We start from the raw sequence: 143,667 nt of genomic DNA on the forward strand, positions 1-143,667 counted from the left end.
AGATAGATAGATTACTGAAATAAGTTATCGTTTTACTTTAGTTCAGTAAATATTGATTGTATATTGTTTTACGTCCCATTCGAGAATTTTTCACTCATATAGAGACGTCACCATATACCGGTGAAGGGTTTCAAATTTTGACCTTTACTCGGCACTCAGGGCCATTGAGCAGTGAGGGATCTTTATCGTGCCAACGCCTGCCGTGACACGGTTTTTAAGGTCTCATTCGAAGGACCCGCAACTTTCACTTCAATGTGCCGAGCGCATGGCGAAGGAACAGTTGCTACCTATTTTTTATCGACTTAGGTCTGTCGCGGCCGAGATTCGAACTCACGACCTCCCGATCACGGAGCGAGCGCTCTACCGACTGAGCTACCGTGAACGGTTAGTTTAGTAAATAAATATAATATCTAAGTTTAAATTGTTATTTTAAGTAGATAAAATTTTACTTTCATTTCTCTGTAAATTTCGTCAGGTTTACGCATATTATATTTCCCTATAAAAACTCAAAATGCTTTAATATGGAATTTCAAATCCGACATTTTTATTCAGGCATGGAAGTGGTTCAGGGGGACGTGTCCCCTTTTTTCTGATCATCACCCTTTGCTGTTAATTTAGTATGAAAATGTTCACTGAGAAATTCCGGTTACCCCTCCCAACTATTTGCTTCAGTTCGGTCAAATCCGCTCATCATAAATGTATTCAAACTTTTTTTTAAATTTGAAACCTAACACACACTCCTCTCTTTTTTGTTTGTCAAAAGTTTTCCATGTAACTTTTTAATTATTGTTCTTGTTGCCTCCTTCAAAAATGATGCTACGTGCCTATGCTTCATACCTAATGTGAATTGGAAAAATATTTCATTAATTTTCATAAACTATTATTTTCAAAGTTTTCAATATTCATGTAAAAAAAAAGAAATATATCATCGCTCTAAAATCTTCTAAGGGGTTCAAAGAAAAATAGTCTCAAATAAAAGTATTCATTAATGAAGTATGTATTATATTAAACAATATTTCATTATAATAAACTAAAGTAAGTTCTAATTTACTTCTTTACTGTTTGTTGACTTTGTCATTCATATATCAAATATTAAACTTTCAATTTCTGGACGATGCAAATCAGCCATTAGTACATAAATCAAATGCAGAACTGCATAATAATGACTTCTAGTATCCATGTGTTCACATATGAAACAATCGGAAAAAACTCGAATATAACCAAAACAGCATCTTATTGATTCCGAAGATTTATGGCAACTTGTTTTCACATTAAGTATATTTGACTCAGTGAAACTCTATTATGCAACGCCGCATTACATTGAACTAAAATACCGAAAATATTTTGAATTATAGTATTTTGTTTCTTATTTATAGGAAATCCTGGGACACTGCAGAGATTCGCAATGCCCGTCTTTCTACAAGTGTGTACATACACACGACAGCACGGCATGCCTTTCAGTAGGTAAGTCATAATCAACTTTTTTCAATAAAATATATATTCTATGAAATAATTTGATTTAAAAATGCATACTTTGACTACTAACATGTAGGAGAATCATTAAAGTATCATATATATGTTATCTTTCGCATCAGATAGAAAAATACATTAAGATGATATCAGATTTTTGAGTTTCTATCATTGTTTTCTCATTTATATTTTCCTTATTATTGGTGATAAAGCATCCGAATGTTTACAAATGACATTGAGATACAACCATAAAAGGTCGATACAGAGAAAATTTTTCATACCATTCTTTCATTTTCTGACATATCAAAATTATTTTATGCAAAAGAAAACATCTAATTATTTTAACTTTTGTTCACTGATTAATTAAGATGGATAACAAGATAGAATAATTATTCACCAGCAGATAATGCATATTGATACCAAATATGCACAAATTGTACTTATACAAATATACATACTGTACGAAGCAAACAAACGGTGCTGCATTCTGACCACTAAATCTATAAGTAGATCCCTTCAATTACAATGTTTATGCATTATAAAATAACAAGAATGTGATATACTATTCCCTGGATATTCTTTTTCAATTTATGAAAGCAAAACAAAACTTTAAGTATTTCCCCCATGAATTATTTAAAGTAAAAACCATCGTGTACATACGTGGAAAACTTCTTAGTAGATTGTATTTCAGCTTAGATTAGAGAGCACTTTTCACTTTTAGTCATTCATAAAATGAACTTTATTTTAAACTGACACATGAAAATTATATTTTAGCAACATTTTACACATTTTCAAATCTAAATATTTTCTACATTAAATCTTTACTACAAGAGAGAAATTCTGACTTAGGAACCCTCTCTACACTGTACAGTAAAGAGTTCTGATTCTATGGTATTTTTCTGCAGTTAGAGTGATCTGCCCTTAGATCTAATTTCCAATATTTACAGTATATTATTCAATCTGTAATCAGTTCAAGCATTCGTAACATTTTAAATAGCCAAGATAAATTAATTGAACACTTTATTCACATGTATTTTCTCCACGGAAGTAAACAACAGCGATTTGTGTTCATTGATACTCGATTGTCTTTGAACATTTTTCCTGGAGGTAAATGCCACGTACCATATATTGAAAATTAAATTGATAAGCTCAATATTTACAACTTTATTCAATATAATTTTCTCAATGTCCAGAAAAACATTATGCACTGGTGTATAGAGGGTCCTTAAGTCAGAAACTGCTTCATGATCCTTGGGCGCATTTGACAATGATAATAAACGAAATTAGACAGGTTGATCACGCTATCTTGCAAACAACCCAATTAAAATAACATCGGTAATGAAAATCATTTCAAAAGAATCACTAGCGTTAGATTTTATGTTAAAAATATAATATTAAAATATTTTTCTCTGATTGGACAGGTTGTGCTGCTGGAACTTACGGGAAGGACGGTCAGTGTATTCTGTGTCCTGCTGGTCAGTATAATGGCGGAAGTAATATGCAGTGGTGTTCGATATGCCAACCAGGGACCTATCAGGACCAAACCGGTTCTAGCAGTTGCAAAAATTGTCCTAGTGGCACTTACCAAGCTAAAAAGGGCAAAACAAGTGTATGTTTGTTTTCAAAAAACGCAATGGTGTAATTGGAATTGTTTATTTAATTGCATTTATTTTTTTTAAATGCTAGTGTGATCCATGTCCTATCGGTCAACATAGTCCTAATGTTGGTAGCGTGCAATGTACAGATTGTCCACCTGGAACATACCAGGACCAGACCGGGTCTAGTTATTGCAAGCACTGTCCCAGTGGCACATATCAACCTCATAACGGCAAGACAACTGCAGGTCAGTTTAGTTTTCAAAATGCAAAAATTTCAAACGTTATACGATTTTTAATTCCTGCCTCATTGAAAGTCTCTTCACTCTAGAACTGCAGAATTTCTAAAATATTACATCTGCTATTTCCATGCCTATTTTTATAATTATTTTTATACTTATATGCAATATCGGTTTTTTTAGTCAAAATACCGATAGTCCATTCCACTCATTAAAATAGTAATAATGGAATGAAATACGCCTAGAATCACCCAATCAGAAATTGTATACCTAAATGTACACGATCAGTGTCGACATCTCATGCAGCCAATGAAATTAGAATTATTCACTCATCAGGCGTGCAGATGCCACAGTGTATTAATATAGACACCCATCAATGTTTTGTGTACTTTTGCAATGCCCATCGTTGGAGTTAAGTTACATATAATTGGGCTCTGTCGGGGAAACAACAATTTTTTTAGTGTCTTGTTGACAGGCTATGCTGTTTAAGTGACTTTATTTTGTGTCTCTCTGACAAAAAAGAAGTCTAGGATAGTTTTACGAGATGATAATAGGTAGGGAAACAACAGACTTGTTAGTTAGACTACTCCGTCAGCTACTTCAGAAGTACATGTATCTATATAGTTAGGAAAGCATTTTCTATGGCACGCCGATTGCTTCAAAATTATTTTCTGCACGACCTAAAACAAAAATTACACGAGTAAGTAAAAACTTACACAAAGTGAGGAAAATATACACGAAGCTATCGAAATTTACACAAACTATAGAAAAACTGCACAATCAACAAAAATATTTACACGATATAGTGAGGAAATTACACAAACGTAAAAACGAAAACTGCACGAGTGAGAATACAACATCGACATAATATGCTACGCATCCTCACTGCGCACATTTCATTAATATTCATTAGAGAACAGTTCAATGTGGTTTGGATGCTTGAAACATACTATAAAATTTTTACAAAAGGAGGAGTAACGTGTGGGTAATCTTTTTAAAAAAGCTTCTTTTAAAATTCCGCTAGACTCTCAAGAATATATGTACAACATATATTATACATGTAGATAAATTGACAGGCACACAATCTTAACTTTGTAGTATGTGAACAACCCCGAATAAAAACATTCTTCACAGAATACTTGTATAGATAACGTAAAAAAGGGGGATGCATATTACCAGTTGTGTGTTTAATTGTTGGATTTTTTTAAAGTATGTCATTCCTCTATATAGCAATTTCTTTTGAAAGTTTAAAACAATGACATATAGGCCTAAATAAAAATAAATAAAAACATGTGATATAATACAGGAGAGCTAACAACAAATCAAACTCTTCTCCTCCACCACCTACTGTGTGTATTTTTGGTAATAATCAAGGATGTGCATGCGTGACCTTTTCATACAGAGATCCTTCCCTGCTGGTTCTGGAACGAAAGACACATGTACGCTAATCGATTTATAGCTATTTGACACACCACTAATACCTTTTGATTAAAGATTATATTACTAGCAATTCATAAAATTTTTTTGAAGCAATGTTGCGATCATCTGGGTTGTGGAATTTGACCGAAAACTTTTTGGAAGTCAACAGTAAAGAAAATCGAGCAAATATTAATTGTGCAACTTAAATTTTAATTTTGAAACGCATATCTCACTTTTTTGGTATATGTATGTAACAAAGTACATGTAGTACATGTAGTCTTAACTTTTGAGCAACGTGTGGTGATTTCATAAAAACTCCATGAAAATGTCGAATAAATATACAGTCGTTTTACTTATGTAAATTAAAGTTTAATTTATGTTGTTTTTAATGTATCGGTGGTAGTCTATTTTGAATAGTTAAAATGCATATAAAGGAGTTAAGAAAATTTAAAATTATAAAATACAGGCAAGTAGTATCGTTTTTGAAAGCGGGGGAGGGGGGGGAGTCAGATTTTATTTTATTTTATTTATTTATTTTTTTTTTTATTTTTTTTTTTGACAACCTACCTGAAAAAACAAAACAAGTATTTTCGAAACACATTATAATACCAAATTACTTTGATTTAAACTATCCTACAACAAAGGGAGGGGGAAACCAGCTTTTCAGTGGAAATTTACAATAGAAGTAGGCTATGTTTGGAAAAAAAAGTGGGGGGGGGGGCAGACCCCTCCTGATGCTACGTGCCTGAAATATTTTCTAAGAATTTAAGGGTACATAAAATAGTCTATCGAAATAAGGATTGCAATTCAACTGAACTGTAACGATATTGTAAGACCAAATTCAAGAAGACATACAAGATGAACTTAATTAGCTGGGATTTGGCTAGACATGCACATTTATTTTCAATGCAGATTTTGATTTTGATTTCTATTTATTATAATATCCATTCCCATTTTCTTATTTGTAACATTGTACGTAGATGTATTTAGTAATTCACTATGTTTTAAAATTTCTGATGTGTCATTATGGTCCAACGATTTGAAACTTTAATAAATACATAGATTCAGATGTTGCTACTCTATCAATCCACGAACCAGATCCGCCACTGATGATATGTTTTTTGGACAAATTTTAAGTAACAAAACACAAAACCGCATGTACTAAAGCACATAGAGTATATATATTTTCCCTTTATCTGGTCCTATTTATTAAAAGTGAAAACATTTATCAAGTAATCGCCATTACGAATGAGGGTAACGCTTACCCTTAGGAATGTCTTGTTTTTTTATTGAGTAGTTTATGACTGAAAATATGCGATATCATGGAAGGAATTCATAACAGTGTAGGCTACAGATGTCCAACCAAAATTGATATTCTCATATTTTATAAGTAAAGATACATGTATAATTAGAAATAAAATATTTTTTTTATGTTTGACTTTAAAAACATACTGTGTATATCTAAGGTCAGGTAATTCCCACTTTTTAATCTTTTTGAAAATAAAAAATATATCCAGCCAACTGAATAATTTCCTATTCCTAAATGAAAAAAATCTGCCCAAATGAATTCATAATTAGTACAAATGAGAAGTACCAAAATAAATTCTACAATTTAATGATTATAATCAGCAATAATTCTGCCATCATTTTCATGAAGAATCCACGTTATTAATTGTTTTATTACGCATGTGTTAATTTTATTTTATACAAGTACTTTCCGTTAAAGTTGTATCTTTAAGTTAGAGAATTTTAAAAGACCATAGAGCGTATTACTTTTAGTTCGGAGTCGAGTGCATCATATGCAATGGTACTTTTTTTCCTCGCATTATAACACAAACATGCAATTCCTTTCTTGTCACAATTTATGTCCGGCATCATATAATACCTCCATATTTTGGCTAGGATCTCGGTCAATATAAGAAAAATATAATATCTCCGAACAACTTTTAAATTTTTTCACACAGTTCACAAGAAAACATTTCATTCGTTCGATTGGCATTAGCTAGAAATCGGATCGAGTTTTAGCAAAGAAATAAAGAAGCAAACAAACATGCATATCATCGTCAACGCCATTTTCTCTCGATTACACCCAGCATTCATGAAGAGATAAAGAGTACAGAAAACCAAGAACACAATGAATATTCTATGTGCATAATAATGATATGCGCAGCTGTATGCGCAGTAAAATTGTTTGTGTAATTTTTAGTTTCCTCTGCTCGTGCAGTTTTTGATTTTACGTTTGTGCATTTTATACCCCTTAATCGTGTAAAAAATTTCGGATTCGTGTATTTTTCGTTATGTTTGTGTTAAAATCTTTCAAACTATGTGCAATTTTTACCGATACGTGCATTTTTATTTTACTCGTGTATATTTTTCATCAAGCTCGTGTATAAAATCGTGATCGTTGTGCAGAAAATAATTTTGAAGCAATCGGCGTGCCATAATTTTCTTTGAGTGCTTTTTTATCGTTGATTCATGGTAATACTTTGGTACCTAGCTCTGTTTTCAGAGGTCCACGTTGACTCTTTTCACAATTGTATTGTTTAAATGGACTTTTGAATATAATCCCTTTTTGTTATCTTCCCATATAATCTACTTAAACGTTGCACTGTGTATGTTCACCAGGAAATGTTTAAGATAACGACAGTAATCATGTTTAAAAATCCAAAGAAACTAAAGGTAATGTGAGCACTGAGCTCACAAAATGATACCCTGCGTCTACCATATGATTCCAATGGCAAAGTCAAGGTTTTGCTATGGGAGACCCGAAATAAGTGTCCGATCAAATAGTAAAAAGAGGTGCACAATGGCATTATGTAATAAAGATTCTGTGAAAGTATCATCAAATTTTATTCAGTGGTATAGGAAGAGTTGCGGATAAGAGATGGGTACCCCCTCAATATTATAGAAAGAATGACAGTGTCTTTGGTCTGCTATTGGAAACCCAAAATATGTGAACGATAAAAAAGTAAAATAGGAGGTGCACTATGTAACAAAAAGATTCTGTGAAAGCCTCATTAAGTTTTTTTCAGTGGTATAAGAGTGGTTGCGGATAAGAGGTGGGTATCCCAAAGCGTAGACGTACAGACGGACGGACACCCCCATCACTATACACCCCCGCATTTCAGACGGAGGGTATAATAATAATAGTGAGCAGAAGAAATATCAGCTCAAGGAGGGATTAGATGCCATGGATGAGTAAGATTTCCCTGTTGACCGGTTACACCTACCTTGCCCTTTGTCATGATCTTGAAAACAGAGCAATCAATAGTCAATTCAGTTTGAAATAATTAATGGCCTAATTATTTGTATGAAAGGCGCTAGTGAACATTCGACATAACGACCTCCTTTTCGAGAATTTCCGTAGAAAGAATCTACCTTTACATATAGAATCATCCAAGAGTTATGAACACATATATGCTGCATAAATAATTAAGAGAAGTTGACAATAGAAAAGTTAAAGTCATCAGGTTTATTTTAAAGTTTAGGAAGTTTGCCATCACGTCTTTCTCTCATAGAATATCTAGATACGAAGCAGTTGTATCTGACTCCATGGTGTTCTTTATTGCGAATCTAATGGGATATATCAGATCAATCTGTGAATGATAATCCTAGTTGGTATATAAAACAATTAGTTTTTATTTATGAAATGATTTATCGTTGCATATTTTTTTCCCTTAGATTCTTGTAAACAATGTGGATCTGGGACCTATCAGGGATATTCAGGTAAGTTAAGTCTCCAGACATTAATACAAAATTTCTCTGTTTATTTCACACAATCACTTCCTAGATACTTCTTCGCTTAGGACAAAGTAGCTGTTATCCATGCAGTGCTGGTTTTTTCCAACCTGATGTTGGACAGGATTCATGTTTGTTTTGTCCTGAAGACTACTTCCAAGATAAAACTGGACAAACTGCATGTGTCGAGTGTTCACGTTCAAACAAGTGTACCAACTTAAACAGGACAATGTGCTACGGTATACCTTTAATATGTTTTTTTTTTTGTGAATAGTATGTACTATTTATTTGGTCTGTTTATGAAAAAATTACACAAATTATAACTTTTCATATTTTCAATTCTACATTCAATGTATATCGTTGGACATACTGATATAGGAAAATCACTCAGCATAACCTGGCCAACGGAAGGATATTAATGTTAGATTTTTGGAAATGCTTTACACTGCTTCGCTGGTTAACTAACAAATTTTCGGTGCTGGTATTTAAAAAGTGGAGAAAGTTTTCAATAATTCAATTTTCGTTTATGCAGTTCTACTACTCGAAACAATTTTCCGTAGCGATTTGTAAAACAATATCGAAGGTGGATTTAAGTCTTAAAATTTATTGTTATCCCAAAGTTTTCCTTCTGGTTGGCGTCTCCATATGAGTGAAAAATTCTCGAGAGGGACGTTAAACAGCAGACGAACAAATCCTTCTGACTCGTTTCTGAAAATATCCTAAACTCAATATAATGAAAAATTAACTATTTCAGATATACCAAGAAACGATAGAGCGTTTGGTTACCATTCTACAGACCATGGATCAAGAAGTCGCACCAGCTGTAAGCGCTTATGTTGGAGTGATACCAGCTGTGAGGGATTCAGTGTCAGGCGTGGTTCCGAACCTGTAAACTGTTATACCCACTACAGCAGTCGTTCTAATTACAATGACAACTATCACTTTTATCGTTTCCCATGGCAGTGTCATTCATAGACTCTCGATAGATTTCTTTTTCAAACCTATGATTAGTTTTGAAGAATAAAATCAAGTCTCATGAGAATGTTTGATGTATGCCATTAAGAAATGGGTCTTTAAAAAAATCATCCAATAAAGAGAGATGGCTCTGATTCTGTCTAACATACTCTTAGTTCATCTCGACGAAATGGAGATGAGGCTATGATATTTTCTTTATGATATACGTGCGCGGATTTAGAGGGGGTCGAGGGGTCCGGACCCCCTGGAATTTGCAGAGTTATTAAAAGTATATACTGAAGCAAATAGAAAATGACTTTGGACCCACACACCCCCAAAGAAAACGTGGATCCCACCATCACCACCACGAAATAGGTGTTTTTCACGTTTGGGAAATGAAATGCATTTTACGTTTTTTAGCTCTACTGGTCAGAGACCAGAAGAGCTTATACGATAGTAAAGTGTCCGTCGTCCGTCTAGCTGTCCCCCCGTCTGTAAACAATTTTTCAAAACGCTACTCCTCTTACAATTTTGGTCTGATTTCCATATAACTTGACACACAAGTAGACTACACTAAGATACATAATTCTGTATATCAGTTTTTGATTTCAATGAACGGTGTTGCCATGGCAACTAAAAATAAAAATTTCTGTGAAATACATTCAAAACGCTACTCCTACAGTTTTGGTCTGATTTCAATATAGCTTGGCACACAAGTAGACTACACTAAGATACATAATTCTGTACTTGTATATCCGTTTTTGATTGCGATGAACGGTGATGCCATGGTTACTAAGAAATAGAAATTTTCTTGAAATACTTTCAAAATCCTACTCCTCCTACAGTTTTGAACTCTTTTCAATATAACTTGGCACACAAGTAGACTACACTAAGATACATAATTCTGATTTTCGAAATTTAGCGAAAATTAGAAAAATAATTGCGATAAGTTACCGACCATGTTTGAGTGTAAGGAAGCTATTAGTCATATGAAAAATAACAAATCTCCTGGATCAGATGGACTTCCAGCAGAATTTTATAAAATGTTTTGGAATGATATTAAAAATATATACTTCCCATGCTTAATTAAAAGTATTGAAACTGGAATTCTACCATTTTCACAACGAGACGCAATAATGTCCCTAATTTATAAAAAAGGTGAAAAAGATAAATTAAAAAACTATAAACCGATAAGTCTTACAAATGTGGATTATAAAATTTTTGCACAAATTTTAGACTTACGACTACAGCTAGTTGCTAAAAATATTATAGGAAAAGAACAAAGTGCATATATCAAAGGAAGATACATCGGAGAAAATGCGAGATTGATACTTGATATATAAGAGCACTGTATGAATCATGATCTTGATGGCATATTGTTATTTTTAGATTTTAAAAAGCATTTGACTCTGTTGAGTATAAGTTCATGTTCAAAACATTACGCAAATTTAACTTTGGAGAACACTTTATTGACATGATCAAAACTCTCTATAATAATCCTACTTTCAAAATTAAAAATAACGGATGGATTTCAAAATCTTGCTCTATGGAAAGGGGAATACGTCAAGGATGTCCGGTGTCTGCGCTTCTCTTCATTTTCGTATTAGAAATACTTGCTATCAAAATTAGAAATAACAAAAATATACATGGCCTATCATTTAATGAAAATGCTTCAAAAAACATCAAGATAGTTCAACATGCTGACGACTTAACAATTGCATTAAAAGATACCAACTCATTGGCAACTACTTTAGATATTATTCACCAATTTAGTAAAGTTGCTGGTCCGAAACTAAACATCTAAAACTGAATGCATCTTAACTGGTTCCTTAATTGATAAGTATAGCAACAATGACGACTTATTTGGTGTAAAAATCGCAACTGAAAGTGTTAAATCTCTTGGAATATACTTAGGTAATAATAAAGACGTGTGTTATAAAAAAACAACTGGCTAAGCAAACTTGAAAAAATCTTAAGTGTTTGGCGAAAACGCAAATTAACAATATTTGGAAAATGCACAATAATCAATACTTTAGCAGTATCAAAGCTTGTGTATAATGCATTTATTTTACCTAATCCTGATAAAGACTTCTTTAAAAGGGTTTCAAAAATCATTTTTCAACTTTCTATGGAACAAAAGAGAGAGAATTAAACGAAATACATTGATTGGGAAAATTGAACAAGGAGGAATAGGAATCATTGATGTTGAAAGTAAATTTTCTGCTGCAAAAGCTTCTTGGGTAAGAAGAATTTTAGATAAAGATACACTTTACTTTAAATAGTCTATTAGAAAATAGTTATTTATCAATACATGATATTATTAAAACAACGAGTTATAATTTAGATGATAAAAAAATTTGGGAACTGACTAATTTCCCGCTATTTTATGTGGGAGTTTTTTCAATGTTTAATCAGTGTAAAAAATTCAAGCAGAACAACAATATTTTGAAGGAAGAATTTTTATCCCAATTTATCTGGCACAATAATTTGTTCCGATATGATTCTAAAACTTTATGTTTTGAACAATGGATCAAGAGTGGTATATTGTATGTGAAAGATCTTATTGATGAAAATGGTGAAATACATGCACTAGATTACTTCTGGGATAAATTAAAAAGTAAAAACAATATTTACTGTGAATATATCATGCTCAAAAAGACGCTTAGACCTTTCACATCATAACTTGATTGTTCCTATGCAAAGTATATTAACATCCATAATAATGACTCGTTTTTGTTGAGAAACAACTGTTTTAAGTCGACCAAAACCTTAAAAAGTGATTTTTACTATTCGGTCTTAGTTCAGTCAACATTTCATAATTCAATTTATGAGAATAAGTGGAATAAATATTTTAACATAGATGATAAAACATCATGGAAGAATATGTACATTTCAAAAATTCTCAATATGTATGGCAAAAAGATTGCAGAATTTAACTACAAGCTGTTTAATTGTCTGTTAAATAAGTAAATGGAATAAAGATGTATCACCAATGTGTGAGTTATGCAATGTATTAGAAGATAGTGAACATCTTCTATTTCCTGTGCAATTACAATTTTTTTTATGGCGAAAAACTAGTATATGTTTCATGGAAACGTATTTTGTTGGGATTTTACAGTGAATTATCAGAAAAAACATGTATTTTGAATAATCTAATTTCATTTATTTGTTTTACAATATAAAAATATAAAATGAAGAGTCGATTCAATAATGAAAGAATATCAGAAGATAAATTGAAATCTTATGTTAAAAACTGTCTCATTTTACAAAACTCTATTGTGAGAAAATGTGGCAAAATAGGAAATAACTTATATAGTGATGTAGCGAATTGTTTGTAAAAAAAAAAAAAAAAAAATCTTATGTTAATTATGGAGTAGCCAATTGTATATCCAACACATGAGGAAAACAGAGCTCTTGTGTGGTAACTAGGGGTCCTCATTATGGACAGTGCTGGTGTTGAATAAGACCCCTTTAGCTACCCGGATTCAATATTTTTTTCTCTATATATTATACATTGTACATCTTCTGCATCAATTTATACGTGTTTTAGAAAAAAGTTTGCTAGAAAAAAAAAACACACACACACTGTTTTGATTATAGAAAATGCTGTAAAAGATAGTAGAATGTTTATTAGACAGGTATGATGCATATTTTTTTTCTCTGCAGAAGTAATATAATTCTGATATGTCATAAAAATACTAATTGTAATGTATAATATAATCTGTGCCCAATATGTTGTATGTTGCATATGTTTGTAATAAAAGAAAAAAAAAATACATAATTCTGTATGTCCGCTTTTGATTGCGATGAACGGTGTTGTTATGGTTACTAAGAAATAGAAATGTCCTTGAAATACTTTCAAAATGCTACTCCTCCTACAGTTTTGGTATGATTTTAGTATAACTTGACACACAAGTAGATTACACTAAGATACATAATTCTCTGTGCCAGTTTTGGATTTTGTAAACGGTGCTGTCATGGTTACTAAAAATATAAATTTTTTGAAATACTTTCAAAACCCTACTTGTCATCATTGTTTTTTGATTTTGTTGAATGATGTTGCCATGGTTACTTAAATCGAAATTTCTGTAAAATTATTTTAAAAGGCTACTCCTCCTACAGTTTTATTCTGATTGCAATAAATCTTGCCCCAAAAACAGACTAAACCAAGGATCATTACTCTATTTATTGCTGTTGCAAAGTTTCAAGTCCAAGTGCTACTTTTATTTATTTATTTATTTTTATTTTTTATTTATTTATTTATTTATTTTTTATTTTTGTTTGTCAAGAAATTTTTGGGTGGAATTTTTTGGGATAGGGTGAACCCCCCCCCCCCCCGAAAAAAAATTCCTGGATCCGCGCCATATACGGTATATCCCTGTTAAAGTTTATGGAGCAAATCCATTCTAACATAAAATTGCATGAGTCCAACCTGCATGGACCAACCTTACATGAATGGTGATCTAAGACTTGCTTCGGTTACAGGATCTTACCAGAGTATTTTTTAAACAATTTGCGTTGACCATTTTATAGAATGGTATGGTATTTTGCCGGAACCTGTTGACAATTTCAGATAAAATGTTTTATTGCATTTATACCGAAGTATTGTATTGTAATAACGTATAATTACAGACAACTGAGATGCATCAGAATTGTGAGAAAATTGGGAATAAATAGATACATGTATACAATTCACCTACAACAGTGCGACATTTAACTCCGGACACGACATTTGTCCGGACTTTCGCCAACCACTTTTCCAAAGATACATGGAAACCATTTATGTCATCTGGTGGGATTTTTTTAATCGCACAACATGGACTAACCTTTACACCTGAATATCTTCTAGACTAAAAGATATTACACCTGCAATCAAGAAATCCCATGGGATTATGGTGGGATTTTCTCTCCTAACTAATATCCCACCATTATTCTGTGGGAGAAAAATGAGTTCTGTGGGATTTTTTCTCCTATAGAAGCAAAACTCCCATTTTTAACCTTACATGGGATTTTTTATCCCATAATTTGTGAAATAGGACAAGAAGTTCTATAATTTTCACTAATAGGATTAAAAGTTCTCTAACAAAATGATTTATAGAATATTTTATCCTACAGGAGAATGGAAATTGTTTTTATCTCTTTAATGTACAGGGAAAAACAGTCCGTCTTCTTTTAATCTAATACAGTCAAGGGTCAAAATTATTTTTGAAAGCTTTTTGCCATATAATTCATTGCAAACTTAACATTTTAAAATCATTACTTTAATATTTCTACTCTAGCTTTATATCACTATAAAAAAAACTTTACTGTCATATTATATACATGCTGTGGTCTAGATATAAAATTGTTATTCTTTACTTTTATCAGTGTTTATCATAAACCTGAAATAGACTTCTGCATGGATCTATCTTGAAATGATTTCATAATGAATGGTAACTAAAATATTTTTGTAAATATCATTGAAATAGGTTTGTAATGGGTTATAATTATAAGTGCTGAAATACTTCCGACCTTTAAATGTATTTTATGAAACCACCTTCTCGGGTGCTCCTTATACATAGGAGGGAATTCCATAACTGAACTGAACTAAAGCACCTTTCTTTTTGACTTATTCATTGCGCTGAGGTGATTGTGGACTAATTCAAGCATTACGTATTAAACCAATATCTCAATAAAATGAATATAAATGAGACTAAATTGATTTAAAAGTACGTGAATTAATCCTTTCAGCAGACTGCATCTTTCCCGCTTATCTTTCCCTGTTCTTGCATCACAGTTGCAACAATACATTTACAGAATGTGTAATTTTACTACGAATACAAAGCGCAGTGGAGATCTTGATTGGTATTGGGTGGATTCGTCTCGACTATGTGGATTCACTCCGGGCGTTTCGTTTCATTCTAAATAATTAAAGTATTCAATTGTTCTATAACGACTATATTTTTCTACTTTAAATGAATGTTGAATTATTTTTAATCATGGTAGCGTTTTCACTCAGAGAGCGTTATCAAATAAAAGTACTCAGCCAAGTGAATTTGCATGAAATAAAAGGAGAAAACTTGTAGTCCACTCAGGTTTCACAGATGAATTTAGGGGTCAAATAAATTCATATGTTATATGCATGCAGGTATCTGACTTTAAAAACTTAATTTCTATTTTTGAATAGTAATTATGACTATATTTATAAGGCAGATAAAGCTCTCCCTTTTCAAATAATTTATTTAAATTTTAAAACCTGGTTTTGAGTAGAAAAAAAGTCTCCCATTGGTCATTTTCTTAATGTTTCAAAAAATATACACAAATTCATTTATTAGGTTTGATTTACTAAGTGAATGCTATGACAAAAAAAACCTATTCCAAACTGGCTAAATTTCATTGAAAAGTACAAAAAGTTATGGTAATTTAATTAAGTGAACACACCAATTCCTATCGATGGAGTATATCATGATGATGGATTCTCCCTATGAAAATTTCAGTCCTCTTACAATTTATCAATTGACATTTAGAAAGTACATGCTATTGCAAGCAAAATACATGTAATATCAAACTGGCAAAATTTCATTGAGAAATAAAAAAGTTATGGCCATTCAAGAGAACACACCAGTACGATTGACAGAGTATAATATGATGATGGATTCTCCCTATGAAAATTTCAGTCCTTCCTACAATTTATCAATTGACATTTAGAAAGTACATGCTATTGCAAGCAAAATAATATCAAATTGGCAAAATTTCATTGAGAAATAAAAAAGTTAATGGCCATTTAAGAGAACACACCAGTACGATTGACAGAGTATAATATGATGATGGATTCTCCCTATGAAAATTTCAGTCCTCTTACAATTTATCAATTGACATTTAGAAAGTACATGCTATTGCAAGCAAAATAATATCAAATTGGCAAAATTTCATTGAGAAATAAAAAAGTTATGGCCATTCAAGAGAACACACCAGTACGATTGACAGAGTATAATATGATGATGGATTCTCCCTATGAAAATTTCAGTCCTCTCACAATTTATCAATTGACATTTAGAAAGTACATGCTATTGCAAGCAAAATAATATCAAATTGGCAAAATTTCATTCAAAAATAAAAAAGTTATGGCCATTCAAGAGAACACACCAGTATGATTGACAGAGTATAATATGATGATGGATTCTCCCTATGAAAATTTCAGTCCTCTCACAATTTATCATTTTACATTTAGAAAGTACATGCTATTGCAAGCAAAATAATATCAAACTGGCAAAATTTCATTGAGAAATAAAAAAGTTATGGCCATTCAAGAGAACACACCAGTACGATTGACAGAGTATAATATGATGATGGATTCTCCCTATGAAAATTTCAGTCCTTTTACAATTTATCATTTTATATTTAGAAAGTACATGCTATTGCAAGCAAAATAATATCAAATTGGCAAAATTTCATTCAAAAATAAAAAAGTTATGGCCATTCAAGAGAACACACCAGTATGATTGACAGAGTATAATATGATGATGGATTCTCCCTATGAAAATTTCAGTCCTCTCACAATTTATCATTTTACATTTAGAAAGTACATGCTATTGCAAGCAAAATAATATCAAACTGGCAAAATTTCATTGAGAAATAAAAAAGTTATGGCCATTCAAGAGAACACACCAGTACGATTGACAGAGTATAATATGATGATGGATTCTCCCTATGAAAATTTCAGTCCTTTTACAATTTATCATTTTATATTTAGAAAGTACATGCTATTGCAAGCAAAATAATATCAAATTTGCAAAATTTCATTCAGAAATAAAAAAGTTATGGCCATTCAAGAGAACACACCAGTACGATTGACGGAGTATAATATGATGATGGATTCTCCCTATGAAAATTTCAGTCCTTTTACAATTTATCAATTTATATTTAGAAAGTACATGCTATTGCAAGCAAAATAATATCAAATTGGCAAAATTTCATTCAGAAATAAAAAAGTTATGGCCATTCAAGAGAACACACCAGTACGATTGACGGAGTATAATATGATGATGGATTCTCCCTATGAAAATTTCAGTCCTTTTACAATTTATCATTTTACATTTAGAAAGTCCATGCTATTGCAAGCAAAATAATATCAAATTGGCAAAATTTCATTCAGAAATAAAAAAAGTTATATATAGCCATTTAAGAGAACACACCAGTATGATTAGGTGAGTTCAATTAACATGGCAAATGTTCCCGATGAAAATTGAAGTCTTAATTTTTACAATATCAGAGTTTCTACTCTTTTCTATATCAGTATAACTTTAAATTTTGGGTCATTTTTAAATTTAAAGGATTGTAATTATATTGATAATTTTTTCAAGGAATGAATCAAAGAGCTGAGATATATACCTATATAGTTTTTCTCCATACAAAATCTTACGATGAAATATGGCACAGTTAGATATTCTTCATTTAATTTATACACTTATTATCATCATTAAATTTCCCGAACAATTAGTTATGAAATGAAAAATACAATTTCTGGTAAATTGAGTCTAAATTCCGTGATTGTAATCTGCACCATAAAAGACAGTACTGAATGCATTGTAATAGGAAAGGTCATATTATATGTATGCATATATATAAATTGGTAAAATTAAATTGAAATGTTAGAGAAGTATATTTTATGAATATATTTTTAATCTGTTAAATAAGAAAAAAATAAAATGTTGAATAAATGATGGTTTTTTAATTATGAAAATGAGTTGCAACAGATCTTTGAATGAGCAAACCATGAAGCCTCATGTGTACATTCAAATACATGTATTTTGAATTTTTTTTTTTTTTGAAACAGATATCAATAACTGTTTTCATGTGATAATAGCACTAACAATATAATTAGTCCAACATGTTGTTACCTAAACTTAATTAACAAGGTTAACTATATTTACTAATTATTAGCCATTGTCATCTTCATTGTTTTGCAGTAAAAAAAAACTATAACTATACATATTTTTGTATGTCCATTAATCAACACTTTAAAATGTTGTTTTTTCTTGGAAAATGTTTTAAAATTATTTTTAGAGTAGGTACTCCAAAACAAAGTATATACACAAATTGATAATAAACAGGAAATGGCTCGAGTCATCATCAGTCGGTGTGGAGATGAATTGTTGAATATATGTGTATATCACTGTTTGAAGTTCTGGGAAAAAAAGGTGTGAGAATATTCCCTTCAGGCTAAATTTTACAATATATTTTCAAAAGTGTGAAATTGGAATCCATTCAATGATTTCAATCTGATCACTCTTTTACAACATTATATAAGATTTTCCAGAATCAATAAATTACTCTAGATCTCTTGAAAATTCTTCAGCAAATCAAAGATACTGAAATACAATCAAGCCTTTGGAAGCAATTTCAGTACTCTTTTGAGATGGGGTGGGGTACATGTAAGGAGGTGGGCTCAACTGATGAAGAATTTATAGAAGCATACAACTTTTATAATTTTGTTGCATAATATTCGTAGCGTAAAAGAGACGTCTGCATATGGGGGCAACATTTCTTCTGCTTGATTTTTTAAAATTGTTTTAATTTTATTTTTTGTTTTACTGAATAACGATAAAATGTATGAATCTTTAGCTTTCCACTCTTACTCTGTATTTGGTGTTGATGTGCAGTGCTAAGTTTGTACAATCTCGTAAGATTTCAATACATGTATATAAAAAAAACCCTCTGAAATAGACTTGAAATTAAATAACAGTGGCCTTATCGGCAGACATATGGCTGCAATTAGCCCTTTGTTTTATTTCACAAGTCCTGCATCTAGTATCTGAAATGTACTGTTTGTACACTTTGAATACAAGATTATTGATAGGAAAGTTAAGTATATGTGTATACTTTTCACACGGAATTTACCTTTGGTACATCATTAACTTTCAAATATCAAATTATATATTTTTATTCATTTTTTCTATTTACAATTTAATCAGTTTACTCTTCCACGAAAGATATTTTTAAACGCGAATGTGATCTACAGGATAACATTAAAACAAGGTCACTGAAGTTATATAGTGGAATAACATATTATCTTCTTTATATACCAACAGTCCTAAGGGGACCGCTTTGATTATTTACTATAATTTAAATCAAGGATCTATAAATTGTCATTTTTTTCTACTAAACTTTAAAATAATTCCTTTTCGTCCAAAGTTTCTTAAAATAAAAGTTACATTGGCTATTATTGTTTAGATGAAAAAAATAAATCACGTAAACGTAAAGACCATAAGTATTTAAAATCTATAACGTACATTCTAGAAAGGGACATAACTCTGTAAAGAGTATCGTATTATGCTATAGTGTCCTAGATCGGACATAGATATTCTTTAAGCTAGAGTTAAAGCTATAATTTTATAAATGATTTATTTTTATTTTATCGATAAAAAACAATAATAGGACATATTCATAAATGCGTCACAAGACCCACTTCGAGATATGGACTCTGCTGACTTCTAAACGCTTTAGCTTTGGACGGGACTATATTTTTGGACGGGGGTGTCGATCCCAAGTTAAGCTCAATCTGATTTTTTTTTTTTTTTTTTTTTTTTTTTTTTTGATATTTGTCATCTGAGTTTGATTTCACAGAAAAATAATCAACTTCTGTTGTATTACCTGTTTTTCTTAATCTTGCAGTAAATGTTTGAATACTAATAAAGCAACTTAAGTCTGCTGTTAAACCTACCCCCCCCCTCCCCTTGCTAACTTCCAAGAAACCAATATCTTCACCCCAGATCTCCGTAGGGTATGATACATGTATGTATATACCTAGAGGCATTTAAGAGTCTTTTGTTTTCCCCAGGTAGCAAAACTGTCACAATTTGCTTGGAACTAACAAAACATACACAAGGGATATTAACACACAGCAAGTCGATTTAACAAATGAATCTACAATAGAAATTCATGAAAAACAAACTCCATGCTTTTACTAAACCTTCGGATTAAGTCATAATTTTTTTTTTCATTTTCAATTTAAAAATTAAATCCAAACAATTTTACATCGTTCATAATTGATAGCAAACAATTAATATAAAATTGCATACCCCCCCCCCCCTTAAGGACAGATGATACAAACAAACGTTTGTCAAAAAATTCGAAAATATAAACTTGAATCATGTTTATGAAAGTAAAATGAATGCTCGTATAGCTTTTGATTTTTCATTCTACGTTTCACAAAAATGGGATTTGAAGTGACAAGAATTTATAGGTTACTATTGATTATCACATGAAGGATGGTTGGTGAATGATACAATTTTGAACATCATAGAAGGTTAACAATATATCAAAATGTCGTGAATTAAAAGAAGAAGAAGGGGCTTTATTGAGGCTATGTACTGACTGGACTTTTAAACTTGTACTGAATATCCCACTGACCATGCAAATAAAATTTTCTTGACTTTTCAAGGGAAACAATTTTTATTTTAGAGATACAGAGAGACTACCCACCCGTCCACTACCCCTCCTCCTTCTTATCATGTTCTCAATGATCATGATGATGTCCCATTTATATAAAATGTTAATATTTTTGGTATTGGGCATTTTAATTACCATTATTACCCATGGCAGTATTTACAACAACAACAAAAAAAATCTGAAAAAAATAGGCCTGATAATTTATTTCATTTCTTTGTTTTCTCGTGAACTATGCATTGTTTAAATTAAAAAAAGATAAACCAATAAATAAAAAGAAGCAGTAATATTCTATCTATGGATTCACTTCTTAAAAATTCTGTGCAGACGGATGCATTATATTCCTAGAATTACCCAATACCAACCAAAGAAAAAAAAAACGGCGACAAGATTATGAGGATACTGGAATTTCCACATGATGTTTGTAAACAAAATTATGACGAAGACCTGCTCTATTTTTGTAAGTAGATCTAGAATTATTGAATTTGTTATTTATTTCATTTAAAGCATGTTAATACATGGCTCATAGATTCCTTTTTTTTTTTGAAGTCTAAAGATCTAGATCATCCTGATCATTGCTGATTCCTCGTTAACTGATGAAACAATCTTATGAATTTCTGTCACTGTAAAGTGTTTGCAGAGCTAGCAGTCGATGGGGTTATTCAGTAGAACATTATACAAGTTAACAAAGTAAATAATCGTCAGAAAATTATACACATCGGAATATTATTCTTTCGTTCGAATTTCCTCAATGACAACGTTGTAGGCTAGTATTCGTTCGTTCGAATATTCTCAATGTGTACACTAGCTGATGATTGTACTTAAAAAATTATACTGTCTTGTCTAAATTTGTCTGTAATTTGCAAGTTACAATTTATAAGTATCTTGATCACAGTCATCAGCATTACTGATTAGAAAATTAATTATCTTCTCTCAGACATGGTTAAAAGTATCCTACTACTGTAGTGTACTACGGATTAACAAACATTGCATGTGTTGCAAGTACTATTTTTTTTTTTTTTTGGTGTCAAGATAAATTTTGAGATACGGGGGGTCAGTGCTTATAGTACATGTCATGATGGACATAATTAATAACCCCCAAAACTCCTACTTATATTGTTTGGAAGTATCCAAATATCAAATTACTAATTCTCTGTTAGAAAATTGGTTGATCCTCTGAAGTTTACATAGGACATGTACCCACATGATTATTGATATAATCAATGTTTGTTTTTTTTTTAATCTCTGAAAAACAGTCTTAAAACTTTGAGTGAAAAATCAATCTTTATACTGCTAAACTCATTTTTTATACCATGAATACATACAAAATGTACTTAGGAATATCATTATTAAGTTATGTTCATGTTCTTTTGAGGGGAAAAAATATACATCATGTAGATGCTTATGTGTAAGTAAATTATAAAAGACAAAAATGCTAGGACTTTTTTATTTTACATATTTATTTGTAAAAATATTTTTTCTATTAATTGGAAATGAAATAAAAAAAAGTTCTAGCTTTATTACTAATAATATGATTTTTTATTAGAATTGATAGGATATTGGATGTTTAAGAAATAAAGACCACATTCTCGTGAATGTTGCAGGATAACCTGCAATGTTAATGTAGACATAGATTTAAATTACACAAGGACTCCCATGCCAATTTCAATAGTCCTCGCCCACTGAAGTCAAACACAAAGGTAGTCGCACGAGATTTACATGCATATTTAGCCTCCTTAGCGTCAGACACAGAGACAGGTGCGCACGAGATTTTCATGCATATTAGGCCTTCTTAGCTCCTGACCTATCGACCTGCCTAATTAACATTCCGATAGAATTATCAAGAAATCAATTCCGCTAACTTTCAAAGAGTTACCACAGAGAAAAAAAAAAAAACAGACATGGAAATATTATGGCATGACATCATGAAAAATTCTCAAGGGCATAAAACTACTATAATACAGATACTGGTAAATGTATGCAGAACATGCACAAAGTTTCATTTATGGTATATTGATAAATAAAAATAATTTATACTTTTATACTTCGACCTCAGTAGGGGTAAATTTTAGTGTCAGTCATTTTGGCTGGATCGAGAAATTTGAGTGATCCATATTCAATTCATTTTCTAATTTTAGTGAAAAATTTAATCCATGCTTTGTTATTATACATGTAATTGGTATTGTATGATTTATTCTATTTTTTTTCTTTAACAGAAAATGAAGGTATAGTAGCTGATATATAGTGTACATGTACCACTTGAAGATTTGTCCCCCTTGTAAATACAAGAAATGCAAAGGTAATTCTTTGTGAAAATAGAGAGAATGAATAATAAAGTTTTTCAAACCATACAACAAAAACTACTTTGAATAATTAGTACGCAACCAACCATTTACAATTTCATTTTGCAGTTTTATTTCTTTAACATTGAAAAAAAATCAAATTTGATATTTTTTTTAGCTCTACTGGTCAGAGACCAGAAGAGCTTATGGGATAGGAAGGTGTCCCTCGTCCATCTGTCTAGCTGTCCGTCTGTCTGTCTGTCCATGGCGTCTAGTTGTCTGTCTGTCTAGCTGTCCATATGTCTGTAATTTTTCAAAACACTACTCCTCCTACAGTTTTATTCTGATTTCAATATAACTTAGACTGCACTAAGGTACATTTCAATGAACGGTGCTGCCATGGTTACTAAAAATAGAAATTTCTGTAAAATTCCTTTAAAACGCTACTCCACCTACAATTTTGGTATGATTTCAATATAATGTGGCACGCAAGTAGACTACACTTAGATACATAATTCTATTTATTGCTGTCTGTTGCAAAGTTTCAAATCCAAGTGTTACTTTTTCTTTGTTATACATATAGACCAGTAGAGCTACAGTCTCATCAGAGACTTCTGGTTTATCCTTTTCATCACACAGCGACTTTCTTTTTTTTCAGTGTACACAGATACATACACATACAAGGAGACATCACCTCATGATCTGTGGATCCATTGAAAACTTTAAGGACAAAACTTTTGATAATTCATTCATGTATAGAGTGTTGACTCGAATATTGAATATCTAATGAATGGAACCAAGAGAATTAATTTAAGAAGTATTATATTGTATATTACTCTTTTTATTCATCTGTCAAATTTCTTAATTAAAAATTAAACTTAAAGGCTTAGATAAGGATTTTTTTTTTCATTATTTTAATTAGAACAAGTTCTTTAATTTATTTTTCTCTTATATAAACGGGCATTTAAGGTCATACGCAACGTAGTTTGCACTTTATTGGGTTCTTCCCTGGAGTTGAAGAGTTCCACTAAATGAAGGACCTGTGTGCAATATTTTTATTGTCTATATATGGATTTGTAAATCTCTTCTAAAACAATTTTGATAAAAAAAAATCTGGAATTTATGTTTTGTAATTTTTGTACATTTTTCTTTGAATAATGCAAAATTGTTCAAACTTTAATATCTTTTCAAAATCCCTGGAAATGCATGCTGATTTTTTGTTTAAAAATATGTTATATGGTACATGTATTATAAGTTTAAATTTAGAATATCTTGAAAAATTATCAGTAGGCAAGGTATCTTGCGTATGTCCTTAAATGTAAAATGAAGGTATGTGTACCTTTATTCAATGAACTAGGGAACTCATGAAGTGTGCATATTTATATAATAGTGTTGTATTTTGCATGCACTATTCTTAAAAAGTAGTCAGGGTTTGACACATGGTGCACAAGCCGGAGGCTTTAGGTATAATGTACAGATAGTTTTAGAGAATAGTAGTTGAGTGATGGAGGCAATTGCAAGAAACTATTTTAGAAGAATTATTTTGTTTATTTTTCATCTTAAGTGTTAGCTGCAGAACTGTAGCTCTCTGAAAAAATATATATTGACAGACGGGAGAGCTACAGTGCCACCCATAGAAAAAACTGTATATTTATTGTGCACTTTTTGTGCGCTGTTTCTCGATTTATTTCTCAGTGTTTTTAAAACTGTCATCTCAAAATATTACTAAACGTGTGTTTCTAACATATTCTTTCACTGTTTCCACAATAAAACATTCCTTATAATTGTTTTTAACAGCCCTCCTGGCCCTGAAATTGAAATCATTGAAAATTTTGCCTATTTATACTGCCATTTTGGTCTTCACGAGAATTCTGTCCAACGCACTTAGTACAAGTGTATACACTGTACTACGAAAGTTATAGAGGAGTAAGGACTTTTTTGAAATGTAGCTTTTTTTTCAATTGAGGTAAGAATTTCGAAGAATTAATTCAGAACTGAGCGCACTTTTTTGTGCGCAATAAATATACAGTTTTTTCAATGGGTGGCACTGTAGACTCTTATTGAACATCATAAGATGTTTCGGATCATAATTTATTATCAGAAAGAGCAAAGCCATGCAATTAGTTATCCGAAGAAACCGAAAACTTAGAGTTATGAAAATTAATAATTATTTCATTTTTTTATCCACAGGCATTTGTGATCGAGAATGGAGAAATATAATTTTCAATTTTAGATGTTTATTCTTTTGAAAAATTGAGTTATCGCATTGAAGAGTTATTCACTTCAAAATTATACTCAATAATTAAAACTCTTTCGCTCTCGTTCAAACCCCTCCCCTTTTTCCTATGAATCAAGTGTGATGATGCCCACAGGGCCCTGCAATGTACAGGAAGAAGAAGAAAATTTACCATCAAAAGTATGATCTTTATAGTCATAATTATGCATTTTGATTCCAATATACTGCTCGATAATATTATTAATCTGAATCTTGTGAGATTTTTGTACTTCGTACACCTTGTCCAAACCGCTTGCTCGAATTTGGGATTTTCTCCCATTAAACAAATACAGTGCTGGTATCAATAGTGTCTTATGTAAATTAATGCTGGCCGTTCCACAGAATGCAGTACACGATTTATATCTCGCAGAGTCCACCATATCTCTCCTTAACAAGACAAGAAAGATAACTCTAAAAATCTATAACGTAGCCTACTATATATATATATGCTATGCTTAGTCGGCAAATCACGTCAACTAAAACTTTAAATATTTGCGTCGAATGTAGAAATCGGATTATTCGGTACCTTAAAGGGAGGAGCATTTCACAAAAATGCACTTCAGGTATGTAACAAATCATTTTTTAACGATACGCATTTCTATTCGCTTTGTAAACTTACAATGACTTATGGAAACCAATTCGAACAAAAATTATTCGACTGTGAACCGTTTGTTTTTAGAAAATACGTCAAAAAGGACTGGGCCACTAAGCGGGTACAGAATACTGGATATGTCAAGGTAGGTTTCTTCTCCTTTTTTATCAATTGTACCCTTTATAATTAAAATACTCTAGGAATAAGGAGAAAGACTTTTAAAAATGTTTGTAATTTGTAGGGTGCTTGCCGGACCTTATTGCACAATGATCCTCGGTGATTTGGGAGCAGAAGTCATTAAAATAGAGCGGCCAGGTACAACTCTGACATAAATAAAAAATCAAAATACAACGTATTCTTCATGTTCATATATACATTATTTTTATCCTAATTATATTGCTCTCCAGGATCAGGGGACGATACTCGGTCGTGGGGCCCGCCATTTAAAGGTTCGGAGTCTGTGTATTTCCTCACAGTCAACAGAAACAAAAAGGTAGCCTGAGTGTGGAATTTAATTATAGAAATGTCTGTATGTAGAATTTTTCAAGCAAATTACATGACCCGGGAAAAAAATCGAGTAATTATGAAAATACTTGTATTCTTTATTTTTTTTTTAATTAAAAGACGTGAAAATAATATTATATTCATAGGAATATGCTATAATTACTTTCATATTAGAATTTAGCAAATGTCACAGCAGTATGATGTATCAGAATGAATACTGTATTTTATTTTTTACTGCTAGAAATGAAGCAAAAAAATATGCTTTAAGTTTTAACAATTTTATCAAAATCGTATCATCTGATCCGCTCTTGGGTCGCTATTCAAGAGGAGCGATTTATCTGAGCGAAACAAAGGATATGGTTTTAATGAGACTGGTGTATTTTACAGAGTGTTGGCGTTGATATAAAATCTAAGAAAGGTCAGGACATTATCAGAAAGGTCAGTTTTTTAACATTGTTTTTTTCTATCGGACATATAAAAAAATTAATTCAAAAAGATTTGATTATTTTTATATCACACCTTGCAATTTCCATGTATGACATGACATGCAATAAAAGGTCATTTAATGCTTTACAGTCACATTATAACTGTGTTTGAAAGTTATTTTCAAATAGACTATAAGTTTGTTTTTGAATGTCACGTTTGCACTATTTTTATTTTATTTATTTATATTTTTTTTTGTAAATGCAATTTGTTGGTAAGGGCTTTAGGGGAAAGGAAAAGAACTGTCAAATGGTGGATATTGACCATTTCAAAATCATTTGCTATACCTTTAAAAATTGGTTCACATATATATATATATATATATATATATATATATATATATATATATATATATATATATATATGTATATATATATATATATATATATATATATATATATATATATATAAATCTATACTCCAAAAAAAGTCTAACATTTCTAATGTTTTGCCGAGCGGTCATAAAAAAATCGATGTTTGACCGCGAAGTGAGATATTGGACCTGTCGATGAGATGTTGGACTGCTTACGTCACACTGTGGGCGGGATCAGCTAAATATCATTTGCATTCGGTCGTTGGTGTTCGACAGTGACGGAGTTGACCGAGGTTAATTCGGTGCGGGTAAAGGAAGTTCACGTTTGGAAACCAGCACGAGATTCATGGATATAATAAAACAAAAATAACTTTAAAGGTATAACAAAATATTTATTGACCGTATTCTCGGGCAAAATGCGTTTGCCTCAGGCAAACAGCTTCAATTGGTTCTTAAGTCCGACAAATACATGTACATGTTGCCCTCGAACCCAGTAAATAAATGTATAATATTTTTCTTATCAATATACAGTGAATACATTAATTTCAACACTTTTTTGTACATGTAAATCCTTACCCATTATTATATTTTATAAGCTCGCCACTAAGTGTGATGTTTTGGTAGAGAACTACATACCTGGAAAGCTGGAAAAATATGGTCTGGGATATCACCAGCTTAAGAATGAGGCGCCTCATCTTATTTATTGCTCCATATCAGGTATCCACATTCTAATTCCAATATTCTCGAATCCCTAAAAATAAAAAAAAAGTTCCTTTAATGTAACATCTATTCAAAACACAAGACTGTTGAAACACGGTGCAACAAGATCTTACCTTCTTAAAATATTTAGATATGCCAAAATCATATGCATTGATTTGTCATTAATGTTAGGTTATGGGCAAACTGGACCATACGCTAAAAGAGCAGGATATGATGTCATAGTATCTGGAGTGGCAGGGTTGATGTACATCACTGGTCCCAAGGTGAAAATACTAATTTCATTTTTAAACCATCAGTTTCTAGAGTAGTCTTTACTACTAATATATCGCTCGTAATTACAATAATTATAACGTCTTCAGAATTTGTTGTCCTAGCGCAAATTGCAGACTTTCAAAATATTGCTGTTGCATCTGTAGTTTTCTTACTCGTTCTTCTCATTTTTCTTTTAGGATGGAGAACCATGTAAAGTAGGTGTTGCTATGACAGACTTATCTACAGGATTATACGCTCATGGCGCCATCATGGCCGCCATCTTACAGCGGCAGAAGACAGGTCAAGGTCAACATATAGACTGCGATTTATTTTCTACTCAGGTTTGTGCCTTGAATTTTGTTTTCAAGAAGCCAAATAGTGTAAAATCTCGAAGCAAATGTTATGGAGTTAGAACTCGAGACAGAAAATATGCAAAGTCATGTACAACCGCTGTTAGCTATTATAATACCCATATTATGGTGGTAAACCAGTCAGGTTAGTTTACAAAGTCAAAGCAATGAAAAAATGTTGTTTTTTTTAAGCATTTTAAATGAGCATTTCTTTACATTTATTGATGTCTTAAATCACTCAATTTTTGCTTAAAAATTAAAAAAAAGAATAATTTATCTGTGCAAGAACTTAATATTCAGTTCATTTATTTTTGCAGCTGATGATCAGATACATCATATATATCATATTATATTTTACAATTTAAAAAAAAGAAATTCTGTTTGCACAGGAGTAAAATGCTAAAAGAGTATGTTTTACAGATTGTTTTTACATTCTTGTATCATTTAAATTAATGTGAATTTGGAGAAAAAAAAATGAATCTATTTCTGTTTTTCTTTTCTTTCAAGCAGTCAAACACAGCAATTTCAGGGGGGCTGAGGGGGGGGGGGTGGGGGGGGGTTAAGCACAATCATACATTTTCTTGGCGGGGGAAGCTATCAACTAGTGAAAAATTTCTCGACAAGCAAAAAAGAGGGGGATGATCATCAGACATTATTATTGAGGGGGCAAAAGTATAAAGTAGCTATGTTTTCTATAGTATTCTATATATCGTCAAAATTATGTGGGGGGGGGGGGGGACGGCCCTCACGTGCCCCCCTACCCCCCGGCCAAATCAATGACACATCATATCATAAAAAATGAGGTAATATTGTGTTTTGCAATCACATTAATCGGCGTTTATGGAGTAAATAACTAAGGAATGTAATTTTTTTCCTATTCAAGGTTGCTTCTTTGATCAACATAGGAGCGAATTATTTAAATGCTGGAATGGAGGCCACGAAGCACGGTACAGCTCACCCAAGCATTGTGCCTTACCAGGTTAGTAAAATGTTTCATTTAGATGTACATTTCTTTCTGTTCCTATTGCAATAATACATTGCATTTCATTTTTTTATTATTAATTTTTTAGTTCTGGAAGTTCATTTATTGTTTATTACTTTCAACTGGTTAAAAAAGATACAATGTATTAACACGTTTTTTATGAAAAATATCAAAAAATGTTTAAAGCTTACTTAAAAATGGTAAAAATTGCCTATACTTTTGTAATACAAACGACTCCACTTTAATAGGCATTCCAAACACAGGATGATTATATTTTGGTTGGAGCAGGAAACGATGGACAGTTTAAAATTCTCTGCAAGGTATAATCTTTTATCCAATGCTTGAATTGTTTGTAAAAATGTTAAAATGAAGGCCCAGCAATTGGTATGAAACACGTCAGCAAAATTACGACCCTATGATAGGTTATATTTGCTAAGAAGTTCATTAAAATGCCCATAGAATATACAAAATGCTCAATTAAGCGAGGAAATTGAAATAGCTGTAACATCAACTAATCTGTCAGTAGCCTGCCTTGGTTTGAAAATTTATCGTACTCAGAGCATGCTCTTGAGTATTGAATCAGTTGGGAGATGTAAAACCCACACGCATGTGTTAGCGGAATATTACTACATAAATAAGGAAAGTTGATGCTGAAAAAGCTGAAGTCATCTTGTTTGTCTTTTATTTTTTTGTTAGTTGGCGCTTATTGCCTATAGTCAGTAAAACATTCAAATATGAAACAGATGTGGAAGACTCTGTGGTGTCTTATTTCGAGTTCAATGGGATAAATGAGTTGGCATTCGAATGGAATTAAGTAACTGATAAAACGTCGTCGATATATCTGAATGTTGAGTTGAAGGCCACAGCAAGTGCTCTCCTCTCATGTGGACGTTTTTTTGAATGAATTTTGTCTCAGGAATATAAAAAAACTGGTCGGCAAATAAATGAGCACAATTAGTGCTCCTCGAACCCCAACAGTTTATTGGAAGATCTGGTCTTAGAGTCAGAGAGATTTTTAACAAAGTAATTTTGTTGATGACTAATCACGATACATGAAAATTCCCGAGTAACATTTTTTTTTGAAGAAACAGTTCTTTGATACCGGTCACGGTAGCATAGTGGTAGGGTGCTCGCTTCGTGAACTGGAGCCCCAGGTTCGATTCTCGTCAAATATAAGACTTAAACATAAGTAGTGACTGTTCCTTCGCCGAGCGCTCGGCACTTTGAAGTGAAAGTCACGGGTCTTTCGGATGAGACCTGAAAAACCGAGGCCCCGTGTCACGGCAGGCGTTGGCACGATAAGAACCCTCACTACTCAATGGCCCTGAGTGTCGAGTATATGTCTAAATTTGAAGCCCTTCACCGGCGTACGACGACGTCTCTATTTGAGAGAAAAATTCTCGAATGGGACGTTAAACAGCATACAATCAATCAATGATATCAAAAAGTCTAGTTTTTATCATGAGGAATGATGGTCGTATAAAGTGTAGAAAAGTCGTGTGTTTTGATGTTACCGACTTTTGAAAAATTGGGGGATTTTTTACTAAAAGTTCTTCGAAGTTTTTGAGAATCTACCTCTGATTTACACCACTTCAAGAGTATGCTGTAGTGCAGTACGTTGAAGATTCTCCTTTACAGCAGTTAATATTTTTGTGAGATGTAAAGATAGGGGCTTACAATTGGTGGAGCATATACTGGATCCGGCAATATCTTTGTTTGCAAGGAATTATATGAAGATAAGGAATCCAGTATAGGTAGGGTAGATTGAAGTCACCTTTGCTGACTGGAATGTTTAAAGTATTAAAACAGTGAAGTATGGTTTCGAAGAAAGTGAACTGTGAGTATAAGTTGAATTTCCAGACGTGCAATATAGAATTAAAATCAGTTCTTCTAAAATACAGTTATGATAATGAACCTTACAAAAAATAGCGATATTATCATAAGTCGTGTCTGTTGGAATCGAAACATATTGTTCATGTCGTCTTTCTAATTCTTTCATCGCCTCCGATTTAGTGAAAACGTAAGAATAATTGGTTCTCATATTGCCTTTTAACTTTCAAAAACGACTCTATTTCTAAAAATACTAATCCATTCTGACAAAATGTTCAAGTCCTCTTCATATTTAACACAACATTTGACATAATTTTCGACAGAGTTCATAAAAGAAATAAAGTTCTCTCGCCAATTAAAAGATCAGGGCTTGTTGTATTTAGGAACTATTTAGGATTATTACTTTTAGGTCGTCATTTTCAGCTATATAAACATCACCAGTAATGACGTGTCTAGGGGGACTGTAGTTGAAAGAAGAGGGAGAGCAAGACCACTAAAGATGATTATATTTTAATAATGCTCAATATCGTAGGCACTGTAAGGTGTGCTTGTAATGGAAAAGTTTGGTAGCAACAGTTTGGTTATATCTGTAGGATATGTAGGGTGGTGACTTCAACTTAAGCTTGAAATATGGTGAAATGCAAAACTGATTTTTTTTATTATTAAGAAAGCCAATGATATACACAGCATCTATATCCTTAGTTGGCAAATTTAAGATTAAGGAACCGACGGGTTGAATCAGAATTATGATCTTAAAGAGCCTGTGCTGGTCAACATCTATAATCACATACACTAGCTTGTATTCTATGTTGACAGATTTTAGATTTGGATTATTTACACCAAGATAATAAATTTTCTACTAACAAAGCCAGAGTGGCCAATAGGGAGGAACTGCTGGATATACTGAAAAAGAAGTAAGTTACCATGTCTATATAACTGCAAAAGAAGTAGTTATTATACCTCCGTTCCCAAAGAGAGGGGGTTTACTGTTTAACCCTTGTGTGTTTGTCTGTGTGTCCGTGTGTCCTGTGCCCTTGTGTCTGTCCGTAACAAAATTTCTTGACAGTTTTCTCAGCAACTACTCATCACAGATACTTGAAATTTTAGCACATTCTTTGTTTTGGCATGCCATATGGTGGGATTCATTTTTGTTCGAATCCGATGTCAACTTCCTGTTTACCCGTGCGTCTGTTTACCCGTGCGTCTGTCCGAACCAAATTCCTGTCACAGTTTTCTCGGCAACTTCTCAGCGCAGATACCCGGTACTTGAAATTTTAGCACAGTCTTTGTTTAGGCATGCCAAATGGTGGGATTAATTTTTGTATGAATTCGCTGTCAACATGAGAGTGTATATTCACATCACAGCGGGGTTATTACTAGTGAGCATTCGCTCATGGACTTCTTGTTTATCATTATTACTGAAAAAGAACTAAGTTAACATGTCTATTACTAACGAAGTAGTTTATCATGTCTATTATTGAAAAGAAGTTAGTTTACATGTCTTTTACTATTGTTTAAGATGTGACAAAGATCTTTTGAGTTGTACAGCATGATATTGTGTGCATCACTGGTTTATGAACTATAAACTCTCGATTTTTTTTGTATTTTTTAATGTAGAAAATTTCAATTTTGTTCAAATCTGAAATTAAAAAAAATGCACAAAACGATTTTAGATTTAATTCCAATACAACACAGTACTGGCTTAATTTGTTGGAAAATTCAGGAATTCCATACGGCCCAATCAATAACATGGCGGCTGTTTTCAACGATCCTCAGGTATCAACTAAAAATCAACTAAAAATAGATTAGAAAAAGTCACATTTCCATCAAATTGGCTTTTTTTATGGGCCAGTAAAGGGTCCTATTTTTTAAATAGCAAAACCGCATGAAGTAAAAATCTAAAACATATTGTAATTACAGACTTTACATAACAATATGATACAAGAGATACATCACCCCACAGCTGCTGATGTACGCCTTCCAGGTAGGATGTGTACTTTTTATGCCCCCGGATCGAAAGATCCCGGGGGTATATTGTTTTTTGTCATGTCTGTCTGTTTGTCTGTCTGTCTGTTGTCAACTTTAACCTTGCCCATAACTTTTGATTGGTTGGAGCTATGACTTTCATATTTCACATATTTATTCCTTGTGACAAGACCTTTCTTTGGGTACCATCATATTTGACCTTTTGACCTTGCCTTGGAGTTTGACCCACTTTTGCAAAATTTTATGAGACTTTAACCTTGGCCATAACTTCTGAACAGTTGGTGCTTGGAGTTTCAAACTTCACATGTGTATTCTTTGTGACAAGACCTTCCTCTGGATACCAACCACTTTGATCCTTTGACCTTGGCATAGGAGTTTGACCTACTTTTGAAAAACTTTAACCTTGGTCACAACTTTTGAATGGTTGGTGCTAGGACTTTCATACTTCACATATGTAATCCTTGTGACAAGATCTTCCTTTGGATACTAACCACTTTGACCTTGACCTTGACGTTTGACTTTTATTTAAAAAACTTTAACCTTCGCCATAACTTTTGAACAGTTGCAGCTAGGTCTTTCAAATTTCACAGGTATATTCCTCGAGACAAGACCTTTCTTTGGGTATCAACATTTTTTATCTTTTGGCCTGGATTTTGACTTGTATTTGAGAAACTTAAACCTTCGCCATAAGCTGCCATACGGGGGCATCAGTGTTTCACAAACACATCTTGTTTATTTATTTATTTTTATGAAAGCAGAAAGGCATTTTATTGACTTTATAAAACTTAAGATATCTTTCTCTTTAGGCATTTTATTGACTTTATAAAACTTAAGATATCTTTCTCTTTAAATATATTAAAGCTGCTTGAGAAAAACTTTGCAGTTGGTAATTCAAAAATCAATTTGGCAAATGGGGTGAAACAAATCAAAAATCACATTTGTGTTGACATATTTTAAAATAAAACCCACCCCCATTCGCATTCATTATATATTTTTAATATACATGTAGTACAACTGTATCAGATGAACTCTATTATTTCGTCAAAAGAATAATGATAATACTATAGAATCCTCAAATTAATGTACAGCGTATAGTTGATTCAATATGTTCCATTCCCCTCCCTTTTACATTTTGCGTGCTTACTTCACAAAGCAATTTTCAAAACGCTGTGCGAAAATTTACCCATACCTTAATATTTTTTATGCCCCCGGATCGAAAGATCCCGGGGGTATATTGTTTTTGTCCTGTCTGTCTGTTTGTCTGTTTATCTGTTTGTCTGTTTATCTGTTTGTCTGTTTGTCTGTCTGTCAGTTGTCAACTTTAACCTTGCCCATAACTTTTGATTGGTTGGAGCTATGACTTTCATATTTCACATATTTATTCCTTGTGACAAGACCTTTCTTTGGGTACCATCATATTTGACCTCTTGACCTTGCCTTGGAGTTTGACCCACTTTTGCAAAATTTATGAGACTTTAACCTTGGCCATAACTTCTGAACAGTTGGTGCTTGGGCTTTCATACTTCAAATATATAATCCTTGTGACAAGACCTTCCTTTGGATACCAACCACTTTGACCTATTGACCTTGACCTAGGAGTTTGACTTACTTTTGAAAAACTTTAACCTTGGCCATAACTTTTGAATGGTTGATGCTAGGGCTTTCATACTTCACATATGTAATCCTTGTGACATCACCTTCCTTTGAATACCAACCACTTTGACCTATTGACCTTGACCTAGGAGTTTGACCTACTTTTGAAAAACTTTAACCTTGGCCATAATTTTTAAATGGTTGGTGCTAGGGCTTTCATACTTCACATATGTAATCCTTGTGACAAGACCTTCCTTTGGATACCAACCACTTTGACCCTTTGACCTTGACATAGGAGTTTGACCTACTTTCGAAAAACTTTAACCTTGGCCATAACTTTTGAATGGTTGGTGCTAGGGCTTTCATACTTAACATATGTAATCCTTGTGACAAGACCTTCCTTTCGATACCAACAACTTTGACCTTGACCTTGATGTTTTACTTTCTTTTAAAAAACTTTAACCTTCGCCATAACTTTTGAACAGTTGCAGCTAGGGCTTTCAAATTTAACATTTTTTTATCTTTTGGCCTGGATTTTGACTTGCATTTGAGAAGCTGTAACCTTCGCCATAAGCTGCCATACGGGGGCATCAGTGTTTCACAGACACATCTTGTCTTATTTTAGGACCGCCTGTTCGATTCAGTGAATTCCCGAGACCAGTTCCGACAGCGCCACCTACACTAGGAGAACATACAGATCACGTGATAAAGGACTTGTTACAATTAGGGTCGGATGAAATAGATCAACTTAGAAAAGAAGGTGTTATACAATGAGAAATTTTTTGTTTTCTGTAACGCAATTTTATATCTTTTTAGATATTAAAAAGACATTTAGTCATGTATCCTGACATTTTTTATCTTGTGCCGAACTAATTGCACCTAAGATTTTTAAAATAGTAAATGACTTATATGTGTAATAGGAAGAATTGCTTCAATAAAGTGAATGTAAACCTTGAGCTAACTTGTTCTTGATGTTAGCAAGTGTGGATTATCTTCTGCTCCCACCCTTCAGTTATTTAAAATTTACAACATAAGAAGTCAAGCCACAAATGAAATGAGTACATGTAGTCATTCTGACGCCAGAACAACGAATCACAAGATGATACAATAACGTAAAACGTTACATTCCTTTAAAATGCCACTTTTCGTTTAGTTTGGAATTGATTTTAATGATATATAGTACATAGTAAAACTACATCAATAATATAGTCATACAAATGAACATGTATATTTCACCAGAACTACAAAGGAAAAAAGTTCTCATACATGAAAGTATATTCATTGTGGCAACACAGTTCATCGAAAAAAATCTTTTCATAAAACTATTTAGCTATCAAATGTTATACAAATTAGAAAAAAATGAGTAATAAAGAAAAGAATGAGGGTGAAGTGTTTCAAAATAGATGGAAACAAAAAGAACAGATAACGGACAGTTTGATTTGAGCTCACTTGGACCGAATTTTCATTTGATCTTTTTTGATTACATGTCGTCTGTCTGTTTGTCTGGCCGTGCACTTGGGCTGTGGTGGGCTAAAAATTCCAACGAAGGGGAGGGGAAACTTATACAACAGATGCAGATTTATTCAAGATTAGTTTTTCATAATCACATACAGCAAATTGGTATAAGATCAATTTTTCATTTTCACTATTTCAGTATTAGTACAACTTAATCAATTTACCAATTTTTAAATCATATAGTCTGTAAATTTGCATATTTTTATGCCCCGTATCGAAGATTCGGGGGTATATAGTTTTTGCCCTGTCCGCCCGTCTGTCTGTATGTTTGTCCGCAAAAACTTAAACATTGCTTATAACTTTTGATTGGTTGGAGCTATAGCTTTCATATTTCACAAGTGTATTCCTTGTGACAAGACCTTTCTTTGGGTACCATCATATTTGACTTTAACTTCAACCTTGGTCATAACTTTTGAACAGTTGGTGATAGGGCTTTCATACTTCACATGTGTAATCCTTGTGACAGGACCTTCCTCTGGAGACAACTTTCAACCTTTGACCTTTACCTAGTAGTTTGACCTACTTTCGAAAAATTTTAATCTTGGCCATATCTTCATACTTCACATGTACATGTGTAATCCTTGTGACAAGACCTTCCTTTGGATACAAATAACTTTGATCCTTTGACTTTGACCTTGGAATTTGACCTACTTTTGGAAAACTTTAACCTTGGCTATAACTTTTGAACAGTTGGTGCTGGAACTTTCATTTTTCACATTTGTAATCCTTGTGACAAGACCTTCCTCTGGAGAGCAACAATTATAGCCCATTGACCTTGACCTTGGAGTTTAACCTACTTTTGGAAAACTTTAACCTTGGCAATTACTTTTGAACAGTTGGTGCTAAGGCTTTCATACTTAATATATCTAATCCTTGTGACAAGACCTTACTTTGGATACCAACAACTTTGACCCTTTGACCTTGGAGTTTGACCTACTTTTGGAAAAACTTTAACCTTGGCCATATCTTTTGATCGGTTGTGCTAAGATTTTCATACTTCACATGTGTATTTCTTGTGAGAAGGCCTTTCCTTGAGCTCCATTAATTTTTACCATTTAACCTTGACCTTAATGTTTGACTTACTATTGAAAAACTTGAACATTTTTCATATCTTTTCAATAGTTGCTGCTAGGGCTTTCATATTTCACAGGTATATTCCTCGGTCCAAGACCTTACTTTGGGTACCAACATATTTGATTTGCATCACATGTGAGAAAGTTTAACCTTCGCTATTAGTTGCCATACGGGGGCATCAGTGTTTCACAAACACATCTTGTTTTCAATGTTACAAAGTAAAAAAGTCTTTTGAATTATGTAAAAACTAATAACTCAAGTGATGAATTTCTCTAGAAAATCCCAAATGCATTAAATAAATTTCAAAATCATCAAGATATCATGCACTACACGAGCTTGTTCGTAATGAACTACTTAAAAGAATGAATTTTAATAGTTACACAAGTTACATTTTATAATCTGAGTTTGGGAACGTTACATGTATAAACCATGAAGCAATTTTTTTTAAGAATACCCCCCCCCCCCCCCGTCTCTACGTGATTGTGCATAGTTGAATAATCAACTCCTATTCTTCTGTAATGACAGGTTCTTCATTATAATGAGTTTCCTACATTTCAATGGAAATACAGAAGTAATTTCCCTTCTTTGTATATGGATTCTCCAATTTAAACCTCAGATCTCATGAAAAGAAGGAAAATGAGGATATACATGTACGTGTAATAGATCAATCAGTAAATTATTCAATCGGTACAAAAATCAATTAGATATTCTGTCTATACTTCGATTTCCTTACCCTGTTACCTACTTATGTAAAAAAAAAAAAACCAGTAAAGCCTTTATGAAATATATGGAGATAACGAACAGTATTCAAGCTCAAAAGTCCTTTAAACATTACAAAATAGTAGCTGCAGAACTGTAGCTCTCTGCTTGAGAAAATTCGGACAGACAAAGCAGAGAGCTACAGATCCAAGCGTTGTAAAAACCTTCGATTTACGCCGCCGCATTTTTGTCGCTCGCTTCGGCTATTATTTCCTGTATTTAATGCTTTCCCCTGCTTTAAAAGTGGTATCCAATAATTATTCATATATTTTACTCCTATTCCTGACATATTCATTACCGTCTTCCTTGGAAGACGGTATACAGAGTTGAAGTATTTTACAGTCTTTGGACTTTGCACTTCCTCTCTTTTGTGATTGGTAGAAAATACATGAAGTGAAAATTTTCAATTATTTCATTGGTTAAATTGCTGTTCACGGCAAGGGAGATAATTTTCTGGTGATCTGATTTTCGTACGACTTAACAATTTTTCTAGATTTTCAATCTTTAAAAAAATCGACAAAAGGAACAAAAATTGCAATAAACGAAACTGTCACTTTAATTTTTTTATAGCAACTATTAAAAAAGAGTTTTTTTCTAACATTTTAATGGTTAACAGAAATTGAGTGCAAACATTAAAATTGATATTAATCTTTTTTTTGTCTTACTTGTTTTTGAACTGTCTTTTCTACGGTAGGGCGTCGACCATTTGATTCTGAAAGGGAGGGGGGGGGGCTGGCAAAAAAATTCGAGTCAAATTATTTATTTTCATGCGAGTCAAGGAGAGATTATCTATTTTCAAGTAATCAAGAACAGATCGTTAATTTTCTTTTTCACCGAAAAAAAATTGTCTGTGATAAATTTGTTGACGAAATACAAAGCCAAGAACAACTAAAAAATAATACGGCCTGATAGATGAATGTCAGTGTACTGTTTAAGGTTGTTGCTAAAGGCGGCAAGCTTTTGAAAAAAAGCTATATTTGTTATAATTGTAAACTCTACAGTGTATAGGCACGTGCTGTTTTAGAATTCACGTGGTACAAATAAACAGATCTAAGATTGCTCCAGTTCGTACGACCCTTGTTTTTCCGGCAGATTCTAATTTTGTATGAGGAGAGAATATTTATGTTTCTCAAACTACTTACATCAACTTTATATCTTATTTCTTAATTATATATTGGGTAAATTTGAATTGAAAAAGCACACGTTTTGCAGCCGTACTGTCGCTTTAAATCTCGCATTGAACGGCTGAGGGGCAATATGAAAACAATTTTTCTTCAATAATTCAGAAGTGGGAAAAGAACAATATAGATTATACTATCAATATATCCCGGTCCCAGCTGACAAAGCAGGTAACAACATTTTTGTAAGGTCATTATTTTAATTGTATTTAAGAGGAACTTGGATTTTATTGTAATACAACTTATATGCAGTTCCCTTTCTAATCAAATCTAATTGAATTTGAATTACCTTACCTATACTGGATTCCTAAACTACCTCAAAATTCTTACCAAGATACATAACGAGTTCCAGTAATTATATAAATGTTATACCAAGCCTATTTTTTTACTCCTCGCCAAATTATTAACAACAGTGCAGAAGGAGAAACTTCAGGAGTACTGTACAACAACACATTCGAAGGATGTTAACCAGATGCGGATACTCAAAAACTCCAAGGAACCTTTAGAAACTTTGAAATCAAAATCAATAACATGAAATTGTATGACTCTTCAACACTTTATACAATCATTTCATTCCATAAATTTAAGTCCAGGCTTTTTGATATCATAGAAAGCTGTTGTTGTTTTTTTTCTCTCAATAAAAATGGAACTCGAAGTTTACATACCCTACCATTGGTCATCTGCAAAATTATTTATTTAAAAAACATTCTGATTGTACACACCAGTACAGTAAAACACACTTAGAGCAACACTCCTTTAATGAATTGACGCTTACAGCAAAGTGATTTTCATACCCCGTAGCTTTATATTGTGATTGTTTGTGTATTGTTTAACGCCCCTCGAGAAATTTTCACTCATATGGAGACGCCACTTATATTGTGAATTTAACGGATATAACAAATTACGTTTATAACGAAACACAATCGTCCGTCCCTGAACTTTGACATTTTGACTTTGAACTTGGAGTTTGACCTACGTTTGAACCTTGGTCATAACTTTTGAACGGTTGGTGCTAGGTCTTTCATATTTAATATATCTATTTCTTGTGACAAGACCTTCCTTCGGATACCAACCACTTTGACCCTTTGACCTTGATCTAGAAGTTTGACCTACTTTTGAAAAAACTTTAACCTTGGATATATAACTTTCGAACGATTGGCACTAGGCCTTTCATACTTCACATATTTAATCCTTATGACAAGACCTTCCTTTGCATACCGACCACTTTGACCCTTTGACCTTGACCTAGGAGTTTGACCTACTTTTTGAAAAACTTTAACCTTGGCCATAACTTTTCAATGGTTGGTGCCATGGCTTTCATACTTCACATATGTAATCCTTGTGACAAGACCTTCCTTTGGATACCAACCTCTTTGACCTTGACATAGGAGTTCGACCTACTTTTGAAAAACTTTAATCTTGGCCATAACTTTTGAATGGTTGATGCTACGGCTTTCATGCTTCACATGTGCATTCCTTGGGACAAGACTTTCCTTTGGATACCAACAATTTTGGCAGTTTGGCCTAGAGTTTGGCCTACTTTTTAAAAAAACTTTAACCTTGGCCATAACATGTGAAAGTTTGCTTCTAGGGCTTTCACATTTCACGAACATGTGTATCACTTGTTACAAGACCTTCCCTTGGGGCCCCATTTGATCTTGACTTTGACCTTTTACTTACTTTTGAAAATAATTTAACCTTCGCCATAACTTTTGAACAGTAGGAGCTAGGGCTTTCATATTTCACAGGTATATTCCTCGAGACAAGACCTTTCTTTGGGTACCGACATTTTGATCTATTGACCTGGAGTATGACTTGCATTTGAGAAACTGAAACCTTCGCCATAAGCTGCCGTACGGGGGCATCAGTGTTTCACAAACACATCTTGTTTTATTATGTTCATCGCAAGGAAATATCATACTTTACAAATCAAGAAATAAATCAAGCAAATTAAATGCCCATCATTTAAGTCTTTATTTATGTGATACTGCATGCAGTATTAAGTGTGGATAAAGAAGTGAGGATATATCTGCATAATCATATCAATTGATTATGTACCACTAATCATTGTCAACCCTAACACTTTATTGTTATATCTCTTCTTGTATTCCTGTGTTTGTTGTTATACTTTCGACTCACACGATGTGGCTGACCGTCTGATATCAATTTTTAAAAATTAAAAATCAACACTTTTATAATCATATCAAAAATCATATCATAATCAAAAATCATAGAACGATGCCCCTCATACCTTTGATGATGAAGTTACAGTCACCACTGGCTTCCGTAGTTCCATTGATTGTCTCCCAGTTGATTCGACATTCAAGAGGTGCTTTACATGAGAGCAATTTTTAAAACGAGACAAGCTATTGACAAATAAGTTGATGATACAAGGATATCAACTATCATTTTTAAAGTCAACATTTTGCAAATTCTATGGTTGATACAATAACCTTGTAAGCAAATACAATCTACATATGTATCGTTATGTCGAATGTTGACTGACGTTTTTCATACAAATTGTTAGGCTATTATTTTCACGCAAAATTGTCCAGGGATTTTTCTGTTTGTCCGATCATGACAAGAATCACACGCCAGGTGTAACCGGTCGACAGGGGACGCATTACTCCTCCATGGTACCTGATCCCACCTGACGTTTAAAAAGTCTGTGTTCTGCTCCCAATTTGTATTGTTCTAATGGACTATAATTTGAGCTTGATTACAGTTCGTTATCTTCAGTTTTCATCATTGGATTTTGTAAAGGCGTAATTATGCCTCTTTCCGCGTTATTATGTCTTTATTTGCGATATACATTCTTTTCTTCTTTGTGTTATAACGCCTTTTAATTTTCTAAGAACATTATAAACATTTAATTGAATGGTTTTTATATACGCGAAGCTATATAAGCATCTCACACTTTAAGCTATATAAGTTTATCTACCCATATTCTTTTGGAAGCAATTAAACCTTTCTAACATCCATGTAATTCTAGCTGATAAAAATATTTTATTCAATTAAGGAATAAATATGTATATTCATTCAATATGTATATTAACTGAAGAGTACACAAATGAAAAAAAAAAACAAAATTTATGATATATATGCATGTTTACTACACTAAATCGTTTTATTATGAATTATAAAGTTTATTTCTTCGTGATCGCAGTTTTGTAATTCTTTGTGAAATAAGGATCATTCTTTTTCTCATCTCCGAAAATGAAATGTTTCTCCATTTCCGGGGAGTACTTCAGAGCCGGTGCCGGCTTTTCATACACAGCAGCTATCTCCCGGAGAAAGTGCGGGGCGTTTCCGCAACACAAACCCACATACTGGACACCTAAGGCCTTGCACTTTTCTGCAAATGACCGGATTTCCTCGCGAGTACAATAACAAGATGAAAGGTCCAGCGGAAATGCCATTTTCTCTAAAGACCAGAAAATTAACTTATTCACTATACATAGCACAGGAAGACAGCATCTCCCCCAGTATCACATTTTCCTCATAATAACTTCTTTTTTTTTTAAATACTGAAGTATGTTCAAAATGTTCTAGATTTATATCATCCTTTTATCACTTCCAACATATATACCCCTTCCCAGTGCTGGCAAATCAAAGTATGCATATCATGTATGTACATTACAAACTAAATACAATTACATCTACTGTACAGTGAAGTGCAGATATACTACACTATACAATATCAGATTAAAGATTTTTAAAAAAAAATCACACTTCACCTGTTCCTGGCACGGTCAAAGAGAAAAACGTAACTTGATCCTGATTGGTTCTATATGGAACAGGCAACGCTGCGATTGGTCCCTGCAAATTAGAAAAACGTCTATACAAATAGTTTATTTATAAATCTTTGATAATTTAGACAGGCTTGACCTCAGGGATACCACACAGAATAAAACTCATTTATTTTGAATATTTTAAACTACAATTCTGAAACAGAAGATGGTTTATATTAATGTAAAGGGTGCAAGGCCGAAGGTAAGTGAATGATTACAGGGAAATGGGATCCGGAGATCTATATACACAAATTTAATTACTTTACAAGCCTTCTGAACAAGTTTCAGCGGTTCAATTATGGTTTCTGGACCCCGTCCGCAATTTAAACCCACGACATCTGCCCCAGCTTCCTCCAAACGTTTGCAGGCCTCGTCCACAGGTATCCCGTCATGCATCACTGTCGTCATGGGAACCGACAACGTTATCACAGAAGGTAATCCTAAGAAGGCCAAGAGATAAAGATCATCTGGTCGCTTTTCATAGTTTAAACAGTTAAGTCTAAGAACAATGTTACAAATCAGTGAGGACAAATATACATGTACTCAGTATTCCTTTTAAGGAAAATGAACGGTAAGTGAATATTCAGAAGTTAAAGTTTAAGTAAATGCACAGACTGTATTATCTTTTTCTTGACAACCCCCCCCCCCCCCCCCCATTAACGAATTGACATTCCGGATAAGGTGTACTTCCGTTAAGGAAGTGAATGAATTTTTTGCGCACATGGAGAACACGTAAGTTTACACGTGAACCATGTAACTGTTTTAAATGTTTCGTCTCAAATTTGTGCATAAAAAGAAGCTCCTTACATAACATGTCATGATAAAGTCTTTACATAAAGTTGTCAGTGAATTTTAAACACCGTAGACTTTTGTGTCATGTGTGCGCAAATAGCTACATTAGCTGTTTTTGGCTGCACCCGACCACAAAAATAACCTTGTACCTTTTCCGTATTGTTTAATACATTCCAGAGCTAGCATGGCTTCTCCAAATTCACCAAATGTCTCTGCTACAATGAAATCTGCACCCCCTTCGACCGCCCATTCTATTTGTTCCTGCATATAAAGGTTTCACAGTTTATTACAAAAATAGAATATTTTAAATATAACATTTATACAGAATTGTTTGAATAACCAGTCGATTTCTCATTTTTCCTATTTGTCTCAAAAATATTTAATATGATTAAAATCATAATTATTTTCTTAGATCCACGCTGAGTTTTGTTTATTTATTTGCACATTAGAATTGTTTGCATGGTCAATTATGTACTTTTCTTGAAACTTAAACCAATGCATTGTTTACTTGTCCCTCTTCCAGTGAGGATAATAGCAAATGATTTTAAAGGGAAATACTAGTTCTCAATACCTCGAAATTACAGAATCCCTACTTTCAACTTGAACATTTAAATGCTCTGTAGTACATGTAGTTCTTTTTTCTTCTTTGCGTCGTAAGCTAGCAACTTTACAAAAATTACATTACGTCAGAGATCATAGGGCATGAAGATAGATTGCAAAATCTTTTTTTTTTTTTAATTTATTTTACCGGGAATGAATTCCAATGGTCGCGTTTTTTTCTTTCAACCCAAAGGAAATTACAGTTTGATAATTTTTTTTTAACATGTATTTATTACATCAATTGATAAAAACTTGTACCTTCGTATTCATGGGAGGGGATGTTATTGGCTTTGTCATTTAGAAAAATACTGCAAGGTTCAATATTTCTGCTTCTTGTCTTACGATGTCGTTGAACATAAACTATTTACAGTACTTAAATGTCATCATTTCATACAAAGAATTTTGATCCCAGATGGAAGAATGCTGATCGCTTTTCTGGACTTTCGGTACTTTGGTTTATCTTCAACTACAAATAGGTTATCATTTCTTAAACAGGTACCTACTTATAGTCGTGTTTCTCTTACCTTAAACATATCTCTAGTATTCTCTATTGCCTGTTCGTCTCCTTTTTTGTACACGGTAGAGTTGCAGATGTTTCCCGCCATTAATGTTCCAGTTTTATCTGCAACTTCTCGCGCTATTTGTAAGGCCTTCATATTCATGGCTTTTAAGTCGGACTCCCTGTTCACCAGTTTCAGTTTTTGACGATGGGCGTAATACTACAAAGTAGCAAAATAACTCTTTGATATCCCTTGATTAATTGCTTTATGTTTAAACAAAACTTCAAGAAAAAGACACGTCCTTGTCTCTAATAATAAGTGCCAAATACATGGTCTAAAGAACGAGGGCGCTTTTGATTGGCATTCGGCAGGAATCTGGGCGCACTTGAAAATGAAAATTTCATTGATCTGTCACATAAAATTTTAGCATTCTTTTGCTGTATTGGGTTCCTGTGAAATAGGAAATGGAAATATTTTCCCGATATTGTATTTTGATTTGCTAAAAAAGAACTTGAAAATTGGCTAGATGAGTCATTTGGTACAAAATGTTACATTTTCAAACACGTTTTTCTAAAAATTTGCTACCTCTGGGTCATCTCTCCATGATTTTGAAACGTTATTTGTGTGCATTTTAATTCAAAGAAACGAACAAACATTTGGAAAAAATGGAGAGAAGACCCAGAGACAATAAAAAATGAACTTTTTCCAAAAAAAAATTCTAACTTGTAAATGCGGTGCTCCATTGTCGCTTATAAAACCATAAAGTGTGTGGAGCGGTGATAGTTCAGTAGTATGCGTAACCCCGTCCAGTGCAATGAAAAATAAATATTTTTGGTTCGATCCTCGCATGGAGCGTTAATATTTTTTTTTTAGTACAAACAATTCTTTTGTCAGTTTAATTTTATGTACTGATTTATTTTCAAATAGATAAATTCTGGTTCTGTTGCACCGAAAGCGAAAGCAATTTTTCCAACCTACTGACACTTTAATATATACATGTAATTGCATTTAATTAACTATACCCAATAGGTGTTTATTACTTATGTGAAGCGTTACTAAGTTTTAGGTGTAGTAATTATTAAGATAAGCGGACTGATATATTAAATTCGACACAGTATTTCAAACTAAATGTAACATTTTCCCATGTGCGTAACTTTGTAAAGTGTGTCCAGCTGTGGTCAGCCGACCAAATCGTAGGCATTTAAACTATAAATGTTTCGTACGCCTTATTCCTGCAGATCACACGCCAAACACGCCCGTCTTCTTTGCTGCGCATGCCTTCCACCAGCAAGGGCATCGCGGAAGTAGAATATTCCAAGTCACGATAACAGAATATTGTAGGAATATTGCTAGGATTATTTTGTATAATCGAAACGGGATCGAATCTTTACAAAACCTTGAGAATGTCGCTAGGTTGGGACATTGCCTCTGTGTAGGCCAGAGGGACTGACATTATATATAGACCTTGCTATAAGTAATGTTAGGTTACAATACAGTCTACAAATATGTACACGTATTTGGAGCAGGAAATGGCTCATTTCACAAAATAATCTTTATACTATACTGAAGGAACATTACCGTAAAAGCTAGAACAACATCACTACCAGCGTGAACATATTCTTCATGCAGAGATTTAACGAGATCTGGATGATCGAGTACCACTTCCGGAACAAAACTTCCGGATTTTAGATAGCCACGTCTTTCAAATTCAAATATGTAACCCTCTGCCACAACAAGGTTTTCGCCATCCTTCAACCTCTCCCGTAAACCTGATGAAAGAGCAACATTTGAAATTAACCATACAAATCCCCTGTTTTGTCCATGTGTTTAAAATATTGCATAAATCGATAATTTTTGAGGCAGTTAATACATGTACTGCAATTTTATATTTGCTTATTTTTGTTAAAATCTGTTGTTGTCACTAAAAACCTTATCCTAAGTTATCATTTACCCACCTTTTGTAGACATATTCCTTCTGCTTTTATACGCTGTATGACTTTCGTTTTATGTTCTGTGTTACGGAGCGTAACTTCTGTCGAAATATCCCCGCTTTTTCAACCATAAAAACACAGGTACATTTTGCTTACAAAACATATGAACTTGCAAAAATAATACAGGTACATCACATGATTAAGTCTTTTGTTATGTGTTTAATGGAGAAGAAATGGAATATGATAACTAAATAACTATGGTTAAGGAATTTGATATCGATGGGTTTTTTCCCCATCATAGGCCATGACGCATAAGGTCAAGGAAAAAAAATCATTTTTCTGCAACTCTCACCACCAGTGCACCTTTACAGTTCAGTTCCATTGATTATTCTCAGCACCAGATTTAAAAAAGCCTTAGATCTTACCAATACGGTGAATTATGTCCACTTTAAGTTACATTATTATGTACCGTTCTAGACGTGTATTACATCGTTAATGTAATGTCAATTTATATTTAATGTCAATTTATATGTAATGTCAATTTGAATGTCATTGGAAGTCAGTTGTTTAGACAAACTTACTACAGATGATATGACACTTCTTTGTTATCTGTTAGACTTCAAATTGTAGTCTGTCTTGGCCACCTTACTTAGCCACGGAAGGTCCAAGACCAGAAAAATCCGGTCCAATTGCTCTAAATAAACATTTATAGATAACATTACAAGCGTCCGATATTTTAACCAGGATCTATTTTATCTTTTCCAAAATGGGGTCAAGAGTTTTTAGCGATAATATTAATTTTTTATTTTATACACATTTCGAAAATATGTAAATGCTAAGAGATTTCCTAATCAATAACAAATAATAATTTGTTATATTCACTGCAAGAAATACTACGATTTTTTGTCAGGCCTTAATTTTAGCTATAAATGATTGAGTCGCAAGCAGTACTGCTTTACATGTAGAAATTGGTTTGGTAAGTTTTCTAAAATATACAATGTACGGGTATAAAATACGATAATTTAAAAAAAAAAAGGGGGATGACCTATTTTTCCATTTTAACAAGGCCTTTAATGCAGACGAGCTTAAAGAGATAAAAATGTATTTTTAAAAAGAATGTGGTAAGCAATAGACCCTGGAATGCTCTTTTCCATCTTCCATGCGCTTATTGATCACAAAGCTCGCTAGCCTTGCGTTCACCCTTCGTATCACCCTCATTTCAGAGTTCACTATACATACGTTCAGTTTAAAACTCTGAAATCAAAGTGAAAGGATCGATCATTCTTAGGATAAAATAAAACAAAATGTGTTTGTGAAACACTGATGCCCCCGTATGGCACCTTATGGTTAAAGTTTCTCAAAATTTAATACAAGTCAAACTCTAAGGTCAAGAAATCAAAAATATTGATACCCAAAGAAAGGACTTGTGTCAATGAATATACCTGGTAAATATGAAAGCCCAAGCACCAACCATTGAAAAGTGATGGTCAAGGTTAATGTTTTCTGAAAGTGGGTATAACTTCAAGGTCAAGGTCGAAGGGTCAAAATTAATGGTACGCAGGGGAAGACTTGTCATAAGAAATACACATTCAAAATATAAAAGTCCTAGCACTAACTGTTCAAGGGTTATGGCGAAGGTTAAACTCAAGGTCAAAAAGTCAATAATTTATTGTTGGTATCCAAAGGAAGGTCTTGGCCGTCGCCCGCGTAGCGCAGTGGTTAGAGTGTCAAGGTTAAAGTTTTATAAAGTGGGTCAAACTCTAAGGTAAAGGTCAAAATGTTTTACTCCCATTGAAAGGACTTGTCACGATAAATAACCATGTGACCTAGCACAAACTGTTCAAAAGTTATGGCCAAGGTTAAGGTTGGGTAATTTTTTGAAAAAGTTGATCAAACTCCAAGTTCGAGAGGTCAAATTTGTTGGTACCCAAAGTAAGGTCTTGTCACAAGGAATACACATACGAAATATGAAAGCTATAGCTCCAAACCAATTAAAAGTAAAGGGCAAGGTTAAAGTTTTTGCGGAGAAACAGCTAGACAGACGGACGGACAGGGCAAAAACTTTATACCCATGAATCTTCGATTTCGGGGACATAAAAATGCGATACAGTGTTCAAAAATGATCATTTTTCCCTCTTTGGTGTGTATATGCTTTTTAATGACATTGGCAAGGTTCCTGGATATCGATTTTTTTCAAGAATTCATGGGGTTTAATGGTAATAACAGGTTAATTCTGGTTAGTTTATTTTAAGCTAAGAAGCTAACCTTCTTTTTTAGATTTCGTCAAATCAATGATTTTACAATTCTCAATGCATTCCCAATGCAAAATGTTGATAAAAGGGACCTACATAATTTTTCACCATAGGATTTCTCCAAAACCCATTTAATTTTTATCATTTATGTAATATATACATTATTTTATCCTCTTTGCCTTTGACATCTAGTTATTTTAGCTAAAAATGAAATATAGAAATAAGACATCATTCTTTATTTATGAGTTACTTCCCTGAAAGTCATATATGGCGTATTTTTTAGAAGTTAAGACTAAAATTAAAAAGATCTTTCTATTTGTTTTATTATTTTATATAAAGATACGACTTTCCTGTAAATTACTCAATTTAAATCAATCACGTTTCAAAAATATTAGAAATTTAAAACAATAACCGATTTATTTACCGACTCCGCATTTAAATAACAGATACAATTTAAAGTCAATTGAATTATGGAAACATTAGGTTCTTTAAGTTCAAAATCATGAAAATTTTAATTTGAACGTAATTTACATATATCATGTTTATCTACACTGAATATCGTATTTTTATTTTTTTTTTTTTTAGCTCAGATACGCCATATATAGCTTTGACTATAAAATTATTATTCATAATGACCAAGAGACTAGTTAATTTACTCCATTTATTTAGAAACAAATTGTTGTAAGAATATTGGTATGGATTTGTTTTTATTTTTTAATCGTAGTTTAATCGTAAATGGTGCCTCAGAACTGTTCTCAGCCGCTCTGCCTTTCAGCATATGTCACATCTTTGCCTTTCCCAACATAGCTATGGTAAATGATGGTCTATTTGCGTCCCCTGAACACAATGTACAACAAAGCCACCACTTATTTTCTTTCATGCCATATAGATAATTCCACTGCTGAAGGAAGTTTACATGCTTTTGGTCTGCTCTGTAACACATTCCTTATTGGTTTTCACCGCGTGGAGAATTTGGCCCATTCTCTATTGCTTAAATGCACTTGTCTTTTATTATAATAGCAAAATACTGTACTCAGAAAAAGTGGGAGGGGCACCCCCATGGCCCCCGCGTTCTGTGGGCTTGAGCTTGATACAACTATATTTATTTATTGCATCTCTGCTGTATTAGACAATCAATCCACACTGGTTTTAGTACCAAGCACACATCCAATAGATATTGTACCAGACTCAAGGCGTACATGAATTCATATATAAAATAATAGTAAGACACACATCCAAGCACATTAATTTCAATAGTTGTGTTTGTTTATTAATCACAGAGAGGACATGAGTAAATGTTGTTTATCATGAAAATATAATACAATAAAATAACTTGAATTTCATGTATATATATAGTTTCTTTCTTAATACTAAACCTATATTTGTGATTGCATGCTTATCTTCAAAAATTCATATATGCATATTAAAACTGTATAACACTGCATGAGAATTATCAATTTGCAAACAAGTTCATGTTATATATAAAAGGGAATAAAATAAAATGTATACATCGTAGACTATGAATGAATGTTAATAGGAAAGTATGTAATACTGACAGTTTATTTCATTTTAACAAACAATAAACCGATACATAATATTTGATAGTTCTCCTTTTCAACGCTGAAAAAGGGAAGAAATCAGCCTTGAGCAGCAAGAGTACTGGGCCCCTTATCCTCCATAAACTTGTTAGTCTGGAATCCGGAATACACATACGGACTGGCTCTACTTTTAAGAGTTGTTCCGACTTCCGTGTGCTGATCATGCTGTAGGTTGTATGCATTCGGACCTGGTCCTTCCTCGGCTGATAGGGATTAATAAAGATAGTCAGCAAAATGGATGCATTTCTGATATTTCATAACAATCTAGTACATGGATATTTTGTAGTCTTTGATTACTTGCATGTTCTCTTAAAGAAGATGAGCACATTTCGCGTATATTATGCAGGAATTATATGTACGAATTATTCATGAAATACTTTATCAAAAAATATACAACGTAATATTTAAGTCTGCTTATGGTAATAGTTACGATATCAGTAACATTTCACATAATTAATAAACAGCTCTCAAATAATAGGATATAATTATATACAAATGTATTAAAATTATAGTGGTTCGGAAGAATTGTTTTTGATTTCGGCGCAACAATTAAATAAAGATATAACTTTATTTTCACTTTCTTCATTTGGCTACAGGCCTATATTTAACTCAGAGACGTATAATATTTCTCCAGATGTTTACAGAGACATTTTACCTTTGGAGTTTGGATGCCTTCCTGTTATGGAGTATTTAGGAGCCCCAGCTAGATCTTGTGGGGAGTAAGTAGCAGGCCCTGGACTTAACCGACCTAATAAAAATTCATGTTTGATTGAAACGCAATTTTATCTAATAGCGTCAAACTCTCGAAAGTATAAATTTTCTGTGTGCGGAAGACCATCATTTTAAAATAAAAGAATTGATATTTAATCAAAAACTTTAGATGTCAATTTGTGTACATGTATATATTTGAGTGTAAGGGTATACTCGCTTTCCATTCCAGAATATCAAATCATACATAAAACTCCTTATTTTATCACTTTTCTAGATATCAGTAAAGATGTTCACTAACTATCCGGGATATCTAATCGTGTATACTCACTGTTCGTGATATCATAGTATACATGTACTCACTGTCCGGGATATCAAATCGTTTTCCCATGGAGAAGGCGGGTCCTTCTGGCACTCCCTTTTCGTACTCGTACTTATTGGGGGCAGGGTTTTCATCTGAAAATTCATAAACTCAGTATAAGTGCATAAGCCTGATCGGTCCCTAAGCCCTGTACTGTATATTATCCACAGTTCTGTAACATATATTTGTCTTTTGTTTACAATAATCATATTTAAGAAATGTAACATGTTTCAGTGGTCTTTCGAACTCTAGTAGATATACTTGTATATTACATGTAGCATACTACCTTAATTAAACATAATGCATACAAGAAATATAGCAACACGCCCATGCAAGATTGCACCGAATATAGTCTACAAGTTATGTTTGCTCTAAATTTTGCAAAAGGCTACATAAGCGAAGGTGGAGAATTTTTTTTATGTGATTAAAGTGAAGTATAGTTTTATGTATTGTTCAAAGAACTCACATTACACAAGACTTGTTTTTAATTTACTTATTCCTATACAGCAGAAGAACAAAGAAAATCCTGACCGATGCCAGTTGATGGTGTGTATAAATCTAACTAAAAGTATTAGGTTAAATAATTAAGCCACCTCACTTTTTTCATTTATGTTGTATTTGTGTCGTTTCATCCAACGAATCAAATCTCGTGGTATTTATACCAACATACTGAATAAAACATTTCTTTTCCAGCAGGATATGCCGGTAAATAAATAATATCTCACTTAATTTCTCCTGGAGTTTCTCTCCTATTTTATATGCAGGAGAATCATTCGCAGAGAACTTCTTCCGGGTGCTGTAACTTCCGGGTCCGGGTAAATCACCGGCGTCTGCGTCCGTAAAATAAGTGAACACATTGAATTAAAAATAATTAAAATTGATACCACACTGAAAGACAAATATACTGGAAAAAAATATCCTGATAGATCTTTTTACAAAAATTCTGTATTCCTTCCCTATATTTAGAATATTCTGAATTAATGATTAGGGATAGTTTCAGGTTTGTTTGGCCACGAACTTCATAATAACGTTACAAGGAAAACATTGCCCAAAACAACAAACCTCAGTCTAATTAAAACCAACCCCTTCTCCTTCTCCTTGCGACGATATGAGAAAAGGGGATGGGGGGGGGGTAATCAGACCGAGCAATCATTTGCATTATAAAACTTCAACTTTAAATCATATTACTGTAATTTAAATAAAGAAGTTAATTTAAGGCAGGTAAGTATAAAAAGTTGTCATTTTGGAGAAGAGAAATAAAACTTCACCTTTTGGTGTGTAGTTCAAAGAATCCGGGAATGGCGGTTTTGTCTTTTGGCGATTAGTGAACATTGGGGTCTTCCGGAGGTTTGCTTTAGTAAGGGTGTAATCTGTGGGACCCGGTCGTGTTGGCTCTAGAGATTGTAAACAGTTTAAAATAAATTACAACAAGTCGTGGGAAATATTTCAAATTGCTTGTAGCTCATAGCATAAAATTAGATAGCTTTAAAAGAGAACATTTATTTCTGCACGAGATTGTGTCGATTAATAGGATTTATATTCTGAATGGCGTTCACAATTCCTTATTTCATGATCACCCCTATCTTTGGAATAATGTGTTCAATAATACAATGTCAAACATTCCATATAATTATACCCTAAAATTGAAAATTTTTAAATAAGCACACCACACTTATAGTATATAATTACCTCCTCAACAGAAACAATGGGTGCAAATGCATTAAAAAATACTCATTGCATGAAAATAAAATACATGATTGGTGTAATTTCACATATACAAGTACGTGTAAAAAGTAATCCCAATACCAAAAATATACTATTATCAAGAAAATGAATTGTATTTGTGCAAAGACGAACACAAGACTTATCGGATCATATAATCTCCTCCCTAAACAGAACACTACAGTCTCACACTATTCAAACATTTGTACCTCCAAAAAGGGATCTGAGTCGCCTCCCCTTGAAGGAGACGGCAGGGGAAGAAAACAAAGTTGAGCTATTCACTTTATAATCGTTTGGTCCCGGAGTTTTATCTTCTGTGTTAATCTCGGGTTTGATATACATTGGACCACTGTTTGCTTGGAATGGTCCACCATAGTGATCCCGAACCCGACTGTCTTTTAAACCATTGAAACCACTTCCGATTGTTGTTTTAATGTTGTACGAACCCGGGGCAGGAGCATCATTTGATTCCGCGGGAAGCAAAAATGTAGCGTGATATTCTTTCAAGTGATCAAATCGTCGGGTTCTGTCTCCTTTGAAACTAACACCAGGTGTGTTCATTTCAACAAATGTTCGCTGTCTTGACTTTTGTCTCGTCTGAGCTCTGCTTTCTGCACGAGATCCCTTAAATGACACTGCTGTAGTATCTGTTCCGATTGTGCTTTTAATCTCGTATCCCCCTGGAGCTGGCGTTTGGTCGATCATATCCGGAACCAAGAACACGGCATTCTGGTTCTTAGCAGTGTCAAACCGTCTATGCCTATCCCCCTTCATTGACACACCAGGAGTCTTACCAACAGCTACAGGTACGTCGTATATTTTATCGTTCCTCCTTTTAGTCGACAATTCAGGGCCGATATATGTTCGGCCAGTGTCAGTCTGGTATGGACCAAGGCTACTTCTACTACCTTTAAAACTTGGAGATGGGGACTGAACTCCTACCGTTGTACCAATATTATAACTTCCAGGACCTGGTGTTTTCTCTATAGTTTTTGGAAGAAGGAACCCACAGTTCAGTCTTGGGGTTTCATTGAAGTTCCTTTCACGATTTCCTTTCAAAGAAACTCCTGGTGATTTTCCCATTGAAGAGGGTATATCATAAGTTTGAGGGCCTAATAATCTTGAGCCTCTTTCATCAAACTGGGGTGTTACATGCATTTGACCTCGATTTGACTGAAACGGTCCACTTCGACGACCTTTTAATGAAGCTCTGCTACTCCCAAAACCAAACTTTTCCTCCACGTTGTAAGCATTTGGACCGGGTGTATCATCCACTAGATTCGGCAAAAGAAAACATGCCTCCTTTCTCGCGGAATCAAAATTCCTCTTCCGGTCCCCTTTGAATGACACTCCTGGTGTACTGCCTATAGTAGTCTTCATTCGATAAGAATTTGGGGCCGGTGTGTCCTCAAAGTATCGCGGACTTAGTATGTCAGATTTTGAGCCAGTGGTAAAGAATGTCCGTGGACTGAGATCATTCTGACTCAGCGTCTTTTTCAAATCGAGGCGTGGAACCCCTATGTGACTACTTGAACTATTCAGGTCCATCATCGATTTAGCAAAATATTGACTCATGATTTAAGTGAAGTATTGTTTTCTTTGGGTATATAAAGGGGGGTTTGTATTTACACTTTTGTCTATATACTTAGTTTGTCTAAGCCTCAAAATCAATGATTATTTCAGAACGAAATGTCTTTAATTCTCGACACATTGAAACATTACTGGCGTCACTCTCTGAATGTTTTATGAAATATTACATTTACTGTGGATGGATTTTCGCTACAGTACCTTCCGGATCGAACCACTTATACGCTAAGGTAGTAGCTCTGCCGTCTCTGATCAGGGACTCGGGGAGGTAATATCTTGCAGGAGATGGCCCGCCTTGAACAAAAAAAATTATGTTTTTTACTTCTTATTCTTCTTTGCAATCGATCAATTTTGCGAATTATGAAATGAATAAACTTAAAATTGAAATTTTATGATAAGAAAGAGAGATGGTTATCCTAAATATGATCAGATGCAATAAGGGAAAGTACTTCTTTGCAATTTGAAGTTATCTGATAAATAACAACATCGATAATCACAAAGAGAAGACGTCTGGTTAAGACTTATACATGTACTTTACAATCATTACCTATCCACTATCCTGAAAACATTTTACAATCGACCAAATGGATTTTGAGCTTTTTTTAATATAAAATGAGAAATACGGCTACTTACTTGTGTCCTTTTCTTTATCCTGCCGTCTGCTGGCAATAATTACTGACGTGGCCCTACCAATGGTGGTACCGAGATCGTACGTGTTTGGCGCAGGGCTGTCCTTGTTTACGGCTACAGATATATTAAATGATCTATATTTTGTAGCTGTCAACAACTCAGTTTTAAGAAGTTTACATGTAGTTGTCAATGCAAAGGATTTTTGATAAAAATTATAGCTTGTAGAGTATAGAAAAACGAAGTGTACATTTAGTTATACTCGAAGTCTATACTCTAAAGCCCAATGTAGTACGTTTGCTTATTGATATATGATTACTTTCTAGACGTTTTTATCAATTTTTATTATTACATCAAATAAACGTACTTTGTTGAACATTCGGAGGTGGTGGCAGCTTACAACCAAAGGAATAGGAGGGACCACGTGACGTCTGCCTAACAATGTAGTCACTGGGACCTGGAATTAATGCATAAACATTGGGCTTAACATAGATAGTCTGGCTATGAGTGGATATAAATTTAAGAGGAAATTATTATGACTTGCCTGGTGAGCATTTCCACACTGTCGTCCTTGCAACTCCAAATGACTTCTTTGGACCTCGACCAAAGTAAGAAGAATTTGGTCTGTAATTCGGCCCAGGTGTTGAAAAACCTACGAAAAAGGACTTATGGTATACCTTTAATCATACTTATCCCACCAAATAAATATTAGGCGTCTGATGTACAGTTTAATTTTACAAATATGACAGAGTGTATACATTTCGGTATTCCATTGGATACCTTGTGAATCCACGGGATGAACTTGGCTATTTGGGGGCCCGGTATAGACGTCAGGACGCTGCTTGTGAGCGATGCTAAATTTAGGACCACAGTTGTTCCCACATTGTTGATAGCTAGAGTTATACTTCGCTGGTCCGATAACTGTACAATACTTCTCAGCTACGTAAACATGAAAGTAAGTGTACGCATTACTGGAACAGCTAGAAGACTTAATGATGAATGTAGTCACTTTGTCAAAGGTGTTACATTAAGTGTATTTTTTCTAAACAGTACAATTTAGACAATTCGATACACTCTTAAAATTGTTACACTATATTGAAAATGCTTACTCACCTTCTTCGTCAAATGAACATTTACTTCTTCCTTTGAACGTTACTGTTTTATTTTTCCAAATCAAATCCCCGCTGGTAGAGAAATCAGAAGGACCGGGACTGCCGCTGTCTGTCAAAGAGAAAATCATTACGGCCACGTTATCAATCTACTTTTTATAGATAACTTTTAGAACAAATATCGCTATAACAATTGAAATGTGCTTTTACTTCTACGGTTCAATTTACTTTGTTAGTTAATGACTGAGATTATAACATATTACACATGTACGTAGAGTTGGTAGCTCTTTATCACTGCTTCATTCAAGAACCTGATATCTTTGCTTCGTATTTGAAGTAATGCATTATGTAGTCAGCATATAGAGCCAAAACTTGATTCTTGATAGATGGTTATTTTAATGGAAACTTACTTTTCCTTGTTTTATATTTTCCGGAAATGGAGTAATGAGGAAGTGATGTTTTGTTACTAATCAAAGGTAGATAATCCGCTGGTCCAGGGGTTGGATCACCTTAAATAAAATACAAGTCCTTTCAGAGAAAGGGATCTGGGAGTGTAATATTCAGTTGTCGAACTTGTGACTTACGTAATGCACAGAATGAACGTACTAAATTTGCTGAATCGATTAATTATGAATAAGAAGGCACATTGGAGCACTGGGGGGTTGAGTCGGGGGGGGGGGGGGGGGGGGTCATAATTCAGAATGGTGAATCTAAGAGTGGGCTTCACGTCGGCAATGGCATAACTCCTAACTGTGCTTTAAGCATTCTGTATTCTACTGTAATTTCAATTTGGAGGTGTAAAAAAGGTCAATAGAACCAATGAGCACCTAGTTTAAAATATTCCAGTGTGGTACTGTTTTTTAGCAATCGCATCTTCTCGGAACTTTCCGGCAAGCTCGGTAAACATATTCGAGGTTGCGGCGGTTTTCCGAACTTGCCGGAGAAATCAATGAAGGTAGATTAGAAAAGCTAGGTATTCATTACAATTTTAGAAATAACAGTCTTCGTTTTAAAAGACCCGAGTAACTGTTACTTTTTGTTCATTTACGTGCAGGATAGACAACAAAACCCGAAACTGCAGATCATATGTATTTTCAGATGATAGAAACTTATAAAACGAAGACTGTTATTTCTGACATGTCTTTCCGACATACTCTGAAAAGATTTTTTTTCCGAGTTTGCCGAAATTATCCAGGAAGGTGGTATGACTGTGAGGAAAGCTAGATGTCTAGAATCTTGGCATTATATGACCTAAGTTTTTCTTGTACTTTTATGTGTAGGTTAGACAATAAATTTAAAAAAAAATTCAGAATCCGGATCTAGACTGGTATTGCCTGTCTCTAACGTAAGAAATGTATATCGCACATATCAGACAGGAAAGGCTAGTGTAAATTTTGATCATATCTATATTTGTATGACAAAACGAAATTGTTATCGCACAGTCTATCTACAGTAGTTTTCCCAGAATGCCCGACCGTGAAGTCGAGCATGCGTATTCCAGAAATATAGACTAACGTAGTTGCTAGCGCTCGAGAGGGCTAGCAATTAAGAATAAACTAATGTACGAGATAGACACACTCGAAACAATGAACGAATGAATTCTTAAAGAAACGGGTGTACTTTCATTTCGGAAGTTAATGAAATTCTTGCGCGTATAAAGAAAACGTAAATTCATTCAACATGTAACTGTATAAATGTCTGCATCTCAAAGTAAATGCATTTAAAAAGTTTCTTAGTACTTAGCTTATTATGATAGATACACATGAAGCTGTCAGCGCGTAGTTTGTTTGTTGTTTAACGCCCCTTTCGAGAATTCATATGGAGACGCCATCACTTGCCGGTGGAGGGCTGCAAATTTATACCTATGCTTGGCACTCAGGGCCATTGAGCAGTGAGGGATCTTTTTTCGAGCCAACACATACTGCGACACGGGACCTCGGTTTATACGGTCTTATCAGAACGACCTGTCTCCACGTCCCGCAGTGGATTCGAACCCGCGACGTCAGGATCAGCTCTTTCCTCCGCGACTCTAGAGCAGACGCTCTAACCAAACGTCGCGGGCGACGTCAGTGCATAGTAAACAAAGTACACATAGTCCGTTGCGTCATGTGTGCGCAAATAGTAATCTATTTGCCTGATGCCTCACATGGAATCAACTGTGATTGGCCGAAGGGTATTAATTAACTGCATAGACCCGCTTCTATGGTCGCTGATTTAGTCATTGTCGGGTACTTAAATGTTGGCTGATCATATCTGATGCTTGTGTCATTTTATTTCTTGATTTCAAGATGATATCTCATCATATGATTGGTTTCAGGTCGGTTCATGTCATACAGGGAGGGAAAAGGATGCCATCCTTGGTTGCTCAACCTTTTATCACGGTAATCTATCTCTACTCAGCACCACGGTAGCCTAGTGTGAGGGCGTTCGTTTCGTGATCGGGAGGCCTGGGTTCGAATCTCGTTTACCGCGCCGTGTCAAACCTAAAACGCAAAACATAGGTAGCAACTGTTCCTTCGCCAAGCGCTCGACACTAGGAAGTGAAAGTCATTCTTTCGGGTGAGTCCTTAAAAAACAAAGGTCACGGTAGGCGTTGGCACGATAACGAACCCTCAATGCTCAATGGCCCTGAGTGCCGAGTATAGGTCTAAACTTGAAGCTGTTCACCGGTTCTATGAGTGAGAAATTCTCGAAGGGGACGTAAAACAACACAGTCAATCAATCAATCAATCTTTCTTCAACAACAATTAATTACCGTCTTCCTTGAAAGACGGAAGAAGAGTTGAAGTATTTTATAGTGTGCGGACTATGCACTTCCTCTCTTTTCTGATTGGTAGAAATTGCATGATGAGAAAATTTTCAATAAATGCTATTCAGAGCAAGGGAGATAATTTTCTGATGATCTAATTTTCGTACGACTTAATTTTCAAGATTTTCAATCGTAAATGAAATATGACAAAATGAACAGTGGAAACTGGCAGTAATTCATTCGAAATAACATGTTATTTTTTTTTAAAGCAATTACCAAAAAACGTTTCTATATTTTCATTGTTAACAGAATTGATCTTTATTGCATGCAAGCTTTACAGCTTGTATGAATTCTTTTTCCCTTTGTTTTGCACTGTCTTTCTAATCTCGGCAGCTCTCGGCCGATTCGCATCACAAAGGTGACGGAATCTTCCGAGGTTTTTGACGAATGATCTCGGCAGCAAAGTCGAAGTTTACGGAGACAGCCGAGCATCTTTTAACCTTTCACTTGGTAGGGCTTATGTCGGAAAAAAAAAATAATAAAGAAACACAAAGCCAAGAAATGTTCAAGAATTATACAGCCTGATAGGTTTAGGTCAGTTTACTATTCAAGGTCGTTACTTAAGACGGTAAGGTTTTTGAAAAAGCTCTATTTGTAGTAATAACTTGTCAAATTACGGGGAAAAAATTCATTGCCCTCTGGTTTGTTCGTGCTAACATTATGTCGTAACAAGTGATATTCATTAATGATTATTTAGGTCAAAAGAAGGTTATTTTGTTAGTTTTCGCTTTAGTATTTTTTCTTTTGATTTTTTAAATACAAAACATGGATAATTTTGTCAAAGACTTCCACTTAATTAAATATCAAAATATTAGCTACGTAACCTGGGCTCAATTATAATTATTTCTTGATACATTTATGACGGGAAAAAAGTAAGAAAATACCTGCATTGGCAAAATGGATATCATTTCCAATTAAAGCTCTATCAATCATGTATCGATGTACATGTGCTTAACTTTTACTTATATCTGTTTTTAAAAAAATCTATGATGACATTGTCTTGTCGATAATGAGATCTTAAGAAAACGAATGATATGTTTCGATGCACATGGTCATTAAAGAGGACCGTGTTCATTTAATTTTCAATCGACCAATTTTAAATAACCAATACACAACGCATAATGCAGTTTGTGCTATACAGTGAAATCGATCTGTGTCGTGTATTGCAGTGCTTATCGACCCCTCTATTTTATGAATCAGGTTGATACAGGCATTAATATGTCAGCAAGCATTATCAATTCGTTAGAGTGCAAATAAAATGTGGAGTACCAGACGATTAAACTGCATTATTCAAGCCATTAAATGGCAGTTCCGTCGTTTGAATGCAATACTGTTTGGCCGTTCTTAAGTCATGAATAAATTTTACACCTTGTGCGAATATAATGTAGTTGCCTCTTATTTTAAGAATATAAAAATTAAAATTATATCGGTAATAAAATATGTTGAGTTGCCTGTAGTGAGTGTAAAGTGGTAAATATCTTTGTATGCTAGATTTTCAAATATAATTATGATTTTTTTCATGTTTGTGAGTGGTGCTTCTCTCGAAATCACGCGATAATAAATTCCTCTTGTATATTAAGAATCTAAAGTATACTGATAGAAGATTTTTTTGAATAGACCAAAGATTTTTTCCAAAAGGTAATATCAGAAAACGGGTACGTAATAATATGTATACTTAGGCGGATCCAAGGACTTATCCAACCACCCGCTACTTTCAATTTTCCCATATACTAGTACATACTAGCACCTATATAGGTTTCAATCTTCATATTTCACACCTATTGTTTTATACCTAATTATCAAATGTGTGTAAAACGGGAACACACCTGTTAATGGTAGAAGTGAACCTTAAATTGTAATTCCCTTTTTCATTGAAGTAGGAGTCCCTTAACAAACAATATAGATTTTTTTTATTTATGCAATAAATGTTAGAAATTGGGTTTGACCTCGATCCTATTTTAATTTCCCCATTTCCTCCAACCCCCCCCCCCCCAAATAAATCCTTGATATTTTAATGTTCTGAATGAAATAACCATATACATGTAGGTATACTCACCAAGTGATGTCAGGGGTTTCCCGTCCGGGGGGACGATGTAGTTTCCCATGGAATCTCGGGTGACTAAAAAAAATACATGCTATCAGTGGTTTAAAAAAAGGACCAATTTCAAGGTGTCATTTATTAATGCTGGACGCGTCATGAAAAAAAATATACAAACACTTTTTGCATTACATTGATTTATAATCAATCTAATGTATCATTTATATACTTGATATTTCCTTTTCTAGATTTTGTGGAAAGGAAATTAAAATTTGGAGATTATCGATGAATATTAAGTTCCTACTCATCAAATTATAGAACTACCGATAGATGATAAAAGATTCATTGTAAGTGATCATCGTCACCTCTACTAGGCAATGACTACTACGAGTACGTAGATCATTGTACCTGCTTCCTCTACTAGACAATGACTACTACGAGTACGTAGATTATTGTACCTGCTTCCTCTACTAGACAATGACTACTAAGTACGTAGATTATTGTACCTGCCTATAAGACAATGACTACTACGAGTACGTAGATTATTGTACCTGCCTACTAGACAATGACTACTACGAGTACGTAGATTATTGTACCTGCCTACTAGACAATGACTACTACGAGTACGTAGATTATTGTACCTACTTCCTCTACTAGACAATGACTACTAAGTACGTAGATTATTGTACCTGCTTCCTCTACTAGACAATGACTACTAAGTACGTAGATTATTGTACCTGCCTACTAGACAATGACTATACTACGAGTACGTAGATTATTGTACCTGCTTCCTCTACTAGACAATGACTACTACGAGTACGTAGATTATTGTACCTGCTTCCTCTACTAGACAATGACTACTAAGTACGTAGATTATTGTACCTCCCACCTCCACTAGACAACGACTACTACGAGTACGTAGATTATTGTACCTGCTTCCTCTACTAGACAATGACTACTACGAGTACGTAGATTATTGTACCTGCCTATTAGACAATGACTACTACGAGTACGTAGATTATTGTACCTGCTTCCTCTACTAGACAATGACTACTACGAGTACGTAGATTATTGTACCTGCCACCTCCACTAGGCAATGACTACTAAGAGTACGTAGATTACTGTACCTGCCTCCTCTACTGGACAATGACTACTACGAGTATGTAGATTATTGTACCTGCCTCCTCTACTAGACAATGACTACTACGAGTACGTAGATTATTGTACCTGTCTCCTCTACTAGACAATGACTACTAAGTACGTAGATTATTGTACCTGTCTCCTCTACTAGACAATAACTACTACGAGTACGTAGAGTATTGTACCTGTCCCCTCTACTAGGCAATGATCCCCATATAACAAAAACAGAACAACCACTTTGTTTAATACATTCAGCTAACAATTAAAAGGCAAATTTTAAAGGCGGATCCAGGGCCGGTGCGCCGCCCCCCCCCCCCCCCCTTTCCGTGTGAATTATTTGTATGTAGAAATTATATGACCATATTATCCTAAAATCAAGGAAAAACATTTCTTATTTGTAAGAATTTTTTCAGCTTCCGGGGGCTTTGCCCCCGGACCCCTTCCAGAGCTTTGTCCTAGTTCCACTTGGGGCTTCAATGGAGCCCCCCAGACCCCCTTGCCTCCTACTGCGCCCCCCGTTACGAAATTCCTGGATCCGCCACTGAATTTTCACCCTACCATCTATGACATGTTTAATGAATTAGTCTTAAGTTTGCCTATTATAGCAAATGGTGTGCATCATATAGGACCAAAGAAAATTTTACAATATCAAATTGTTTTTCTCGTTTTGTTTTTCATATTTCATGTGTACATAATATAAATCTGTTTGATCCCCACCGTCAGCTGCTTTCCGATTTTAATGAAATGAACCCCTTTAATGTGACATTCAATTTCCACGTCAGTATTGACTTTTAATTATTCTTTTTCGGTTTATTGACCATCTTTATTCCGATAACCGTGTTTCAGTTTGTTTTTTATATCTTTAAATTTGATCCAAATCAATGCGTCAGTTCGAGAAGAAAGTTATTTTATGTTAACAATTATTTTTACGACAGAAAGAGATTTCTGCAACAAACAAATTCTCCTTGCATCATATCTGGCGGTAATTGTTTAACTGAATTTCTTCAATCAATAATGATGGACTAACTATAAATTTTGCATAGAGGATTAACACATTAACTAAATTTTCTACCTTTTATTGATTTTTTTATTCCAAAGAGAAAAAAAATGTCTTTGAACCAAATAGAATTATTCATCTAAGGCTAGTCCTCTTCAAAGCTCATTTTAAATTCCTGTTTGTCTTCCAATCTTGAGAGTCTCATAAATTCATTCATTTGACGATTTGCTTTCAAGCTAATTAGTCATCTTTAAATTGTTTCAATAATAACTCAGGTATTTACATGTATACAAGATTTTGATACCATTTTAGTTTTCGTTTGCTTTTTATTTAAAATTTACATTTTTTCTTGATATACTGGTTAGATCAATATACAAATTGCAAATAAAGGACAGATGCTACCAAAAAAAACAACTTTTTCTTCAAAAATCAAAAAAAATAACTACATAAAAGTTTATCAAAAGTGTCTGTTAAAGTTTCATATTTTATTCAAAGCTTCTCAATAATGTCCTATAAAGTGATTTTAAAAAGTACAGATTTATAACAGTAATGGCAAGGAGGAAGAAATTTGAACATTATAGAAAGTCTATGGCTACAATTTCTTTATATTTTAGAGATTTGATATGTACATCATTTACGACCGAAATAAGTCAAAAAATATAAACTAATCCATGCATCCATTTTTGATTTATATATATAGCATCAATCCTTTAAAATTAAAAGAAGGAATCTAATGGAATTTCGCTTACCTCTTCTCTTTTCCTTTTTTCTTGCTATTTCCTTCATTGTTTATACATGTATCATAGGTAATTTACCAGAATACGCGAAAGCGTGAAAATCGAAGACTATATGAATACCGATTCCCTGTCACCGCAATGTTAACCCAGTCAGTCATAAACAGCAGCTAATGAATTCTCGGCATCACACGGGCTTGCATATTTATGCTGCAAACTAATTAACTTTCCCTAGCATATATCACTATTTTTTTTAACTCTGATTGCATATATAATCACCGTTTTGAAAATGCAGCCTTAATCAGTGCGATAATCAATGCTTGTGAGGCCCTTCTCTTCACTGGAAGAAGTTAACACAGATACATTGAAAATAATTGTACATAAATATATGTTATATTACCTTCATAAATTTGCTTTCGAGTCGCATAGTTGAATTTTCTTTTGAGATATGGAAGGTGCAAATTGTTTTTCATTGGATTTTTCATCGCCATTATTTCCTCCCGACGTGTTGATCTATTGTGACGTCACATAAGATTGACGTAACAGAACATCCCCGAAACTCGCAATGATCTTCGTATCTTTGATGGCATTATGACTGCTTTTCATTAAATTATTGAAATCGTCTGTTACCCAAAAATGGACTGGCGCATTTATTGCACCATTTTCCTGCTATTATAAATAAAGAAATTTATGGTATAATGTGACACAATGAATCAGCCATTAAACGCTATAAGATAAACATTGCACAATTTTTATTGCACAGCCCAAATGAGTTTAAGAATTTATATCGTTTATGACCTCTCAAGTGACATTTTCATGTCGATGTTTTAAATTAACCTTGACATGCAATCACAGAAACGATTTCAGAATCCAACAGAAAGTAAATACAGGTATTTATGATTCCTGATGTCGTTTTGCTTTTTTCTTAATTTGTTTTACTCATATATGCTCAAATTAAAACATAATTATTGATTTAGGAGCTGTCTAATATGGAGAAAATACATTTACAATACCGGTTTCTGTACAAATGAATGGATACAGTGTATGAGATTTACAATGTAATGTACAATATAAAGCAATTAATACTGAGCCAATACAAAACAAAACAAAAAATAATATCAATCAGAGAAATCATAAATGCGATATTTTTTAACTGGATTAATTAATTATGACGTTTTCCGCCATAACAATTAAGGAAAATTTTGGGAAATTTTTGACCCGGCTTTAAACCACAGATCAGTGGAGACTCAAATTATCACTTTGTTCCTGACTTGATTCTTACGTCAGAGGCGAATGAATAGTGATTGTGCCATTGCCACGCGCTTATCATATCCCATAATCACCGCCATCAGTATCGGGCACTCTTTTTACCGAGTCCCTTTGTCTCTGCTGATGTCCGCCATTAGAACGCGATGACCCGATAGAGATTCTTATTCAACCAAAAACAATACCATCAAACGAAGAAACTCGACACTGTATAATTTAAAAAGACGTATTTTAAATTCATATTGAGGGGCTATGTAGGGAACTGGGTGGTATAAATTTTATTACCTCAAAATCAGTCGAATTTTTTTTCTCTGTCAATGTTGTCTTGCAAAAATAAATTTTCAACTGTACATGTTAAGGGAATAAAGAAATTAAAACTACAGAATCCAAAATTGTCTATTCTTAACATAATATTTTCTTTCGTTTTTGTAATATTTTACTTTTTATATCCACATACGAAAAGAGTTTTCAATATCGGGCACAAAAATATTTTAACGTACAACCTTTTCTTGATCAGCTCATACATACATACATACAGACAGACAGACCAAATAAGTACTAAGGATTGTACACACCCCTGAAGAGACCCCAGGTCAAACTGTGTATTGAACATAAAACAAAGTTAAGACGCATGTTATGGTACAGTCACTCTGATGTTTTGGAGATATTAAATCACAGGCTGTGGGAACATCTATATTCTGCCAAAAACAAGACAGACCCTTCACGAACAATCGGAGAAACAGGCAGAAGGGTAAACGCAAGACGGAACGGTTAAAAAAGAGACAGCGGAATTAAAATTGGAACTTAATTTTTTACACTAACATGGATGCAGAACAAAGGAAGCGAATTACTTCGAATATAACATTTCTGAAAGAACGTTTGGGATATCTGGATCCCATTCTTGATCGTCTTGTTGAGAAAAATGTTTTGACAATGGAACAAAGAGAAAGGATTGAAAAGGTCCAGCCGCCAACACCACATAAAAAATTCAACGAGTTCATACAGTTTCTGTTGGCTTCTCCGGGACCCGGAACGTTTCCGGCATTTATCGCGTCCTTAGAAGAGGAGCGGTTCTTCAACATCGTGGAAAAACTACAAAAAGATGGTAGGTGTTTAGATTGAAAAATATGTTATAAAACCCCGACAGGTCTAATGATCTGCTTTTCTCCCATATTTCTAAACATTCTGTACATCCAGTTTATACAGCCGAGTACACAATAATTACCTCAGTCGTAAAACAGTCTATGACTATATATTTCATTTGCATTTTTAATATGGATGGTTTAATTCCTGTCTTTAAATTTTAAAGCTCTATCTCTATTCGTTATCAATTAAACTAATTAATCTTGGTGTATTTACAAACAATGAAAGAGTTGCGTTAAACTCTGAAACAAAATGCTTAATGAAATGACTTTGCAGAAATCCGTATACTGTATGTGGATAATGAATTTCACATTTGGTTGGAAGAAAATGAGAAAAATTGACTTGAATTTTATTTGTTTTGACAACTGCAAATAATCAGGACATTCAGATAAATATGGAACACCTAATTATGCGTTGAACATTGTTAATAAGGTTGAGTTATCTGTTCACAAGAATTATATTTTAATTAATGAATTTTATGAGATGTTATGAATTATTTCAAAATTTATTTCAAGTTCCTGGAAGGAAAACAACTGTAGCACGTGACTCCTACGTCAGACCCCAGACTAGCGTCTCCCGTCCTACAACAGCCGTACTAACGCAACAGACCACTGAAACAAATGTGAGTACATCTGGGAACAGAGAAAATCATTGTTTATTTGAAGTGAACACAGAACATCAAAAAAATGTAACCACTAGTATCTGTCGTATATACATGTATATAATTATATGGCTCATGGAGAGAACTAATATATAGGCCACTTTTTCCTGCTGTTCAATCCATGTTCATTGTATATACTTCTATGTATATCGTGAATAAAATACTTCTTAAACTAATCAAATTAAACTTAAACTATATGGCTTAGTATTTTCTTGTTTAATATCCTCTTTTTATGTATTTTTTCTCTTATAGAGTGCGGTTCCAGAAAAAGTTTCGAGATCGAAGACCACGATATACAGACAACCAGCATACCATCTTGTTGACGATGACTCGGATACGATCCAGTCTGAATCACCAGCTCCACAGAGCCCTTCTCCAATCAGTCGACCAAAGACATCAACAAATCACGATCCTCATTATGGAGGCGCAAAAATCGCAGACAGGGTAACTGTTGCCGTGGGACACATGTTTGCAGAGTTCAGTGGTAAACTGACCAATGATCTTTTAGACGGGTTCGAGAGGAGACGCCACGAGGAAAGGATCGACTTAGAAATTCGAATCGAGAAGAAAATTGATCACGTCATCGACAAACGTGTCGACGAAAAACTGGCAACATTCAAGCAAGAATGGGAGCAAGAAAAAGCAAACTATTTACAAGGAAATCAGAAGGCTTTGAATGCTCTCTCTGAAAGTATTGAAAGTCTACAGGCATACCAAGAGGAATACCTCCAGCTGAAGCAAAAATACGAGCAGCTACAACATACCCACTCTCAGATGCGCGAGAAAGAAAACGAGAGATGGCAAAAGTTGTCCGTCTTGAATAAAGATAACAACACATTGAAGAACGAGGGAGAAGTCTTACGTGGACAGATAATTGAGCTCAGAGATCGGGTACAGGAACTGGAGAGTGACAACAGAGTCCTCAAGGACAACGAGATCCAGGATCAATGCAAGATCAACCAACTGGTGGCGGACAAAGAGGACCTTCTGGCCGAGCTGGAGAGAACCGAGCGCGAGAAGATGGATCTTAAGATGCGAGTGGACACTCTCTCCCGTGAGATCGAGAAATTATTGAACAGCCAACAGGAGCGTGCCAGTCAAGAGGACAAAGCATACCAAGACGCTCTGCGTAAACAAAATGACCGACTGGATGAACTGTACAAGGTCGTTCAAGCTCTTTCCGATCGGGATCGGCAAACCAGAAATCTGTTTATCGGTGGTTCCACAATGTCGAAGGCGATCAGAACTTCTGCTAGACCAAACAAATAAAAACGGTTAAATAAGTTCGGGACTCCGCGTGGAAAGTGTAAAAAGAAGCCACTATCGTCATTTGTTTGGATAAATACCATAAAGAGAATTTAATATTTTATGTATTAAAATAGAATTTTTGAAATGGCGTTGTTGAATAAGTAGCAACATTGAGAACTGCATGCTAAATGTAGATAAAAAAAAGTATGAAAATATGTATATAATTACTAACATGACTAATTAAAAATATGTGGCTGCATTTGGTTTGGCAATAGAAACCGAACATAATCTGCATATTAAAAGAGTTCATTAATAATTGACCTTTCGAGTTATATGCTATTGCCAATATCATTTTGATACAGAGATTGATAATTATAAAGAGCATCATAATTTTATCAATATAAGGAAAACATTCAAATATGTTGGACTTGATTTCTTAATGAGACATCTTAGGATAAACATTAAATGTACTTTAAAGTTTGTCCCTGTTTTCGTACATGTATACTTGTTTTTACCATACTCTTGTTTATTTTTTATTTTATTTCTGTTATCATTATTACATTATTTGATTTATCAGTTAGTTAAATAACTGCAAAGAACATTTCAGACATTTTTCGTCTAATGTCTATTCAAGAAGTTTCTTAAAGCTTTTGAATATAGTCTGATTTTATCAGCTTCAGATTTGGACGGCCCTTCCGTTTGTGTTGTTATTATCTGTGGTATTAAATCAGTCATCTGTCGTACATTCGTACACTTGTTCCAGAGGCTGATTCGCGTTTTGTTCATAAGCCAAGTTTTATATACTGTGTTCATAAGTACATTTAAAAAGTTTCGTAATACGTCACAAATAATAACTGTTTATAAAACTAATTTTTAAAAAAAAAAATGAGTTATTGAATATTCACTATGGTTTCTCCCACATTTATTTTGTAGTGAAATTGTTTTGTTACGAACTACAGTTAACAAATATCATGATGGTAAAGATCTAGTTGATTTGGTTTGTTTTAATCAATATCATTTGTATTTATTAATGAACAAAAAACAAAAATAATCTCTGAAATATTCTTGATATGTACATGTTTATGAAAAAAGTTTTCAAATAAAGAATCTATTTTCACTTAAAAATCTTTATCATCACTTTAAACACAGAACATAGAGTCTATAGAGAAGAGAGATAACTTTGACGATAGTATACAGAAATGATCAACTTGACAAAGATATGATTTTGAAAGGACTGAAATTGAGGAGGGAAAATAATGAAAAAAATATATCTGCAAAGTCTTGGAGACCCTTCAAGAAGAAAATGTTGCTACAGTAACTGTTGTCATAGCCTAGAAGCGGAGTACTAATTGTGAATGAAAACATGTCTGGGGAATAATTTTGAATGAAATATTCTCATTTATACTTCTAAAGTAAAGACCAAATATTATATCACTTTTATGATTCAGAAACATTATACTCTATCATAAAATCATATACGAAAGGAAAAAGGAAAGAATTTTCCTGCATTTCTAAAGCCAAAAAGTTTGGTGTCTAGGAGAGTATTCCATGATGTTTAATACTATAATACAATGTATCATTAAGAACTTCGGCGCAATGCTTGCAATCTTGAATCATTCACTGCAGTATCATTTATGTGCTCGGGCAATGCTGCCTGGTGTCCAATTCCTTAATGCATATATAGGTCTCCAAATATCACATACCAGTATATCAGATGTCATCAAAGGTCATAAAATCTTAAAGATCAATTGCATTGTAGGGTTTTGACAGAGATGATCGAATTTGTGATCTTTATTCCTCTAAAAATTTAGGAGACGAATTCCACTATCTTTTAGAATGTGCTTTTTTCAAAAGAGAACGAAAAAAACTTGTTCCAAATATTTTTATGCCTCCGTAATCGAAGATTCGGGGGCATATAGTTTTTGCCCTGTCCGTCCGTCTGTCTGTCTGTCTATCTGTCTGTCTGTCCGCAAAAACTTTAACCTTGCCCATAACTTTTGATTGGTTGGAGTTATGGCTTTCATATTTCACATGTGTATTCTTTGTGACTAGACCTTTCTTTGGGTACCATAAAATTTGACCTTTTGACCTTGGAGTTTGACCCACTTTTGCAATATTTTTTCAGACTTTAACCTTGACCATAACTTTTGAATAGTTGGTGCTAGGGCTTTCAAACTTCACAGGTGTATACCTTGTGATAAGACCTTCCTTCAGATACCAGCAACTTTGACCCTTTGACTTTAAACTTGGAGTTTGACCTACTTTTACAAAACTTTAACCTTGCCCATAACTTTTGAACGGTTGGTGCTAGGGCTTTCATACTTCACATATGTAATTGTTGTCACAAGACCTTCTTTTGGATACCAACAACGTTGACCCTTTGACCTTGACCTTGGAGTTTGACATACTTTAGCAAAAATTTAATCTTGGCCATAACTTTTGAACGGTTGGTGCTAGGGCTTTCATAATTCACATATGTAATCGTTGTGACAAGACCTTCCTTTGGATACAAACAACTTTGACCCTTTCACCTTGGAGTTTGACCTACTTTTGAAAGACTAACTTAAGTCATAACTTTTGAACGGTTGGTGCCAGGGATTTCATATTTCACATGTGTATTTCTTGTAACATTGTAGAAGTCCTTTCCTTGGGCACCATTAATTTTGACCATTTGAACTAGATGTTTGACTTACTTTTGAAAAACTTTAAACTTTTCCATATGTATTCAATGGTTGCTGCTAGGGTTTTCATATTTCAAAGGTATATTTCTCTAGACAAGACCTTACTTTGGATACCAACATATTTGATTTGTATTTGAGAAAGTTTAAACTTTGATATGAGTTGCCATACGGGGGCATCAGTGTTTCACAAACACATCTTGTTTTATGCTAACCCTAATGTTATCAAATTTCATGACCTGTTAAATTGTAAGGACGCTAAAGTCATTTTTGGACTTGCCAAATTTTGCAAAATTTTATTGTCAGTAATAAATTAATAATAACAAAACTACTGTATATAACATGTTGTAATACATTTAGATTTATTTAATACTAGCAGAGGCCTTCTATACTTTGATGTTTTGAACTATACATGTATATAATAGTAATTAACATTAGTGCCACTCATTCATGCTTGTATGTTATTTTGTTGTATCATTTGTATTCATATACTCCAGTTGGGGTCTTTGTCCTAAATAAAAACTTGAAACTTGTAGCCGCTGATCTAAACTTCTGTTTGATGTCACAAAGGAGAATAACTTGGTGTCTCATGCTGCCCTTCTTCATTTAGTTTGCAGGTTAAGGATGCATCATGACCTTGGGTATGCAGAATATCACCAAGGTCAATATTATTGTGATTTTTTTAGATATACATGTACACATTATGATAGATCATTTGTGCACAGTGTATAACACAGCAGCTCTTGTACTGGGATCTTTTTTCAGGCCCGTCGCAACGGTTTCAAAAGGGGGGGGGGGGCAACTTCCCAAAAATATCTGACAAGCAAAAAAAAAAGTTAATTCACTGTCCATGTCCATATCCTGATATAAAAAAAAAGGGGGGGGGGCAACTAGCATCTAAAGGAAAATTAATACTATACTCAGAAAAAAGTGGGGGCGTCCCACTGCCACCCCCCTTGCGTTCTACGGGCCTGGTTTTCTCTAAACATTTTGGGGTTTTTTAAAATTTCGATCAGTTGCTAGCCTAAAAAGCTTAACGATGGATGGAAAAGTCGAGAAATCAATTTAACTAAAAATGTTAGCCTTTAATTACATTTCAGAAGAAGTCTCTTATGATTCAACAGTTTTTATTGCAATATATTTATTTGAACAAATCTCAACGAGAAATACAATGTTCAATGTTACGTAAAATGTTGCTTAGTACGAGGATACAGTAACAACGCAAAAGTAGTGATCAATAATATGTTTCTATATTTTACAGTATTCATTACTGGTAGGATTTCTCTATTTTACAGTATATTTCTTTATTTTACAGCATTTATTACTGGTAAGATTTCTATATTTTACAGTATTCATTGGTCCGTTTCAGTGTAACGTCCTTGTCCAGTTAATAGGTTCCAGTTTTAATCTTTCTCTGTCCATTCTATCATCTAAATATTTTTCGTTCTTCTCTTTCATCCATTTCTTTTCCATCAGCTGAAAAGGGGAAAACGGACTATGTACATGTCTCCATCTGAGATGCAAGTTACAGCTGGGCTAAAATATATCGCTTTATTTTTCTATTTCAAGACTTTATGCTCATTTATAATATAAAATTCCCTACATATTTTGTATATTACTAATAATCTAACAATCTGTGCTTTTTCAACCCCAATACTTGTAATTCAGTGTATAAATTTATAAACTTTAAGGACATACGCAGCGTAGTTTGAACTTTATTGTCTTTTCGCCTGGAGTTGAAGAGTTCCAATACTTGAAAGAACTGTGTGCTACATTTTAATGTCTATGTATGCTGTTGTATACTTCTTCTAAAACAAGTTTTGATAAACAAAACATCTGGAATATATGTTTAGTAATTTTTGTGTATTTTTCTCTGAATTATACAAGAATTTTCATCAGTTGATATCTTTTCAAACCCCCTGGTCATGCATGCTGATTTTTTGTATACAAACGTCTGATGGCACTATAATCTTAAATTAAGAATATCTTGAAAAATTATCAGTAGGTAAGGTACGTTGCGTATGTCCTTAAGGTGCCTTGTATTATGGAAAGGATTATGGTGAAAACAGAGATTGAGCATTAAAACATTACTTCTTTATTGGCGTCCCTGAATTGTTGTAGATAGATTCGTTTATTTATCCGGGACTGTCTTTCCTTATCCACATCATTCCTGTCTATATCTATATAGAAATCACTCTCCTTCGCTCTCTCCCAGAAGTCTCTCTTCTTGTTTACTTCATGTTCTAATATCTGATTCTTCAACACCGACAGAAATTTAGGTCTGAAATAAAAAAAAAAATATGCATGTGCATCGGGCTTTTTTGCATAAATGCGTGTTTTGTTGGTCGGAAAATATTTTATTTTCACAACTTGATGAACTATGGGTTGAAAAATAAATGTTCTGTCTTTCTTGAGAGAGAAAGAGAGAAGGGAGAGGGAAAGTTGTCAAACCATGCATAAATTTAAAAAGTACCCGTAAATGTTAGTCATGTTTCATATATAACTGAATCTTCTTTGATCATGATTTTACATCTTCTATAATTTGTCACGAAAAGTCTAGAACTACAATGATATTTAATCGGATTGTTCTCAAATGAATGATCTAATTTTAATTTATTTGAAAAATCTTGAAGTTTAATTTAGAAACGAAGCAGGACTAGGAGAGCGATTTCAATTCAGTTCTGAGAGTTGTGAAGACAAGATACTTACTTGTTAATTCTGTATTTCTCTTCCATCTTTTATTTCCTGTCCCTCTGCAGAATACACGGGAAGGGTCAGTTTTTCTACGTCATATCTCATTGACACTCTAGATTTTCGGTCCGATATCATTACAGAAAATGTATGTCAGACATATCGCGCTCCAAAAGACTCTTATAGAAGAATAGATTTAAACAACTCAAGGTATCCGTTTTGTCAAGGAATATCAAGCGCCTCTTACATGCCTTTGTATATCACTGTTGGTCAGAATATTTGCAGAAAAAATATCATATTTGTATGTAGATATATATTAATGTGTTGCAAAGATTTTGATTTCAAACGGAAAGGTTTAAACAATAAATCTTTCATACCTTTATGTATTTAAGGTAAACAGAAAAGCTGATCGATCTGAGACTTTTAAGGTGTAATTATTGATCTAATTTTATTGGAGACCAAACTTTAAATGTTTTTATCTCGTAGTACTTTTGTATATTTCCTCCCAAGTTTTTATCCGACATTTTGAAGGAAGAAATGATCATGCAGGAAAGAAAGAAAGGCTTACGTTTTTTTTTTCAAATATCAATTACTGTTTTAATGCCCCTTTTCACAATAATGTGTTCTAAATGTGAAAGTAGTTACAAATCGATGGCAAATTTTAAAGTGCATCAATTATAGATTTGTGCTTTTGTATTTTTTGTGCATTCGATTCAATTCTCCTATCACATCAGTATCTTAATATATTTTAATACTACAGAATTAATTTATTTGATTGTTTCTGTAATGTTTTTCATATTCTTATTTATTTTTCAGTTGAAGAGAATTCTTTTTGCCGATAGATCCACTTGCTACGTTTTATTCGACATATACCATGAAGAGTTTGAGAAATGACCTCCCCTCCTCGCAATCAAGTGTGAAAGGTGAAGTATTTGTTAGTTTTTCTATATACATGTATAGAATGTATCCTTGTGGAAAGAACAAAATTAAACGCATGATTTACTTAACAAAATAACGTCGTTTTGATCACAGAAATTTTCAATTAAACTTTAAGGTGATTAAAATTAACTGAAATTTTAAAGTCATTGGATTATTATTAAAGTACATTGTTTTACATTAAGTTACTGTCCATCTATAAAAGTAAAGATGTTATGAATATGTTACTTTACTTTTGAATTTGATGGAGTATAATTTAAAATTGTACTCAATTCTCCTTCCCGTGGTTTGGTAGATAGGAAAATTTTAAAAGCATACCATACTGTACGTTACTCTAGACTTTCTATGAAAACTTTACATTTAACGAAGAAAAATTCTGTTTATCATTTTGTAACATCTCCTCTTCAATTAACTTTGCAATAATTTCTCTTGACAACCTCAGTTCATATAAGTGAATCCCTTTTACCGTCAGTAAATGACTATTTGCGACATTAAGTTTTCTTTGTTACGTACCTCAATAGTCATTTTAAATTACTACAAGAAGATTTCTTTTTGTAAATTTTGTGTTTACAACCACCCAGTTAGTTACAAATTTTACAAGTAGTCTCTCCCTCTCCCTCTCTCTGAAAAATCAATTTAAGGATGAATAACACAATTTTTTTCTTTAAAAATTCAAATATATTTGCTTAAATAGGTGCCTCTCTCACTAAAGAAGTAATATTTGTTGAGTTTTAAAGAACTTAATGTTTTGCCAAGCCAGACACTTGATTCGGTGAGAAATGGGAAAATGTAACTTTACAGTTCAATGTTATTTTTGAAAAGCTTAAGAAATATATGAAGTTTTGATACTGTCAGGTTTTTTGGAACATTAGACAGAGTCTATTTTTTAATTTTATATAATTAAAACTACTTTGAAAGAAATGTTAAAAAAAATTGCAATGTAACTCTTAATTCTGTGTTTTAATTTCCTGAATTGAGAAATAATTTTTGACGGAGAAATACTCATAGGTTAAAAATCAATGAAATATAAGCAACTTGACCACTCAATTTGTTTCTGGTGAAATAGTGCTAAATTCTTTGGGGTGTAAATAATTCAAAAACTTTATCTCGATCCAGCACAAAAATATTTTGTGGCCAGTGTTCTCTTAACAAGAGTTACTTCTCTTTGTGAAACGTAAAGTGATAAACTGTACAAAATTTCATCAGAAAATTAGATTTTAATAAAACAGTAAATGAAACAATTGTTAGCAACAGTACACTAATCTAGTATTCGTCTGAAAGTTTGATAATTTACAAACTGTGAAGGAAGCACACATAAACCTCGATCGGTTTACGCTATTGAAATTTAATTTTGTTGATGCTTCATTCAACATTTATCATTAGAGTGGAAAACAAAAAAAAAGTACAAATGACTTGGAAAGGTCAAAATACATTCTTATAGTTATGAAATACAAAAATAAATACAAATACTCTGCACTTGATAATATTAAAATAAAACAAAAAATAAAATAGTTCAAGTTATAATACTGATAACAATACATGTATATGCAGGCGATGATAACATGCAATAACATACGATAAATACTTTTGTTCATCACAGTAATAGATATCACATGGTCAAAATATTTCCGTGTTCATAACACAAAAAATGACGAACAAAATAGCAATCTCTATCCAGAGAAGTCGTTCTTTTCTTTCAGGATCGACAACTCTGGACAGACGATGACTTCAAAGCACACGAAATACTCAAATAAAACCGTAGACAATTTCAACAGTCAGAGTATAGTATAGTGTGATTTTTTTTTTAGTCTTGCAATGTATATATAAAAAGAAATGAATTGAGCAAATTTTGGAGGATGAATTCACATCTAAAAAGACACGCACGCTAGCACACAATGTCCGATGCTGACTGCATCATACAAGTTATCAGAACTGACGGTGTAAAACACTTCATACAAATATCAGCAGTAAGAGAAACAAAGATTTATCATCAGGCATAAAAAAAAACATAGATCTATAATGAATATAAATGTTGTGAATTTTTTTAAGAAATACAAGTCTCACTGAAAAAGAGACCACTAGCTGTCACACGAGAGGTGTTATGCTTAGAAATGTGAAATCTTGTAAATTGTGCTGTGAATGTTTTTTAATGAATTTTTTAAACGTCTTCAGTAATCTTTATAATTATCAGTCAAAGAAACCCAGTGATGGATAACGGTGAAGTAATTTTATAGAAAGCATGTATCTGTATATTCAAAAACCCTTGGGACTGTATTACAATTAATAAAATCCAATGGTGCATTATTTGCAAATAATGCCCTCTTAGTTTGCTAAAGATGAAGTTAAAATGTGAGCATTAGATGGGAATCATTTGAGGCTACAGGACCAGTTGATGGGGTTATATCGGAGCCGTTCTCGGTCGATTCGTTGCTCTAAAAACCTGTTTGTTCGTGACTCTTGCCATTTTTTCTCCATCATCTGAAAAAAAAAAAGAAATCGTCAATATCATGATTATTTTTCTCTTTTATTTCTTGAAAGAGTAATCCAAATGATTTAATTAAATACAAGTATTCGTTGCCAGAATGTATGATTTGTGCTCAGTATTTTTATTTAGAGTAAAACCATATGAGAAGGAAAGGCTTTAACAAGCACCTAGTTTTAACGAACTTGTATTTTCGTTGTATTAGTCATTTTAATACTCTCTAAAATATATACATGTTTAAAATTTTTCTTCAATATTTTCAACATACATCTTTGTTTCCATCCCTGAAGTTTTGTAAGTAGTTATGTTTCTTGATGAAGGCATCTAGGTCTTTTTGTCGGCAGTCGTTGTCATAGGCAATGGACTGCGTGCTTTCCAGACATTTTTCTTTGAAAGCGAGGCTCTTACCAAGATCTTGATCCGCCATCTGCTGTTTAAGTACGTCCCGGAAATGTTTCCTGTCAAATTGAGGAGAAGAAATTATTGTACATGTAGGTGACAATGAAATATAGTTTGTAATGTGAAACTAAACAGTTCGTAATGTGTGATGGTCGAATAAGTAAATTACGGGATAAAATGCCCAAATTAATTTGATCAACAAAATTTGAGAGGGGTGCTAATGAATTTATGAAAAAACTGAAACTATACATGTATACTAGCTACGTCATGTTTTTGATATTTTAATAACAGATACATGCGTAATACCTGCACATCCACATTTTAAAGCAATATGAGCTGCATTTTGGGCATTTTATTTTGCTGTTAAAATGTGCTGCTATGATAAATCTCTATATGTAATTTAAACATTTATGATCAATTAGGCTAAAATAAAGTATTAAATATTTTTCAGAAGAAAGATTTCTGTACAGTGGAATGTGTAGTATTATATAAGAAATCAGTATTGTACAGGATGATAATAATGTGATTTTGCTTTAAACAAAGCTTAAATATGAACAACAGGAGTTATACACGTTCTTTTCTTCTGTCATTGAAATAGTTAATTACAATATTGCAACAAAAATTTCATTCAAACATCAAAGTTGCAGCTCATATTGCTTTAAGGAAAGACTACAATTAATTCAAAGATTAATTTATTTGAGTTTTCTTGTGTAAGGTGAAAAGAAATAGATGGATTTGACATGGAAAACTGAAAATAAAATTAAGGTTTTGCGGGATTTAAACTTCATATTCAGGGGTTATCGAACTATATTAAGGATTATTCTATATTGAAATGATATACCGTTGGTATTCAATGTCGTGAACAATGTATATTATTTCGCAAGGATCAATAAACGTACGACAAGAATTTACTTTAATTCTTTAATTTTGTCGGTTATTCTCGTCTACTTACAGTACTTCACACGATATCCTTTACATCAACTGAATTTAAATTGCTTATTAACCTAGATAGCCATACTATATATATATATATATATATATATATATATATATATATATATATATATATATATATATATATATATAACTCTGATTTAAGGACTAGGGAGACCAGACCATAATATATGGCTTAAGGAGACAATATACAAATTTTTTAAATTTGCTTTTTTCTAAAAAGAAATACCAGATCAATGATCTATAGGACACCATTTAGTCGACTCTTGCTTTATCTTTTCATTATAAATGCCTCCTAAAAATATATGAAAAAAATGGTCTCCCTAATATTTTATGTTTCTCTCATATGACTTAAGGAGACCAGTGTATATTTTTATAAATATAACTTATGGTTTAAGTAGACCATTTTTCTTTCATAGTAATTTCACTGATTATGCATTAATTAACATATTGTTTCCAACCAGAATAGTTGCGGATGGTCAAGGTCAGCAGAAAGATATTTGTGCTGATGTGACTCAACATGATCGGTACAAAACCTTGAATATAAAACTAAAGTCATTGTACAAGTGACTTATATAGAGAGTAGTTGCCCCCGTGGTGCAGTGGTTAGAGCGTCTGCTCTAGAGTAGCAAAGTAAGGAGTTGATCCTTATGTCGCAGGTTCAAATCCCACTGTGGGATGGGGAGACCGGTCCTTCGGATGAGACCGTATAAATCGAGGTCCCATGTCGCAGTACGTGCTGACAAGAAAAAAAACCCTCACTGCTCAAGCGCCGAGTATAGGACAAAATTTGCAGATCTCCACCGGCATGTGGTGGCGTCTCCATATGAGTGAAAAAATCTCGAGAGGGACGTTAAACAACACACAATCAATCAATCAACATATAGAGAGTATAAGCCCAGAGTAGTTTGTTCTGATATCCACGTTTAACTCTCAATGCTGTCGCCCACGTGGTGCAGTGGTAAGAGCCTATGCTCTAGAGTTGCGGTGTTAGGAGTTGATCCTTATGTCACATGTTTGAATCCCACTGTGGGACGTGGCGACCAGTCCTTCGTACAAACCGAGGTCCAGTGTCGCAGCAGATGCTGGCATGAAAAAGATCCCTCACTGCTCATTGGCCCTGAGTGCCGAGCATAGGTCATTTGCAGCTCTCCATCGGCAAGTGGTGGCATCTCCATATAAGTGAAAAATTCTCGAGAGGGACGTTAAACAACAAACAAACTCTCAATGCCCAATACAGTTTAACCTAAAAGTGAATGCAGACATAGATTAGACTTATTCTTTAGACCAAGTATAGTATACTCCATTTGTTTTGTTGAGGACACAAAGTTCACAGTGGACATCAAGTAGTTTTTCCTGCTATTTATACCCAGCTTCTTTTAATTTAAAACCATATAGTCATTGAGTGCATTCACTTTCCAACTAATTGTTTAAATTCTTTGTGATTTAAGAATATGTTTGACCAGTTGAAACAAAGAGTACATGTACTACATAAAATTTCATGGTTGTGATTAAGATTCAGTATAAGTTATGCCCAATCCAGTATAGCAATATGTGGATGCCATGTTCAATATACATATTTGCTCTCATTTAACTCGCACAGACCATGAATCAAAATAATTCAAATGCTTAAAAATCATTTTATTTTTACTGCTAGTCAAAATACAGTCACTCAAGCATATCCTTTGTTAATTTGAAAAAAAATGATAGTTTAACATTTATTATTAATACCATACCAAAGCACAAGATAGTGCAATTCTTACATAATCCAATGATTCATGCTGTGATTTGACATATTTAGATGTTTCTCATTTACAGTTCAATATACATGATATACCAGTACAATGTGACACTAACCAGTATCAATTAAATGGATCATTACTATTCTGTTTTTAAGAAGTTTGCAGGGTAAAAAGTAAAATAAAATAAAAATGTTGATACATTTATTGATTGCATGTGCTAAAAACTTTTACAAAATATCAAACATTGTATCATAAGAGCTTTTACAAATTAATTCAATACATTCAAAGGTACAAAAATCAAATTATTTTCATCCACAGTTTTATCAAATTCAGTTGAACAACAGCTACATCTATTATATAAAATGTATGGTAGTTGGCACTGATGGTATATCCTGAGCAAAGAAAAAGCATACCTAATCAAAGAATACAAAGCTCACTTCTGTAAATGTTATCTACTAGTAAGGCAAAGTCTCACTCAACAAACACTCTGGTAATGTATATCACCTGGATCCAAAATCTATGCAAGTTGGTCTGGGTTAGATTTAACTGCTCAATAACCCTGAAAGCAGGATGCATCATCTATGTTTACTGATCACCAAAGAGTATATTGTTAATTTGTATGAACCTTCTCTAAAAAACTGGTCATTAATCCAGAAAATCTAAGTCAAATCAAGGATTCGTACCCTGCAACATTTACATGTACATACATCATCTTTGCAAGTTTGTTCCACATACAGTTTATAATTACATGAGAATAGGACTGCTCAAAACACTTACTCTTGTGGAGTCCCCCATGTGGCGCAAAGGTTATAGTGTGTAATCTAGAGTCACGAGTAAGGATTTAATCCTTAAGTCTCAGGTTCAGATCCACTGGGGATGTGGGGACCAGTCCTTCATATTCGACCGTATAAACTGAGGTCCCGCCTCGCAGTTGATGTGGGTACAAAAAAGATCCCTTACTGCTACCCTGAGTGCCAAGTATAGGTCAAATTTTGCAGCTCTCCACCAGCAAGTAGTGGCATCTCCAAATGGATGAAAAATTCTTGAGAGGAATGTTAAACAACAAACAAACAAAAACAAAAAACACATGAAGAAAATGTAGATCAGGTCAAGCATCTGAAGTAAATCTGTTAATGTGCTTTAATCCATGCAAGTTTGTCCAGATAGAGCTTAGGAATGAACCTTGCTCCTTAAATTTTAACTGGGATACAATGCTAGGTATATAGCAAGAACTCATCTAGACTGTTGAGAAAAGCTAAAAAATATTTAGCAATTTCTTACTTGCATGATTTAAAAAAATCTGCAATCTAACATTATTTTTAAAAAATTTCAACACATTTTCTAATTTTCAACAAATTCAATGCACTATGAGATAAATTAACATTTCTAAACCACATACACTGTACTTGAAGTGCAATATACATGCATTATACTGTATGTTAAATCTTTACAGTTCTCTTCAAGTACTCTAATAGTATATAAAATATGAAGACTACCAACAGTGATCAAGCTTTAAAGTCCATTGAAACAATACAAAATTGGAGCAAAGCAAACACAGACCTCTAAAAACACCAGGTGCAATGGAGGAGAAAGCATTTCCTGCCATGTGCTCCTTGACATGATTGGGCAAATGGAAAAATCCACAAACAAGTCAGTGTAAACAATTTTGATGAAAAACATTAGTCAACATTCAACTTAATGAGATTGAATTTGCAATAACAATTAATTTACATGTAAGTGTACACACATGTATGCATATCCAATTTTACTAGATGAATTATTTCACAATATCCAAAATTGGACAATAATAGTTTCTGATCTAGCCAGACAACAGGAAATTTTTATTATTACTAAAATTACATGAAACTATTGAAGTCTGTGAGGTACAAATTATATCTAAAAATTATACACATTTTAACAAGTGTTTACAGTTTAGTGTATTTATTATACACAAATGATGACTTAGTAAGACATACCAGTAAAGTCCACAGATTGACTTCCAGATTTCAGCTCAAAGGCTTGAAGATTTTTAGTGGCTCTTTCTCTCATCATCTTTTTTCACTGATTATTTTCATTTTTATTTTCAAGACACTGTTTTTGTTGAGGTCTTTTAGCAGTTTGATGCAATCCAAGAACTCCTGAATTTCTTTCTTACCTGGCAAAAATAAAAATTTAAAAGTTTAAAATATAATCATACATGAAGAAAACTAGTAAAACTAGTGATAATGTAATAGACCTTTCAGATGTTCCGAAGCAGCTACATGTACCTAATTAAAAAATATAAAGTTTGAAGTATTTAGAGTCACCTGTATTCTGAACAAGGGATATGTGTATTTGACAGACAGATGAATGAATAGACTGATCACTATAGAGCACCTTAGTCTTTTTTCAATAATCATTATATTAGTGAAAATCAAATAGGAACTAGAGTGTTTCAAGGAATGTATATGTCGCCTGCTAGGTATCTTCATTAAAGAGGTAAATAAATCTAAGAGTGGTCAGCTATTAATTTAATATTAGCATGGAGGTTCAAGCATTTACCTCAAAGGAAAAAAAGGATCCAAAAGTAAAAGACTGGGATAGAATCTGGCAATCAAAGAAAATATGGTTCCCCAGTCCTCAAATGAATAATTTAATTGAAATTATGAGGAATAACTATTTATCATTTTATTAATACACATGTAGGTGCTTCCAACAATCGTCCGAGGAAAGGGATTTCAGACTGTCTTTACTTTAATTGTCACTTTGTCAGTCAACACGATTCATTGTGGAATACTGATCCCAATGTATTTTCATAGTATTTAAATATAAGTTTGTGTGGTAACTGAATTTCATACAGTTTCAAAGTATAGTATCATGAGCTCAAAAACATATATAAATGCTAATTATCAAAACCCTGCCTCTCAAAATTTTGGAGATATAAGGTGTGACAGTCGGACAGACAGACACCAGGTAAAGTGATCTCTAAGTGTCGTTCTGCTCTGCAGTTGACACAATAATGAACGTTAGTCAATTTTTGAGCATGCATATCACTTCAGTGATGAAAGGAACACTGAAGTGGTAAGTCTATCCTAATTATTTGAAAATACGGCAACCCCATTGGTCAGAATATAATACATATGCTGTCCAGCCTTAATTTCATTGGCATAAAGCAGCACAAAACAAAATTTGATTGGATGGTACAACTTGTTTTTCTAGGGGGCGCTGTTGCAACCCTGGAAAAGAAAATAGGACTGCGGCTTGCCCCTCGGGGGCACTTACTAACCGGAAGTAAACAAACAACAGAAATAGCAATACACTAGAAATATGTCCATAGGACATGAATGCCCCACCGAGTGTATAGTAATGCAACATGAAATTTTGTGTAAGTGTATGAAGTTTGATGAGAATATCTTGAATAGTTTCTTTACAATTGAAATTGAAATCTAAAAAAAAATGAATAGATGATAAATTCTCTCCAAATTATGTATAGATGCATAGCCTTAGATAACAATATCTTATGGTTTTAAAACCATGCAAAATGCAAATTAAAGGAAAGTGAGGTCAAGGTCACAGGAAAGGTCAAAAGTTTTTGAAATAGTTGAATAGGTCTTACTAATTATGTATCAGCATATTAAGTTTGATAAAAAATATCTTCAATGATTTCTTTAAAACTGAGCTAGTCACAAGCGTGGCGCCATGGTTAGAATGTCTGCTCTAGAGTCATGAAGTAAGGAGTTCATCCTTACATAGCGGGTTTGAATCCCACTGTGGGATGTGGAGACCAGTCCTTCGGATGAGACCTTATAAACCGAGGTCCCGTGTCGCAGTAGGTGCTGGCATGAAAAAGACCCCTCACTGCTCAATGGCCATGAGTGCAGAGTATAGGACAGAATTTGCAGCTTTCCACTGGCAAGATCCAATTCTCGAGAGGGACTGCAGATTACCTGACGTATAATGATTGACCGAAATCCCTACTAGGCTTTAAACTTTTCATTCTTGACCTGTATATCGTCAAATGAGATTTTTCCAGTTAATTAAGGTAAAAATTACTAATTGATAAAACTGTAAATGATTTTTTTTTTAACCTGAGCCAGATTTTTACTTCTCTTAAAAGTGTCTGTATTTGACTGTTGGTTCCACCTATCTCAAGGAAATGATCTTTAACAGTAAATGTTAGAAATCATAATCTGTTCTCTATCTCCTATAATCATGAGAAAAGGTGCTGAAAATTAACAGATAGAGTATTAAAGGCTTTTTTCAATATTCAATTTATTACTGAAAATCAAAAGTATAAGGCAAAAAGGAAAAATAAATGTTGTCATTAATTAACCTTGCATATCTCTACAATTTTCTGATAAGAAAATTATGCCCAATAAATGCAGTATCATCACCCTTTGCCTGCCCTTAAATTAAATTATGAAATTTTGATAGATTTTGATCTAAGCAATTATTTAAAACAAGGTTTTTTTAGGGGCACCCCTGCCCTAGATTTATAAAAAAAAAAAAAAACCTACAAAAAATGTGAAAACCTATTTCTATCTTACTTGTTTATATTTATTACAAATGTCCTCATAGTCAGCATAGCCCAGAATGATAGACAGCAGACTCTCACCATGAACATTTTTAGTGTCCTGGTTCGAATCCATTTGTTGGCAAATTTTTATTTTTTCAAACTTTTTACCTGTATAAACACTAAAGAACGAGTGCACTTATGGGCCCCGGTAAAATGTGAAAAAATGAAGAATCAAATTAAGCATAATTTTCCATCTCAGATCATTAATTGATATCTAAACCATAAGATTCAACAAATTTTATTGCTGAAATTCATGAATATACAAAGAGCAAAGCCATACAATGTGGTAAGGGTCAGCCGACATTCGTGATTTTCTATAGTAAATCGAGGACAGTCATTCATTTCAAAGCTTTTGTTTATTGTCAGCCTAACATTGTACAAACTTGTGCGATTGACAAAAAACGCATTATATATTTATAAAACTTGTGTGAAAGTAGGAAATTTGTACAAGATTAGGCTTGTACTTAAAATATTAAAAATGTATGAAAAGTTCAATGTTTTTCCTATAGCAAGTGAGAGCTATTTACCTGTATGACCTATGTTGAACCCACCCATGGAATAAATTACTTAAAATACCGGTAGTCACGTGAGTTCTACCCAGGTAAACATTCCTCAAAGATGCTCACTGTAAAACATAGCCACGTTTTGTATCATTATATCAAAGTCGTGCGGCATAGAGAAGTTTGTATGTATTTGGTTTTAAGAACACGGGAGGGTTAGGAGAGTTTAGAGTCGTTAAAATGTCATCATAAATAAAAGCGTCAAACATTTTTAACATTCATGCAAGACAATGGTATCAGTATTGAAAGCCACCTAAATACACTTTTTTTCATTTTAAAATTTATAGGAACTAATGTTAATACTTATTGTATTATTTCAAATGCAAGCGTGCAAATTTCTTAGTTTGATCACTATCGATACAGGCATCTATACAACTTCATTCGATTTTTTTCTCGGGTAAAATAGCGCAAGTATCATTCGGCAAACGCACCTGTCAAAGATCCACCATCAGATTGTTCAAGTGTCTGATTTAAATGTCTCCTTCCCTTGATTTAAATAAACGATCGAAACTCAAAACAGGTTTGATATGACTTTTCCGGACCTATAGGCATTTAAAAAACTTCATTTGTTTCAAATCCATGCTGATTTAGGTGATGTTTTAACATGATTTTAATTAGAAATGTCCACTTGTGTTCAACTATTACCAAAAGAGAACAATTTGGTAATATATTCTAAAGTAATACAGCACTGAAAAAGGGCCCATTAAGCATTGCTTAAGTGCACTTGTCCTTGCACTTTGATTTTTTTATACAGGCTTTTGCATTTTACTTATATTTTCTTCCTTAAATGCATGTTTGGTGTTGATATAAAAGACATCTATAGAAATGCAGATCATAAATTCTCTTTAACTAAACGCAATTAACCGGAACTATACCTCATTGTAAGCACACTTTGTTTGAGGACACTAATCATTCACTTTATGTTACTCGATACTGCAGGTGTCAGGAAAAAAAATCATGCTGAGCAATAATTGCTGTGTTTTCCTTTCAAGAACATAATGACGTGTAATAGTACTGTTGTGCCAGTGGGAGAGATACTGTTCTATGCAGAGTTGATGCAGTTCATTCCTAGGGAAAAATGTGTGCATTAGCGATATGTTATGCTAAAAATGCATTAGGGTTTTCAGATTAGAAAAGAATGTGCTAAGGTCAGTTAAGGTTTTATGTCCCGTTGCCATTACTCAGTCAGACATCAAGAATGACCCTCATACAAAGGATGTATCATTCTGTAAATACTGAGGTAAGATCATATGAACACACAGTTGACTAGAATGAAATATATCGAGATAACAAACAGTATTCAAGCTCAAAAGCCCATCAAAAAATACAAAATAGGAGCAGAGTAAACACGGACCTCCAAAACATCAGAGGTGGGATCAGGTGCCATGGAGGAGTGAGCATCCTCTGCAGACCGGTCACACTCGCCATGTGCTCCTTGTCACAACTGGGAAACAATGGAAAAATCCATCAACAATTCAGTATGTAAATAAAGGCCTAACAATAAGTATGAAAAACGTCAGTCAGCATTTGACTTAATGATAAATTGTATTTGCTGACAAGGTCATTGTATCGACCATAGAACTTACAAAATGATGACTTTAAACAAGACTGCTGATATTCCTGTTTCAGCAACTTGTTTGTCAATAAGTTACCTCATTAGAGGATGCTCTTGCGTATCGAATCAACTGAGAGATATAAACTCTGTGTGCAGGTGATGAAGGTATATTGCTGAATAAGTAAAGGAAGTTGACAATTGAAAAGTTAAAGCCATCTCATTTGTCATAAAGCTTGGTTGTTAGATTACCATTAATGTAGAACTAAAGCAATACATGAGAAACAAGAAACTACACACATGTGGCTTAAAGTCAGTGTCCGAAACATATATCGATAAGCTTTTTCTAAAGACTGAAACCAATATTGGTCCTATAGGTCAACTCATATTTTTAACTAGAAGTGTTCCTTTGATATACTATATTTTACTTATTTTCTATAGACTTACTATACCCTGAAAAAAAAATGGAAAACAGGAACTAGCTGTTTAAATGACCCCGACCACTGAGGTTAATCTAAAGTTTGTCCCTGCCTACCTGAAAAACAGACTGCCTCAGGCAGTCAGTAATTTCCAACTCTGGTTATGAGATGCTTAATGTTCAATATTTACAATTAAATGCTTATATTTACATTTTTTAACTCATGATAGATTGCAAAAGTCGATAAAATCATTTCTATATTATGTCTGTATACTTCAACTGAGAAATTAGTTGAAACTGGTTCCAGAAAAGAAGCTGAAAATGTTCAATAGTTTACATACAATACTTGAAACATGGTGACTGAACAAAAACAGATAGCAATAAGTAATTTAAATGACTCAGGTGAATTATAACCTGTTCAATCTTAGATCCATCTTTTTTCTAATATGAGGGTTGATCCAAGAGTTCGTGAAATTTAATTATTTCTAAAATTTTATTGTGATTTGATGAAAGCAAACAATAGGCATATTTATAATATAGAGTCATTATGCAACAATACTGGAAATTTTCACCATGTTCCAATTACCCATAAGGTCACACGAGCTTTCTGAACATTGATAGTTGTAAAATCAGGGGGAGACTTCGACGTAACGTCAAGTTAAGTACCGGTATGTCATGTCACATTATAGGAGCGTTATAGGAGCATCTCACCCTCATGTTCAATTCAACTAAGTAATTCTACAGAATATTCTGCCTTTTTCTCCTTTTCTCTCTCAAGAAAAGCCTGGGTATCCTCTCACACCGATCGACTTATCTTCATATTACACTCATATTTCAAAAATACTCCCCATCTTTCCATATGGTGTTCCAATTTCAGTAGCAAAGTCAAGCACAGTACGTCAGCGGTCAACGTCCATCAACGCTTAATTTGTCTACGAGGAAAACAGACCCTCCAAAAGGCGGCCACACCTTAATCAACCTCCATGGAAGTTCTATTTTTCTTAAATTTCTAACGCCACTGGTAAATCAGTTGCTTAATGCATTTTTCTCCAGCCTATATCAGTAGTATACCCCTTTAAGTCAGAGTGTTCCCAAGATTTTAACAAAACTTATAACTTGACCAAAATGTAATGTTCTCTAACAATTAAAAGATGAACAAGAAATCATTAACTAATAATCTAAATATCAAGTTAAATCAGTAAAACTCTCACAGAAAGGTATATTAGTGGTCAAGCAATCGTAATTATGACAAAATTCTCATTTTATTTGCCACTTGGTGCAGATTTTTTTCTTATTTCACGTATTAAGAATTAAAATTATAATGAACGAGTAAATGTCTAACCTGCATTTTCAAACATCCTTTGCTATGGCAACTGCCATAGAGTTACTATCATTAATATTTAAAATATTTTTTATTAAAAAAATTCAACAAGTGTCTATATTCTTATTTGTAATTTTCAACCACTTTCACTAATAAATAAATAAAATATGAAGAAATTCCACGAACTTTCGGATAAACCCTCGTACATGTCAGTCATTAAATTTATATAATATACAGTATGCATAAGGAAGACCAAATGTATTATTACTGCATTAAGGAGACCAACTACTCTCCACATGTAAATCAGTATTCAACCACTTTCACTAATAAATAACAAGAGGCCCAAGGGCCTTAACGGTCACCTGAGTATAAAACAAAAATCCATAGAAGATCCATAGAGTATAAAATAAACTGATAGAAGGAGCTTTTGTAAATCTTTGATCGTCCATTGTGGCCCCATCCTATCCCCAGAGTCCAGAGTCATGATCTGAACAAACTTGAATCTATACTACCTGAGGATGTTTCCATGTAAATATAACCAATCATGGCTTTGCTGTTCTGAGAAAAGAATTTTTTCAAGATTTTTCCTACATATTCCAATGTAAAACTTTTATTGTCCATTGTGGCCCACCCTACCCCTGGGGATCAAGGTTTTAACAATCTTGAATCTACACTACCTGAAGATGTTTACACATTTCATCTTTCTTGGCCCAGTGGTTCTGGAGAAGAAGATTTTTCCAATGTATTCCCATGTAAAACTTTGATCATCTATTGTGGCCCTGCCCTACCCCTGGGGTTCATGATTTGAATCTACACCACCTGAGGATGTTTCCAGTTAAGTTTCATTTTTCTTGGCCCAGTGGTTCTGGAGAAGAAAATTTTTAAAGATTTTTTCTATGTATTTCTATGTAAAACTTCGATCATATCAAAATAACTAATCATGGCTTTGCAGTTCTTGAGAAGAAATTTTCCTATATATTCCTATGTTAGACTTTGATCCTCCATTGTGGCCCCGCCCTATCCCAGGGGGTCAGGCTTTGAACAAACTTGAATCTACACTACCTGAGGATGCTTCCATATACATATGACCAATCATGGCTTTGCTGTTCCTGAGAAAAAGATTTTAAAAGATTTTTCCTATATATTTCTATATAAAACTTTGATCGTCCATAGTGGCCCCACCCTACCCCCGCGGGTCATGATTTTAACAAACTTGAGTCTACATAACCTGATGATGTTTCCATATAAGTTTAATCTTACCTGGTCCTGTGGTTCTTGAGAAGAAGATTTTTATAGATACCATTAATTTTTCATTAATTCTTAATTATCTCCCCTTGGAAGAGTGCGTGGCCCTTCATTTGTACAAACTTGAATCATCTTTACCCAAGGATAGTTTGTGGCAAGTTTGGTGGAAATTGGCCCAGTGGTTCTTGAGAAGAAGTCGAAAATGTGAAAAGTTTACGCACGACGCACACCCGCACAATGACGGATGAAAACAGATAGCAATAGGTCACCTGAGTGACTCAGGTGACCTAATAAAATATGAAGAAATTCCACGAACTTTTGGATCAACCCTCGTACATGTCAGTCATTAAATTTATATAATATACAGTATGCATAAGGAAGACCAAATGTATTATTACTGCATTAAGGAGACCAACTACTCTCCACATGTAAATCAGTATTCAAGACTTGAGATTTTAATACCCTAGTAATTTACATGTTTAGTTACATGAACTAAATCTATTTACCTTTGTCATTACGCAAGAACTTTTTTACATTCAGCCAACTTTAACAACATTATACATGCATACAGTGTATGCCATGCATTAGGAAGACCAGATGCATTATTACAACATTAAAGAGACCAACTACAATGGAACAATGAGACAGTATTCCAGAATGTTCATCCCAATACCATAGTAATTTCCCTTAATTTGTTTGTATTTAGATGACCTAAATCAATTTATCTCAGCCAGAATTGGAACAAAAAAGCTAGTCACACAAGTGGTCAAACACATGAACAGACAGATGGACATGATGATTCCTATGCTTATATACACCCATGCTTATATACACCCAAAGTTGCCAAAGTAGAGCAGATGCAGTGGTTAGAGTGTCTATTCTAGAGTTGTGGAGAAAGAAGCTGATCCTTACATAGCGAGTTTGAATCCCACTGTGGAACGTGGAGACCTGTTCTTCAGATGAGACAGACGTATTAACCGAGGTCCTGTGTCACAGTAGGAGCTGGCTCGATAAAGATCCCTCAATGCTCAATGGCCGTAAGTGCTGAGTATAGAACAAAAATTTGCAGCTCTCCATTGGCAAGTGGCGGCGTCTCCATATGAGTGAAAAATTCTCAAGAGGGACGTTAAGCAACAAACAATATACACCCAAAACTTTGTTTGCAGAAGATTTTGTGATACATGCTTTACAAGTACAGTGGCGCCGCAGTAATCCGGACCCCAATAATCTGGACACTTCACCTTCCGGACGATATTTTTTGGGAACTGATTTTTTCCACTTTATTCCGTCTCATTAATCCGGAAATTCTCGTTCCGGATCCAGACGGTCAATTTCTACTACAAAGCGTAATATTTCATTGAAAAATGACTCGTTTATCCGGACGGTGATTTTTCGAGGAACGACTTTTCACACCTTTCTTGCAGTAGTAATAATTATTGTAAAAACATTGTCCGTGGAGTCAGTTTGAAGGCGGTTACCTGTGACCTCTAAACAATAGCGTCTATAATTAGCGCGTGTTTACCTCAGAAAAAACACACGTCTTTTATATTATAAAGCCCGAAGAATTTAGCTAGCCTTAAACTGTGCATTAATTAAATATAAATCCGTTCAGAATAGAATAAATTGCTAACGGTATTTAAATTTATGAGAATATCGGAGAGTTGTAAATAAATTTTTTTACTGAATAATAAATCACAAGATTTCCTTGTGGTATTGAGTTGCGTAAGTTTATCAAAATACGATTTTCCAATTCTCAAAACGTACATTATTTGAAACTTTTTTTTCTTTTCATAAGACAATTTATTATGATACATAATTCAGAAGAAAATATATTTCTATTTGATGCCCTAAGAAATATGTAACTGGCGTTAGTTGTAAATGCCGATCACGTTTTTTTCTAGGTATGTAACTTATAGTTTTATAGAAAAAGTATTGATAATCCTGAATATGGCTTGTATTTACGTTGAATGTTTGCAATACGTACACTGATTACAGTGTTTAGTTACTTACTTAGTTACTTCTTCCCTATGTAGTGAATATATGCGGTTAGTGATTTGAACATTCTCAATGGTGAAAATTAACAGTTCTCCTTAATATGAGCTTGAATGAATAAAAAAAGATGTGCCGAAATAAAACAGTAGCAGATCAAAATTTGGTCAGCCCATGTAACTACACGTCACATAGAAGGCAAGTAAAGTTTCCTGTGTTAGAAGAGGAAGTCTCAACATAAAACTGTCTATCCATTTTTCATCTTGTAAATTACATTTTAATTTTTTAATTTTTTAAATATTAATTATTTCTTTTAAAACTATAAAAATAAAATCAATAAGTCAAGGTAAAATAAAGGTGTTTTCTTTGCCTTCACATTTGATACCACTATGTTCATATGTACATGCTTTGAGAGGGTACTTCTTTTAAGAAGTGAATCACTTATCCGGACGATTTCATTTGGGACAGAGGCGTCCGGATTAACGAGGCGCCACTGTATACATATTGTTCATAAGGGAATAAAAATGCTATATCATCAAGGAAAGCAACTGAAATTAAATGTGCACTTCTCATACATGTGATATGTACAGGCGGTACGCAAAATGTACCGTTTTTTCGAGCCCATTCATCGTGTACCGGCGGGACACCAAAATTCACGGAATATGAAAATTTGTACAGTATTTTGAATTTCTCGCTAAATGCCACCATTTTCCTCTCATTCTCGCTCGCGAGACACTGGAAAACGTCACCTGTGTTTGACACTTGACCTTCTGATAATTGTGTAGTGTACACAAACCATCACGTGTGAAGGTGTGAACTGCCAATTAGGATAATTATCTTGTTATAAATCCGTATCAAGATACCCCTTTAGGTAGCTTTATTTTTAAAGGGGTACTTAATTATAACTGTTAATGTTTCGTAATTTGATTGAAAAAAAATTAAGCCAACTTCTGAAGTTGACATACATGACTTAATCAATATACATGAATCTGACCCAGATCTCCGTAGGTATAAAATACACGATGTTTATTACCATGATTACCCTGAAATAAAGCATATCGTTTTAAGTTTTTATGTGCTGAAATTTATGTATGATTGTATTTGGTGCTGTTATTTAGCATTGATGATGTATATATCAGTAATATGAACAAGATGTAAATTGCATGGAGACATTGACTCTCACATTAATACTATATAAAGCTGGCAAAAAAACTATCATCTAAACTAGCTTAATTCATAGTTGATTCATAAGAACATTGTGATTATATAACACAATATATGAAATTTTAAAGCATTCAAATCTCCATTACAACTTTTAAAATAGACATTTGCAACAATATATATTTATTGGTTTATAAATAAGGTGCCTTATCAGAAGAATTTAAGTGATATTTTATACCGTTTTTTGTACCGTTTTTTAATTGGCAGTGTACAGTTTTTTCACCCAAATTCCAGTTTTTTTTATGGCTCCTGTACAGTTTTGTGGTCTTTGACTTATCACATGTATGACTTCTAATTGAACTAAACAAAATTACCCTTTGTCAGAATGTAGATTTATAAACAGGGAAGGCTGTGTTTCTTCTTTTTTTCCATGTCAGATTCAGACTGTTCTTGAAAAAATTCTGGCATACACCTTGTAAAAGTAAACAGTGCAGATAATAAAGAGCTTCTAAATAAACTGCATAATATTTAAAAGATCCACTTAAAAGGGATAACAAATGCATTAAACTCCATCAAGGAGACCAACTGATATCCACATATATATAATTCAGTACATGTATTTTAATTGTGATACTTTAATATCCTACTAATTTACATGTTTAGTTTCATGAAATAAATCTATTTACCTTTGTCCAATGACCATTGAGCACAAGCACTGATTTTTCCTCTTTTTTCTTAACGGAATCACCAGGGCCAGTCTGCGGTCCATATGATTCTGGCATATGTACACTCTGTAAAATGCATATTTGTACCATGTACAGGCATATGAACAATATTTCTATACTACATACATGCATCATTAAACTTAATTATCTTTTTTTCCAAAATTCATTATTCATAGTGTTTTGCTATTAGCAAAATTCAACAAAAACTATTATACCATATATACTCGCCTATAAGGTGGTCCACCTATAAGTCAGTTGCATTTTTTGAGGTTATTTTGGAGGGATTTGCTATTGACCTGCTTATAAATCGGTACAACTTTTTGCCAGAATCAATTGACAATTTCAAATCAATGCTCTGATGTTTTAACCTGGTTTCAAAATACTAATCTTTTTATGACTCACCTATAAGTTGGACATAGAGTATATACAGTACCTGCATTATACATGCATTAGGAAGACCAAATGCATTATTGCAATATTAAAGAGACCATTGCGGCAAATGAAATCGATGTATGAATTGTATTCAAAACTACAGGTGTACTAATTTGTCTGAAGTATATCATGATATAATGTGATACACAAAGACTTTAACAGGATATGTACATATACCCACATGCCTAAATGTAACAACAGTTTAAAAATCAATAAATTTTTTTTTTTTGGAAATTTCACTGTTTAATTTATGAAATATAAAATATTATTTAAAACCATAAAGCATAAAATGGTTGAAAGCTCATTTAACACAATAACTGACATAAATAAGATGTTCAATCTACATTTATTAATATTGTGGGTCATCACCCCATTTTTTGTGAAGGAATCATGAAAGGCATTGTAATTTCAACTTGCTCACAGAGCAAGTTTTACACAGAGGACCAACTCTTTATTCAAAATTTAGTTTACATACTTAATTTTTTAACAAGTTTAATGGGTTTAAAAAACTTCAAACTAAGTCAAAATATTTTGCTTTCTAAATATGGACAAGAAATGTTTTTTTGCTTAAAATCACCTTAACTTCAGATAAAAAAAATGCACTGTGCTCGTCCTCTTCAAATGCCTTGTTTGTAAATAACTGATAAAGGGTATATCTCACAAATGCTTCATTATTACAAATGTCTTACAGTAAATATATGCATCACCACAACTTATTTCATTAGTAAGAATAAACCCTTAAGCAATGAATATAAAAGTGGTGCATTGTTAGGAGTTGATCCTACTACACAAGTTTTGAGATTATCTCCATTGGTGCACTCTTTTGTTACAGAGGGGAGTTTTGTTTCCACGTTAGCAGGCAGGTGGGACAGTGGCATCTCAATATGAGTAAAAATAATTCTCAAAAGCAATTTTGAACATAGAAACTAACAAATAAATGCTGAAATGATACATCGTGATATGTAGGTATATAGGGTTGGGATAACACACAGACCTTATGATATATGATACATATCTCAAAACAATTATATGATTCAATACATGAATCTAGACATTATTTAAGTTATAAAATTTTAATAAAATTACTTTCTTATTAATTTTTCTTCTGAGGATAAATTAACCATAAATATACAAACAAACAAAAAAAATCAAAAATCAAATCACTTGAATTGAAATTTACAGCAAGGTATTGCTGTAAAAATTATCATTAATATATTTGTCTAGGGAGGAATTGATGGGAATTGCTTTAATTTGTTTTTAAAAATTTCAAAATGATTTATAAAATCATGATTGTCAAATGTCAATAAATAACACAATAAAGAAGATTCATCATTTAGTGTAATGGCTAAGCATTCAGATTTGTTGTGTTTCTCATATACTGAAACTTTGAATGACACAGTTTGAAAACAAGCTGTCTTCTCTGTAGTAGCGGAACTAGTGTAGAACCCAACATGTTCCAAAACTCGTAAGAATGGCCTGATTTGAATGTGTAAGATACAGTTGCAATGCCAACCATGCCAACATTTGGTATTTGTTTATTTTTTAGTTATTCTATGAACCAGCAATAATTAGGGCTGCATCAAATATATTGATACATATCTAGATTGATGAATATATCGTATCAAAAAAATAACGTAATTCCAATACATTTTGGGCAGGCAGGTTTTTTTTTATGTACATGTAATTCTGTGAAAAGGTTGGGAATTTCAATCACCAAAGATTATATTTACCTGTAACTGTTTTGAATTAAAACTGATCAAAAATGATATAATCATTAAGGAGGTAGCACATCTTAGATGATTATTACAAAATCATAAAAATACATAGACAACTTTACCTAACATGTTGACTTTACAGTCAAGAAAAGTTTGAATTTGAAGTGTAATTCTTTAAGACGGTGAGACAAAAAATTAAAAATGAGTTGCAAAACAATTATTATTTTTATAAAATTCATGCATAATGATTTATAAGACTTTTTTGACAGAATTGTTAAAGAATCCAATATATATTGCATATAGCATTAAAAAATGTATTCTTTTTTTGCTCAATACACAGCCCTAGCAAAAATGATATACAACAACGACTTTGATTGGATTATTAACATTCATTCGACTGATCATAATTATTAACTGTTATTGCACTTTCATTTTCAAAATGTTGTTAGGTATGTTGTTTGTTCATTCTTTTGCATTGATATTATAATTTATAAAAGAGTATTTTAGCAGAAAAAATTATCAATTTACCTTTCTTGGAATAAAGACATGTTGATCCTTGAGCTGAGATTTTCTCTCTTTCAATAGATTTGTTACACTGGGGTCCAAATGATTCTAGCAGAGACCCTGTAAAAAAGGACTTAATTATGGAAAAGTATGAAGAATATATGCCTATTATACATATCTTAAATTCTAATAAAAACAATGTTTTTAATTAAGATCCATATATTTCTAATGATTGACATAATACAAATTCAAAATAAAATATGCATGTCTATATTATACCTTAAGCAGACCAATTGCATTATTACATCCTTTGGGAGACCAACTTAAATCAATGTTTGAGAACTACTTGTGAGAACAATAAATTTGTCTACTTTACAGTATTAAATGTACATGGAATCTATAGGATCATGTTACTTAAATTGACCTGCCTTAGTTCAACACAGTAATCTAACAAAGAAATTGAGCCAAAACAACATTTTAAGACTTTTTGAACAGTGCATGTTCCTATAATTTCAAAACCATTACCAGTAAAAATGCTAATATAGGAAAATGATGACAATTAATTAATATTGTACTTTCAGGTACATAAGATGAATTAATCTGATTCATCAAGAAACATTTGTTAAAAAGCACTATTACCCGCTGAATAATGAAGCCATGCCCTCTAGTGTCACAACAGTCAACACTGCTTGTCGACAGGTAATATACCAAAAAAATAGTGACTGCGCAGATTTATGCGCTCAAGGTTCACTATTATTTGTATTTGTATAAAACATTCAGTATAATATAATAAATGTTGCATGTAGTTGAGTGTAACATTGAAAATTTTCACCCCTCGAAAACCAAATACGTCAAAAAGGGGATGGGTTTCTTTTCCAACATCTATATAGTTTCGCCCCTGCAAAAACTGGTATAGACCTAGGAAGTGTTTAAACGGGCTAAGAGAAATCAAATGCATCGAGAGTACTTAATTGTTTTTACCCAAGTTACATGCCAAAAAAGATTCAGAGAGACGTCACATAAAGTTAACGTTGATTTGAACTGAAGTTAAGGTGTCAAAAGTCATTCATGTCCAAAAGTGACATTGATCATGTGTGGTAGATAATAAACTCCTACGAGCAAAATATGCTGGCATAATCAAGTGAGGAATCTTTCCCTAATCCTATATATAAATCCATTTACAATATTATATACACTTAAGCAGCTGTTTATGACATTGTAAAATTGTATAAACAAGACCGATTTATATAATTTATATCAATTTATATAATTAATGATATAATTTATAATATAATTTATATAATTTTATCAAGATAAGTGTATGGGGTAGAGGGAGCAGACATTGAGAATCAATGTTGTCAGACCTCATGAAACTAAACTAACAGTCTTCCAAATAACCCGGGAATCCAATGCCAGGGACCTGTTAAATTTGCAGCCGGGCATGTAAAAATTGCCAAATTACATGTCCGAAGAGGGCATATGTGAATCTTCCTTCATTGTACGATCTTTACTTGCCCTGTATTCTGTCCTACCCCAATTATTCGCTTAAACGTTGCTATATGTAATGTCTTAGATGGATTGCCTGTCTACATTCTCGATACAACCTGTCAAATGATTGTCAACCTAATCATTGAAGTGTTTAGTTTAACCTATTTGTTTTATTGAAGTTTCTTGCTAAATTACGAGACGTTCATCAATGCCACATACTGTGGCACTACAGTCATGATCCCATTTCTGAAATTCAGTTCAGCTAAACCAGCCAACAAATGACCAGCATGCAAATCAAAAGTTATTTATGAACAAAAACGCTTTAGAAAATGGCAATCACAGGCCATGGTTGGTTTATGACGCTGAAAAAATTAATATAAAACCTTTATACCTAATAGGTTTTTTTTGTTGCACAATACTGGTAAATGTAAGAATTTTGAGTAGGGCATGTACAAATATGAATGGGCTGGGTAAAAATGATAGGTCTACATGCCCAAAGGGCATGTGCTGAAAAAGAATTGTTGTGAAGACTGAACTAAAGCGACAGTGCCGGGTGATCATATAAAGTCCCTTTTATTACATAATAATTTGGCAAATTATCAACATGTCAAGCTAAAATTTTCAACATATCTTAACTGTGAGAATTTTTATTTTTTAAGTTGAAACCCCATGACCTGTGAAAAAAATGAAATTTGTATCTCATCTAAAGTCTTAAAATGTATCAAGGTAATTTTCCATACAAAGAACAAGTCTCAATAAGGCTTATCTGTGGTCCCCGGTTACTCGTCAAATTTCGAACATTTATTAAGATTTTTAAAAATTAAATTTTATTATTAATTAATGTCTTTATTATTTGAATCATCATCTAAGAATGTCAAACAATAGATATAGGCAGCATATGAAGCTGCGCGTTGAAGGTACGGTCCTTTGATTTTCATGAATATCAAAAGAAATTAGTGACAGGTACACACTTCAAAGCTTTCGTAAACACTGAGCACAGGTTTGTTCAGAGTCGAGTTTGAAATATAATGTGTATATTATATGTGTAAAGGTTGAGTGAAAATATCTTTGTTGAACAACCTTGTGCTCTATGTTTTCTAATTTAAAGTATTATGATTTTGAATCTCTTCGTTGACTTCATTTAACCTCTTTATGACCTGTTAAGAATCATAACAAGCCAAGTGGATTTGTATCGTTATGGGTAAATGCCCCCAGTAAACGTGCTAGTTCTCAGTTGAAACGTACTCAGTTTTATATCGATCAGCATGGACTTGATTGGTTCATCTTGTTACAGCTTTTATTGCCAAAGTTTTGTAAATAGAAAATTGTATTTGTAGTTGATTGTGAATCTTGAACATATAATTCATCTTTGAATGAAAAATATAATTCCAAGATCTTCTTTTTATAGCATCTAATCTAAATATCTCTGCCCATTTCCATGTAATAGAGAAACCATAGTCTGATCGGGGGAAAATGTTCCGGGATTTTTTAGTGCGATATGCGTTAAAAATAGGCTTGTATTCTTTTATATGTTTAATTATTCACTATAAATACACAATGTTTTAATTAGAAATACTTCGTTATACACAATGAAAACAATCAAAATACCGTACGCTAATATTTAACCGGTAAACCAAGGGTGTAAAAAGGGACCACACTACAATACTTAAGTAGAATACTCCTTTGCGGTTGGGGTTATAAATGAAGGACAAAACCAGAGACCTCGGAATGGAATACTCGGAAGTCTCTGGTTTTATTCTACCCCCAACTGGAAATTGTATCCCATCTAAAGTCTTAAAATGTATCGAGGTAATTTTCGAGGAATAAATGGGTGGTTTACAATAAAGAGGCTCGACAAGAGACTTCTGAAACGATTTATTTGACAAGAACAAAGTCTCTTGAAGCGAACGATGTCATTTAAAAGTAGGTTAATGATTGATAATGATATATGAACAAAATACGAGCTTGAAGCGGGTGTGCCTGAAGTTGAGTTAGATACCTTGTGGTAAAAATAAGTAGGGGTGCACCGTATATGAAACAAGTGCCTGTGATTGATAGTCTGAAATTTCTCTTCACCTAAATATTAAAAGCTTGCAGTGATCGCTATAAATCTATACAACAGTCAAGTTATATATGGTAAACTAACATAAAAACAAGATTACAACAGTCATGATTACAGAAGGTATATTTTGAAGACTCTAGGTCAGTAGGTGAATGTAAACAGGTAATCATACGTGCATACATGCCAACTTTCCCGATTTTTTCGGGAGTCTACTGATTTTTAACCCCATCTACCACTTGTCTACCGATATATTTTTTAATCCCATTTCTACCGATTTTTAGGAATTCCGGATTTTTTACCGATCCGCTTTGAATAATACCGCATTTCCGTCTGAAAAAAGATGGCAGTTCGAATGTTTATCGGTAGATATCTGTTTATTGCCGCTGATAACAGGTAATCAACAAGGTGTCAACTGTGCTACCAGTCATTACTGTGGTTTTAATTGCTCCCGATTCTCATTAACAGTGTATATTAACCTAGACAATCATGCCAGATGTGGAAATTTTAGAAATACACACGACAGGATACAAACTTGTGACGAGTTCACACTTCACAGCAAAATTTGACAATATACGTATAAGCTGTTAATAAAAGGTTTTCAAGTTTAGGAAATACAGCATTGTGCACTATAATTACAACTACGTCATTGATCATGGAAAAGACACTGCAAAAATCCAGCTTGAAAAGATGCGTCTGCAAGTACAAACCGTTAGTTTTTTAGCAGAATTCCAGGAGTGGTTCACAAAAAGTTATGAAGGAGAAGACCCTGCCTTTTACAGACTTTGTATGAAAAACATTAAAAGTGACTTCTTAGTATTCCCTTTGATTAAAAAAAAATACAAATTGTGTGTCTGTGACTTAGTAGCTTTATAAAATGTGTAATTTACCAATACACAAAGACAGTTACTGCATGAACTCTTTTAGTAACTTGCTCCAGCTTATTTGTAATTAAGTTTAACATCCCTATCCATGTAATAATCTGTATGTGTATGACATTGCATAGGGCAGGGGGGTAATGTTGATCTTTATATTAACATATTAAATAATTTTGATTAAAATTTTCCTTTTTTAAATTCCAAATAATAGTGTGTTTTTGTTGAAGTTGATAGAGAAAAAAAAAACTTTTTGAAGTAGTGATAATATATGATACAAGGTATTAGACTAATATTTAAAAAAAAAACCAACAAATACTTATTTTCATGACAAAATGCCGCAAATTTAGAACTTTGAAAAATGTTGTCACGCGCAATCTCCCCCAAGGAGATTTTAAAAAGTTGGCATGTATGCACGTGGGACAGTGACCGCAAATAAATGAACCGCAAAACGACTTATAACATTAAAATGTAAATATTCTGTGATAAAACTCATATTTATCTAAATAATTTATCTCTCTAATAAACGGTTGGGTGACCATTTCTTTTGTGAACTCACACTATATAAGGCCGTGTATCGAGAGTCTCGGTGGACTGCGAGTTCTTGCGTCCACTGATCTAAGCACATTAGCTACGGGTAAGCCCATCTTCCCGTTTCCGAGCACTGCATACCGATTTCGGTATCATTTTTAAGGGTACATCCCAATAACTTACTAATTTTTTCTCTCAAAAATTTATCCTCTTCATATTAGGCGCCATACTTAATCCAAATATTAGGAATTCCGAGCCCGATCCAAATTCAACTAATTAGTTCAAGTAAAATTCTTAATAAAGTTCAATCATCTTTATTTTCCAAATTATTAAATTAAACCCTCTCAAAATTTTATTATCAATCATATCATTTTTTTTCCATTTATACTTTGTAAAACTGGAGGTACCAGTTTTTTATAGTTATTCATTGTAAATAAACATCCATCAAATCTTTGTTATCTTTGTCTTACTTTGTGTGTATCAGATTTTGTAAATAGTCACTGACAAGTGACAGTCTGTCCCAGGAGCAGAGTATTTTATTATTCCCATCTTGGGGTAGCAGTCGTACTACAATTCATCTGCACACAGAGTTTTGCATAATAATAATAATTTTTAAAAAGTGTAAATTTAAAATAAACAAACCTCAAACCTTGTAACAAGGCTTGTTTCCCTGCAATCTTATTCTGGTTCTCTGTCACTGAAAATGCAGGACCAAGCTGCGTTATTAACTCGTACACAGGTTTGTTGATACGAATAAACCTATAAACATATATACGAAATAAAATATTATCATAAAAAAATGAAGAATTTCAAATTGCTTGAAAAATTATCTTTATGTAGTTTATAATAAATGGTTGTAACTGTATATTAATTTCTATCTATCCATTAAAATTTGATACGTATATCAGCTTATGTATCCGTCTGAACAATTGTTATTACACTCCCTGTCACATCTTCATAGTTAAGCCTGGAAGCATGGTAAGTAAGAATCAATTTCAGTTGAACTGTTGAAGGGGACCAAAACCAAACATTTTTTCAGTTTCATTTGGTGGGGAGGGGGGGGGGGGGGGGTATAAACCTCAAATGATCATTTTAATTATCTCTGTCGCTGAACTGCTGAAAATAATGAAGGGAACTAGGCTGCAACAATGACTTGTTGACTGAATTAAAATACGAAATAAATTATTATATATACGAAATACAATAATTTCATGAAAAAAATGAAGAATTTCCAATTGCTTGAAAAAAAAAGCTTTTCATGTATGTGATTTACAATAAATGGATGTACTTGTATATTTTCTATATATCCATTAAAATTTCATAGTATCAGTATTTCACCATTTGTAAACATTAACAATAATATTAAATAAATGTTACACTCACTGTGGCTGTGACTGAGTTACTGTCACATCTTCATAATTAAACGAGAATATTCCCTTCCGTAAATATTGCTATATACAGTGATATATCTGAACTGTTACCAATTAATCTTTCTTTGGTGAAAGAAAACCTCAGGGATGGAGAATAGACCCGTACGTAAATTTAGTTGGGGGGGGGGGGGGGTGAACACAACCAAACAACATTTTTCAGTTTCAGGTTGGGGGAGGCTACAAACCAAAAACTCTTAATAAGCAAAAGAAAAATACATTATCAGAGGTTATTATTGAGGGGGCCCAAAAGCAAAAGAAAAATAGATCATCAGAGGTTTTTATTGAGGGGGTCCAAGCATAAAGGAGCAATGTTTTCTATAGTATAAGTAAATTTCAGCAAAATTACAGCCCCCCCCCCCCCCGTTCCTTCAGCCATGTATTGTATCAAATCTGCTTCACCCTAATTCAGATTTTTTTTTACTGCATATATATTTTATCAGCAGAGGACCACATTATATTAATAAACAATTATTAAATTACAGCTATTTTTTTTCTTACAGGGTCTGTTTCATTTATACTATATCAAGATGATCATGTCCTGCATGATGTTTACAGAAAGTTTAATTTAAATTTTTAAGCTCACAGTAGCTGCGTCAACTTGCGAGACTATTTTTTTCTACGTTCGGCCTAATCTTTAAATATTTAATTTGTTTGTGGACTTGCATAAAAGAATTAAAAAATATAGGGGCCTATCATTTAACTTTATTTCGAATTTCCTTCAGGATTTAATATACCGAACTATAGTCTAACGATTATTTAAAATCATACTTTTTCTATTGAAAGCTAAATTACTAGGCAAAACAAACAAACAAACAAACGAATGTTTGCCTTGCGTATTCTTAATTACAACTTATTACTATATCATTTTAGTTACTTACCCAAATTTCTCAACATCCATGGTGTTCAGAGGTCATTTTCTGAAAACTGAAGGGGCATTCCGATGGCATTCGGAACAAACGACGGAAAGCACTTGCTAAGAATTCAAAACATGGTCCATAAATTTACAATATTTTTCCTTTTTAGGATTTTAACATAAAACATGGAAAGCTAAGTTAAAGAAACACTCATTTGAACAGATCAAAAGCGGAAACAATATATATGCTAGATTTTTTGTTTAATTGCATGTTTTTCATGGTCTCCAAAATGCAGAAAAATTATCCTTTGAAATTATACGTAGGTTATAAATTCTTTTCTTTTTTAGGGAAGATGATAGAAATTAGACAACTTTTGAATGTTAAATAACAGAGTTAAAGATTAATAGTACTTAATGGCAGACTGTTTATTTATCTATAAAAAGACATTTGGAATACTGATGAGGTCAAAATAATAGGGAGACCGAAAAAGGTCGCCTTAATCCAGTGGTCTCCCTAAGCCAGAAAATATATCCTCCTTGGTCTCCTAAAGCCATATGTCATATATATATATATATATATATATATATATATATATATATATATATATATTATTTTTTTTTAAATGTGTTTGGGTTTTTGTTAGTTTGTTTTACTTTTATTAATTATAATTTAAGTTGCAACATATTCAGAATGTGGATGAAATTTATGCTGTAATTCTGACTCATGTGGTACATGTAACGGTAAAAGTATACTTTAAACACTTATGACTTAATTATTAAGCAACAATTAAAAGTAAACCCACCAAGTTTTAAACACTCTGTATACTTGAAGGATACCTAGCATATTCTGGGTTTATTTTTACTATAGATTATCAAAATTAATTTGGAACATGTTTCTGGACACATACAGACCTGTGCATTTTTCAGTTAAAATTAATTGTGAATGTAATACCTTGCTTATGTATACTAGCTAGGTCCTGTTACTGATATTTTAATTAAAGACCCGCATATCCGCGTTTAACTATACTGTAATTATCACAATTCGCACAGCATTTTAAAAATGGAAGTAGCTAAAAACCTTTCAAGTGAAAGAAGTTACAGTTGATATATTAAAATCTTTACGGGTAAGGAGCAGACAACTCCTCACCGCTCTGAGTGGGTCACGTATTGGATTTTCAAATTATGCTCTAGATTAAACTACTGATAAACAAACTGTCGTTTTATGAAATATAGAACACTGTCGGTCTATATTAAAGTCAATGTTTATCCAGGCCAGCCACTGTTTGTCCAATGTGTTTAATATCTTGATTTATTGGTCGTAATGCGCTCTGACTAAAGGGGGTGTAAATTTGCCTTACACTGAACCCGAGGATATATCAGCGTTTTACGTGGGTAACCGATTCCAGATTCCTCTTGCTTAAATCTGTATCCAAATAAAAGGAATGGCGGTGTTTGAACTATCAGGAGACACTTCTTCTGTAAACGCTAGATCGAACGTTCATTTTATCGGTTATATATGGTCGATTTCCTGATGTCCGTTGAGACTATGTTCTTTTATTATGGTAAAATGTTCAAAGGCGATGAAACTATCGTGGCAATAACAGAACTAAAAGAAATTCTCAAGAATTCATAAAATTAATTAATGGAGATTTGCCTCATAACTTCACATTTTTTTTTTACAGAGAACTTGCTGTAGGACCTAACGGATTTTTTTCTTTGAAGTTTTTGATATATTTTTGTGCTGTTTGAAATTCAGAGCTGTTCTTTTGTTTGATTGGAATGTGATGAGAGACAAATTAAAGTTAAAGGAAAAGATTTTAAAATAATGTTCTTGACAACATCAAAATTGAAAGAAAAACTAGACATTTAAATTGCCAAACAAGTAAAATCCATTGACTTCTTTAGAAAGTTTTCACAAAACATTAAAGTACAGTATATACGTATTTTGAAAACATAGCTGTTAAAACCATTGAACTGGAAGTTTAAGATGTGGGCACTAAAAAGAACGCTAACATTCTGCACGTTCAGTGAGAAGTTTATATAAGATTTTTAAAGTCAAAAGATGTATACCGGTAGGTTCACACAAAAAAAAAACTAGTGCTTTTCTGACAATGTAAAATAAGAGCTCTTCATTGTAGATGAAAGATTTATAGACCTTCCCAAAAGTTCTTGACTTCCTTAGCAATTTAATCACAGTCAAGCGTTTCGGTGGCATTTTCAAGTGAACATTCGTGTCGCTTTCATTGGACCTCCACAGCAAAAGTGTCAGTCCTCTCTAATCAGCTTCACTAACTGACTACATTAACTCCGAGAAAAGCTTATCTTTCATTTGCAAAGGAATTAAAATTTACAAATGTTCCTTCTTAGATTGTATTGATCACCGAGGCACGATTAACGATCGAAACAGTTTACGTAAGAGGGGGGTCATTTTTCTTCTACTATCAGGCGTCCCTAGATACGGAGAATTTTAAACAGAAATTTTTAACACCTGAGCAAGAGTAATGACGGTATATGTTGCAACAGGTAATCTGCTTTTATTTGATATTCATTCATTTTTCGATATGATGACATTTAAAGAAACACAAATGCAGGCTGTGTTAACATTACCCTACTTGAGACGAGTGTACACCATATATCCCCGGGTTTTGAAGAAACAGGAACATTTTGTTAAGCGAAATGCCCGATACCATTAAAAGATATATTATAAAGCCCTAAGAAGTATGCACAGTGTGATATTGTTCTTGTCAAGATAACAAGATTAGTATTACATTTAACCCCCCCCCCTCTCCTTTTGAGAATATTAAAATAGTAATCTGAAGTTGGTGAATTGGATCAAAGACAAAACTAGTCTATACCAACATATGCACTTATTAAAAGTGAATGAATTCATTACCACCCTGACTGGCAGATAGCATAGTACAGGACCATGCATCTGTTGTGAGCGTATTACTAGTATTACATGTACAAAAAGCTATGCCAAAACAGTTACTAGGAAAGGCAGATGAAAAAAAAAAAATAAACAGGAATTCTTAGTATCTAGCAGTTAACTGCAGTTAACCAGTTTTTAACAAATTTTCCTTACACTTATATACACCATTCCTCGCTTGCGCTAACAACATTAAATATGAGTTCAGTTGATCTTTCTTGCTACTTTACTGTGTTTATGTTTTTAACCAATTGATGACCAAGACAAACAACTGTAACAGACTGACACAATCAATATATATGACACTTAATAGACCAGATCATGTAGATCTGTACTGATATCAAAGATAGTATTTCTTATGAATTAAGGCCCTCACCTATACTGCTCCTTCTCGGCAGGTGCCCCATAGAAGGCCTTAGCCCAGGCCGAGTGGTATCGCTGGTGTTCCCTTTGTTGCATTAAGATCCGCCTCTGGTCATTATGCCAGTGTTGTTCCACAGTTTCCCAGTGGTCCTGGATTCTTTTACGGGGCGGGGGTGGGGCCAGGGGGTTGACCCTAGGGGGTATACGGACCAGGCTCATGGAGCTGGAGAGTTCCCGTGGAGGGTATGCCCCGTACATAGTGTTGGAGCGCTGTATTGAGGGAGGGACGGGTGTGGCGAGGGGGGTGGTACGGGTGATCTTTGGCAACGTTGTCGTAGCTGCCATCATGGACACTTTCTTTTCACTAACTACTACTATCTGAAAAAAAATAGGTTTGAAAATTAACATGGTAAAAATTCCAAGTGTTTACTTTTGTATACGTTAGTCCTGTTGGAACACAAGTATTTAATTAATACAATTATTTATTATATTATTTTGCTGAGCATCAAACACTGGGATACGAAAGCAGCTCTGAACCATTTACCAGTACTTACGTTCAAATATTTCAGCCATCCTTTCAGTTACCTTTTTTTAAACTGTTTGAATTAATCGTTATGTCAACATGGAAATTTATTTAACATTTAACAAGTACACGTTTTATATAAATTATGCTTGTTCTGAACCTCTACTTAGAATGCAATTATATCTCTCAGTTCGAACGTTCTAAAAAGCTTGATAGATTAAACACAATTGAAGAACGTTGAATTTCGATATATTAATTGTTAACAACACCGACATTTGAATTATATATTGCTGATTTAACAATGGGGGACTGGATTTAAAGCCTGCCTCAAATATCGCATTCAAATATTGGAAATGATAATCACTGTTTATATTACAGTATGGAGCCTCGTCGAGTCTGGCGAACAATACTGCAATTCTTATATAAACAAAGACTTAATCCCCATATAAGTAGAAATGAAATTAAATTCAGACTTTCAAACTGCTTGCAAGAGTATTATCAATTTTTATATATGAATTTCAATATAACAACATAGCATATTAGCTATATAGTTTCTATAGTTTTTAACGATTGTGTATGCACAAGAAAAATTAAGCATCAATATGAATTTGTTCTAGAAAAACATTAAACTGAAAAATTAAAAGGTTTATTTCAAATATGCACAAACACAAATCATATATAGGAATCGTTATCCTCATGTATTATTCAGCTATATATTTTTCCATTGACAAAACTTGAGTTGATCGATATAAAACATTTCCTTCAAAAGGTATTATTTTCTCCGACCAGACATTAGAAAATTGACAGGGTTTGTTCTAAATGAATAGATCTTTTCGCTGTTCAACTCTGGTTCGTTTTCAATCCAATACTCGCAGACAGGGGCTTTTAAAATTCCTAACTAGGGTTAAAATCAATGGTGGGAATAAGCTAGCAAATAAACCTTAATTCATTGGATTCTAGGATATATCCCACTACTGGTGTTTGCTTTCTGGTCTCTCTAACGGAAATTTGCCTTTTTTTTAATGCATTGAAAACATTGAAATCCGATTTTCATCAATATTTCCCCTCATTCTCTAAGATGATTTTTTTAATTTCTTTTTTCTTTTTTTTTTTTAAATAGGATGCAATTACTTCACAACTAATATATATTTGAAATGTTGATGTCATGTATGCATATTTAGAAATTACATTTTAAAAAAATAATTTATTTAAATTACAGCTTATCAGTAAATCAAAAATTCGATTTCCAGAGAATCCATGATTGATTTTATTTTTATTTTTATATTTTTATATACCATATTTGATATTTGATTTATTTTTGCCCTATGTTCTCTTATTTATCACAATAACATTGACAGAATCAGCAAAACAAGTCTACAAAATGCCATTTGAAATCTAAATAAAGTTCGAAACATTCATATGAAAATGCTTTACTGAAACAACAGGGTACAAAAGTAAGAAATATACTTACCTAACTTATTTTAGATAAATCCATAAATTACTCTAAAACAAAAGGATATCTTCTACAATAGTGGATCCATATAGTGTCTAAATACCGATAGCCATATTGCACAAAACACGGAGATTAAGCTGGTCACATGATAGGAACGTCGCTACGGAGACCGAGGGAAGACTCGATCGAGACGAAATTCAAGGATTGCGAACAAAAAGTTAAATCTCCTTAAATCGGATTTCATTACATACACAGCTCTGGGGCGAATTAGTTTATGTTTTTGGTATAGCTATTATCGCTCAAGCAATATTTGGTGTTTGTCGCAGGTCCCCATTTAATGAATTGAGAAAATGAATTTACCACCTGCGGTGAAGTTTGCTATCTAAGCATATCGCAAGGTTTCAATGATTGAAAAAAAGTTAGACAGTAGTAAGGAAATTTAAATTTTGACATAAGGGTGTAAAATGTGTTAATCTTAAAATAAGCACTGCTGGTTTAATATTGTGTGGATGTGCGACAGGTGACTTGCAAGTCAACGCGCAAATTGCTTCATCGATTCTACTGCGTATGTTGGCAATAAAAGTTTTATTTCCGGATGCCGAATTTATTTCCATTTGATGAGTACGAGGAATGCGTGAGTGTAATTCCGGTTTTTTTTTCTCGCGTATTGACTGCAAAATTAAGTGTTCACAATTGTAGATCTAGTGATTATAAGCAAATATTAATATACAAAAGGTCCCACACGTCCTGCTTGCTCATCAAAAAAAATGAAAGAAACGAAAATTTAACCCAATCAGTGAATGTTATTTATTGACTGGGTTCGAGGGCAACTTGCGTTTTGTGGGATCCAAGAACAAAACTTTTTGCCTGAGTCCGTTAGGCCGAAGTCAAACAATTTCGTTCAAGGGTCAACAATTAACATTTTGTCCGAGAACAAAGTCAATATATATTTTGTTATTCCTTTTACTTTTTATATTGACATTTCTTGGGCTGGCTTCCTCTTTTGCGATAATTGATAAGATATAGCGTGTGCGGTAAAAAAAAAAAAAAAAAGTCATAGAGGTCCAATATCTCATCGGCCGGTCCAATATCTCACTCAGCGGTCCAACATCTTTTTTTTTACCACTCAGTAAAACATTGGAAATGCTAGACTTTTTAAAGCTATATATATATATATATATATATATATAGATATATATATATATATATATATATATATATATATATATATATATATATATATATATATATATATATATATATATATATATATATAGAGATAGATAGATAGATAGATAGATAGATAGATAGATAGATAGATAGAAGAGGCTCAAGTCACATTTCCATTTGTGACAAAAGGGTGAATCCAATTGAGAAACCGCTCGTTGCTTCTCAAAGTTTTACCATTAGAAACTGAAATCCCCTTCACATGATTTGCCAAGTTTGATTGATTATCCCAGTGATTTCTTAAAATTAAGTTTTAAATAAACAGACAATCGACATGCAGACAGGTGATGGACAAAATTTTATAGGAATCATTTGCTCAAGAGAGCATTAAAAGATTAAAAGAATCTCATTTTTCCCTACATTAGATTGCATATATACACAATATAATATTAATAGATATCGCCACGTTTTGGCAATGCACAGTGTAAGATTTTCAAAAGCCACATATTTAACACTTTGATCTTAAAAGAAAAAGAAGATGAACAAGGCGTTCTTGATAGAAATTCTCTATAATAAAACAAATACTAGTAAGTTAAACGAATGTATAGAGATGACCTTTAAACCTGGTCGGAGTTACCTTAAGTGATTTGATATGATTTCACAGAGATGTATAGAATATCTGGGTCACTATATACTTAGTGTTTAATTACTCAAGATAATCTTGATCCAATAGGAAACAAAATTTTAATTTTTCCATTTTTGTATTCATATTACCAAATATTATTAATATTTGTTCAGTGTAGCATTTACGGCTGGTTGCTGTTTTAAGAGGTGATGTACATATATTTACATTTAGTTACGTTTAGATATATGTACTACATGTATAATATATATAAAATACATATTTTGAAGGGAAAAAAATCCTACCAGGACGCCGTTACCGCTGCTATGGAATTTCCGAAAATAATATTAAATTAATGTAATATATTTATATCCTGCGAGATTTATCTTATGTGAGCAAATAATGTGTAATTGAATTAATGGTGAAATGCATGAAGTGTGTGTCAATATGGAAAACCCCCAGTGTATATATTTTGCACTTATTTACTTAAAATATAGGATAAAGTCCAGGTTTGCATGACACACACGTGTATAGAAGCAGTGAGTCAAGGGTAGATATAATTAAGATAAAGACTAATGTTATGTCACAGTCTATAAATATCTCTCTTTCTGATATACATATATAATAGAGTGAGAGCACACTGTTCAGAAGTCTGTGTCGGAGTTATAATTAGGAGCATCGTACGTGTAAACAATTATCTATATATAATATACACATTAACATTATTTGGAATCACTCCTCATCTACTGCTGCCGATCAACACCGGATACAGTGATGTCTCGCTCTTCCGTGTTTGGAGGTAACACTTATTTCCCTTTGAAAATAAATTTAAATAATTTAAATAAAAAATTGATTGAATTTGTAAATAAGTTACTACCTGTTTAAATGTCTAAAACGACAAGGTAACAATGCTTGTTTCTTTTTTTGAAAGTACATACCTAGTAAGTGTCTCTGTTTTTAAAATTCTCTCTCTCTCTCTCTCTCTCTCTCTCTCTCTCTCTCTCTCGTTATAAATATCAATCAGCTTAATTATTGTTGTCGATTTCAATTACTTCTCCTCTGTTGTCATACAGTCTCTGTATCAATGGGGATGGGTTATAAATACATGCATGTGTATACGTAATATAATATATTATGCAAGAACACGAACATTAAATGAATATGTAATGTCATAAATAACATACTACTATTCCTGCTTGTCTCAAAAAGTCAGGTAACGTTACTTTGAACTAACAGAAGTTGACCAAAACTGTAGGACTATTTTCCAGCTTTAAGTAGTTCCAATGTTGCTACATGACTGCAAAATTTACTTCATCAGCAATTGTTGAAGTTCATGAGGATGGGAACTTAGAATTTCTTTCAAGGGAATCAAAAGGAAAAATCACAGCTTACATATACATGTATGTAAATATTTGGAATATGAAAAACCAACTTCTTTTAAATATGTTACATTTAAGACAGCTATCATGTTGTAAATTTTGAATTTTCAAGGTGGAGGTAAAATTTAATTTTTGCAATTACTTTCACCTAGTAAATTCAAAATTTACAATACGATACAGTTTTATTTTGCAATGTGTACAATATATAATGAAATTGAGAAATCATTAAAAATCTTTGAGCACTGAACTCTGTCAATAAGCAACGCCTCGAATTCTTGCTCTGGAATCTTGGTCTTTCTTAGATGTATTTATGTTTTAAAAAGTAATAAATCCCGAATATTTTTTCCTTGTATATGGATTGAATGACATTTCGTATGAGCTTAAAGGGTCCTGGACACATTTGCACTGTTTATAATTTAAATGTCTATTTTATTCAAAAAATAACTTTAGTATAATGATTTGAACTTACACATGTTACATGTATATTCTAAGAATTCAATGACAACGACATTGTTCATAATATTACGTCAAACAACTAGTTTTGTAAACAGGGCACGACCTCTGTTATTGTTAGTGCTTACGTTATTTCCGGGTGTGTGCAGTTTGTTTAGTCTATACACATCACTGAGCACGGACTGACAATACTGGTGAGTTGGTTTTGCTCTCTCGCAAACCTAATCTGAATTTTCTGGATTTTAATTTTCATATTTTTTTCATTAATACACAACAAAATTTCTACTTTTCTTAATTATTATGGATAAAGTTTACCGTGTGAAAGTGCAAGGGTATGTGTCAATCAAACGCGTCCCAATTATTTCCAGATAAAGGAATTTTCTTCTCGGTGTGAAATGCTCTAGCAACATATAAGTCATGATATTATTAGACAATTTTTGAAAATATGAGCTTCAAATCTGTGCTCCAGCCCCTTTGAAAGAGTTTTGCAGTTGTGGTCTATACGTAGAATATCAGTTGGCATTGAAAATCTGAAGTTGAATATCCATTTCGGAAACATTAATATCGAGGGTAATACCTAATTGTTCCTCTGCAAGAAAAATCATCTCGGATTTTCAAGTTCAAGTTCATTTATTTACTCAAACCAATTTAAATCAGCGCCTTGAAAGACGTCACTCCCCACAAATGTTAAAGTCAATTTGAGGCCCATTAAAATGTTGTAGGTTAGAACCAATTCGATTGGCAGTAAAGAGACCATTGCTTTTTTCTGTTGCTGTTAAATACTACGGGAAAATGTATATTCTCTACTGAAATGACAATATTAAAACATATACGCATATTGATCAGAAAATATGAAACACTACTATTAACGAAAAACCGTAATAAATGAAACTGTAAAAAACATTACTTTTGCTTGAAGTTTGAATAAGTATTCTAGAGAGAGATTTAGGTACATTTAGTCCACTGATATAATGTATAAAGGTGAACAATTATACGTTATATATAATGTATTCACGTGCCAGTCAATACGTACAGCACTACATCCTAGCTAAACTTCCGCGAATAATTTGTAAACATGATCCGAGAGTCTCGCAGAAGTTTCACTGTATCATATCTACTGAGAACTCCTCGGGTATTATAGATCTTATTTGCTGAATATCGAAAAGAAAGAGAAAATTAAGGTTCCGAACACATTCATAAGGGTTCTCGTGATAGACGCCGAGATCATAAGAATATCTTTACAGCATTGACAAAAACCGGCTAATGCATTGCATAAACTTAATAAATAAATATACAAATATATAACAGACCCGTAGGAAGCAATTTCAGTTTGTGGGGGGGGGGGGGGGGGGGCACAACCATACATTTTTAGTTGAGGGGGAACTACCAAAAATTTCCCGACAAGCAAAAAAAAAAAAAAAAAAAAAACAACAAACAAAAAAAAAGGTCATCAACTACCAAAAATTCCTTGACAAGCAAAAAACAAATAAAAAAAAAAAACACCCCCGTGCCCCCCCCCCCCCCGGTTCCTACGTCCATGTATAAAATCTTACACGAATAAGATAATCAAAATGCTAATAATGAAAATACCTGATATTTTCAGGAACTTTTGTGCATTTTGACGCAACCTGCCTTCAGTCGCTGAAAATGTCTTTAGTTCTATTATTTAAACTGTACATACTAGGCAGGAGTTGGGACAACTAACTAACAACTGCTGTCGAAAGATCGTACAAAACAGAGTTATTCTTCCTAGCGTATCTTTAATTCAGTATTACGTGTTCTTATTTACAATATTTACAAATAAATAAAAGGGTGAAAATAAACGTATTTACTACAAAGAAGATACATATACCTTGATGCTAATGCTTCAGAATATTGCAGCTAGGAAACTTGAAATTACGGTTTATATCTCGGTAAACGATTGATTCACAGAGATGATATAATAAATTTTGCATCTGAAATGAACTTTAAAAAAAAAAAATAAGCTCCCCACACTCTATTTATGGAATATGTATTACATACAGGAAAGTACGAAGGTAAAAAAAAAGAATTACTAACTTTGTGCAAAACAAAGTCAATCGATTGAAAATAATCAATATTCAATATCAACCGGTAGTATTACAATTGAGAGATCACTAGCTATATAGCAGGTATCCGTTAATCAGTTCATCTATGGTTAACACACCTGAAAAAAATGAATAAGTACATGTATGCACATAATTTTTCTGTAATTATGTGTTGATATAAGGTGATTTTTACATTTTCTGCCCGGCGAGTTTACGCTCGACCTAATTTCGACACACCTGAGGAATGTTTACTTTTATATTGGTTAGCAACAATGGCATGATCAGGTAAGATCATGCAGGTAAATTACGAAATGACCCACATGAAATCTAGTATACTGAATACCTAGATCTTTGATTTCAGCTCAACAAATCGCCACCATGGACCAGCTGACTTGCACAGTCAGGGATTCCAGTGCCAAAGTTTCAAGTAGTCTCTACGTAAGTAAAATTTACTTACTCGGTGTACGTTGTTTACAGAAAGCGTCCGACAATGGCCTAGCCATGCCTTACTGCGTTTTCATGAGTATCAGTATGAAGTAAAAGCGGATATTAAAGCATGTCGCCGTGAAAGTTAGAATTATATTTTCATATATAGATGCCCACGTATTTGATATCAACTAAATTTCTTGTACATGTATGCACAATTATAAAAATGGTTTAACGGGTCGGTTTCTTTTCTAAAACATTTTCAGCTAGCCCCTCTCTCTCTCTCTCTCTATTACATGTAAGTCTTAAATATCACTCAGTACCAATTTGAATTCATATCTGCTTTATTTTATTAATCATAATTGTTGAATTTACGAAGTGTGTGATGATACAAAAATTAGAACATGATAGTCTTGGACAACAGCCTTGAGAATAATCATTCTCTGTATGTACAAATTGTTTTAATATGCATGTATATATCAAGAAACACGGAATTACCTACAATGCACGTACTATATATGTGAAAAAGACCTTTAAAGTCAGACTACAAAATATAACACTTGATCTTCAGTTATATTTGTTAAAACAGTAGGTACACTTACAACAATTTTGCAGTACAATTCTGAAGTACATATTATTTCCTACAAGGATTAAAGGGCACTACTCTTTATCCTATAAGGAAACTGAACATGTGAATTAAATTGTTATAATACGAATTCAGTATTTAGCGTGTACATGTATGTGTATACGTCTATGTCTATGATGTATTGTAAATTTTGACTGATTGGGTAATTACAAAAGCTGCTTAAAATATGAAGCAAATATTGATACAAACAAATATGTATTAAGTTTTCAGGTCGTACAAAGATTGAATTTCAAGGAAAAGAAACACTGACCCCCTACACTAAGTTTATTACGAGCCGCTAGGAAGCAGTCATATTGTACAATATATGATGATGATAGAAAGAAATTATCTCTTTATTCAAAGTTATTTTGGTATCAGATAAATGCATATTATCACGAAATACCAATTTTATTGCATGCTGTCTATTTAGAAGAATTAAATTTTGCGTATTCGGCAACAGTACATATGATACTGATACATGTATATAATTTTTTTTTTGGAAAGCATGTTTTCAGTACCGAGATCTTACATTATCAAACAACTAAAAATTGGAGAGATGTTAAGATTTTATGCCATTTTTATCAAGATGGAAATTTGATATCGGAGTGGTCATTCATAGTCTATTTGCCCATGGATGTACTAGTGCTTTCGACACGTATTTATGGGAAAAAAAATAGGTTAAAGACAAGGTGAAATATTAGATTATCTTGTCAAATATGTACATTGCATAAAAAGAAGTCTCGAGATGTTTTTGTAAATCATACCACAGGCGATTAAGAGATAACAATTTTTCTGTCTGTACATGAACATGCGATTTATATCTGTTTTGTAGCGTGCAGGGCATATTCAAAGGAAACAAAAAAAAAAAAAAGATTAAATAATTGTTTATAAGTTTATTATTTGGTGTAACGAATATCTTTATCCGATTTTATAACTCATCTGTCTATATGATGTACGCATATTTTAGTGCCTAAACACCCCCAAATTATAAAGGACAAAAATATTCTGCGAAGAGTCCATGGCCGTAGGAACCGGGGGGGGGGGGGGGGGTCGTACCCCCAATAATTAACTTTGCCGATATATATATCTACTATTTTTTTTTTTTTTTTTTTTGCTTGTCAGGGAATTTTTGGTAGTTTATAGCCCCCCCCCCACCCCTCAACTGAAAACTTAAAATGTATGGTTGTGACCCCCAAACTGAAATTGCATCCTGGAATCAAATATAACTGAGGAAGGTTTTGATCCGCGCCCAACTTTCTCGTCAGTTGCATGCATTTCGTTCAGCTACCAGCTGGTGTGTTCACGGGATAAACATCGCCTATTATCAACCTGTTACTATAGTTTAGTATCAGTATTTTATATATTGAGGATTGCCACGCATAGCAATATCTGTATTATGTTGTCCATTGGATATTTGTGTTTAATATCATTAACAACTTTGAAGGTAAGCTGATTGGACAATATTGGAGAAAAAAAATTAAAGCCATGTTAGTAAAATTTTCTAGCTGAATGGTTTTGATTGAGAAAAGATATATTATTTTTATAGTGTGACACGTGTTTATGCGATTTTGACATATGTGGGCAAAGAATTTGCGTAATAGGAAATATATGTGTCAAGAGTACAGTGTATATTGTGCCCTCCCATACCGTCTTTTTTTCAAAAGGAATCGTCAGTTCTGGGTTTAATAAACCTGATGCTTCTTAGACAAAACAGATATAAAATGGTAACCAAAGTGAATCCAGAACTACTATACTGGATGCCAGTGAATGGGGTGTGTGGGTCTGGGGTGGGGTGGAGGTTCAAACATAAATGTACTTCGAGAAGAAAATAAAAAAAATATTCTTGTATACAATATATCGTTTGACTGGGGTTAGTTTTATGACAAATATATATGAGTTACAATATTGGCTCAAAACGAAAGAAATTTTCATGAAAAAATAATACACATGTTGGTTTATAATATTTAAAAAAAAATTAAAAAAATGAATAAATAAATAGCTATCTTAATTCCACTGCTGTTTTGCCCTTGAAATTTCCATTTTATTTGATTTTAAAAGGAAATATTTACAGACATTGATTTACATTAGCTTACTTTGCTAGGGCAATAAAACCACTGAGTTGCCGCGTATATATGGCTAGATAATCTGGATGTGGTTTGGTATACGATGCTATTCAGTCTCACGAAGCAAAGGCCGGCCACTTTGAACACTGTACCAGCTCTTTGATTGACTCATTTCTATTCAAGATGTCGATTTTATATAAAACTGAAAAATTATTGGAGCACATAATCTTTTGGATAGGCTTCTTTGATCGGATTCTGAAAGATATTAATTTTGTATTTACAGGAGGCAGTTTGTCAACTTCGAGGGCAGGAATCAGGGGAAAATTTATCCTCCCCTCAATACGTCACACCTTACCTGGAAGGTATTTTTTTTTTATTTATTGCTCATATTTAGCGTATCACCATTAATATAAAAATTATATTTAGCATAGAAGGATCTCCATAATCTGACCGCACCTATATTCTCTCCTTACATTTTCGCACTATCTACAGATTATGTACAATCATCGATTTCTCCTCTTATGTGTACATGTACCTTACTTGTTTTTCCTCTTTCTTATTTCGTGTATAAATCTTGGAAGGGGTTTTTCTTTAAAAAAAAATGTTCACATGTATACAAACGATTCAAATTTTATTCCAAGATTGCATAACTCTAGCAACCATTTGTAAAGACAAAATTTTAAAAACACTGCGAATGAAATTTACCGAATTGTCTAAAAAGCACATATGTGTTGTATGGACTCTAACTTGTTTCAAAACGTCGTTACCAATACTGCAAGGTTGTAAAGACTTACATTATGGAGTTTTCAGTTGCTGTAAATATTATTCACAATATTTGTTATTAAAATGTTGATATGCTATTCATTTAATGTTTTCATATTCTGTCAAAGAAAAATGTAGTCAAACCTCGTTATCTCGAACTTGATGGGACCGAGAGATAACTTCGAGATATCCGAAAGTTCGAGATATTGAGGGTAAAATACTTAAAGAAAAAGACTTAATACTTTTAAATCACTTCGACATATCCATGGTATTCGAGATATCGAAGTTCAGCTTGAGACTTTTAAATCACTTCGAAATATCCATGGTATTCGAGATATCCATGTTCGAGATATCGAAGTTCAGCTGTACTAATTCTGGGACAGTATTCCACTCATCAGATACGTGTACATGTATATACAATACTTCCACAATCATATTGATTTCGGATGAACGGAAAGTGTATAACTAAATTCTCCAATATTATGATTATTTTTTTAATACCATTTCTTTGATAGTTTGGAATTTGATTCGTCTTTGACATGCTCTAGCGCACATTCCAGCAAATCGTGGCGTATGCTGTACATGTACGTTCAATCTTCAAAGCACAATGCTATAATAATTCTTTCTTTATTTTCCTCTTTTTCAGATGTTAAGGAAACCTTTATTATGGCCGTGGAGCACACCTGTCTCTTGATTGCAGGAATATTAATGCTTATCACCATTATTATTCTGATAGTGGGGACCATCATAGTCTCGTGCTGTTCTCGCGACGACGAGATTGACTACAGAATGATTCCCCAAGGTGACTGGCACCCGGAGCATCTGGACTATGACAATATTTTAGACCTATTACAAAGTATTCAGAAAAGCAAGAAATTTCAAAATTTACAGGAATTCTTAGCCCAAGGAAAACATTTAGTTCATTTAAACGACAGCTGATGTAAATTTCAATCCGAATTCATTGATTATACATCAAGTTAAACATAACAAAGAATCGGATTGGAGACTGAGCAAATGTCCTTTCAAATGAAGCCAGCTTCCATCTTCTCAGGGATTTATAAACTTGTCGACTGTTCCTGTAAACTTGTCGACTGTTCCTGTAAACTTGACAACTGTTCCTGTAAATTTGTCGACTGTTCCTGAAACCTCTCTCAGGTTGTTTTTCATTCCCTCCATGAAATAAACTGAGTTCTGTAGGATTCTTACAGTTACAAGCTGAAACTTTCGTTTAAATTATTGGTATTTAAATGAAATCAGACACTGTATAATCATGTTCGCTATCCATCAATTTGGTGATGCTCAAAGAAATCCACTTTTTTGGTGCTTTAGGATAAACATATTGTATGAGTGCTTTTGTTCTTGATAATATTCCGCATAAGCAAACATTTTACAACGTTTCATTGTTTTATATATACACATTATATTTTGATGAACAATTGAATTGATTACATTAATTTATATTCCATTGTTATAGTCGCCATAATATCTGGCACAATGTGTCATGTTTCAGAATTTCAATTTATACGAGTTCACATCAAACATCGTTGCTATGGTCGACTGCGAACTATGACCTTAAATTTAACCATGCAAATATTGATGTTGATAACAATGATCATGATGTTTAAGATGCGGTTTGATGATGTTATGTATAATACTTCAGAGCTAATTGAAATTGAAGCGCTGATTTTTTTAATTAGTATTGTTAAATCAGCGCTGACTATGGCCGAAAGTTTCTTTTTTTGTTTTTACTAATTGTAATATATAATAATTGTTATGATTTATTACATGTTACTTTGAAAGAAAACGTTCAATAAATACCATTTTATCTGTTACAAAGTCTGAGCTTCCTTCTATGATGAAGTTACAAGAATCGTTGACGACCTATGATTTACCAGTATACCGACAGTCCCATGAGTGTCCATTAATCGATGTCGAGAGGTTGCCGTGTGGTTTATGACGACAGCAATATTGCTTGAATATCCTTACTTCTTATGTATATTTTCCCCCTCAGTGCCAATACCGAGTTCCTGACAGATCAGTCAAATTTCATTGCATTGAACAAAATTCTTCATGTTTGGGTAAAAGTATGGCTTTCCTGATATACCTTATTTTAACAAATAAAAATACAACATGGTTAACATGGCTATCTTGTACATGTATTCATGTATTTTATTTGTTAAAACAAGCGAATTTAAAGAAATTGTGGTCCCCCGATTTCGATGTCTTAGTGGTATTTCTGGCATATTGTAACTGTCTGTTTTGTGTGTCCTGTCTTGTCTGTGCATCATACAAAAAAGACATAAATTATTGCATTGATAACAGTTATGGCAAAGATTATAGCTTTTCAAAACTACATCAAACTTCAAGATCATGAGGTCGAGAGGGTCAAATATTATAGTACAATCCGAAAAGTCTTATCACAGGCAATGCACATGTGAAAAAAATATCAAAAATCAGAGTATACAGTCGAAAAGGTCTTGCAACAGGTAATGCACATGTCAAATGTAAATGCCATAACAGTTGTCAGCAATGTTAAAATTTTTGAAAATTAGGTCAAACTTCAAGGTCAAGTCATGGGGTTAAAATCATAGTACATTCAGAAACATTTTGACACAGGTAATGCACTTGTCAAATATGAATGCCCTATCACATGTCTTTCAAAAGCAATCACCACTGTTAAAATTTGGAAAATTAGGTCAAACATGAAGGTCAAGGTAAAGGGGTCAAAAATCATAGCATGCTCGGAAACATCTTGTCACAGGTAATGCACAAGTCATATATGAAAGCCCCATCTTTTCTCAATCAAAAGTTATAAGCAAAGATAATTTTTTTAAAAAAGTAGGTCAAAACTTCAAGGTCACCGGGTCAAAAATCATAGTATATTTGGAAAGGTTTTGTGACAGGTAATGTACTTTTTAACATAAAAGCCCTATCTTTTCTCATTCAAAAGTTATGACCAATTTAAAGTAATGTTAAAATTTTTGAAAAGTAGGTCAAACTTCAAGGTCACGGGATCAAAAACCATAGTATGTTTGGAAAGGTCTTGTCACAGGTAATGTATATTTGAAAAAATGAAAACCTTACCTCTTCTCATTCAAAAGTTATGACCAAGATAAAGTTTTTGTGACAGACATACTGACAGACGAATGAGATTTAATGTCCCCTCGCTTTCGCGAAAGTGGGGGACAATAAAGTATATTAGGAAACACAGTAGTATATAAATTTTATATGGCATAATAAACGTGTGTCTGGCCATCAGGATTCTGTGGTCCAGCTGAGGAGATGAAGAAAAATTAGATTTTAGCTTTAAATTTAATAAATACTTAAAAGGTCTGACGACACGTTGCTCGAATATCTGTTTTGTATCTCTTCGTAATATGCAACAAATTCATCACGGTTATCATTGTCATGTGATTTTTAAACTTTTTTTCAAAATGTCTATAAAGTAGATAAAGACATCAAAAGACATCACACATTGTAATATTGGCAATGCTAGTGATTTCCAATAGGATCATATGATAAATAGCATCCTGTGGTATCTTGGACAAATGCCTGGTAAGGTATATCTTAATTTCTTGTGAGGAAACTTGGTAAAGTAGCAATACTTCAATGACAAATTCTTAGAAAAAATATATATATTATTGAGGAACGTGTCGTCTGACCTTAAGCTTGTGTATTGAACCTGAAGTGACGTCAAAACAAAGCCTCATCTTTATGGCAAGTCTTTTTAAGAAAGAAAACAAAACAAAATTAGCCTAACAAAAACAAAAACTCGCCTGTAGGCTTTCTGATGTATTGAATTCAATACGCAGCTGAAAAACGAAAAAAGGCACGATGAAATTTATATTGTTATATTGATTCATTGTTTAAAAAAATAATTTGTTATGCATGCAGTTAGTTTAATATAATTCGAAATTAATCAAGTAGTAAATGCACAAAGAGACTTCTCTAATGATGAAAAAAAGACAGAAATATTTAAAAAAGGAAATTTGAAAATTGTTCATTTTTTTTATAGAAGAAAAGTGAAAATAGTAAAATAATTGACAAAAATCTCTTATTTCTGACGTTCATCCGGATCCGGTTTTGAAATAAAATCAAGAAATGGCGGAAAAAGGTGGTCGGCAGAAAATCAAGATAAAGGAAAGATTTTTGAATGGAAGATAGAACTACTGATGCAAAATACTAAAAGTATATACAAGTCATGTACATGTATATGACGGCTGTGCCGCTATCTTGGAATAAAATCAAGACGGAGAAAAGATAAATGGCGGAAGGAAGAAGAAAAATTTTCAATAAGAGTCTGTGCGATCTTGATTCTGTGAAAAACTTCCTTTTTGACTCTATGTTTACTAAAAAGTATGAAAAATACACAAATACTATAAGTATATTTTGGTGTGTACGTATACAAACACTATATTTTCAAGCAAAGTAAGTTTGGCATTCTGCAAGAAGAGCAGGATTCTTTGCAAAGTTGTCGTAATTGCAGGTGTCCTAGATTCTGTGTATGCTTTCAGATTTATATATGTAGATAGTTTGCACAGTAACATTCGATTACATTTTTCTTAAAGATCTACAAGTATTACAGTAATTCCAAAATGAAACCACCACTGGAAGACATTCAATTCGATGTCATTTGAAACCATGTGTCGGTAATATATTTTTTTGGAACGTGGCTCGACTTGAAGTAAGCATTGAAGAAAAAATAAAAACACATATACTAAATGATGAATCAATAAAAACACATATACTAAATGATTAGGAAATGAATTTATTCAAACAGAAGTCAAGGAAGGACATCACTGGATAGCGAGTTCCCTCGCTTACTTCGTGTAGCTATAATGTTTCTAAAGGGTACATATCAATTCAATAAAATTATCCTCATCAACTATTCAATTAAGGGAGTTACTCACCTATTAAATTAACTCTTTGGTTGTGAAGTCAGGTAATTCGAAAACAATTATACACTGTAATCCTAAAGTTTAAGACAAAATTATGCTATTTAGATTAACAGTCCAGGGGCATTAGAGATTCAGTAGGATGAGCCTTTAACTTTTCACAGAAGAACACTGAGCTGTTCAATCTATCAACCCAACTTTTCTGGCAATTACTTGACATACTACCAATCTACCCAATTGCAATATATCTTTCAGGTATCGGGGATAAAAAACAGTCTTAGATTTACATCGACATCTCTATAAGATTCTCATCATAGATCAGTATTTAATTGTTGTAAGTCACTTTTTTTCTAGAATTTATCTAAATGTTAATAGAGATGGCCTTGGCAGACAGACAAAGAGATAGATCTATCCAAAAGAAGAACAGACAGAGATGAAAAGACCTCTTTCCAACTAATCATTTGCTGTATTTTCCCTTGAATAGTTGATGAGGATAATTTTATTGAATTGATATGTACCCTTTAGAAACATTATAGCTACACGAAGTAAGCGAGGCAACTCGCTATCCAATGTTGTCCTTACTTTCGCACACAAATAAGAAACTTTGAGTTTCCGCTCTCTAACTTGCATAAGGTTGAAATTGCATATATATGCAGATTTGGTCGTGGTCTGATGATTTTTGACAGAGTTATCCCTCTTGAACTTAGAAAAAAAAAAACAAGAAATTTTCAGTTTCCCATCTCTAACTTTTGTAGGGATGTATGTATAAGGTTGAAATTGCATGTGCAGGTATTTTATTTACTAGAAATTACAGGTCAAGTTTGAATTTGGTCGTGGTCCGATGATTTTTGACAGAGTTATCCCTCTTGAACTTAGAAAAAAAAAGTAATTTTCAGTTTCTGCTCTCTAACTTTTGTAGGGATGTATCACTATGTAAGGCTGAAATTGTGTGCGGGTATTTTATCAGAAAATACAGGTCAAATTTGAATTAAGTTATGTCCCTTGAACTTAGAAAAAAAATTGTGCAAACAAATTTGAGAGCTAAGTGAAAATATCGTATTTTAATTTTCCTCTTACCTATACAGCGTTAGTCTGAAATATCTGATGTTTTCCAGGCGTTTTTCACGATTTTCATATTTGACGTTTCCTGGCACGTGAAATACCAAAATCATGAAAAACGCCTGGAAAACGTCAGATATTTCGGAATACTACGTGTACAGCGTGAACCCCATCATCAAAGAACGTGGAACCGAAACAAAATGTGTATTCCTTCGAACATTTGCCATTTACATACCAAAATGGAGAATGAAAACATATAGGGTGAATGTACAGAAAAATAGACACAAGAAATCTGTAGCTCGCTGGTCTGAAAAAAAAAAATTGGGATGGACGACCTCAATATATTTTTTGTCGGAGAGCTACAGTTCTGCAGCTAGACATAAACATGCATAATATAAATGATAAAATTCTAACACTACAGGTTATTTTTAAAAGATGAAATCAATGGAAACATCTCCTAAGTAAACACTCAAAACTGATCTTAATTTACAATATTTTTAATGAAATTTTGTTTACCACTATATGGTTAAGAATCTTTTAAAATATGTGTATGTGTGACTCTTGTGTGTTTTGGTCGTCGAATAATTTTGTGTGTGTGTGTGTGTAGCAAATCCGTGTAATTTTTGAACGTCTCTCGTAGTTTTTTTTTTACATTCATGATTGATTTATTTTTACTTTGAAGTACTAAGTTGTCTCTGTTTTTTTTTCACCATAAAAGCCTAAATTTATATATAACTAAGCATACTATGAGTTAAGTTTTTGGAGTCGAGTAAAATCTCCTTCCACACACAGGCACTTGTTCAGTTCTGTAATATTTTTAACTTAAAGAATAATATTATTATACTACGGGTTAAAAAATTAATCACAGAAACAAAACAAAAAACCATCTTCAAATTGTTCGTTATCTTCGCCTTTTATTAGAAAAAGATACTGACAGATATTATTACCATATGCGCTTGCTTAGTAGATCTCGGAATGATTTGTATTTCAACAGAACTTAGTACAGTGTCAGAACTTAAAAAGCACAAGAAAGTTTAATTTTATTGTAGTTTCAACACTTCCAAATTGGTCGTATTTTTTGAACGCTTGGTGCAAGGGCTTGTAAATTCAGTGACAAGACCTTTTTTGGGGTACCAAAATTTTTCTCCTGACCTTGCATGATATTGGAGTTTGACCTATTTTGAAAGACCTTAACCTTGGCCAAGACCTGCTATAAGGAGGCATCAGTTTTACACAAACATTTGGTTTCTAACAAATAATAAACTTGATTTTTATTATGATGTGTTATAGATCAAGCTTGCATTTCGTTCTGCTTTGAGGACATTTTTTTTTTTGCATCTTGACACAAAATCTTGGGACTCTTTAATACACTTTAATTTAATAACTAAAATAATATTGACAAAATGAGTTGTAAATGTTGTTTATTAACATGTATCAGACATTTTCAAATATTATTGAAAGTAGCACTTCATGATCTTAAAGGAAAAACAAAATATTTGAGACAATTACCTATATACTACTTATATACAGAAAAATAGAACAGCGCAAAGAAAATAATGTTTCCAAATCTAAGTTGATTTTTATGCACATTAATCCTGGTGCTTTCCTTGAGGATTGTAAAAAGCCATTTTTTTTAAAATTAAACACATGTGATATTAATGACATTCTTTTAGTAAACAAATTACATATAAAGAGATCTTCACAATCCATCATTTATACTGAAATGACATCATAAATTTGTGTATGTATAATCTAGATGTACAACACTGTTGTGTCATTGTTACTATGTACCTGGTGGTCACTTTTCGAACAGAAACTGATTGACTTTACTTACGGCTTTCTGTGAGATGCACCACTTCATTTGACTGCTTGAACATGTTGAATACACACACATCTTGAGAGTTATAATATACACAGTATAACAAATTTGTGACACACAAGTTGAATTAAAATTATCTATAAAATTGCATTTATCCAAGTCTATTTCAATTGTAAAGAGATCTCAACTTAAAATATTGAACATGATTACAAACATTTATCTTTCAATGTAGAAGTCTTGCAGGTAAAATGATCCCCTACAAGAAGGTAGCTGCCTTTGTGTAAAAAAAAAAAATCATTATTACTTGCAATTTCAAATTTTAAAAATAAATAAAATGTTAATTAAAGCAGTTTTTTCACAATTTTATGCTCTAGCATGGCTATGTACAACTGTAGAAAGCAAGTGAAGAGAAAGTTGAAATGTCTTGCAATTTTAAACTGTAAAAAATCAAAATGTAAATGACTGGATTTTATATTTCATTATCAGCCTTCTTATTAAAATTCTGTAATGGCCATATTTTAGTATGCATTAAACACAAAAATACAGGATCATTACATGTAAGACGGCAGCTATAAACAATCACTCTCATCTTGCACAATGTTTATATTAACTAAACTACGTTAGATAATTGCAGTCTTGGCTAATACTAATAAACTGCTTGTTTAAATTTGTACAGTGAGAATGAATGATGAGATGGGTTCACCTCTAACTCAAACATAACAATTATTCTTATCAGAAAATGCAATATTTTTCAAAAACTAGTCAAAAACTAGAAAAAAAGCTTTACACAGTAAGAACACACAGAAAGGTTATAATTATAATACATGTATATCCGTGTACAACCCTAATCTTCTGTCTCCTTTTACAGAGTGAAGGCCTACACTACTTCTCCACTGCTTTCCACAATATGTGGATTTTCCACCAACTCGTTTGATAAAGAAATCTCCACATTGTCATTATTCTGAAGATCCACTAACGTGGACGTAACAGGGGAGTCTTTGAACTCTTTTTCAAACAAAGTATTTACATCAGTCACAGCTGGATAGGAATCAGAATTGGTTGTATTCACTGTAGGCTTCTGTTCATCAGGCACATGCTCATCTGATACATTTCTGTCTCCTTGTTTTTCTGTAGCATCAGTCTTTTCACTGTGTGAAACATTACTCTCTTCCTGATGAAGGGAATTCTCATTTTTTTTCATATACGCTGTATTACTTTTCTCATCCTCTGATATCCTGCTTGGAGACTGAACATCGTGGTTTATTCTTTCAAAATGTGAGATTAAAACAGATTCACCTCTCGCCTTATATTCTGTGCCTTGAGGTTCCTTTGTTAAAGTAAATGTATTCTCACTCACACTTTTTTTGGTAACAACATTGTCTTGCCCAGTGATTAATGTCTGTATGGGGTGAGCTTTCTCAGACTGACTTGAGGTATGACTGTGACTGTGTTTTTCTGGTGTTGGCTGATGATGAATTCCTTCCTTTCCACCTCCAGAACTCGAATAAGAAATTGGGAATTTTGTTGGAGTCTTCTCCCTACTTTGCTGCCATTCTGTTTTGGACATTTTCACAGGTGTGGAATCTCCGGAACCATCCACAGAAGAACTGGGTCTTTTCACAGGTGTTTTGTCCCTACTTTCTTTTCCTGAGGAGCTAGAATGATGCTTTCTGGACTTGTCACTGTAATCACGTTTTGGTGAATCTGAGTGATGCTTGGACGATTTTTCTTTGGAATTTTCTCTATGATGGTGACTTTTTGAGGGACTAGACTTGGAAACTGAATGTTTATGAAGTTTTTCTGAGAGACTTGAATGCTTCAGTGCCTTTTCAGGAAGAGTGTCTTTAACATGCTTCTTTTTAAGCTCACCATCTTTGTCCGACACTCCTTCATGGGATCTCTTTAAGGACTTCTCAGAGTGACTGGATGAACTTGAGTGATGTTTGTAGGATTTCTCTGGACTTTCTGTTGAACTGCTGTGTTTATGAGATTTTTCGGAACTCCTCTCTCCTGTACTCTGATGCTTGTGTAACTCCTTCTTCTTAGGAGTGCCACTTGAGGGAACTTTGTCTCTCCTATCTGAAGTCCCAGAAGAATGCCCCTTGTCTTTTTTCACAGGAGTCACATGATTTCCCGTCTTTTCTTTCTTCTCCAGATTATGTGATGAATGTGTCCTCTCCTTCTTTTCAGTAATGTTTGTAGAATGAGTCTTCTGCGAGTGTACTGTATCTAATGGGACACTCTTGGGCTTGTTCTCTGATTCTGTTGGTTGGATAATTGTTTCTTCTGAAGTCTCCTCCTCTTTTGGTAGATCTGGATAGTAATGACTCAGACGACAATGCCAGGCAATGCTGGTCACAGCTGACACTGTCTTAAACTGATGCACCACATTACGGGGAATGAAGTAAATGTCATTGTCTCTCAGTTGGATCCTTGCATAGCGTACTCCATCCCTGCGTAGCTGGTTTAATTTAGCATCCTCAACCCAGGCCACACACTGAAAAACATTATGCAGGCACTGTAAAAGTGGTTATATTGATGGGTTGAAAGTTTGACGATTTCGGTATATTAGAAAAATGGCAAGTGGAAACGTTGATGATCTACAAGCATTTTACAGTCCTCTTTAACAGGAATTAGAAAGATGACAATTGGAAACTTTGAGGATGTTCAGACATTCATCAATTTCATCACCGTTTCTACATCGTCAAAGTTTTCACTTTTACAGTAAGTGATTTCCTAATCCTCCCTGAAATTTTTTATTTAAAGTGATTGTTAAAGTGATTTCCCACCCAGCCCCCCCCCCCCCCCTCCAAATTTCCATTTTTAAACATAGTTTTTGCACACATCTATTGCTAAATTATTTAGATGTCTGTAAGATTTCAGTTCAATGGTACAAAGGTACATAAACATCTATGGATTTTTCTTCAACATGCATTCATTCACTGAAAATCATTTCATTGATTCAGGATGTTGACATCTAAGATACTCTCACTTTATTCTGCATGATTTAGTATAATAAATCATAGTGTAATTCATCACCACCAATTATTCTGCATTACTTACCTGTGACACAGGTGGTTCATGAAGATCAAGCTGTAATTTGTCCACAAGCTGTACAAAATCTCCTGAATGAAAGCAGATGACATCCTTAACAACCCGCGAGTCACAGCTGCTGAAAGGAAAGAAAGAGCAACTTTTGAACACTGTCAATTATTACCAACAAGTAACAGCTCTCACTCAGAATGTCTAAAATGTGCCAAGTATAGATAATTTTATAGATAATTAGTCCACTACACCATATGGAAGTATGTTAAGTTAAATTGTTAATTTTTCACCCTATTTAAAAGAAAAAAGATTACGTCCAGTTACCAGTGCACTCCTTGACAAGTAACTACAGGCAAACCAGCTTCAACTTTCATCAGAAATCTTGTCGACTACCTACATCACCAGCAACTTAATTTACACTGACTGGCTTATAGTTTTCTTTTAAATCTAATACATGTATTTAATGAACTAACCCTTCCTCTTTGGTTTTGACTGCCTTCAGCATTCCTACGGCTGCGGTGGTCATTCGGTCAAATCCATGTCCTACATGGTCGGCATGGCACCTGGTTCGATCCTCCACCAGGTTTTCCCGAGGTTCAGAGGCTCGAGGGAGGTAGGAGAGATTCTTTAACTCATTAAGTCCCCTATAATGCAATGGATAATTTTAATTTTAATTTTCTATACAAAAAAAAAAGATTTATAAAGAGGCTGAGCTATGATTATACATTTAAAACACTTCATGAGCGAAAGAACTTGTCTATTCAGTATTGAAAATTCCACAGTTTTTTTTATTTTTTTAAAATGGTAGATTGTTTTATTAATTCAGTGTCCTGACTCTCACAAGTTGTATCCCTTTAAAGTAAGACTTTATATTCAATACCTCCACTGTTATCTAGTGAAGTAGGAAAATAATCAATTAAGGTCATATTTTTCTCTAAATCAGTTTAAATCTTACAAGGTCACTGCCATTTTGTAATTTTTCTCTCAATACATAATGAACATATCTTTAAATTTATATTTACATTAAAGGAACATTTAAAATTTAAATAGGAAAATGTGGCTGTATTTTGGGGAAATTAGCACATTACTGGCTATGAATTCAATGAAAAGAGCACTTTTTTCCCCTTTAAAATTTCCCACATCTTTGAAGTTCCATTGTGACATTATATTGCATAATGAAACTGTAACTACAGTCTTTACTCTTAGGCAACTCTACATCACTCCAAATCCAGAATTTAAGAGAAATGTTGACCATTTCAAGAAACATAAAAAATTATTTGACATATTGGAAAAGAACAAATTATGAACTTACTTAGCCATATCCACAAATTATGCTATATGTAAATTACATGTATTACTTTGACTTTCTTATCAATACCTTGATATACTAAGGCCAAACAAAAAAATATGTGTGGTTCCGGTTACACCTCCAAAAAAATTAGGGAAGGTAGGTAGGGTTTTTTTTTTTTTATTTTTTTTTTTTTTTTTACAAAATGATTTTCTTAATTTTTCTAAATAATACTTATCACTACTTTGCAAATGACATTTAGATGTGTAGTGATAATATACTAGTCATTATTGGTAGGGGACACCTACATGCTAGCTTGCTTTGGATTTAACACTAATAAACACTTGCACTATGTTGTGCAAGGGGGCTGTCATTGCTGAAACTAAAACTTAAACTGGAGCCATTGATGGAAATTGGGGAAAATTCTGGAAAAAATATGAAAATTGCCAAAAAAAAGTTTAGGGTCGGGGGTATAAAATAGGGACGGTCGGGTAACCGGAACCACACATATTTTTTTATTTGGCCTAATCCACAATTATTCACTTCTAACTATGCTTAAAAAAAATTAATTTCTCACCTTTTCCTTTTAAATGGTGACTTTGGCATATCAGCAGTGGGTACCATTTGTTCTCCTGGCCTAGCCCACAGAATGGGACCATCATTACTGCGATTCCTGGGCATGTCTGGGACCACAGATCTAACCCCCCAGGGCATGACAACCTTCAGAAAGGGGTCAGATTCCAGCATGTCTAAAAATGCTGGGAAGTACCCTCCCACCTCCTCATGCACTGTCCCCACTAAACTGATCTGTAAGAGTGGGCCACATCGGAAAGTCCCATTCATGTAGGACTTAATCATTTGCTCCTGATATTTTGACATGGTCATGGTCTCAATATCTGATTTTCCAAGAACTCCTGCTTTGACAGTGATTTCTGGGTGATTTTCTGCAAAGTAATCAATGAAATCTGGCATGTTAGCTAAAGCATCATGAACGATGCCCATGACGCAGTGAGACACTCCTTCTGTGGACTCACCATAAACCAAGTCAAAGAAATCCCTCACAAACTCCTCCATCTGCTCAGGTGACAGTTTGGATATTTCACTCTGATACACATGGAGAACTAATGCACCACCATTTGGATACTGCTCCAAATGCATAAGGTTCTTATATTTTGATTTCACAAGAGGGCTGTCTTTGATAACTGATAAATCCTTGCTACGTGGGACAAATTTAGAATCAGTTACTTTTTCAGTCTTTCTGTGCTCTCCTTTGACTTCTGAAGCCTTGCTTGAATGGACTTTGACAACTTTGGAATCTGTTGAAGTTTCAGTCTTTTTATGCTCATCTCTTACCTCTAATACTCTTGGACAAGTTTCAGCTGATTTTAGTGTTTTTGTTTCCAGACTTTGTGATGCTTGAGTCTGGACTCCCCTTGAAACTCTAGGACCAGTGATTGCAGTAGACTTAATACTATGTCCATTCACACTAACTTTCTCTGTAGTCTGAACCCCAGCTGATTCATGCCTTCTTGACAAATTCACCTGCACATACTTGTTTTCAGTTCTCCTCTTAAGATTCACCTGCACCCCACAATTATTAACGATCCGTTTCTTGCTTGATGATATCCTAATCGTATTTGTGACATCATCACGACTAAGTACATAGGTCTTCTGTGGAGATTCTGTAATTTCACTTGAGAGGCTTTTCCCAGGGGATGACCCTTGGTCCCTATACTGGTTGAACAGATCTGAGTGGTGTCTTTTTTCACTGTGGTGCTTATGCTTGTGGTGCTTGTGGTGTTTAGGGTGAGAGTGGTGGTGCTTCTTTTCTGAACTCTCTACAGGTGGTTCTATTTTGACTGGACTGTCCTTAATATCTTGTCCTCCATAGTTCAAAGGGATCTCTTTCTTAACTGGAGAGGAAACTAGAAAAATAAATAGGAAAATTAAATTTTGATATGCACCTGCAATGAAGCACTGTGACATCTGTATCAATATTGTCCTTTTTTATCACAATCCCTGCTTATGCTTGCAATTTTCATGCGTCAGGTCATTAAAATTAATACGGGAAATAAACATAGTAAATAAGGCCATGTCTCTTATATCTCTGTCTTCAGCCTGGTTAGAATAATCTAACGGTTTCTAGGGACAAGCCCTCACCACAGATAGAATACGTCCCATATAGTTGCAATGTAGCAAATCGGAGCAGATCCGCTCCAAAATGATTTTGAAGAACACAAAAGGAGTTGCACTGAAAATAAGTACCAATTGAAAATAATCATAACAAAACTTATTGAGCTTGTATATGCCTTTTATCCTAAAAAATGATCCATAAAGAGACGAAATTTCAACTCATTTTCTCAAATTTTTTTATCACTTCACATTTATGTGCCATGTTGACATTTGGAACTCTCTGAATTGTTTGTAGTAAATGAATTAAGTTGGAGTTATAACCCATGTTTATTCTGCTACATTGCAAACACACGGAACGAATACTATCGTTAAACCAGGTCCATAGGAAAATATCATTTTACCGATAGAACATTCTGTCTAGCTTTGGCCTAGTGTGTAAAGTGAAGCCGATCTTTAAAAATCGTTTAGAATATAAGGGTGTTAAAACCTTATTTTTTAAAAATCAAAATCTGGTGAAAATAAAGTTAACCACCATCCATAACAAATGACTGTATATAACATTAATTAGATTTCATTTGTCTTTCTTGTACATGTATACCCGTATAAATAATGTTCAGTCAAAAAGTTTTGCTATATATAATCCGATAGGCAACATCAACAGTTTTACTGCTCTTTATTTATCAATGGAGACTCCGTTGATAAATATTTTAACTGTGGTGAGAGGTTGTCCCGAGACACAAATGGATATTTCTATCTAAATACCACGTTCATAATATACTTGGTATAATAGTTTAATACTTCACCTTTTCCTGATCCAGTTGATGTCCCATTTGTGACTGGTTTTACTTTAATTTTAGGAGGTGATGGAGAAATTCCAATATCCGAATCACTTGTTGATGAAAATCTTCCTTCACGACAAATATAATCATCTAGATATCCAGAATTTGACAGACGTCTGTAATCGTGTTGTATGCGTTTTCTTTTACCAGTATCGGGACTGATGCATGGATCAGGAATCTGACCTCCTTGTTGTGACACTATTAAGTGCGGTCGTTTTGTTTCAGAGTACGAACACGAATCTTCACTCATATTAGAATCATGTTTGCTGTCTGATGAAACATACATCGTATCGACAGCGTGTGCAGCATGCAGTCCTGGTAGGTTACGAAATAGAAATTGGTCTTTCTTTCCTTTTCCGTTTATGTCAGCTATGTCTTCAAGTTTAACACATACCTGTGGCATAGAAGCATCAACTTTCGACTGCTTTTGCAGAATTTCAAAGATATTATTTCCAGATGAACTACTTGCATCTTCGCGGTCTGTCGTTTCTTCGTCGGCCATTTTGTTTGACAAGTTAGTTTCCCGGATGTAAACAGAGAGACCGAACATGATTTTGTTTTATATATTTTGATTGGATCTTTTTGAGATTTTACATTTCCGGTACCTTTTATCCACCAATCAAAATAGATTTCACAAAGAAGTATCGGGAACTCGGAAAGTAAGCGTGCATCTTCCCGCAATTTGTGAAAAACAAAGTTGAAAGAGTTCTGATTTTTACATTGCAGGAAAAATACTCGCGAGTTATGTCTGCAGAAGAAGCTTCACCTGCAAAGCGGGCCAAATTGTCCAAAACTGACTCATCGTTTGAAGGTGATCAAAGTCAAGATTTTGATCCTGCAACACAAAAGGTTTTAGAAGACATAGATGCTTGTCAGAATGAAATTGATGCATTGAACGAACAAGCTAGTGAAGAAATCCTGAAAGTAGAACAGAAGTACAACAAACTGAGGAAACCACATTATGAAAAGCGCAATGAAATGATCAAGAACATTTCCAACTTTTGGATTACTGCTGTATCCTTTATTATGTATCAAATGTCAACATGGTCAGCCATTACAGGCACTTGTTTCTGTAATAAAAGGTTACCCTCTATTATAATAGCACCACAAGGTATCTAACGCCAAATTACATGACGACCCCCTCCTGAGAATTGCAGTCATTTTCCTTTTCAGAGGAAGCGCAGTAGAAGTGTGTCTTCTACCATTTTCTTCTACAATAATTTTTCTGCAAAACCAAATGTGGCACACTTGCCTGTGTTGTGTTACGGGTAAACTGCATCAGAATGTTGCTCTTTGAGCAATAGATGCATACTGAATGTGAAACAATTTTTCCAGTTGTTAAGTAGTATGTTTTAACACAGTTTATGCTGAAAAGAGATAATAGTTAAGGCAATGGTTTTGTAGATAAATTAAGGCAAGAATGCCGTATGTATAGTTTTTAGATAAATTATTGTAGAAGAAAATGGTAGGAGACACTTTCAAACTGTGTTCTCTCTGAAAGAGAAAATGACTGCAATTCTCAGGAAGGGAGTATCCATGTAATTGTTATAGTTCAATACCTGTGTTATTATTATTATACTAGGGAGTAAATCTTTAAAACAGAAAAAGCCATGTATGATAATCTGAAACAAACAACACCCTATTCTATTTGGATGTAACGTCTGGTAACATCCTAATAGAAAAGCATGACAGTTGCTTTAGAGGAGTCTCTGTTAGGCCCTAGGACAATTCTTGAAAAGCTTATAGTTATATAATATGTGTTCTTTCTGTATAATCACTATGTTCAGATATTGTTGTGCCACAGTAGTCTGTATATCTTTTTGGTGCTGGGCAGATCTGCCACTTCCATTTCACTTTTGATTCCCTTACTTTCAGCATGATTACAAAAACTTGTGCTTTAATTGTGCAATTTGTTGTGTATGATATCTGAATACATTGCTGTATTAGAAATTATCCCATATTTATTCGAGCTGATTTCCTTAGCTTGGAAATTTGAAATAAAATCAATTATCCCCTATTAACAGTCAGTGGTGAGACTGAAATCCGTCATTATGAAAATGATGAATACTAGTCATAAGATTAATTTTTGATTATGACTAAAACTCATCATTTTTAAGAAAATGATGATTCAGAAAAACAGTCATCAAAATTTGGAGTGTTTCTAGAATAATGAGTTACCTCTCTTTAAAAAATGTTACATCCACCAACCTCCAAAAAGTATAGAAAACATTGTAAACAAACTTCATTTCTCAAATGTAGTTGATTACAATACTGGTTATGTTGACAGTGACAAATTCACAAGCAAAAAGAAGACTGGAAGAGTTGTCAAATTATTTGCACAAAATAGTAAAGATACTGAAGATGAAAATAACGATATTTCTTCTTTTTGACCAAAATGGAGGGTCCAGATGCACTGGAATATCTCACTTGTTTTACGGGGTGCACTTATTTTTCATTGTTTAAATTTATTGTTAAGACATTTCTCTACACATATGTATATTGCAAGACAGTGTAATATATGTTATTATTGAGTAAAAGCTGTGTAAAAGTAGCAAATTCTACCAAAATTAAACATTTTACCAATAAAATAACAACTTTTCCCTTTTATGTGGATGTTCTAAAGCATGTGGTCAGCAGGAATTAGTAACTCGGATTAAATGAAAATTGCGTAAGTACTCTTATTTCAGTGGTAAATTTAAAACTCGCTTATATTTAACGGGGGTAGATGAATAAATTTGAAAATAAAAATATGACGATAGTTAGTCATATTGAAATGACGAAAAAACGTAATTACCATGGTTAATAAACCTGAAAATTACCCATCATTTTTCAGAATGACAGATTTCAGCCTCGCCCCAGACTGATTAATATAACACTGTCTCAAGATTATTCCTCTAATTCAAGCTGTATTTTTTTTTTATAGTTGAGAACGAACTCATGCGCTAACTTACCCTAAATAGTCATTTTTTTCTTCTCTATTTACTGTTCTTGTGTAAATTGAGGGTACATGTAATTAAAGTTACATATTATGTGTAGTTGCTTATAATAAAAGCTTTTCTATAATTGATAAAAAAAAAGTTCCTTAGCTGTTACTAGTTCATGAACCACCCCCAGATCTCAGCCATCCTTGACGAGGAGGAAGAAGAATGTCTGCATTATTTAACTACAGTAAGTTATGGAAAACAGTACCTCCCTCTTCAGGGTCAGAGGTTTTGACTTTCATGTGGTGCTAAATGTTCCAAAAATCATGTTTGTTATTGATTCTTAAAATTGCAAGAATCCTTCCTCCCCCCTTTTCCAGGCAGCAGACATGTAATCTCTTGCTCTAGTCTACATTCACATTATGTACCATTTGCTATCTGTTCACTCACTGTTCCCTCAGCATTCAATTTGGATAAACACTTGATAGACAGACAGACTGTGTGCAGACTTTAAGATTTCAAAGATCACACTCTTAGTTATATGCATGTAAGACCAAAAGTAGAATTCTAAACTGATGGTTCATTGTATGATATATGTATTTTCTAGGTCAGTGTGGAGGAGTTTGATGATATCAAATCTGGGTACAGAATCAGCTTTAAATTCTCAAGTAATCCTTACTTCAGTAATGAGGTTATTTCTAAAGAGTTTCACCTGGCTAACACAGGTAAAAATCTTCAATATTTAGACTAAGTTTGAAATAGTGAATAGAGACATTTCAATGTAGAATGTATATGTAGATGTATATTAATTATTTTTTGACACTGAAAACAATTCAAACTGAAGTTGTACTATATACAATAGGGGATCCTGAGTCCAATTCCACAGAAATTAATTGGAAAGAGGGAATGGATCTTACAAAGAGGGCACAACAACAGACTAATCGAAAGCGCCGTCGTGGGAGTGGACGGACTTTTTTCACCTGGTTCAGTGATGTCAATGATCCATCAGCTGATGATATAGCAGAAGTATGGGGCTGTAGCTGTTGCTGCTTACAGAACTATTACAAGCTTATTGTATTCTTAAGATATTGCTTAGTTTACTTAAAATAGTTGAAGTTTATTTTTAAAGTTGAAGAGTACAATTAGATCTCATTTAGGGATGTTCATTCCTATTTACAAAGCAAGTTTTATAACGGAATTCCTATTCAATCAAAATAAAGCCACACAATGTCTATCAAAAAGCAGAAACTAGAATTTAATTAGAAACTTAAATATAAAATGAAGTTTTTTTCTTGCAAACTGGAAGTATATTTTTGATTGATTTCTTTTGATTACAACAGGTGATTAAAGATGACATGTGGCCTAATCCCCTACAGTATTATTTAGCACCAGAAATTGATATGGATGAAAATGGAGTGAGGTATACAGTGTAGTTCTGATTTACTATTAAAAAAATTTGAAATAATTCATATATATTTATCGACGTTATTGAACTTACAGGTATAATGCACTCTAGATCTGTATTTAATGTTAATTGTGTTAAATACCGCCAATCATTTCTTATTTTCTACTTGTAAGTTTCATGATTAATTAATTTTTTGGCCAAAAAATGAAATAGTGGATCAAGTTGTTCTGCATAGTGCATTTGTATTTCTGTGTTTGGTTCTTTGCTCAAAAAACAGTGTACATTTTGACCATTATAATTGAATTACAGAAGGTGTTTATTTCATTCATACCTGTGTTAAGTCATGAGGTCAAGGTCAGATTTTATTCCAGTAAAGTGTCATACATGTATATAGAGCTCAAATACAAAGAGGTGAAGTACATGTAGGTATTTGCAACCAAAGGTTAACACCACTGCAAAGGGCATATGAACTCTAATCACCTCTGTTCGACTAAAAGTTGAATTTTAGGCTGGTATTGTTTGTACATGTATGTGTTATATCATATGATCTGATTTACAAAAGACATTCATCCACACATTGTCATTTCAGTGAGGAGGAGGAAGAGGAAGGTGATGAAGAAGGAGAAGATCTCGATGACTCAGTCGTGGTGCTAGATGAAGATGATGATGAAGATGGTAATTCCGTAGAAATATCTACATGTATTTTGTAGGGTTGCAAGTAACAATCACTCACTCGCAAATTATGCAAGTGACATACTCCCCACATGGGGAGTAAGAATTTCATTGGAACCTGACCTTGATGAGATTCCACTATTACATGTAAATGCACTTTCGTTTTCACCGTTTTCTATTTACAAAATGCTTTTAAGACCCTGAACTGTGTCAACATTGACTATTTGAGGTCTCAAAGTGAATTTTCCAAATGCGAGGTCTCAAATTTCTTACATAAGGTGTCGAAATCTGCAGGAAAATGAAAGACTGTGGACAGCAAAGTGTAATTCTCAGAAAATATACAAAAAATCAACAATTTTTTCCTAAGTAGACAGAAAATCGTGGGCCCCAAAATACCAATGTGGGCTAGTGAAACAGGAAGATGGGGACCCACATGACCCCTAAAGATTTACATGTAAATGTTACAGTACAATTCGTTTATTATCATAGTTTATTTGTCAGGCCAAAACTTTATAATAAGCGACTATTATAATAACCATAGTCGGCCGAAATTAATGTCGGACGTCTGACATGAAACGACATTTATGTAATTTATTGGATGTACATGTATTATACAGGTAACTCTTGATGACTCGAACTTCGATCTCTCGAAGTTCTTGATCGCTCGAAGTGAGTCTCCGGTCCCGAATTTTTCCACTATATAACTAAGCAAATTTACTCTTGATTTCTCAAACTCTTGATCTCTCGAAACCCTTGATCCCTCGAAGTCAAAATGCAGTCCCGCTATGCATATTCTATTAGAATTTACCCTCGATACCTCGAAGTGGCTATGTGTATACAAGATTATATAATTAGCACCTTTACCTGGACATTTAAATGGCCCCAGGCAGAAGACGCGGGTCTCGAGGAACAGGATGTTTATTCAGGTGACACTTATGCTGCAAGGTGATAATTGATTTATAATGAATCATATTTTGCCTATATGCTATTAAAATAATTATCATCGACTGTCTTACGATAATTTAGAGACGCAGTGTCATTGAAAAGTAGTAATTTATTAAAAGACAAAACACTAATTTAATTTTTATTTCGAGTCAGTGTCAAAGTTAAACGAAATATGAAAAAAGCAGAAACAGCCTCAATGTCAATATGACGACTATTATTGGACAAATACTTACAGAACTTCGTTCAGTGATCATGTTTGGAATAGTCAATGCTATGTACGACGCTGTAGAATGTCGTTTTCATGTAACGAATGGGTAGTATGATGTCCGTATTACAAAGAATAAATAAATATACATGATATGACGATATACATTTTTGCTTTACTCAGTTTAATGAAATATTCATCTGAATTACGAAAATATATCGTTGTTTTATAAAAACCACGTGTAAAAGGTTAGCACTGCATGAAAATCATTACATCCGGTAAGACTAATTTTAAAACCTGTCAACAAACCCGGAAAATTCCGGACTCTTGAAAACTCGAACTCTTGATTTCTCGAAGTTTTTCCTCGGTCCCGCGGACTTCGAGGTTTCGAGAGTTACCTGTACATGTTATGTGACATGTACTTTCAGTTTTTTTAATGTTTATTTGAAATACAAATTAACTGGCATATCATATCTCAATATTTACTTACTGTTTCAACTTTTTATACCCCCCGCAAACGAAGTTTAGGGGGGGTATATTGGAATCAGCATGTCCGTCTGTCTGTCCGTCTGTCCGTCTGTCTGTAGACGAGATTTTGTCCGGACCATTTCTTGGAAACTGTTGGAAGGATTTGTCTGAAAATTTGTACACTTATTATTCACCATATGAAGGTGTGCACCTGGTATTTTCATTATGATTGGATAATTATTTTGCATTTTACAGGTGTTTTTTTCATTTTTATTATGTGGTTTTGTCTGGATCTGTTCCCAGAGACTATTGCATAGATTTGTATGAAAATTTGTACACTTATTATTTACCATATGAAGATGTGCACCTGGTATTTTCAACATTATTTGATAATTTTTCTGCATTTTACAGGTGTTTTTTTTAATTTAATTTATTGACTTAGTCATTTCGGGTTCATGTCTAAGGTTTGAGACACAGAATCTAGAACATCTGTACAAAAATGTGAACTACAGCTTAAAACTACTCATTAGAACTAAAAAAACCCCACAAAGTATTAAAAACAGTTTTTACATTACACAGCAGATAGTGTAAATCCATTTGTCCCTTGGGAGTAATGAGTGGACATGCATCCAGTTAAAGATTAATTAATGAGTTCAGTGTGGGAAGCTGTTAGGGCATCTCTGATCAAGCAGGTCTTATCTATATCTCAAGGGAATTGGGCAGAAAGAAATAAAGATCTCTGTTGTCTAAGTCTCTTAATTGTAATTTATGCCTGTCAAAATACATAGTTACTAAAACCAGCCTTTTATTTTTAAAATGAGTTTGATATAAAGGTATTAAAATCAATTTGATTTTCTATAATTAATTATGATATTCTTTTTTTCAACAATCAATTTGCAGAGTGTCATGTCTCACAAAGATGGCAGATAGTTGCAAACTATTTTTTCAATGTAATAAAAAACACTGTAATTATTAGTGTTGATGTTTTATTAGGCTGCACCTTAGTTTCATTCATTAAATAAAGTGCCCCACCACAGCATGATACACCCATCAAATATTGTTAAATTATCATAAACAGTTTAGATTCAATTGTTTGAATGACATCTTAGCAAGACAAGGCAGTCTGCAATTTGTTGTAAAGATATAAAAATTCAAATAAAAAATGTACAATAAATAATTAGTTTAAATTATATTATACAATATCATATAACTTTTAATTATTATATACAATATCAAATTAGTTTTAATTACATCAAATTTATCTTGAAAGTAAGACTAGCCAACAAGAACAATTCAATACAACACAAGCAATTAATTAAGAGACTGATTCCTTTTGCCCAATTCCCAAGAGATGTAGATAACACCTGCTTGATTAGAGATGCTCTACCAGTTATCTCCTCACACTAAACTCATTAATTTCTCTCTAATTTGACATGCAATTTTCTGCTATCAAAATTTTCCTTGACCAGTGCCTGATCATTACACTCATGGGAGAGGTGGAATTTTTGTTGTTACAGATTGCTGTAAAGAACATAGCGAAAAAAAAATAAGACTAGTATTTTCTTGATTTAACACTTTTTTAATAAAGATACTGCAATACTCTGACATCTTTTGGGACTGTGTAATTTAAGAGTTAAAAGACATAGTTTTTTGATTCTTAGTCTAATGGTTTTCTAGTTATGATTTTTCCATATCTGGCCATAGCGTCTTTATTAAAGGTCAGAGCAACCTGGTTTTAATGTGCGACACACCTTCTACCCTAGATGTATCAGCTGACAAAGTTTGATAATTCTAGGCCTAATAGTATTAAAGTTATGAGCCGGACATGAAAAAGCTAACGGACGGACAAACATGAACACTATAACATAATACGTCCCGTCGTAAGACGGACGTATAAAAATATATAATGAGTAATTAAATTTTCACTGTAAATGTTTAAGGAAATTGTGAACACCTCTCACATCTAGAAAACATTAGTGATTTGGTACTTTCTCTGAAAAACCCAGCGGGGGGTATTTGTCCCTTTTGGACAGTTCTAGTTATAGTAAATAAATTCACTTAAATAAAGCTTAATACTCTATGAACTCTCTAGAAGAATTTCGAACTATTCTTCTAGACAGCTTGGCATCCATCATTTTCATTTTGGTCTACTTTCATTTTTAAATAAATTGTCAACTCAAACTACCAATATTTCGTTTTTTACGTCGCATATCAAATAAAAAACTCAACAAAAGAGCGTACATTCAAACTGTTTATTTCTTTTATTCATCCAAAGTAGACATAAAAATGTACAAACGAAAAAGCGTAAAAATACACATATATCACTTCAAAATCAAACAAAAACTGTACTTACCAGTCGGAATATATTAACGGTATCAAAATAATTTTACAACAACAGTGCATGCATTCAAACTGTTTGTTTTATTCAATTTTTTTGTTAAACCAAAGTAGACATAAAAACATACAAACTAAAGAACGTTTAAATACACATTCAGCATGTCAGTTCAGCATTTCACCATCTCACAACATACTTACCAATATACTTACAGTATCCAGTTGATGAATTCGTATTGAAATGTATTTGCAACCCTGTTTTGTTTCACATTATGTAAATCACACAGTGTTAAGGATATTTATTTTCTAATGTTACTTTTGCCTTCTCAATTCACCAGACATTATACAGAGAATAGAAAAAAGATTGAGAAA

At 33.3% G+C, this 143,667-nt stretch overlaps 9 protein-coding genes and 2 long non-coding RNA genes across 18 annotated transcripts in view; 5 read left to right on the plus strand and 6 right to left on the minus strand.

Annotated features, from left to right (window-relative positions):
* The first annotated feature begins 21,232 nt into the window (after positions 1-21,232).
* On the plus strand, positions 21,233-24,007 carry LOC133187768 (uncharacterized). The gene is made up of 3 exons (XR_009721240.1): positions 21,233-21,302; positions 23,059-23,141; positions 23,783-24,007. It is a non-coding gene; the product is annotated as an uncharacterized LOC133187768 (long non-coding RNA).
* Positions 24,008-25,850: 1,843 nt separating this feature from the next.
* On the plus strand, positions 25,851-35,846 carry LOC133187769 (succinate--hydroxymethylglutarate CoA-transferase-like). 2 transcript variants are annotated; one of them, XM_061323169.1, is made up of 14 exons: positions 25,851-25,962; positions 26,079-26,136; positions 26,233-26,306; positions 26,399-26,484; positions 26,883-26,933; positions 27,888-28,008; positions 28,183-28,274; positions 28,461-28,604; positions 29,497-29,592; positions 29,844-29,915; positions 32,242-32,339; positions 33,099-33,201; positions 33,346-33,409; positions 35,630-35,846. In XM_061323169.1, the coding sequence occupies exons 1-14, from the start codon at positions 25,851-25,853 to the stop codon at positions 35,776-35,778; spliced, it is 1,320 nt and encodes a 439-aa protein (XP_061179153.1). In that variant the 3' UTR covers positions 35,779-35,846. The 2 variants fall into 2 exon arrangements, with proteins under 2 accessions (XP_061179153.1, XP_061179154.1); XM_061323170.1 differs by lacking the exon at positions 29,844-29,915.
* Positions 35,847-42,612: 6,766 nt separating this feature from the next.
* Positions 42,613-47,216, minus strand: LOC133187770 (S-methylmethionine--homocysteine S-methyltransferase BHMT2-like). Its single transcript, XM_061323171.1, has 7 exons — positions 47,169-47,216; positions 46,792-46,982; positions 45,238-45,432; positions 44,263-44,374; positions 43,583-43,761; positions 43,268-43,349; positions 42,613-42,954 (listed from the first exon to the last, which is right to left on the minus strand). Exons 1-7 carry the CDS (start codon positions 47,179-47,181, stop codon positions 42,677-42,679), a joined length of 1,050 nt encoding a protein of 349 aa, XP_061179155.1. The 5' UTR covers positions 47,182-47,216; the 3' UTR covers positions 42,613-42,676.
* A 3,459-nt stretch (positions 47,217-50,675) lies between these two features.
* On the minus strand, positions 50,676-65,332 carry LOC133187771 (uncharacterized). 3 transcript variants are annotated; one of them, XM_061323173.1, is made up of 14 exons: positions 65,227-65,332; positions 61,974-62,036; positions 57,519-57,617; positions 57,113-57,220; positions 56,780-56,938; positions 56,544-56,651; positions 56,367-56,456; positions 56,006-56,116; positions 55,574-55,666; positions 53,332-53,457; positions 52,789-52,893; positions 52,066-52,158; positions 51,650-51,742; positions 50,684-51,197 (listed from the first exon to the last, which is right to left on the minus strand). In XM_061323173.1, the coding sequence occupies exons 1-14, from the start codon at positions 65,315-65,317 to the stop codon at positions 51,034-51,036; spliced, it is 1,503 nt and encodes a 500-aa protein (XP_061179157.1). In that variant the 5' UTR covers positions 65,318-65,332; the 3' UTR covers positions 50,684-51,033. The 3 variants fall into 3 exon arrangements, with proteins under 3 accessions (XP_061179156.1, XP_061179157.1, XP_061179158.1); XM_061323174.1 differs by lacking the exon at positions 65,227-65,332 and adding an exon at positions 64,842-64,942; XM_061323172.1 differs by lacking the exons at positions 55,574-55,666; positions 56,006-56,116; positions 56,367-56,456; ... (4 more) ...; positions 61,974-62,036; positions 65,227-65,332 and adding an exon at positions 53,995-55,391 and having other exon boundaries at positions 50,676-51,197.
* Positions 65,333-66,891: 1,559 nt separating this feature from the next.
* LOC133187772 (myosin-2-like) lies at positions 66,892-69,332 on the plus strand. Its single transcript, XM_061323175.1, has 3 exons — positions 66,892-67,197; positions 67,751-67,857; positions 68,149-69,332. Exons 1-3 carry the CDS (start codon positions 66,915-66,917, stop codon positions 69,163-69,165), a joined length of 1,407 nt encoding a protein of 468 aa, XP_061179159.1. The 5' UTR covers positions 66,892-66,914; the 3' UTR covers positions 69,166-69,332.
* A 3,847-nt stretch (positions 69,333-73,179) lies between these two features.
* On the minus strand, positions 73,180-74,689 carry LOC133187774 (uncharacterized). Its single transcript, XM_061323176.1, has 3 exons — positions 74,532-74,689; positions 73,914-74,103; positions 73,180-73,298 (listed from the first exon to the last, which is right to left on the minus strand). Exons 1-3 carry the CDS (start codon positions 74,555-74,557, stop codon positions 73,188-73,190), a joined length of 327 nt encoding a protein of 108 aa, XP_061179160.1. The 5' UTR covers positions 74,558-74,689; the 3' UTR covers positions 73,180-73,187.
* A 2,210-nt stretch (positions 74,690-76,899) lies between these two features.
* On the minus strand, positions 76,900-110,028 carry LOC133187776 (uncharacterized). The gene is made up of 4 exons (XM_061323177.1): positions 109,723-110,028; positions 107,742-108,106; positions 78,200-78,389; positions 76,900-77,927 (listed from the first exon to the last, which is right to left on the minus strand). The coding sequence occupies exons 2-4, from the start codon at positions 108,074-108,076 to the stop codon at positions 77,817-77,819; spliced, it is 636 nt and encodes a 211-aa protein (XP_061179161.1). The 5' UTR covers positions 108,077-108,106; positions 109,723-110,028; the 3' UTR covers positions 76,900-77,816.
* LOC133187775 (uncharacterized) lies at positions 82,333-102,878 on the minus strand. 2 transcript variants are annotated; one of them, XR_009721241.1, is made up of 5 exons: positions 102,799-102,878; positions 97,228-97,323; positions 94,514-94,618; positions 94,202-94,299; positions 82,333-83,181 (listed from the first exon to the last, which is right to left on the minus strand). It is a non-coding gene; the product is annotated as an uncharacterized LOC133187775 (long non-coding RNA). The 2 variants fall into 2 exon arrangements; XR_009721242.1 differs by lacking the exon at positions 102,799-102,878 and adding an exon at positions 102,185-102,373.
* A 2,169-nt stretch (positions 110,029-112,197) lies between the features above and the next one.
* On the plus strand, positions 112,198-121,103 carry LOC133187777 (uncharacterized). 2 transcript variants are annotated; one of them, XM_061323179.1, is made up of 4 exons: positions 112,198-112,292; positions 115,753-115,829; positions 118,789-118,867; positions 119,914-121,103. In XM_061323179.1, the coding sequence occupies exons 1-4, from the start codon at positions 112,268-112,270 to the stop codon at positions 120,204-120,206; spliced, it is 474 nt and encodes a 157-aa protein (XP_061179163.1). In that variant the 5' UTR covers positions 112,198-112,267; the 3' UTR covers positions 120,207-121,103. The 2 variants fall into 2 exon arrangements, with proteins under 2 accessions (XP_061179163.1, XP_061179164.1); XM_061323180.1 differs by lacking the exons at positions 112,198-112,292; positions 115,753-115,829 and adding an exon at positions 117,801-117,886.
* Positions 121,104-126,625: 5,522 nt separating this feature from the next.
* Positions 126,626-134,895, minus strand: LOC133187435 (uncharacterized). Of its 2 annotated transcripts, none has more exons than XM_061322804.1 (5): positions 134,310-134,895; positions 131,951-133,298; positions 130,559-130,729; positions 130,104-130,209; positions 126,626-129,537 (listed from the first exon to the last, which is right to left on the minus strand). In XM_061322804.1, exons 1-5 carry the CDS (start codon positions 134,893-134,895, stop codon positions 127,918-127,920), a joined length of 3,831 nt encoding a protein of 1,276 aa, XP_061178788.1. In that variant the 3' UTR covers positions 126,626-127,917. The 2 variants fall into 2 exon arrangements, with proteins under 2 accessions (XP_061178788.1, XP_061178787.1); XM_061322803.1 differs by having other exon boundaries at positions 130,104-130,212.
* An 88-nt stretch (positions 134,896-134,983) lies between these two features.
* LOC133187436 (protein SET-like) overlaps positions 134,984-143,667 on the plus strand; it is a 13,734-nt gene continuing 5,050 nt past the window's right edge. Inside the window, exons 1-6 of one of the 2 annotated variants that reach the window (XM_061322806.1) lie at positions 134,984-135,359; positions 137,442-137,513; positions 137,874-137,991; positions 138,129-138,292; positions 138,607-138,693; positions 139,265-139,346. In XM_061322806.1, the coding sequence (XP_061178790.1) occupies positions 135,090-135,359; positions 137,442-137,513; positions 137,874-137,991; positions 138,129-138,292; positions 138,607-138,693; positions 139,265-139,346 (793 nt within the window). In that variant the 5' untranslated portion in view covers positions 134,984-135,089. Of the gene's footprint in view, positions 135,360-137,441; positions 137,514-137,873; positions 137,992-138,128; positions 138,293-138,606; positions 138,694-139,260; positions 139,347-143,667 lie in introns of both variants that reach the window. The other variant, XM_061322807.1, reaches the window with a different exon arrangement.

Source organism: Saccostrea echinata, unplaced genomic scaffold, assembly GCF_033153115.1.
Source record: "Saccostrea echinata isolate AGI-Se365-2 ecotype Australia unplaced genomic scaffold, CSIRO_AGI_Sech_v1 ptg000015l, whole genome shotgun sequence".
Lineage (NCBI taxonomy): Eukaryota > Metazoa > Mollusca > Bivalvia > Ostreida > Ostreidae > Saccostrea > Saccostrea echinata.

Excerpts from the sequence above, each read along its gene's own strand:
- LOC133187772 (XM_061323175.1), top strand. The coding sequence starts at position 66,915 with ATGGATGCAGAACAAAGGAAGCGAATTACTTCGAATATAACATTTCTG. Across the intron at positions 67,198-67,750 it reads GGAAAAACTACAAAAAGATG|TTCCTGGAAGGAAAACAACT; the intron begins GTAGGTGTTTAG and ends ATTTATTTCAAG. Across the intron at positions 67,858-68,148 it reads AACAGACCACTGAAACAAAT|AGTGCGGTTCCAGAAAAAGT; the intron begins GTGAGTACATCT and ends TTTCTCTTATAG.
- LOC133187771 (XM_061323172.1), bottom strand. The coding sequence starts at position 55,360 with ATGAGTCAATATTTTGCTAAATCGATGATGGACCTGAATAGTTCAAGT. Across the intron at positions 52,894-53,331 it reads TTTGAACTACACACCAAAAG|ACGCCGGTGATTTACCCGGA; the intron begins GTGAAGTTTTAT and ends TTACGGACGCAG. Across the intron at positions 51,743-52,065 it reads ACGATTTGATATCCCGGACA|GTCGGTTAAGTCCAGGGCCT; the intron begins GTGAGTACATGT and ends AATTTTTATTAG.
- LOC133187770 (XM_061323171.1), bottom strand. Across the intron at positions 45,433-46,791 it reads ATGTTGTTCTAGCTTTTACG|TATTACGCCCATCGTCAAAA; the intron begins GTAATGTTCCTT and ends GCTACTTTGTAG. Across the intron at positions 42,955-43,267 it reads TTTGACCGTGCCAGGAACAG|AGAAAATGGCATTTCCGCTG; the intron begins GTGAAGTGTGAT and ends TCTGGTCTTTAG.
- LOC133187769 (XM_061323169.1), top strand. The coding sequence starts at position 25,851 with ATGCTTAGTCGGCAAATCACGTCAACTAAAACTTTAAATATTTGCGTC. Across the intron at positions 26,934-27,887 it reads GTCAGGACATTATCAGAAAG|CTCGCCACTAAGTGTGATGT; the intron begins GTCAGTTTTTTA and ends ATATTTTATAAG. Across the intron at positions 29,916-32,241 it reads AGTTTAAAATTCTCTGCAAG|ATTTTAGATTTGGATTATTT; the intron begins GTATAATCTTTT and ends CTATGTTGACAG.
- LOC133187774 (XM_061323176.1), bottom strand. The coding sequence starts at position 74,557 with ATGGAAGAGAAATACAGAATTAACAA. Across the intron at positions 74,104-74,531 it reads GAGAAATACAGAATTAACAA|ACCTAAATTTCTGTCGGTGT; the intron begins GTAAGTATCTTG and ends TTTTTATTTCAG. Across the intron at positions 73,299-73,913 it reads TCAGGGACGCCAATAAAGAA|CTGATGGAAAAGAAATGGAT; the intron begins GTAATGTTTTAA and ends TCCCCTTTTCAG.
- LOC133187777 (XM_061323179.1), top strand. The coding sequence starts at position 112,268 with ATGTCTCGCTCTTCCGTGTTTGGAG. Across the intron at positions 115,830-118,788 it reads AAGTTTCAAGTAGTCTCTAC|GAGGCAGTTTGTCAACTTCG; the intron begins GTAAGTAAAATT and ends TTGTATTTACAG. Across the intron at positions 118,868-119,913 it reads CGTCACACCTTACCTGGAAG|ATGTTAAGGAAACCTTTATT; the intron begins GTATTTTTTTTT and ends CCTCTTTTTCAG.
- LOC133187435 (XM_061322803.1), bottom strand. The coding sequence starts at position 134,895 with ATGTTCGGTCTCTCTGTTTACATCCGGGAAACTAACTTGTCAAACAAA. Across the intron at positions 133,299-134,309 it reads ATCAACTGGATCAGGAAAAG|TTTCCTCTCCAGTTAAGAAA; the intron begins GTGAAGTATTAA and ends TTATTTTTCTAG. Across the intron at positions 130,730-131,950 it reads TCACCATTTAAAAGGAAAAG|GGGACTTAATGAGTTAAAGA; the intron begins GTGAGAAATTAA and ends ATTGCATTATAG.
- LOC133187776 (XM_061323177.1), bottom strand. The coding sequence starts at position 108,076 with ATGATGGCAGCTACGACAACGTTGCCAAAGATCACCCGTACCACCCCC. Across the intron at positions 78,390-107,741 it reads GCCGAGAAGGAGCAGTATAG|GAAACATTTCCGGGACGTAC; the intron begins GTGAGGGCCTTA and ends TCAATTTGACAG. Across the intron at positions 77,928-78,199 it reads TCAGGGATGGAAACAAAGAT|ATGATGGAGAAAAAATGGCA; the intron begins GTATGTTGAAAA and ends TTTTTTTTTCAG.